This window comes from Ictidomys tridecemlineatus, chromosome 13, assembly GCF_052094955.1.
Source record: "Ictidomys tridecemlineatus isolate mIctTri1 chromosome 13, mIctTri1.hap1, whole genome shotgun sequence".
In the NCBI taxonomy this organism is placed as follows: Eukaryota; Metazoa; Chordata; class Mammalia; order Rodentia; family Sciuridae; genus Ictidomys; species Ictidomys tridecemlineatus.
Genome location: NC_135489.1, coordinates 10,015,729 through 10,159,907, shown reverse-complemented (window position 1 = coordinate 10,159,907; position 144,179 = coordinate 10,015,729). Strand labels below are relative to the sequence as shown.

General features: G+C 33.3%; 1 protein-coding gene and 1 long non-coding RNA gene across 7 annotated transcripts; one reads left to right on the top strand and one right to left on the bottom strand.

The window, feature by feature from the left end:
- Window positions 1-31,755: 31,755 nt before the first annotated feature.
- On the top strand, window positions 31,756-45,541 carry LOC144369757 (uncharacterized). Of its 4 annotated transcripts, none has more exons than XR_013429491.1 (5): window positions 31,775-31,869; window positions 36,520-36,542; window positions 39,007-39,107; window positions 40,447-40,502; window positions 40,642-45,541. It is a non-coding gene; the product is annotated as an uncharacterized LOC144369757 (long non-coding RNA). The 4 variants fall into 4 exon arrangements; XR_013429488.1 differs by having other exon boundaries at window positions 36,455-36,542; XR_013429489.1 differs by having other exon boundaries at window positions 31,775-31,871; window positions 36,459-36,542.
- On the bottom strand, window positions 39,880-116,872 carry Cdh19 (cadherin 19). 3 transcript variants are annotated; one of them, XM_078029906.1, is made up of 13 exons: window positions 116,507-116,872; window positions 109,416-109,572; window positions 86,392-86,693; window positions 82,828-83,122; window positions 74,434-74,553; window positions 72,173-72,337; window positions 67,772-67,956; window positions 66,979-67,232; window positions 61,919-62,040; window positions 57,293-57,414; window positions 45,456-45,573; window positions 43,127-43,378; window positions 39,880-41,261 (listed from the first exon to the last, which is right to left on the bottom strand). In XM_078029906.1, the coding sequence occupies exons 3-13, from the start codon at window positions 86,581-86,583 to the stop codon at window positions 40,771-40,773; spliced, it is 2,316 nt and encodes a 771-aa protein (XP_077886032.1). In that variant the 5' UTR covers window positions 86,584-86,693; window positions 109,416-109,572; window positions 116,507-116,872; the 3' UTR covers window positions 39,880-40,770. The 3 variants fall into 3 exon arrangements, with proteins under 3 accessions (XP_077886032.1, XP_077886031.1, XP_077886033.1); XM_078029905.1 differs by lacking the exon at window positions 109,416-109,572 and adding an exon at window positions 95,453-95,535; XM_078029907.1 differs by lacking the exon at window positions 109,416-109,572.
- Window positions 116,873-144,179: the final 27,307 nt, after the last annotated feature.

Sequence of the window (144,179 nt, the reverse complement as noted above, 5' to 3'; positions counted from 1 at the left end):
GGGTAGAAGGACTTTGGGTGCTTGGGCCACCATCACTGCTGATAAAGCCCAAGAAGAGACAGAAGAAAACGCATACAAGCTCCCATTGGCAATCAGCACATCAGAGAACTACAGAACCTCAACCTAAAGTAAAGAGCAAAGGGGTCAGACATCATCTGAAGACAGAGATGCTGTGCCTTTCATCTTATTTCAGTCCCCCATCACACGTCCACAGAAATAACTGAAAAAAAATCAGCATTTGTAGCAAAAATGTACTTCAAATCCTTGAAAAGTAACCTAGGCACCTGTTTCCACAATTCGCAGATCTGAGGTGCTATCTAGAATGATAAGAGAATATGAATAATGCCTCATCTAGCTGTGTGACCTCCAAATTCGTGATTTTTAAGCTAAGAACAAGTGACTTTAGGGGGCTTATTGAGGATTTCACCAGTAAAAATTTCATCTTTTGCAAGCATTCTGCTTCTGCGAATTTTATCAGTGACTGATGATGGGTCTTGGTAAAAATAGCACAAGGGTAGAGAAGCAACGTGCTGTGCTGGGAGGGTAAGAATTTACTGTTCTAGGAGTGTATTTCATTGTCCCAGCATGTGTCCCTTTATGGTGATCCTTGATTGTCTTAGAAACATGATTACTAAGAATCTGTAAGGGTACAGTGGAGGGGAGACATGGGCCAAGAACAAGGAGAGACTAAGCATGGATGGATGGGATAAATATCATCATGACTTCCATTGATTTGTACAGTTAACATGTATAAATACAATTAATTAAGTTAAATTGGGTTTAACTATGGAAAAAAGATCTAAGAAATTCTAGTGTTTGTTTTTAAATGATAACAGAAAACAAATAAACCTAAAACAAAATAGCATAGATATATACATTGGAAAGGAAAAAAAGATATTGAAGTTTGAAGATAGACTGATACAGTAAAAAAGGATTATTCTTAAATTGTAATGAGACAACAAAGTGACACAGCCTTTACCATGCTAAATATTATAAGATCTAGAAAAAATAAGTACTACCCTTTGACTTATAAATCTACCTCATGGTAAACTAAGTATTAATTATACAGTTATAAAACAGTAGGACATTTGTACAAAATAATTTACTCTGTTATATTTAATAACAAATCACTGAAAAAAACCTAAGTGTCTATCTGTAAGGGACTGATGTTAAACCTTCTAGAGAATGGTTATTTTTGAATGCTTCACAGCTCTAGAAAGCAATCAGGATATGTGGTTCAACGTGACAAGTGCTGACTTAGTCACTTTGCTCTCCAGGATAGGTAAATTGTAAACATTAAGATGATCAAGAATTTATGACATCTGCCTTTTGTGTAAGAAGATACATACACCACAAAGGAACAAGGAATATAACCAAGTGGTAATGGAAAACAAACAAATCCAATAAAAAATTTCATATAGTAAAAGTTTGTAAGAAAGGAAAATGTAAAGACAGCACTTTATACTATATACAGTAGGGTTTTATAATCTTTTATATCTTTTATATAAATCTGAAAGAGAACGTTAAGCTAAATAATCTTTGTATCAGGTATGTAAAACAAGCATACTGAGGAAACAATTATTACAAATTACCTTAGAGTACATTATGTTGGTATTATAGTTAATGGAATATTCTTTAAAAAGGAAAACATTAAAAATAACTAATTGATTGACATTTATTATAGCTAAAATATTTTAATTCTTGTTTTAAATATATGTTTTTGCTAGCATCAAGCAATTAAGTTATCTTTTCTCTAGGTGTGGGGATTGAATTTAGAGTCTTGAATATACTAGGCAAATAATTTACCACTGAGCTACATCCCCAGCCTGAGTGATTATTTCGATTCTGATACAATGTTTTAACAAGAGTAAAAACTATGTAAGCTTTTATAAAGTTAAATAATTGTTTTAAAATTGTAAAATTGAGAATTTTAATTAGAACTTTGTAGGCATTGAAATTCATAAATTCTTTCACATTTGAAAATTGATTATATTCTACCTTGGTCACTGAAGAATATCTAGAAGTAATTGTAAAAGAAAAATGATACCTGGCCATATCACCACTATGACTAAGTGTATCACTTTCTATAGCAAAGGAGGAAAAATCCTGCCATACAGTAAAATAAAGCCAAGAAGTGTCCACCTAATGCAGAAATAAACACAAAATAAATGAGCACATACACATACATCTCTTTTAAGTCGTAGACTCCCTACGAGAAAATAACCTCATTCTGGACATTGAAATATTGGTGACTGCCTATATGTAACATCATATACAGATAAAATAAATGCATGAGAACACTATTTTCCATCAGTAGAACTCAGTTACTCTGTGCCTTTTTTTTTTTCATTGAATATCATTTGGTTTATTTGGGATTCCAAATATTCTACAATACATTAAAAAATACTTCAGGTGAACATTCTTTAATCTTCAGGCATTATCTCCTCTCACAGAGGAAACACCATGCATCAGGATGCTCAGAACTGAAGTCACCAGCCTCTAGCCATGGGGCAGTGTCTCCACCCCAGCACCCACCTGCCATGTTGATAAGGAGCTTTTCCTCTGAGTTGCTCTGTTCCATTCCTTACTGTTTCTGTGTCTTGGTGAGTTGTGGTCTGTCAATGCATTTTCTGTTAGTGGAAATAACAGTGGGGTACCGTGACACTGTCAAGTGCCAGGCAAACAGCAGTCTCATTGGTGTATTTTGTTTGTCCGTCTTGAAGACTGATATTTTCTGGCATTTAGGCACAATTCTCTCTGACACAGGGCCAGTATAAACCTTTTTGTCTGATAAATGGCCAAGCTCAAAAGCACAGTTGTTACTCTGTCTGTCTAATGTTTCTGTCTTTATGAACCCTCAAAGAATCTTCTGGATTGTTTTTTATTGTTTGTTTTTGACTCTTAGAAGAGATCAATGGGGAAAAAATGTGAGTCTTCTGAGAAACAGCCAAATTGAGAGAAAAAAAAGCATGCATTGGTACAATGCACTTCAAAGATCTTCATTCAACGTATGGAATACAGTATCCCCCTCATCTGTGGGACATATGTTTCAATACCTACAGCAGGTGCCTGAAGACTTGATAGTACTGAGGGCTATATACACTAGGTTTATTCCTGTACAGACACATTTGATTCAGTTAATTATAAATGAGGTACAGAAAGAGACTACCAATGACTAATAGTAAAACTGACCAATTTTAACAACATAGTGTAATAAAAAATTATGTGAATACAGAAGCTCTCTCTTGGAATAGTAAAGACAAATTTTCAGACCACAGTTAACAAAAAAAACAAAACAAAACAAAACACCTGAAACTATGTAAAACATAGATTTTTTTTATCCAATTCTCTAAACACACCCACATCAAAATATTATCTATCTCAGTTCATCCAATCTGCTGTAACAGAATACCATAAACAAATACCATGAAATATAACACTAACTAGAGGGTCAACACATAAGCCGTGTAGATGATACACACAACTAGAACTTGCTTCTTATGGTTCTGGATGTAGCGAAGTTCAGGACCTAAGCACCAGCAGATCCAGTGTTCTGCAACTGCTCCTGTACTGCTTCATTAGGTGGCGCCTTTTGACTGTGTCCTTGCTTGGGGGAAGGCAGCCCTCTTAGGCGTCTCTCATGACTCCACTCCTAACACCTCCACCTAATGCTGTCACCTCCGGGGTCAGGATTTCAACACACAGGTTTGGGGGACATATAAACATTCAGATCATAGCATTCCCCACATCCTATTTTACCGGAGAATTTCTGAAGGCTCACATTTATTGAGTCATTCTTAAGCATAGAGATAGTTCTTAGAAATATAAGCTTTCTATTTTTTTTTTACTTAATTAATTCAACTTTATAATGACCAAACACAGCTGGCATAATACTTTTGAAAAAAAAAATACAAGGGTACAATGGACTCTTGCTGAAGGCACACACTGGAGAAGAGAACACTGTTCTCCAGTTTTCAGTGGACCCTAAGTATCGCTTCTCAGCACAGTTCATGGAAAAAATAGTGCCTCGATTTAACTGTTAAATTGGAGAAACCATTTCCATTAAATACAGATTTCCTTTCTTCTCTCCATATAGGAAAAGTGTAATGTTTGGGGAAGAGTTTTGGGGAGCTTTAAGTCACATGAAGACAGAACTCTTTAAAAAGTATTTAAAAACATATATCTTATGAAAATTTCTTTTTCACCAATGATCTTTTCATTCTCACTTTGCTATTTCCACAGAGTATAGTTAGTTTTCTCTTAAATTTGTTTCTGATTCTCATATACCTAGCCATTCTATCATTAATGAATAACTCAGTCTTCATCATGACTGGAAAATTTATTGGCTGTATTTAAGGAAATCAACAACTATGCATAACTTCAGACAATATGAATTTACACAATCCTAAGTATTTTACACATTACAAATTGTAAACCATCTTCATAATCAGACAATACCATAATTTTTATTCATGTGTGTTTTCCATAAGACTTTTCTTCTTAGTTTGGGGGTAATAAGATACAAATAATTGTTAAAAGAGTAGGATAATTCTACAGAATACATGAAATGGAATTAAAACACAGTATAAATCAAATCTGTAATATGCTGCTGATGGTGGTCTCCGGAAAGTCCAAGAAAAAACAATATTAATGTGGTCAATTTATGCCTAAGTAATTCTTAATCATTCCTTAAGTTCTATATATCTATATCTATATAATATATATTGTTTCCTTAAAAATTATGTGTATATATATATATAATGTATGCATAATAATATATAACATGTATACATGTGTATAATTAACATAAACTTGTTATCCCCCCGTTTGGCTTTGTTTTAATGAAAAGTTTGCCACAAAAGATACCCTTCCATTTCTCTGCTTAGGTTTACAGGTCTGGAACTCAGTGTTTAACAGTTTTTTTGGGGAAATATGGGGAATGAAATCTGGTTGCCACCATTGGCAGGTAGTTTCTAGAACGACGGCAGCATTACGCACCACGGGCTGCGGCCTGGAAACGCGGTGCGCAAGGTGCACAACAGCCCTGGGTGACGCGGTGCGGAATCCCCTGGCGCAGAACCTACCTATGCCCTTTCCTTCCGCAGACTGAGTCCTTTGGTCAACCCACCGCACAGCTCTCACCAACGAGTGTGTGCGGTGTGGACTCATTTCTTTCACATCCCCCACGCAGCTTCCAATCCAGACACTGTTTTTCTCCTTCTCTAGAGAAAACCTCAGCTCTCAGCTGGGAGGGAACTGATTTCTGGGAACGGAAGGGCACAGGGAACAGGAGGCGCTGAATACTTTTTGATAGACCCCTGCTTCACTTTCTGATCTTGTCACACTTTGGTAAGGGTATACCCAACGTGCCTGTTCCTGAGCTTTGGAACCTTTCAATGCAAGAGTAAGGTTGCACCTTGACCTTCTCCACTATTAGTTCAGGATTCCATTTTCTGTGTTTTCTGTCAATTTATTTTTTTGTGTGTACATGTGTTTAAAAAATCCCACTATTGTCTTTCTAGGGGCATTTTACAAAGCAAAGGAGATAAATTTATAAATTCAGTACAGTGATTCTAGGTGAAATAATTGCAGGATTTTGAACATATGTTGTTTCCTATCATCTGTCCTTTGTATCTGTGAGATTTTAAAGCTAGGAGAAGAAGGCTTGAAACAGTATGTGTGTGTGTATGGGTGGAAATCCTAAAAAGATCATTAGTAAGGACCCAGGGGTATCTTGAAGACAGCCACAATGGTACAGCACAGCCTGATTAGGTTTCCTGTGGAAATATTTTCTTCTCCCATTATATGTTATTGCCACACTTAACAGGAAGATAATGTGAATTATCATCAATTATCAGTTAAATTCAAAATGCTATTGAAATTAACAACAACAAAAAAAGACAGAGTAAAACAAAACACCAAAATATGTATGCTACAACAGATCACCTAGAATGCCCAGTATGGCAATTTCTTACTCACTCACTGTATGAGATTCAGAGGATTTGGCACAGATGCCCTGGCCTTAGGCTCACTCAGCAAACCACAGAGCAGTTACCTGACAGGTTTCAAACACACTAAAACTGACTTATACATTTGAAGGTAACATTTTAAAACTGTTTTCCCCTCGTTTTCCTAGACAATATTTATATGGAGAAATTGGATCTTTAAGAGGTAGAATATACTTTTTACTGGAATCAGACTTACAATATGAGGAAATGTATATCAATATAAATTTCATTGTTCAGAAGTATTTATCTTGATTTGCAACATTAAACTTGTCTTATCAATAATAAACTCAATAAATAAAAATTACACAAAATTTTACTAGTATGTAAACATTTCTTCAACTTCCCATTTGTTTACTATGTGAGATGCAATAATTATGTGTTTTGAGGAGTATTACTAATTACCTAGTAATTTTCTTACAATTAGCAAAAGAATTTTGTTGATTTGGAGGAGGAAAAAATAATATGGCAGACAAAGAAGAAAATAAGTAATGAAGTCAAGATAAAACTTCTATCCAAGGATTTGGATTATATTCTTTTACCATGAATTAATAAATTGAAATATTGGTGGCATGGCCAGCAGAGCATCAGATGCCTTAGCCTTACTGTCAGAGACAAATGCAGTCAGTCTCCTTTTGTCATGGAATGCAGTTATCCAAGCTAGAAAAGAAATGGAATGTCATGAATATGTCTCCTTATTTAAGTTAGCAATAAAGGTTCTCTCTCTCCCTCTTACACACACACACACACACACACACACACACACACACATTGAATTTAGCTCAAAAAGACACAATGGGAATGCATGAAAAGTTAATTCATAAACTTAGTATAGGAGGAAGCTTGGCACAGAAGGAGAGAAAAAGAACTCTATGAATTTATGAATTTTATACTGTTTGTTCAGACATGGTGGTGCACACCTGTAATCCCAGCTACTTGGGAAATTGAGGCAGGAATATTGCAAGTTAGAGGTCAGCCTGGGCAATATAGTGAGACCCTGTCTCAATATAAATCAGAAATGAAAGAGGACTGGGGATTTAACTCAGTGGTAAGGTGCCCTTGGGTTGAATACCTAGCACATCTCCCCAACACACTTAAATACATACATACATAGCTTTATTTCATATTCTTAGGATCAAATAGATATCAAAACATCGAAAGAAAAGTTTGGTGCCTTGCATTTCTCAGCCTAAGCCTAATTCATGTATGCTATAGATTCATACAGTTTAATTTTTTTCTTTTTAACCAAGTACATAGTGTTAAAAAAAAGCACAAGGACTGGCATATTGAACTAAAATACAAAGTATCTTTATTATGTAGAAGATTACTTTGGAATGGGATATTTTCTTAATTTAATGCATTATATTATGTCCCAGAAGAAGAGCTCAATGAAGTATAAATTATAAACCAGAATATAGTTTAATAGAAGAAAAGTAACAAAATTAGATCACCAAGATATAGTCTTGTATATCAAAGATACATATATGTGTTGTCTTTCTATACTCAACTCAATTTTGTGCCTAAAACTTGTAAAGATATTTGCTTTGTCATTTTCTAATGCATGTTCACCATAAAGCACTTCTGAATTTTTTTAAAATTTTCTACATTTTTTTATTAGTGTCTTAAATTGTACATAATGGTGGGATCTGTTGTTCCATGTGTGTGCATGCATACAATATCACAATATAAATTGTTCAGTATAACTCCCCTGCACGTCCCACTCTCTCCCTAGCCCTTGGCCCTTTCTTCTATTCTACTGATATCTCTGATTTTCATGAGATTCATTACCCCCTCCTTTCTTTTCCTGTAGCTTCCATAAGTGAGTGAAAATATGCAATGCTTGATCTTCTGAGTTTGGTTTATTTTGCTCCTGTGACTAAAAGAACTAACAAGAATAATTTTAAAGGAGAAAAAGTTCACTTGGGGCTCAATGTTTTGGATCTTAGTCCACTGACAGCTGGCTTCATTCTTTGGGCCTCAAGGAGAGGCGGAACATCATTGGGGGAGAGTGGCTTAGGAAAGCAGCTCAAGACATCACATCAGAAAGCAGAGAGAGAGCTCCACTCAACAAGAACAAAATATATACTCTCCATGCACGCTTCCAGTGACCCACTTCCTCCACCCAAAACCTACCGGTCTACAGTTACCATCCAGTTAGTCCCTATTAGGATTAGCTCACTGATTAGTTTAAGGTTCTCTTAACCCAACCATTTCAGTTCTAAACCTTCTTGCATTGTCTCACACAAGGGCTATTGTGGGACGCCTCACATCTAGACCATAACAGAAGCCTACAGTATTTTTTTCTACCCACTCAATGCACTTATGTTATATGTTGAGTTTTGCACCACAGATCTTAGAAAGGTGTTTGTGGTTCATTCAGAGAGCCAGAGTGAGGGAATATGAGGAGGAATGACTGGAGAAATGAAGCTGCTTAACTTGGCAGAAAAAAAAAATTGAAGCAGATAGAAAAATGTGGGGGATAACAGGGACTTCAAAATCTACAAAGGGTATTACATGCAAAAATAAATGCACCCCATTCCGCTTCCCTGGTTTCTCATGTCTTTTACCAAAGCATGTGATTCTGTATTATTTTATTTCACTCACCTCCACAATTTCAATATCAAGGTATCTTGACCCTTATTATCCTTCAACTCAAAAATTCCTAAATTCTAACTTAATTTGTTGGTCCTGTTTGTCTTTATATTTCTCATGATTGAAAAGAAATAATTATTATTGTTGTTTCTTGAATTTGTAACACTTTGGCACAGTTGAAGCTTTTCAACCCTTTCAGTATCTTGGCAAATAAGTCTGAGACAAAGGACAATAATTGCAAGTTGGCAGTGTTTGTATCTTGAATTATTCACTAGTTTTTATTAGAAATTCTTGAATAACACTACCAGAATTTATCATGTGCAGTGGAAAGGGATTTGTCCCTGTTTAGACAATATTTTCAAAGCTGAATTAAATTAAAGTTTCATATGAAGCAGCAAACACATTTTTAAAAGTTACGTTGTTGTCCTTTTTGTTGACGTTTTAAATACAAACTGAACTTCTTAAAAAGGCTTTCTAATAGGTATTCAATGTAACTGAACAAAATAGGTCTAGGATGTGAAAAACAAGGAATAATGTTACACCCCCAGTCCACTAATCCCTTCAACCTATTTAATTGCATAATATAATTATTGATATTATTTTCACTGCCTTACACATTTTTGGAAATGTTAGACGTGATTAAAACTGAATATGTCCTCCGCTCTGCTTAATTTACATAAGTTACTATTTTAAATAAATTATAACTGAACATATTTATAGACGAATTCCCCTTACTGGATGAATTTGGAATGTGTAGTCTTTACATGCAATCACATAACACACATGAATAGAGCAATAACATAGGTACATTTCAGCATAATTTATTTTTAAGGTTAAATCAACTGATGCTTTGAAAACACTGTAATGCACCAGGATCTATCTAAATTACTTTATATACTTTAACTCATTAACTGATGGTAGGTGTTATTACTGGCTCTATCCTACCTATCAGACAACATAGGCATGGGGAAGCTCAGACTTGCTTAAGGTCACACAGATGGGAATTATTGAGCTGGTTTCAAGTTCAGGTGATGAGATTCCACAGTGTGCCCCAGCTTCCATCATATTAAAGTGCTTTGTTGAAGATAAGAAATGTGTTTGTGAACTTTGAATTTTATGATACATATTTTATATAATTAAAGTTGTTATTCCTATGTGGTTAGTCAACTTTGGTCACTGTGACAAAACACCTGAGAAAAATACCTTAAAGAAGGAATGATTTATTTTGGTTTATGGTCTCAGAGGTTCCAATCCATGGTCATCATTGGGGTCCGTTTCACTGGTCTTGTGGTGAAGCAGAACATCATGGTGTAAGGGGTTTGGTAGAGGAAAGCTACCTCATGGTAACCAGGAATCAGAAAAAGGGAAGGGGAAGAAGAGTAAAATAGCAACCTTTCAAGGGATGCCCCCAGTGATTTGCTTCCTCCAATTATACTCCATCATTCAATATGAATCTATCAATAGATTGATCTATTGATGAGACAGATCTCTCATGAACCAACCATGTCCCCAAAGCTCCACCTTCAAGACTGTTGCATGAAGAGTAAAGCCCTTGAGCCTTTGGGGGAACATTCCAGAGCCAAAGTAGAACACATTACATAAAGGATTTTAATTTAATAAATTTATAAGTATTGATTCCATTCTTTAACTGAGACATTTTTGCATTTCACTGCAGATATGAAAAACTATTAAAGTAAAGCATTTCAATATTCATACTTTATCAAAGTATGAGGAATCCTCTAACCATACTAAATAATTCAGGAAATTTTCATTGATTTCCTGTTATGCCTGTAATACACTTAGAATTTTAAATAGAAGTCTCAGTTTAAATATGAATATCCAACATCCGCTACTCTGCACACTGGATACCCCTTTCAGAGGATTTCCAAAGTCGGGCCACATTCAAATCCCTTCAGCACTGTGTACAATGGCTCTACTTACTGAAATGTATAGAGAACCTTAAAGCATCAGTGAGCTGCACAGGATTTTTAGTTAACAGAACAAAACTCATAGCAGCTTCATTGATTTATTCATTCACCCAATATTTGTTCAACACCTACTTTGGACTCACCCCCATGTGATTCATGATGAGGACCTATCCTTTGGAGTAGTTATGTTTATATCGAGTCCACAGTCTCCTTTTGACATTGAAGAATCAACTCTATTATCAAGCTGTTCACAAATGCTTCTTCCTTCACATTGTTGGTACCTAACTCCTGCCAGAATATCAGTGTGCCCAGCTCCTGCCTAACAGTGCTCTTCCCTGGAGTCTCCCACAGAGCATCTGCTAGCTATCACTCAAGCCCTTGTACTAGGTTTGTAGCAGGAATTTGACCTATCTACTTCCTAGTCCTCCTATCTCTGTTGCCTCTCAATTTCCTGTTAATCCCCCTCCATCTCTCATTACATCTTCTTCTCCAAACAAATCTTATTTTCATTGTGGATCTCAATAGTGCTATAGATAGCCCATCAGCTCTCACCACCCATCTTGTGATCACAGTTTGAAATGTGCCACCACAAATAACTGTTTTCCATATTAAGCAGGAGATAGAGAGATCTCATTGCCACAGAGCTTTCCTGATTTAAAACTATCAAATTTTTTCCCCTAAAAACTGTTAGATTCCTTCATATAAATGCAGCACATTTTTTGTATGTTACAGTTGGAATGAGAGTTCTACAATTTAAATATGATTTTGAAATTCTGTCATTATACCTTATTGTAATTCTTGAAGAAATTGTCTAAAATTTGTTTTCCTCGTCAAGGAACTAAGAAATATACCTGAAATTATAAAGATTACAAAGAATAGTAGGTTAGAGTAGAAAAATAGTGGGTTAGAACAGAAAAAAAAACAGGACTAATATTGTAGCATTCATATTTGAGAAAGAAAGCGGAGAGAGAAAGATTTATTTTAAGAAATTGACTCAAATAGTTGACTGGACACTGACAAGCCCAAAATCTGTAGTACAAGTCATCTGCTTGGAGGTAAGAGATATGGTCTTGAGTCGTTTTTTAATATATTTTTTTAGTTGTTGATGGGCCTTTATTTTATTTGCTTATTTATATGTTGTTCTAGGAATCAAACCCAGTGCCTCACACGAATGAGTCAAGCTCTCTAGCACTGAGCTATAGCTCCAGCCCCTAGTTTGAGTCCTTTTTAAAGAAACTATAGTCTTTCTTTTTACATCCATTGACTGATTAAACAACTTCTCTCATTTAATAGAAGGTAACCTGCTTTATTCTAAGTCTTCTAATTTAAATATTAATAACATCTTATAAAAGTACCCTCACATCATCATCGAAACTAGTGTTTACCAGAGCTGGGTATCATAGCCTAGCCAAGTTGCCACATAAAATTAATCATCACAAACAGAAAGAAAAAAAAATGGAAAACTGAAGTATACATCTATGTAAACAATTGTACAGTTATACTGATCAGATTTTAGGCAGTATCTGTTGATTGTGATGAATATGTGCAGTACTTTAACAAGTGTAAAGATAAAATCAAGGGGCTGGAGATGTGGCTCAAGTGGTAGTGCACTCGCCTGGTATGCGTGCGACCCGGGTTCGATACTCAGCACCATATATCAACAAAGATGTTGTGTCTGCCGAGAACTGAAAAATAAATATTAAAAATTCTCTCTCTCTCTCTCTCTCTCTCTCTCTCTCTCTCTTTAAAAAAAAAAAGATAAAATCAAGGCAGAGTACCATCTACATAGATAAAACTAAGAATATTGCCCTGCATGAAACTTGGAAATAATTTCACTAAACATCCTTTATATATCCTTTATATATGCTCATATATTTTCCATATGGGTCTGTTTATTTATTTATTTATTAATTTTTTATTGAAAACTCAGATTCTTCTTTGGTTAAAATGTGAAGATATCAATTTCTTCAGTTTGAATTTGAAATGTGCTTTATCTAAAAATTACCAAAAAATTGGCTGTATACTAATCATAGTATCCTGGTTTCAAACAAAACAACAATGAAACCTATGGGCAGAGCAGTGACTACAAGAAAACCAGTTACATACCTCTACATTGAGATAACGTACTATTAAGATGGAATATGGGATACATCAGTCAAGATATTGTCCTATTATCCATGATGCTATGGTTTGGATGTGAGGTGTTCCCCAAAAGATTGTATGTGAGACAGTACAAGAAGGTTCAATGCAGAAATGATTGAAATATGAGAACCTCGACTCAATGAGTGAATTAATCACAATAGGAATGAGTGGGAACTGAAGGCAGATAGGGAGATACGGCATGGCTAGAAGAAGTGGTTCATTGGGGCCATAGCTACGGGTATATATTTTGTATCTGTTGAGTAGAGTCTTCCTCTCTCTCTCTCTCTCTCTGTCTCTCTCTTTTCTAATCATCATGTGAGCTGCTTCCCTCTGCCACAGTCTTCTGCCATGATGCTCTGCCTCACTTCAAGTCCTGAGCAAGGGAGCTGGCTGTCTATGGATTGAAACTTCTGAAACCTTAAGCCCTGTAAATAAGCTTCTCCTCCTCTAAACCTATTCTTGTTGGTTCTTTAAGTCACAGTCAAGGCTGACTAAAACACTGGTTGCATCTTTCTTAGCTCCAAAATATAATATGATACACAGGACACCATTATTATTTCCAACCAGGAGAATTCATTTAACAAGAGAGTAAATGCTGACTCTTGGTGTTTAAAAGAAATAAACAATAACAATGGCAAAACTGTATGGGTTTAAGTTGTGGCATGCCTGAAGTAATTCTTAAGGTCACATATGGTTTGTTCAAAGTCACAGGTCAGATTGAGCTGTGCTTAGCTGGGGATCACTTGCTTCAGGTTCCTGACTTCAGCAAATGTCTGAGCTCAGGAGACATAAATCAAAGCAGAAACAAACAGAACTGATAAGCTTTGGGGTATGCCAGTCCACCACTGATTAACAGTATTACATGACAATACTGAAATATAAGGTTCTCAGGCAAATTTAAATCTTAGCCATATTTTAATAGGTAAAATTAATTTCAAAACGGTTAATTTACCCAATATATCTTGTGTATTAACATGTAAACATGTAATCATAAAATTATCACAACGTTAATATATTGTTCTATTTTCATATTACAACTTTGAAATCCTGAATTTTATACTTATATAACATCTCAGTCCATACTACCCTTAACTCAAGTGCTCAGTACTCATACGATTCTTATAACTGTTATATTGGACAACCCAAGCCTGGTCCTTCCCACCATGTTTGAGCCAGTGAATTAAACAAATTAAGCCTATTTCCACAATCTGGGAATTGAACATGGGTGAAGAGTATCATGTGTGGGTTAAATCTGAGGTAACTTAGAAAATAGGCAAACCTACTCACTCTAGAGAAGGACTTTTTCTGTTTTTGTTTGTTTGTTTGCTTGCTTGTTTGATTATTTTTACAAGTATTTATGTATTTTATCTATTTTTAATTTTTATTAGAACATTAAATTATACATAAATGTGGGCTTCATTCTTGCATATTTGCACATACAGACAATATAATAAAATAATGTAGAAGGACTTTTTTTGGAGGAATTGAGGTGTAAAATTCAGGATATCAATATAAAGCTAAGAAAGACATCATAGTTGCTTTGGTAAATTTTGGATGACCTCTGTACTTGAACAGCTAATAATTTAATTTGATTGTTAACCAATAAGTATTGAGTAACTTTGTTCCACAGGTTGGGGTACAAAGTTGCTAAATGCTAAAGCCTAAAAACCAGGCCCTCTGTGACTTAAAGCATTTATCCAAGGAATCAGAAATAAGTATTTAACAAAAGAAAAGTATGATTAAAGATATGACATGTGCTATAGAATATTCTTTTTCCTATCAAACATTTTTTCCAGGAAAGGATATATTAAAATAACAGTAAAATTCACTCTTTAAATAGAATGGTTTAAAAGTCTTCTTTCAGGAGATTTTTTTTTCATGACTTGAAAAATAAATCATATGACAATGATTTTGCAGTGGTGAAATAATATATGAAAGGGAACATATAGATGTATGTCAGTGCATGCAGGTAAATTAGAAGAGAATATTGTGTCTGGACATTGTGAGGAGGAGAATGATGCTGGAAAAATGAACAATAGCTGGTTTAGAAATGCAGCACAGGACATTACTAGTTTTCATACAGCGTGTCAAGCAACTGTCAATAAGTAGTTCACCTTCATTTCATTTTCTCCTGGATAAAAGGGAGATGATAAATAAATTCACCTCCCATTGGTACTTCTAATGCTTCAATCAGAGACCAAATAGGAAGTTCTTTGTATATTCCTTACACATAGCAAATATTTAGTACATGTTATTTTTTTCTTAATGTCTGACACTATTTTTAAGTTTAATTTTACTTGAATGAGTATGAAAGCATAAGGTAGTTTAGGTTGGGCAATGACATACTGCAATAACCACTTTAGAATAATTACATTGGCAGTTGAATGCCTCAGTCCGGCTGCAGCAAAATAACCGGGGATGACGTTGACACAGCAGGAGTAGGAGCCTTTTATTGTAGGACAACAGAGGTATTTATACATTTTGCACAGCTTATCTTAATTAGCATAAACTAGATACATCAGTCAACCAATAAGGGATCTTCACACTTAATGGCTCCCTTTTGTTACTCCTCAAACCACTCCCTCTGGCATTTTGCCAGGCACCATCCAGACTTGTTTGCAAACTCTAACATTCTCCTGGCAAAATACCAGGTGTTATTTTGACTTGTTTACAGACCCTAACAGTTGAATAAATTTGAGGAAGATGAATCCACTATCAGAAGTATTTAAGAACCAGTTAAAAATCCTTGCAAGCAGGGTGTAGTAGCATACTTTTATAATTCCAGAGATTCAGGAGGCTGAGGCAGGACGATAATAAATTCAAGGCAAAACTCTTCAACTTAGGAAGCAATTTAGCAAGATACTGTTTCAAAATAAAAAAAATAAAGATTAGAGTTTGATGCCCATAGTTTCAGGTGCAAGTAATTTATATATATATATATGTATATATATATATATATATATGTATATATATATATATATATATATATATATATTCAATAGTCCATGTGTGAGTGTTGGCTTATATTTGGATAGTATTTGTAGATGTGTGGAGATGAGTGAATAAATTTGAGACCTATTTAAGGAGTAGACTTGAGGAATGGGATGTGAGTGGTACACAAAAGAATAAAATCATATGTAAACTGAGTAGAATCACCTTTGGCAACCTGGCATGCCCTACTGTCTTAAGGACAGAAAACATTGCCAGCAAGTTTCTGGATGAGTTTTTGCCAGTGAAAAACTCTGAAAGGCACAGAAGAAAAGCCAATTTGAGAGAAAGAGGAAAAACCATTATTTCCCACTCAGCAGCCTCGGGCGTAAGCATGGGTTTTGGCAGATAGGAATGTGTATACCTCTTCTGCTGTTTCCCTACAGATTTCTGTCTGGAGCTACAAGGAATGGAGAAAACTGTCAGAAGTTTCCTTGTAGTTCTGCAAATTAAGAATTTCCCCAAATCATTAATTTTTCCCTGACCTTCCCTTCTCCTCTGTTTCAGACTATCACTTCCCTGTATTAAATTTCTATCTAGGACATGAGTAGAAAAGAGTGGTTTCTATTTTCCTCTTAATAGACTTAATTTCTCTTCTCTCCTCATTGTTTCAATTTTAACTCTCCCAATAAGAAACAGTTGAATGAGATCTGGAAGGCAAAAGAGATAAACAGAAGTGATGATTCCCATAACAGAGGGCAGATGCATGAGGATTAGAGGAAGCAATAATCTGTAGATCCCAGGCTTTATTTTTTCCCACCAATTTCTTATTGAGTGTCATAAATATCTCTGATTGTTGACATTTTCCTACAATAACTTTTTGATTCCCTGAAAAATTAAAAAAAATTTCTTATTTTTCAAATGAAATTTTCCAATATTCTTATGCCTTTATTTCCTTAAATTAAATATTATTTCATTTGATTTACCTGCAGTCACAGCAATGAAACTTCAATAAACAAAGCCCTCACTCTGAAACTTATGTTTAGCTACCTGAAGATTCAGATACAGAGTAAGGAAATTATGCATCTGGGTTTTAATTACCAACAATAAAATTTTTGATGTGTGTTTTAAAATATTTTTGAAAATATCTATGAGAAATATGGACTTCATGGTAGTGTTTTAATAAAGTATATATGTTCTGGATGTTCATAATTGGAATTCACCAGTTGATTCCTTAAGTTAAAATTATAAATATACTTCATAGAAAGCTATTGTTGAATTTTATACTTTGAAACTGTCCATGACTTTGATTAAAAAGTAAAAGAGATGTTATAGTATCATCAGATGTAATAAAGCTGAGAAATAGAATGACTAGATGGTATGCTATTGAAGAGTCTCTTCATCTTGCGATTTTAGCCAGTTTACTACTTGTGTTTTGACACTTGTCAAATCAAAATTTTCAGCTTATTTTTAAGAAGTTGTAAAGGATTTTTCACTGGTTTGGTACATTTTTCCAAGTTTGACATAGAATGTATAAAAATAATGTTGATATAAATCTGTGCAGTATAAAGGCATGATAACATTCCAGCTGCCACAGTTCATTTAATTCTCATTAACTTGAAATAGGAGGTGTCTATGACCCAAAAAAGAGCAATCCTGTGTCTCCGTCCAAATTTAAGCCTTCTTCTTTTTTGGATAAGTGAATTTCATAAGGATAATTTATACTATCCTAAGCATCTAATTTATGCTTTCATTGATCACCTATTGAGCACAAAGCTCAGTACTATGCTCTGTGATTATTAAAGAGATAACTTTTTGGCATGATGAATTAGGACCAATTCAGAAAGGAGTAACATATATGAATACAATAATCAAAGCCAACCAGTGATAAAAATAAAAGTTAAGTAACCACTCTGTCTTCATACGTACTACAAAGTGTCACTAGGGGACTCTGTAAATGAAATGACTTGCATTTAATCCCTTTTCTAAATGTACTTTTTGATACATTTAGAAGTTTCTGAAAAAGTGCATGTGGATGAAGATAGTGCTTTAACATTATTCCAGGATATAACTTCTTGGCATCAATTCTGATATCTAGTAGACTAATCCAGCTATGATTCAAAATAAAATTGCCCATAAGGATCTTGTAGTTACATTCTGAAAAATTCATGCTTTAGAAAATTTTTCTATAATTCTTTAGTAAAACATTAAACCCACTTTACTGTTAAATTATATAAGAAAAAAATATGATCTACAGGCTTTTGCTTTAAATAAATGTCAGGGGTGGCCACTACTAAAAGAAGATCTGTATCTTATGAGAAGTACTGTGTATGATAATCACTCCACAGAATGTGTCCATTCAAAGAAATGGCTGCACTGGGAGAGATTATGGATGAAATGTGGAGTTATATGCTAAAAATCTAGGTTACTTCAAAGTCATATACTCCTCTTTAACCAAGCCAAGTTAGAGCACAGCAGAAGAGCAAACTAGTTGTGTAGAAACCTCCTCTTTAAGACATGAAAGTACTGTGGAACAAAGAATAAAAATGTCATTGCTGTAGGAGTATACCTCCTCAAAGGTTTCAACAATACTCTTCTGGGTAAGAAAAGCTGTGAAAATAGTAAAATTATTCCTATATTTCTGTAATAAAATATCTGATATTTATCTTAAGGCATATTTTCTAATTTTATCTCAAAAACAATTATTTCAATGAATTCCTATAAAGAAACTAATATAGACATAGGGAGGTTTGATAATCTGATTTTCCACCTTCAAGTCTGTCCTCCTCTCTCAGATGTTATGGTAATCAATTTTGCACATGAATAAACTGATAGGGGTTTAAAATCATTACCACATAACTGATAGAGTCAGTACTAGAACCTGACCTCCACAGCATTATCCAGACAGACTCTAAGCCGTATTGTTTAACACTCGGGACATTGAAAATAAATCATTATTTAAAGCACTGGAGTACCAAAATATCCTGTAAGTATATCGGGTTTTCAAAGAGTGATTCAAATACAGATTGTAAAGGTGGCCAGTGAGATAGCTGCCTGATTTTATAATTAAAGTTTTATTGGAAAAAAAACTATGTTAATTTATGTGTTGTCTATGGCTCTGTTGTGTATATTTAATCAGAGCTGAATAGTTTCAATTGGGACCAAATGTACAGTAAACTTAATATATATTATCTTGTCCTTTAAGATAAAGTTTTCTGGCCACTGTCCTAGAATTCCCCAAGTCACAAAACACTTCAAATCACAGCACAACGATGATGAAAAGTCTATAGGACTCAAGTCATAGAGTGTGTTCATTATCTAAAAATTGTCCATATTTTCTACTGGTGTCCATCATTGATTATGCCTATTTCAGAGAAACTTATATATAACTTTACACAGAATTTCCATTTTATTTTATTTTATTTTATTCAGTAATGGAGAACTAACTCTGGGACCTTATACATGCAAAGTAACCTCTCTGCAAATGCACTATACCACATCCCCATCCCCATAATGATCAAGTCAGACTTAAATGTATTTGGAAAACAAATCAATTAGAATGATGAACATAGTGATTTTAGAATGTAGAATATGATTTAAACATTGGTGCATATTACTTAAGTCCTAGCTAATTTTGAGATAATAAAAAATAAAATAATTTAGCTAAAGAAAAAAAATCAGAAAAATAGTAAGAAATTGATTGCATCATAATTAATTTGATAAAACCTAGGTTGTATTTGTCCAGGTATATTGATGTATAAAATTGAATATTTTATGTAATATAAAAAATCTAGAAAGTTGATTTCATGAAGTTTTTCCTACAGTATTGTTATGCTATGATTGTTTTCTCTTGCAAACCAATAAGTTAACTCTGTCACAATTTTATGGACATTGGCAAAAAACATGAAAGTTGAAGGTCAGAAGCAACAGAGTTTATTACATAGAGCAAGAGAAGCAGCCACAGTGTTTGTCTTGGTGCCAATTTCCATCCACAATTTCACAGAGTGATACAAGGAGCTGTGGGTGGTATCTGCTCATGCATTGATTTGTATTTTAGAAGAGGAACCCTGAGTTTAAGCAATATAAATCTTTTATATTAGGTGGTAAGCATGACTGTCCTTTGTTTCTATGAGAGATGCATATAAGAAAACTGGACTTAAGCTCTTGATTTTAACACTGTCCCTGTTTCCCCTCTCCCAACATTTTCACATCACATCATTGAAAAATGACCCAAATAAAGAACAGTTTCCCTGTGCACAAATTATATATGGACATGAGCATGCCAAGCAGAACTGCTGTGTATGCCTTGTTGAAGATATGTTATTTTTATATTTTTGTTTTTATATGTACACTATGTATTGATTATCCACTCATATAACTAGGTGTGATGCTTGCAAAATGAATTGTTGTTGCTTTTTCTCATCAGTAAATTTCTAGTTCCAAAGTTTTTCAATGACTTTCATTTTTGAAATTAAAATTTGAGGAGATAATTCTGACACCAGCACCAAAAGGAAAATACTTGGGAGATGTAATATCCACATTTACAAAAATAATAAGTAATGAGCAAGCTGCAAAATGATGAGCCTTCTTAAACCCACCAGAGAACTGAGGATTCACGGAGAAATGATAGAGCTGCGACCTGCTTCTCTGGAGGGAGGGTCCTTTTTGCCTAGATTAGGACAAGTGGCCTTAGGCTAGTGTGGACAGCAGTGAGAAGGAAATTCCTGGGTCTTGCAATCATTGAAGTTTTCACTTAAGGAACTGGAGAAAGTTTTCACCCTGAAAGAGATAACAACATCAACAAAAAACAAACAAAACCTTGAGTTCCCAGCAGTGGAACATGAAAAATAACCATTGGAAAAATATATCCAGAATCTTCTCCTGGGCGTATCCAGAGCAGCTTGTCTTCCTAGGCCCGTAGCACTCTGCCAAGGCTTACTTTCCAGATAGAAGACTTAACCATGTACCCCACTTATGGGTCAAGGCATTTGCCTCCCACTACCCCACTAGCTTGATGCTCACATAAGGGCTTAGTGGAGCTAAGAAATAGTTGTGAATGCTACATCATGGGACACAGGACTTATAAAGAGGTCAGTCATAAATTGAGACTTAATTATAAAGTTAGATAATGTTTCACCTCTCTTTCAACCCATCATTACATTACCACAGGTCCAGTAAAAAACAGTGGATCATAGATGAAATTATTGTAAGCTTGATCTCTATGTAATGAGACAAATGTCACCTTGGGAATCTCAAGTAATGAATAGACACCACAACAAACATGACTGATAATAATCCAAATATATATGCCATTACTGTATTTATTGATTTTTAAATTTGTCCTAATTAGCTGCACATGATTGTAGAATGCATCAAAGTGCATCTCATTCATTGATAGAGTATTTATAGATTCATTTGCAGAGCCCAGAGCTTTACACATGAAAGGCAAGCACTCTACCACAGTTACACCCTTAGCCCCTTGGTCAACACTTAAAATGTACACGTCACAAATGCAACAACAGATCTTAGAACAGTGGTATAAAATATATATACAATATCTTATATTATTCATCTTAAGTGTAATAAGTTAGAAATTAGGAGTTGGGAAAAGATAAACCATGGTAATATTTAATCACCAAAAGTTGAAGTTGGTATATTAACTGCAATCAAATTGGACTTTGGAACAAGGACTTATGTAAAAGTGATATGGATATATTATATATGGTTTTATGATTAAATATTGTTGAATACTTATATAATGAAGGAGTCAATTATTCAAGATGTTAAAACCCTTAATATATATTCAGCTAATAAGACAATATAAAAAATGTGGGGCAAAACCTGATAATCTGGAAAGGAAACAGACATATCCACCTCAGAGCTGCTTCCCTGATAGTGAGCAAGTTCTGAAAAACTCATTCTAAGTTGAAAATATTGTTAACCAAATATGTGTGTAAAGACCTCACCTGCTGAACAGTACTATTTTAGTCTAGGCTACCTGAAATGTGGCAGGTATGTTTGCATTAGCCTTCATGTGGGCACGACTGTCTCACAAAATGCTTATTTTATAATGAAGGGATTAATCAATATTATATGTAATTTATTGAACAATATATTAAAAGTGAAATAAAGAATGATATTTATCCATATGCATTTCACACACCCATAAAGTAGAAATATTGTTGAGAACCATTGTAAATCAGGAACCACATGTTTAATGCAAGATATCAGTGCCCTCTTTCATCAGGTAAAGTTCAAACAGGCAAAATATAAGTTATGATATAGTTGGTATGGACAGTAGAATCATTTAATTTGCTCTGATTGACAACTATAGAATGTTACTTCCAACAGTAGCAAAATATATATTCATCCTGAGCTTCCATGACACATTCACTAAGATAACTTGCATGCATTCTTGATTATTAAAAACACTGCAACAAATTTTAAGACAATGGAATTCTATAAGAATTTGTTCACATACCAAATTATATTAATAGATAAGCCAGGATAGAAAAAAATAGTTGCAATATTGTTAAATATTTGTAGAACCAAAATTTTTTTTCTAAATCTCACATGGCTCCAAGGAGAAGACTTGAAAATTAAATAGATATTTGGATTAACTGTAAAATAAAATTAGAACTTATAGAGACTCAGGGGAGACAGCAACGGATGCTCAGAGTGAAATATGTAGCACAAAATTCATATGTTAGAACAGATGAATGATCTAAAAATCAATATTGTAAGCTTCCGCTTTAAGAAACTGGAGAAGGAGCAGTTTAAGCCTAAAGCAAGTAAAAAGAAAAAAAAGAAAGAAGTCATAAAAGTCAGAGGAGACAGCAATGGAATTGAGACACAGAGACAGCTGCAGCAGCCAGTGAAATCAGCAGCTGCTTTCATGAAGAGATCAAGATGATGATTCCATCTCTGGTTTGGCCAACTAGGTAGGAAGAGAGAGGTGGTGGGGGGAGAGAGAGAGATGGGCAGGAGATACAGAGAGAGAAACAGACATAAAATATTAATTTCAGAAACAAAAGATTGGTGGTAAGCATTAATAGATGATCTCGTAAGCAAAAAAAAAGGGGGGGGCGGGGTAATAGAAAGAACAACTGTATGTGATAAATAAGATAAAATAGTGCAGGTAATTGAAATTCATACAAAGAAAAACAGACACTCTGTATAGGTTTGTATCCACTGAAAAGGTGAATGAACAATTAACCTTACAAAAGTGACTACACCAAATCCAGATGGTTCCATGTGTGAATTTTATCAAACTTTACAGAAGGGATCTCAACTCTTTGTGATCTTTTCCAAAAACATCAAAGCTGAAGGAAAACTTCCCTTCTGTGAGGCCAGCAGTACTGTAATGTCAAAGCCAGAGGAAAACAGTGTAAGAAAGATTAACTACCCTTGAGCGTATCTGCTGAAAAAGAAAGTTAAAGTCCTAAATATTATGTTAGCAAATCAATGTAGTAAAGTAAATATTAGCCAAACAGTTTATAAAAGAACTAGACACTCTAGTCAAGGAGGATTTATTCCAGTTATGTAAGTCTGATTCAGCATTTGAAAATCAATTCATACAACTTACCACATAAACAAGTTTAATACACACACACACACACACACACACACACACACACACACACACACATGACCGACATCATTCATAATGCAGACACTGGATTCTTGCACTTTGTTGGCAAAAGGCAGGGGTTTCTCCCCACTACTACTCAATATCTCATTGCAATCTCTATTTACTATGGTTTACAATAAAATAAACTATCATACAGCCTTATTAAAATAATTTTTAAAAACTTCATTCATTGATGATATAAAAAATTTTCAGGTAATTAAAAACAGCAAACAATAAATCCTCAAATGAATGAGAAGGATAGTAAAGGCTCAGCATAGTGTACAAAAGTCAATTACCTTTTTATGGAAGAATGCCAAACAATTGGAAGTTGAAATATACATACATTAATGTGTATACTAGCAACCAATACAATCAAAATCCTTAAGTATAAACTTTAGAAAACTTGGAAATCTAAGAAATCAAAGATACAAATGAGTGGAGAGAAGTGGTTTGCTCACAGAATAGAGGACAGTATAATTAAGATGTCAATTCTTCTTAATTAGGTATGAACATTCAATACAATTTCAAGACAAACTTCAGTAAGCTATTTTGTAGATAAAGACAAATTATTCTAAAATTCGTGTGGAAAGCAAAAGATCTATAAAAGTCTATACGTACTGAAGAGGTTAAATAAGTTGAAGGACTCACTTTCCCCAATTTCAAGGCTTGCTTTAAAACTATAGTATTTGAGATAGCAGGGCATTACAATAGATTGATGGAACAGAATGAAGAACTCAGACATGACTCAGATAAGCACAGTCAAGTGATCTTTGAGGAAGGGTTAAGAGGAAATCAATGGAAAATAGGCTTTTCAACAAATGACATTGGAACAATACCATTTCTAAAAGCAAAATAAAAATAATAATGATGAATCTAGAAATACACTAAACTATATGCAAAATTACACCTTAAATGAAAACCCCAAACCTGCAAATTTTCTAGAAGAAAATGTTGGATGGAAGTATTTTTGAATTTAGGTTTTCTGGTGCATTTTTAAATGTGATGCTAAAAGTATGGTCTGTGAAAGAATAAAAATATAATAAGTTGTATGTTATTACAATAAAATATTCTACTTCAAAAAAGTACCATTTAAGACAATTAAAAGAATAACTACAAAATGTGTTAAAATATTTGAAAAACACACATGATAAAAAATAATTATCTAAAATACACTAAAAACACTGAAAACTTAATCAAAGAAGCAAATAAGCAAATCAAAATGTGAGAAAAAGATCTGAAGAGACATACTGAAAGAGATATACAGTTGGTATAATTACCATTTGAAAGAATGTTCAATACCACTCATTGGGAAATGCAAATTAAGACAATTATGAGATATAATTATGAGATATAACTACATTTATTAGGATGGCTAAATCTTAAAAGTCTCCCAACAGCAAATGCTGATGGAGTTGCAGAGCAAGGGGAACATTCTTTCACTGTACAGTGAGGAACTCTAACTGGCACAGCCATTTGGAAAACCATTGGCATCTTAGTAAACTAAACTGTCCTATCACATGATCACGTCATCATACTCCTCAGTATTTACCAACTGATTTGAAAGTGGATGTCCACAGAGAAATCTACAGTGAAATGTTTATAACAGCTTTATTCAAAATCATCAAAAAGGCATTTTTGGAGGCCCTAAATGCACACTGCTAAGTGAACGAGCAAGTCTAAATAGGCTATGTTGTATGATTCTAATGATATGACATTCTAGAAAAGGCCAAACTACAGAAAAGGCAGAGAGAAACTGTACAAAAGCCCTGACATCCAGTTGACTACATTTTGTCCCACATGATTATCAATACTGACATAAACATAAATGCTAATTGGAATCAAATACCCAAGAAAAGGGATGACAGAGGTTAGACACCAGATATTTCACTAAAATATATGAAACACATCAATATCACTTTTAACTACCATTAAAATGAAACTTTAGAAGCAAAAGATTAGTAACAAAATAAATATTTCTAAGTATATATTTTCACCTTATTATGCTTCTATTGATAGTTGGGGGACACTTTGGGACACATTGTCTTACAAAGTAGTTTTGAAAATGTTAAGGTTAACTATATACTACTATATACTACTTTGCTCCACCATTGCTTCCTATTCCTAACTAGTATCTCTTGACTCTTTTATGAGTAATGCAAAGCAGTATAGGTTTGTTATTTAGAAGTTCATTAATATTCTGATCTTCTCCAATCTACAGCAATGTCTTAAGGCAAAGGCTAATTGTAAAAGCCACATCTCAGATCGTTTGTACTTGAATTAAGAAACCACCTGGAAGAAGAAAAGCATATTGAATTGCTTTGCAGAGGTGATGCTGTTGTTGAGATTCTTATGTCTTAGTGGGACCATGGCCATGTTTAACATATTTAATACTTTGCAACATTCTAACTTTCAGAAAAGCAATTAGAGATCATAATGGAATACTCTGATTAACTCAATGTTGTATACAGTATAAAAATAAGTGGAAATTATTAGGGAAAAGGAAAATTGAGTCTGAAATCTGCCTCAGGGAGTAGTATATGTGCGACAGAAAGGAGCATTTAGCTTTTAGAATTGTGCAGCATGTGGCAGAACAAGACTCAGAGTGGAATGAATAGCTCTGCCCTGGTAATGTTCTTTGAGTTCAAATCCCAAGGTTCCACAGGCTTTGCGCAACCAATTTGGTTAGAATAGAGAACACATTATGTAGAAGCAAATAATTTACAAGGGTAGAGACCCTTCCACAATCTGGAAATATTAATGCAATAGTGATTCACTTGTAAAGCCTAAGCAAGCTCTTAGTGTAGTTATATCTACATATTCAATAAATTTATTATTCAATGCATATTAGTATTGAAAACAAATAACAGACAATACTGGAAGCATTAATAAATTTAGGACCTTAATGTAATAAGACATGCTCTGTGTGTTAGTGCTAGTTCCCTGTGCGTATTCAATTGTGTTCTCTTCCTCTGAAAAGTTGACAGTAATGTTTGCTTTGGCACAAAATAGAGAAAGGTCCATATTCTTTAGTCTCAGCAGAAATGGGCAGCAGGCCCCCCTTCTGGGACAGATGAGGCGGATGAATTGTCTACTGTGTCTTGCCAGACTGAGGCCAAGTTGCAGTTCAGTTCCAAAGGGACAAGATATTTTAATTACCTGCTTTAGATCACAGTCATGATTTGATTCTGATAACTTCTATGGTGCTCTGATATTTTTTCAAAAATATTACCAAGGAAGGATTTTAGATTAATTGCTTTCTACCATGCAGAGAAGAAAAAATATGGGGAGCCGTCACTTAAACATATTTGCCCTTTGGAAACATGTCTAGCGCCTAATTCATTCTAATTTTTGTCCATTGCACGTTTCTTATTTGAATAATCTGTATGTGTTTTGCCCCTCAATTAGATCAGAAGACATTTTGAAATAAGAAATTTCAAGAAAAGACCCCAATTAAATTTACTTATATTGTTTGAAGATATCCACATTAAAAATCCAGGCTATATTTGAATATGTGTTAGAGGATAAAAAGCAAAATCACTCACACTACAGATATGCAAAAACATAGAGCCTCATTATTTTTTTAGTTCGTCCAAATTTCTTCTATCCCTCTTCAGCCATTTTCCAGTAACTCAGTGTCTATTGTATAAATATAGAGTCACACTATTTATCCTTCCCCTTTGCTACACTGTTCACAGATGCCCTGGCTATAGGGATTGTAACTGCCAGTACCCACAGGCAAATCATCCTTACTTCAACTCCCACTGATACTAAGAGTGTTTTCAGTTTGGAGCATGAGTTCCATTCATTATTTGTCCTGGGCACCTGCCAGGACACTTCTACTTGGTAAGGTCATTTGTATTAGGATTCTACAGAGAAGCAGAACCAGTAAAATATATATATATATCTCATGTGCACACTGGGAAACGTGGTTCTGCCACAATCTAAAAGCCAGGGGAAAGTGTGGGTGCAGCAGAAAGATGCACAGGAGTAAGTCCTGGAATCTGAAGTCCTGAATGTCAGGCTCCAGTATCTGGAGGGTAGGAGCAGCAGTGATATGTGAGGTGAAGGAGAGAGAGAGAGGGAGGTGTGGGGGGGAGAGAGAGAGAGAGAGAGAGGGAAGTGGGGGGGTGGAGAGAGAGAGAGAGAGAGAGAGAGAGAGAGAGAGAGAGAGAGAGAGAGAGAGAGGTAGAAAGCGAGCAAGGGGGATTTGCTCTTCACCCACTTTGTTCTCTCCAGGCCCTCAGTGTACTGGATTGATGCGGATGGATGGTCTTTACGCATTCTACTCATTAAAGTGTCATTCTCTTCCAGAAGCAGCACCCCTCTCCCACTGCTCCCCGCTACAAAACAAATAATTTTACTAGCCCTCTGGGCATCCCTTAGCTCAGTCAAGTTGAAACAGAAAATTAACCAACAAACTTTCCAGCCATCGGGCGGGCACCACAGCTGATTCTGGACCCTCTGTGAAACATAGGAGAGTTCAAGGACACTCCCAAAGCATTTCAAAGCCAAGGGAGGAGTAAGGCATGCGTGCCACATTCTCTTTCCTGACTATGGAAGCCCATTTAAGTCTTGGCCCTTGGGTGGCAGACTCCTATAAAATTTCAAGTGGAAAACAGGACAAGGCTGATTCTGTTCCCAGTGTTTGGTGGAAGTATTTTATACTGGCTTCACTGAATTTTATCTCAGTGGGAGTAAAGAAAATTTACTCTGACGTCATGTTTTGCCTGTCTTACTTTGTAACATGCCAAGCTTTTAATCTGTGTGTCTGAATTTTTTTTGGGGGGGGGTGGCGGGAGGAGACAGAGGGAAATGAATTCAGTGCTCTACCACTAAGATACATCCCTGAGCCTTCTTTTAAATTTATTTATTATTATTGAGACAGGGTCTTTCCTAAGTTATGGAGGCTGACTTTGAACTTGTTTCCTCCTGCCTCAGCCTCCTGAGTCACTGGGATTACAGGTGGGTGCCACTGTGTCTTGATTGAAAATTCTTTAAACTATTAGCTTCTGAGAGTATTTTCTAACTATGATATAAAGATATTTAAAATGGTGTTCCACTTTTGGGTATAAAGTTTAAATCCCTTCTCTATCTTCCAAAAGGCTGAAGAATTCTATATTGGCAGGTCAATTCTTTATTTGTACCTGGTCCTTTACAGCCACAGCTCCTTTAGGTCATTTACTATCTCTAGTTAATAAAGATGATGGTCTCATATATACAAATACCAAAGGAAAAACACATCTTTATATTTCAAAGGCATACAAACACACACACGCACACACTCATATAGACATGTATACATATAAGTCACACATTTATAATAGAAATAAAAAAGAATAGAAATTTTCTTATAATATTCAGTCTTTATCAGCATAGTAATGTAAACAAAAAATACTTGCTATATAAAAGAATAAAGGTGAGTTATAAAACAAATAAAACTTTTAACATTGCAAAGTAAAGGGAAACAACCAGAAACAAATTTGCTCCATCTCCCCAAAAGGATCTCATGAATTTTTTATTTCTCTTAGAAAATAAATCAGACTTAAGTTAATTTGTTGTAATGTGTAAATGTTGAAACTCTATTAAAAATTTATGCATTGGTAAAGTAGAAAATATTGTATTACTCATAATAATATAATGATAATCATATACTCATCTATCAAACCTTTAAGAAAACCAGCCCTATATAAGTCTTCCAGCGAGTTTTTTTCAAAAAACATAAATTAAAATGCACAATTCATTAGAAATAAAAATTTAATTGAATATTAAGCTACACTAGAAAACTTCTTGTAGGATTGCATACAGGTCCCAATTACTTAAAATGAGAACCATGTTGATAGGGCCCTCAGGATGCCAACAAGGTACTATTAGGATGAGAACATTGTTTAATATGCCCTTATATTGGGAGCATAGTTTGCAAAACTGAACCATATCAGGGGAATTCTAGGAAATGGATCTGCCTTCTCACTACTGAGATACACACACACACACTAAGATACATCATATATAACCTGCTAGGTATGGCCTGTGTGCACCTCACTAATATATTAGCATGCTTAGATAGGGTCATGGAGGTGATTAGGTTAAGAGGTTGGAACCCTTATGCATGCAAGTAGTCTCTTTATATAAGAAAGCCTAGAAAACTGTCTTGCCTTTTACATCAACTGAGAGCTCAGCCAGGAGTTGCCTCATGTGAGCCAGATGCATTCAGACCTTCACCAGACAGGAATCACCAGTGCCTGATGTTGGAGTTCCTGGCCCCTAAAATATGAGAAATAAATTTCTGTTGAAAAGCTACCTGATTTATGTTTTTGTTTGTTTGTTTGTTTTTGTCACGAAGTTTGAACTAAGACATTCTCCTACTCAATTTAGAAAAAACATGGTTCTCTAATTGCTGAAGATGTTGAACATTTTTTCATCTATTTGTTGATTGATTGTGTATCTTTTTCTGAGAAGTGTCTATTCACTTTCTTGGCCCATTTATTGATTGGGTTATTTGTTTTAATGGCGGTAAGATTTTTGAGTTCTTTATATATTCTATCGATTAGTGCTATATCTGACGTGTGTGTGATAAGAATTTATTTACAATTAGTAAACTCTCTATTCACCTCACAGATTGTTTCTTTTGCTGAGAAGAAGCTTTTTAGTTTGAATCCATCCCATTTATTGATTCTTGATATTAAATCTTATGCTATAGGAATCTTGTTAAGGAAGTTGGGGCCTAATCTGACATGATGGAGATTTAAGCCTACATTTTCTTCTAATAAACTTGGTATCTGGTTTAATTCCTAGGTCCTTGATCCACTTTGAGTTGAGTTTTGTGCATGGTGAGAGATAGGGGTTGAAATCAAACTACTCTAAGATTTCATCTCACTCCAGTCAGAATGGCAGCTATTATGAATACAAACAACAATAAGTGTTGGTGAGGATGTGGGGGAAAAGGCACACTCATACATTACTGGTGGGACTGCAAATATGGAAAGCTGTATGGAAAATCCTTGGAAAACTTTGAATAGAACCACAATTTGACCCAGCTATCCCACTCCTTGGTCTATACCCAAAAGACTTAAAAACAGCATACTACAAGGGACACAGCCACTTCAATGTTTATAGCAGCATAATTCACAATAGCTAAACTATGAACCAACCTAGATGCCCTTCAGTAGATAAATAGATAAAGCAAATGTTGTATATATACACAATGAAATATTACTCAGTATTAAAAGAGAATAAAATCATGGCATTTGCAGGTAATGAATGAAATTGGAGAAGATAATGATAAGTGAAGTAAGCCAATCCCCCCAAAACAAATGTCAAATGCTTTCTCTGATTTAAGGATGCTTATTCATAATATGCTGTGGGGGGTGGGGGAATGGGAGGATTAAATGAACTCTAGATTGGGCAAAGGGGAAAAGGGGAGGGAGGGGAAAGGAGGGAGCATAGGCGTAGAAAAGACAGTGGAATGTGATGGTCATCATTACCCTATGAATGAAGACATGTATGAAGACACAAGACACGAAGGATGTGACTCTACTTTGTGTACAACCAGAGATGAAAAATTGTGCTCTGTATGTGTACTATGAATTTTAATTCGTTCTGTTTATATATATATATATATATATATATATAAAACAAATTAAAATTAAAAATAAAGATATTGCATGTCCACATAAAACTGAAAAGTAAATATTTAAAAGTTAATGACAGAAAAAAACATGGTTCTCATAAGTATGAAAAGGAAATGTACATGTGTGTGTATGTGAACACAAACATTCTTTACCTAATCTCATGCATAGTGTATAATGTTTCAAGAGTAGAAAACCAGCTTAATCCTGTGAGGACTCTGGTTACTTTAGACTTCAAATAGGATGCTTTATTAGCAAGACATACTGAGAAAATACTTTCTTCGATTGATTTTGCAAACCAGTCAAAATTTCTTATTTGCCTTTTGCAAATTTTTAGTCAAAATTACACAAAAGTATGAATTTAAAAAAATCAACAGTCTAAGTCCAATAGGTTATAATTCTACCCACCCCTTCTAATTTGGGGGATGGTTAAGTTTCTCAGCATATTAATTTCATATCACCACTATCCATTTTCCTAACACACAGTTACCCATTTTCATACAGTGTGGAATGTTTTCCATTTTTTGATTTACTTTTATCCTGAGTGGTATTGTGCTAGAGGAATTAACAGACCTGTCTGGAGGTCTGGAGTCATCTATGTTGTGAGCTACTCTGTCTTTCACTCAAGAAGGGCTTTACTTCCTGTGTTAGAAATCATGCAGTCTTGATATCAGAAGAGGGAAATGAAAGAAACATGTTGAACTTCTTATTTTGCTTTAGTTGTTTGGACAGAGATTGCTGTTCAGAAGTAACTCAGGGAATGAAGTCTGTTTGTGGAATCTTACTTTTGTTATTTAACAACAACAAAAGAATTTGCAAATTCTGAGGCTCTGTGGTCGGTTCTGAGTGTCTGAATCTCAAAGGTCAATGCTAATGCTTGTACCTAGTTGAGGTTTAAATTGTGGAAAAAAAGAAAACAATTAAACACAGCTAGTGTAAGTGCAAATAATGCAACAGAAGCCCAAACAGAACTAAGGTAACAGAAGAAGCAGGAGTCCATGGTGAAGGAGCACAAAGGGGTGTGAGTTTGTTTGAATTCTCCAACATAAATTTAATGGAGCTTTTCTCTACTTGTTCTTATCTAATAGTTTGTCTGTGGCTCAAGAAAACACAAAAATTAGATGAAAATATTTCCTTGTATGCTTTGTGGAGAGATAATTATCATAGAAAAGAAAAAGACATTTTCAGTGAATTAATATATTGGGCATGTATGCTAATGCATTCTATATAGGTTATCTAACAAAAAATATCATTGAGTAATGAGAATTTTTTTCTGTACCTACAGAGGTTCTGAGTATGTCATTTTCTGTGGGTAATTAGCAGCAATGTGAATGATACATAATACTAATGAAAAAGAAAATGTTTGGCACTCAATATTAGTGATAGAAATTGAACTGCTGCAGAGATAATGTAAAAATGAGAAGATGTGATTTGAAAAAGTTACTGGAATCATTGCTGTGTATATATGATATCTAAGCAGTGATAACATATAAAGTAATAAAAAAAATCATTGGCCACTAAGTATAAAGTCCCTTGGTTCCTAGGGAGCTCATGTGAAATGGAGAGCCAGTGCATTGGGATGGCTAAAGGCCTGGAGTCAGATCTTACTTGTCTGAGTTTGCATTTCAACTGTGCCACCTGTTAGGTGTGTAACCTGACCTGACCGCCTTGTCAGTCTGTTTGAATACAAGTTTCCTTGTTAGTACCCTGTGGGTGATAACCATATTTTCCTTGTTATATGAGATGACATATTAAAACACTTAGAACAGAACTCAGAATTGTAACTGCTTAAAAAGAGTGACAGATCAATAGGCCAGTTTTGCCTGATGTATTCAGGGGGAAATAAAAGGAGCGGGGCAGGGACGGTGGAGAATACAAATGATTTTATTTTTACATAATTTCCCTTTTGATGCAATAGCATAAGTCGGTAAGGACCAGTAAGAATCAGAGACACCTTTGTGAAGCCTGAGGGAAGCCTGTCTGCAACGACATTTCACCCTGGCTGCATCCTCTCCCTGCACCTCCAAGTGTGCCTCATCATTTATCAGCTAGGATGCAGGTTATCCATCTTGTTAAGGTTCTCTGGAGCATTTATCACCTAGCAGTCAACGTGGAGAGGCACAGTGGAGCTACTTGTATAGTAGACGCTACCTGGATAACGTGTTTTATGTTGATTATTTACTTAGTGTTCAATGAATGAACACAAGCTTGAGAATTTTTGAGAATTTTTACAGTGAATATATTTTCCAACTATGTCCCTTGATACAATTTTTTTTTTCTGGTCAGAATGTAAAACAATAAAGTAAAATGTGTATGCATTATATATTACAAAGAGGAAGAGAGTTTTGCTATTACAAAAAATTATTTGGACACATTATTTTAACAGCAAGTTATACCTGTAAGTTATTGTGGATAGATATATTGTCTACTGTGTCGACCCCTAATTTTAATTCCATAATTAATAAAGCTTAAACATATTCAAATAATTTGGTGAAATGCTCTACATATCATATGAGTATTTCAAGGGTAGAAATGGGTTTTAAAGAGAGTTAAAAATAGATAATTAGCTCTGCAGAGAAATCTTCCAGAATAACTAAGGGGTCATCTGGGATGAGAATGGAGTTCTGAAAATTGTGGAGTCCTACAAGCTGGAAAATTGCCTGGAACTTGCTTAAGACTCAGGACTGACTCAGATATGAGAGGAAGAGGTGATAAGGGTATGTTAGTTAGAGAACATATGGCAATGTGTCCTTAAGTTGTTTTTTTTCCTATTTTTTAAGAGCGAGGAAAGTAAATGGAAGTTCAGTTTCTAACTTTGAATTATATCCTGCTAAAGATGATAATAACTTCCTTAATAATCTATTTTTTTATTTCTTATTACAAAGTTAGAATTATGAAGATCACATGTTAGATATTAACATGTTTGCAATACTTTCTGTTGGATCCATTCATGTTTCTTTTTTTTCCTTTTCTTCCATGTAGAAGTAATTAGTTGCCAAGTGGGCAAGACCAACTCCATTCTTTGGCAGATTTTTCATTTAGAATATCTATTCTTAGAAAAAGTGACCACAAAAAGCCAATTGCCAGTTAACTTCACAGTTTTCCCCCTCCCCAAATAAATGCCATAAAGAAGAATTTTTCCACCAGAACACTTCATATATAATGTCTGATTAAGCCATCGATTTCTTCCTTTGATAATGATACAGAATTACTCTAGGAGGGTCAAGGTGAAGAGGCAGGAATGGTGAGCTTAATTAATGTCCCAAATTAATTCATTTTCCTTTTTGTTTTTATCCATTTTGTTTTTCTAGTACTTGAATAAGGAGTTAGGTCTATAAGCCTTTATAAAGGCAAAGTCAAGGAGGTCATGATTATCATTGTTTTAGTAATAATAACAGGCGAACTGTCAACTATTTGTTATATATTTGACATGGTGCTATATTCCTCACATATTATGATTTCAATGAATTTCGGTAGTCTTATGACTCATGTACTCTTTATATCCAGACTGTACAGATAAAGGTATCAAGAAGAAAGATTTTGGGGCTGGTGTTGTGACTCAGCTGTAGAGTGCTCACCTAGCACATGCAAGTCCCTGGGTTCAATCTTCAGCACCACATAAAAATAAATAAATAAAATAAAGGTATTAAAAGAATCAGGAGTCATATTAAAAAAAGAAAGGTTTTAAATAATTTTCTTTACACAGAAAAGTTAGCAAGTAGAAAATAATTAAAAATGGATTTTCTAGACTATTCACTCTACTAGCATAAAAACAAGGTACACTAATGGAAATAAATGCTCATATTGCTTTGATATTTCCTGTTTTTTATTCTTCTGTGATAAATTTTAGGATTTTTTTTTTAGTTCCATGTAGAATGTCATTGATATTTTGGTGGGAATCACAATTATATCACCATGAGAGATCCTGCTGACATCACAATATCTGATCTCAAATTAAGTATATATGGAGAAGAGATAGCAGATTTTCCAAATGGTGCTGGGAAAACTGGACATCCACATGTAGAAAAGTGAAACTAGACTTTTACCTCTCACCCTTCGCAAGAATCAACTCAGTGTGGATCAAAGACCTAGGAATTAGACCAAAAACATTGCAAGTTCTAGAAGAAAATACAGGGTTAAACCCTCCAACATATTGGTGCAGGCACCAACTTCCTTCATAAGACTCCTAAAACTCAAGAAATAAAGCAAAAAATCAATAATGGGATGGCATCAAATTAAATTCTTCAGCACAGCAAAGGAAACAATTAAGAAGCAGAAGGAAAACAGAGTGTACAGAATGCGGGAAAGTCTTTGCCAGCTACTCTTTTGACAGGAGATTAATATCCAGAATATATATAGAACTAAAAAAAAAAAATAACACCCAAATAACATAACCCCACCAGTATATGGGCAAAAGTATTAGACAGACATTTCTCAAAAGGAGAAATGCCATTGATCAATAAATATCTGAAAAAGTGTTCAACATCCTTAGCAATCAGGGAAATGAAAATCAAAACTACAGTGAGATTTTATCACATTCCAATTAGAATGACGTCCATTGAGAATACAAATGACAATAATTGCTGGTAAGGATGAAGGAGGAGGTACACTCATACATGGTTCATGGGACTACAAATTAATACGACCACATTGGAAAGCAGTGTAAAGATTCCTCAAAAGACTAGGAATGTAATTACAGTATCCCACTCCTTGATATTTATCCCAAAGTACTAAAATCAGCATACTATAGTGATACATGCATATGACTGTTGATAGCAGCACACTCTACAATAGCCAAGCTGTGCAACCAACAGTTGAGGTGCCCGTCAACAGATAAAAGGGTAAGGAAATGGGGAATCTCATGAAAATAGAGAGAATAACAGTGGAATATAAGGAAGGGATTGAGAAGATACATGGGGAAGAAAAGGAATAGGGGAATTAAATTGACCAAACTGTGTTATGGCTGGCATGAATATATCACAACATTCTACTTTTATGTATTGTTATAATGTGTCAGCTACAAATAAATGTTAAAAAGATCATTAAATTTTAATATAATTATAAATGGTAATATACATCATTCTATTTCCTTTAGTAGATAAAATGTTGTGTTGAATTCTGCCTCTCCATAATTATGAAAGCATTGTAGTTACCATGTCCAGCCTTATTTGTAGCTAAGAGAAAAGGTTTAAATATGTTGCCTTTAGGTTACACAGGGAGGAAAAGTTAGCAAGTTGAAAATAATTAAAAATGAACTTCATAAACTATGGAATTCAATAGTACATCTGATATTTTATACACTAAAAGAAAAATGCAAGGAAATGTGTGAAATAAATTTGTGTAAATCACTTTAATAGACTTTATAAACATTGTACATTAATTTTATTTATTTTGCTTATTATTCATGTTCGAAAATGGAGTTTCTAATTATTATTGGAAGTATTAGAAATACAAAGTGATTTGACATCTTAATGTCTCCAGTATTTATTAGGGAATCATCATGAAAATATTTGTTTTTTTAGTTCAATTTTAGACGCTTAAACATTTTCTTTCTTTCTTCTTTTTTCTTTCTTTTTTTTTATGCCCACCATGACAAAATATCAGATAGTTTCCACAGCTTCTGGGAATTTTCAAATATTAAGATAAACAATCTATTTTCCGTTTAACAGATGACCTTAACTTCACACCCAGGGTGAGTTCTATGTCTTTCTACTGTTTCTGGTTCTCTGGGTCTGGATTGGGGTGGGAAAAGAGAGATAAGGGGCATGATAAGTATGCTGGAGCAATCATAACTTCACAGCCAGTGTCCTCCGTGATGACAGGCAGCTGGGTCCTGACCCTCTATGCTAGGGTACATGCATGCATTGGGTAGTCAGAGACACATCTCAAAAACTTGAGGTTTCTGTTGTTCCTTCAGCTGTGTGGCATGCTCTTTGGATGACTGGTTTAAGCTTCCTCCAAGCATCTGCCATCTGTGCAACCTTTCTACAGAAGCAATCATTTAATCTGCGGGAAACTTACGCAGCTTTGCCTGGTTGAAGACTGGGACTTGCATTGTCCCCAGCTATCATTGTCCCCTTCCCTACCAACTCAGAATCAGTCAGCCTTCCTTAGAGCTCTCTGGGTTCAAAAGGCAGCAAAACATTCTAGTTTCAAAGTACTACCTTGTGATTGAGATGTCAGTAGCTCCTTTTCCAGAATATCACAGTTCTCATTGGTGGATTGAAAGACAGATACAGACATATCTGAATATATAAAAGGTCACAGAGTTCTTTTCTCCATTTATCTCATTAGCGTCCTTGTCTTTCAACTCTTTGATATCGAATACCATTTCACAGCAGACAGGAGAACCTGAAGCTACTTTGTGGGTTTTCATTAGCCTCGTGCACTTATTACCAAACTGTACTCCACAGTATGAAACAGAGTTTTAACCAGAGGCACACTTTTTCATGGTACTCACACTTCATTGAAACTTATTCACATGAAGCTTGCTACAGTGATTAAAAAAGAACTTGTTTTGACAGAATAGGAAAACTCCATCAACTTTACCCCCACCAGGTATTTTATTAATGAATCCAAAGGAGCTGAAATGTCAAATTCCTAAATTCTTAGGCAGATTTTGAAAAACAATTGCTGTACTTGATAACTATCTTGAAATATACTCATGTATTAAGTAATTCTATATCACTATTCCACATTAATATGCAGTGAAAATCAATAGAGTTTCTATACATGACTAAATAAAATAGATTGGGATTCATTACTATATTCAGTCAAGAAATATTTATTGCTTATTTACTATGTGCCGGAGACCTTTTTAGACAAAAGAAAGGAACAAGACTGATTCCTTTCCACATACAGTTTACTTTTTAATAAGGAGAGAGATAATAAATCATATATTATATTATACTTATTTTACTATACTATGTTATATTATATGTGATTTGATTTTTAAAAAGCTAAAGCAAGTGTCACAAGGTTGAACAGTGTTCAATAAATCTTTCTGAGGAAGTCACATCTGATCACTGAACATAGTGTGAGAATGAAAAATACAAGTGTTTGGGAGAAGATTGTTTCAAGCACAGAACAAGAGATTGAAAGAGTAAATTACGAGTTGGGAAGAGGAAAGAGAACAGACCTCATAAGCAGATAAAAGAAGATAATATGTGATACATAGGTCAGGTCAAAAGTTGATTTATATTTTGAGTGTGCAGTGAAGGCACATACTAGATCACCACATACTAGGAAATAAAGGGGTTCCCATTCTGGCAGAGCATATTAGCCACGATAATGACTCCCTATTATTTATGGAGTGTGCAAGTTTTGTCAAGCACTGATTTGGGGGTTTGTTTTACATATTTTATTGTTTATTCTGTTTATTCCCCCTCATGTTAAAGAGCCAGACAAGACTTTATTTTTTATTTTTTAGCTTGCAAACTGAGGTCCAGAAAAATCAGGCAGTTTGACAAAGTTCAAATGATTATTGAAATAAAAGGGACCAAATTCAAACTTACTTCTGGGAGGCTCAAGTAGATGCAATGCATAAACTATATTTTCTGATTCCTACAATAAACTTTAAGTGTTTTCTTATTTTAATTATCAGTACTTTAAAGCTTACCTATAAAACTGCATTTTCCTCCTGGGGGCTATTTCAGTACTGTGGGAAATATCTACAAGCATCTACATTAATTTAGACTTTATTAAAATTTACGAAAAATAGGTCATGATTTAAGCTTAAGAAACAGCAATATGTGTGCAATATCAAATGACCAGATGAAAGACAAAAGTTACTGAAATACTATGAATATAATTTCTAGGAATTTGTAACTTCTCTACTAGAATTGGATAGCCTTATTCGATATGATTAAAAGTGACAATTTTGGACCAGGTGCAGATGCTCTTTTCAGTGAATCCTGTAGTTGACAATCCTAACATCAACTAATCCAGAACCTGCTTTAAGACATCTGCTTAGTGTTACTGAACACAAATAGCATATCTATTCTTGTAGATATTGCATCCTTTTTATAAGTTGTTATTCCAAACACACCAGCCTTTCATCCAGGGCAGAACCAACTGTGATACCCACAGATCCCATTTCTGTTTTTCCAACCTGTTTTCCATGGATTGATTCATCCATTGTTTATCACACTTTCCAGTTCTGCAGCCAAGATGACATCACTCTGCTTTGTGAACATGATGAGCAAGCCCTCTTGGAGCCAATCACCATCATTGCCCTAAGTACACTTCTGATTTCTATGTCAGTATGATAGAAGTACAAGCTTTCTATCAATTGATACATTGCTATTCTACTTACAAGTTTTAGCTTTTAAAAATATTTGTGTTCAGCATTTTTTATGTTTTCCTTAGTTCATAATGATGCTAATGCATTTGAATTTACTGCATCTTCTATCTTCAAATTCAATTATACTAGCTTCTTAAATTGTTATTTTTCTTATCTGATTTTCTCATCTTTTTGTAAAGTAATGATATTGGTGTCACCAACTTAATGATTCCTAGATCCTTATGATAAAAATATTTTTTTTAATTATATAATATGGATATTCAAGTTTCAAAGTCTAGAGGGAAAATACATAAACATTCCACTACCCTACCAAAACTCAAAATGACTTGAAATATTTGATTTTGATTTAAGAATCTATTGCCAATTTGGTTCAGATCAGTCTTACATGCTATTAATAAAAAAAGGTCATATGAAGCATTTTGAAGAGCACCATATTTAATTTAATTTCAAACTATAATTTTTGAAGTCCATCTTGATTTGGATATCATAAAGGCCATTATTTACAAGTTGATGGAAATTAAAGTGTTGTGTTGTCTTATAGTATAATATTACCCTAAAGTTTTATGCCAATGGCTTAGCATTTATTTCCTTTAAAATATCACAATAAAAGTAACTATTGCACCTCATTTTCTATTTTAAAAAAATGGCACTGAACATCAGTTATATTGCAAGCTGTTAATAGAAAAGGAAATGCTGAGAATCATATCACACTTTATAATACGAGTGGTATGAGTCTGTGTAGTTTATTATAATATTTAGAATAAAAAGAAGTTCAAATTTGCATCAAAATGAATCCTTTCACTTATTTCTCATTTTTAGTAGAAATAAAAATTTATTTAATTTTTTTCATACTTTATACCAGTTTTATAAAGTTTAAATTTAATGATAAGTAAATGTTGACATGCTTTTCACCATTGTATTTTGGCATGATAAAAGTATATATTCGGTTGCAATATGAAAATAATCTATGAAAAATTTCAAAGTATATTTTCCTGCATCTCTTTAATGTCAAACTATAATATAAAAACAGCACAAACTTATAATATATAAATCTGAGTAATTCATCTATATCAAATATATGTACAAATTTTAAATGAGGTTTAAAGAGCCTTCTTGACAAGAATTTTAAAATATCAAACCCAAATGATTCATAGAATCTTTCACAGTCTCGCCTATTAATGTAACATAAATGTTTTTACATGTCTATGTAACCATCAGATTCTCCAGATGATAAGTTTTATCTCTCTATATCATCAGGAACCTCTCTCATCGATGCTTTATTCTTAATTTGCAGGAATATAATAATTGAATGAATGAGACAACATTGGAGGGCCTGATTCTCTTTCTTAGGTAAGACAATTAAACACTTTGAGAATTTGCCCTGGATAGAATGGATCTTATGAGGAACATTGCAGTCATGAGGTGGCACTGGCTTGCACTAGCATCTGAGGTCTATTTATGTGCATCTCTTCCAACATTTTTCTTTAAGGCAATGTACTCCCAGGACATCGGAAAACTACAAACGCAGGCTCACCAGGCTGCAGAAAGCCAGACCACACAACGCATTTTGCTCAAATGGGCATTAGCACTTTGGGGATTTTTTTTATGGTAAAAAGTCCTAATTGTTGGAGTGCACTGCAGAACCAAACATACATGCTAATCTTTTAAATCGAGGTCCCAGCTCATTAAGGTAATCAAAATTTTCATCCTGGTCGGTGTCGGTTGACCCTAAGGAGCTCAGGGAGCCGGCCAAGGACCCCAGGCCCTCGAAGGCGTAGGTCTGAAGGGAGTCAAAGGGTGGGGCGCACGGGTCCGAGTCCGCCTCGTCCAGCTTCTCCAGGATGAATTTCCTGAAGAGGGCGCTGTCGGGGCCCACCTGCAGGGACTGCCGGTAGAGGCTCCGGATCTCCGCGGAGGTGGTCTTGCGAGCCCTGCGTTCCCGCATCACCGCGGTGCTTCTGAGCTCGGCGATGTCGAAGGCCTCTGTGTCTTCTTCTCCGCCTCCTTCATCATCGTAGCAGAAGATGTTCTCTCCGAAGAGGTCCCCTTTCTCAGGAAAGAGGATCTGCTTTCTTTGTTGTCTTAGAGCCAACATCAAAAATATAAACCCTGATGAAGAAAATGTATCAGAATGTGAATGAGCGCACACACAGAGCATAATGAACTCCACAATCCTGAGCTTGTTACAAGCTCCAGACACAACCTTGATTTTGAAGATAACGTGACAGAAAGTAATTTAAAACTGGACTTGCAAAATGACATAAGGAAGAAGATAACAAACATTCTGGCTGATGACTTAGAGGGAAAACACTGTGAAAATACAATGAACTGTTTTCTCTGAACAATTTAGAATTCAAATTTGACTTTTCTCAAATATTAAAATGGAACCAAGTAGATTAATGGAGCATTTTTTCCAATCTGAAGACACTTGGCAAACTTAGTGACCAATGAGTCCGGTTAAAGTAAGTTCAGAACAGGACAGTTTGATATTCCACATTAAGGGGACATTCTGTGACATGATTATTTTCTAAGTTGGTATTTATTGACCACAAAATATATGTCAGTTTCTTGTAAAAATTTATATTTATTGATTGATTTAATTCTTATTAAATTCACATATATGTTATATCCCTTTAAGATGAGAAAAGTGAAGCCTAAAAGCATTTAAATCACATCCCCAGAAAGACCCAGCTGGGAGACAGAAAGGTCATCTTCAAATTAAGAAAGTTGTTTCAGAGCCTGGGCCCCATGATACCACATTAATTTCAGAAACTCCAAACTATCTTGCATTTGAATCATAACACTAGTTTGTGCAGATCAATATTTATTACACAAAATAGTTTTAGCAAAATGTAGAAACAGAACAATTTCAGAACACTTTTTAATTAGAAGAAAAACTGTGTGTGCATATGCAGGTGCATGCTTGTGTGTGAGTATGTGTGTGTGTGTGTGTGTGTGTGTGTGTGTGCACATCTAAGCTAACCAACCTTTCTACATCCTTGGATTTACATATCTTTTCAGCACATCAGAGATAGGATTTGAAACACATATCAAGGGATGTTAGAATTTTCACAAAGATAAATATATTGGTACTATTTTATACAAAAAGAAAATAGTGAGGAGTCTCAGGTTAGTAAAATTAGAAATTAAAGATGAGGCATCATAACTGATATCAGAAAATAAAGGATAATAAAACATACTGTAAACTATCACAGACCAAGTAATTGGAATTAATAGATAAATTCCTAAAAATATATAGCTACCAACACTGTGCCAAGGAGAAACTGGAAATCAGGACAGAACGATAAGTAGTAAGCATATTGAATCAATAATCAAAATCTATATTAAAGTCTAGGACCTCATGGTTTCAATGCTGAATTCTACTGAACAACTGAAGAAGTAATTCCAGTACATCTCAAAATCTTCTAAAAAATTAGGAGAGGGAATACTTCCAGATTCATTTTATGAGGCTAATAACACTTTTTGATACTGAAACCAGACAAATATACTGCAAGAAAAGAAAACTACAGACCAACATCACTGATGAACATAGATGCAAAAATCCTCTAAAAGGGTTGGGGAAGCAGGGAGGACAGGGAAGGTGGCCATAACCACTGTTACTTCATAAGGTTACTATGAAGATAAAATTTTGTAACACATGCAGAGCACGAGGACTATGTTCTGGACAACAGAAGTGCCCAATTGTTCTTAGGTATTTTTATATCTTATATTTATGCAATGTATATGTCAAAACATTTATTAACTGGCATACATACACATACTCTTAAAATTGAAGTGGTCAGTGATCTTCGGTTTGAAATGTGGATTTGCCCACTCTATTTTTCAATTACTCTATTTGGTTTTAAAATTATAATACATTTAGAATAGCAATTAAACCATACTGCTGTAACATAATTATGTATTTATCATGTTACTTTAATAAGTGAAGATATGTTCAGTTCAGCACTACTTACCACATATTACCATAATGAAGATCAGAATAGCAATTATTACTTCCACCCTGAGTCCCAAGAAAAGCACGAGTTTCTTATCACTGCAGGTCTGTGTATTCCCACTGTCATCACAGTCACAGACATGTATGGTAAGTGTGTTTGTACTTGTAAGTGATGGGATCCCGTTGTCCGCAATTAAAATGGTTATGAAGAAGTTGGGCTCTTCTTGAAGGCTAAACCCACTTCTATTAGTCAAAATTGTAGCTGTGTTATCTAAAACAAGATACCAAAATTTATCAACAACATAAAATAAGTCAATCCATCTTGTGTATTAGAGCCACTACTATAGAGATATGATTAAATAAGTTCAAATAAAAGAGAAAATTTTTGATTAAAAGACAACTTGAAGGTTCCCTGAAAATTAATTAATGCTTTGACATTACCTAATTGTGAAAATGAGATGAATTATTTAAATCAGTTCCAAAACGTTTTTGAGAAATATAGAAAATAAAAGCAGAGCAGAGCAAACATTTCTATAGCCACATATGAGCATTTATAGGGGTTACTAGCATTAATTTTATGCAGATGCTACCAGTTTTATTTGGATCAACTGCACTAACACTGCTTTTTCTAACATCTAGAGCCCATTATTTTCATACATCCTAGAAATACGTAGATTTTCTATTATATAACTATTAAAGCATGTGATCTCAAATAGTAGGTTTTCTAATTAGAAAAAGAAACTGATTTTACTTTTAGGGAAAGATAATAGTAGGATATCTCATTTTGACTTCACTCATTTTATTTTTAAAATTCAGAGAATCTTCAAACAATTTTCATATAGAGAAGCCACTCAAAATATTAATGAAAATGCCCAACACATACTCAAAATGTAAAATTGTTTTTCCCCAAGTCCCAAGATATTCTGAATGATGTTTGTCAATGTGATTCTTTGGGTCTTAGATCTATATTTCCTCTGTATTTTTTTTTTTATTCAGAATAGTTTTGCCATACCTAAGTATGTTCTGAATCCATCAGTCTGCTTTATAAGATGATGATAGTAAAGTGCAAATAAATGAAATCTTCTTGAAATGCATATGTAGTTAAAACTTTTTCCAAATCATCTTTTCAATGCTAAAAAGATAATGCTCTTGAAGTCCATAAAACCCATGAAATTTATGTACGAGGCAGATTTAAGTGGTGAGAAACGGTTCTCATCTTTTCAATTCAATGTGTTTTATTACCTTACTTGGGACTACAAACATTAAACCAAACTTGTGTTCTTTAGGTTTTGCTATATTTATTTTGCCTCAGTAATATATTTTGAATTATTATAAAGATATATAAGACATATTATATTTGATACTTGTGGGATTTTTTTCTAAATATATTTGAACTACTTTCACTAAGAATTTGATACAAATAAAATAGAGACATGTGTCTGTGCCCTCTCCCACCAAAGGCACCTCTGAATTGGAGACTGGACCCAGTGGTGGGGAGAAACGGCTCAGGTATCTGGTCATAGATATTTGAGTGGCTTATATATTTGAGGTAAAAAGAAAGGTTTAAATAGAAATCTATATTATGGCCAAATATCTCTTCCTAAAACAAATTTAAAAGGAGCAGAATGGCCTTCTATAATTAATCCACTTCTACACAAAAGGAAGAGAAATTCTTTTTCTACCCCAAATCCTTCCAGAATATTTTATCCTTTGATTTATAAAATAATTTTGTTTAGAGGGAAAAGAAAAAAAATAAACGACTTTCATATATTTATAACTCCTTATTGATGACTTTAAACATTTGTGAATCAAAAAAACCTCACCTCACAGTACACTAAGGGTATTTTCTCTTCAGACAAATACTGAAGATTAAGATAGACATGAACGGCTAGGGTTGTGGCTCAGTGGTAGAACACTTGCCTAGCACATGTGAGGCCCTGGTTTTGATCCTCAGCACCACATTAAAAATAAATAAGTGAAATAAAAGTATTGTGTCCAACTATAACTAAAAAAAGAAATGTAAAAAGAAAAAGATAACGAAGGAATCGAGAATCCAGGACTGCAATGAAGTTTGCCGGGTCAGACAGAAAAGGGCTTACAGCCACTGTGACTTTAAAAACCCACCTCTAATTTGAAAAAATTCAGTGAGAAGGAAGTGTGGCCAGTATTTTCAGAAGTTGACTCTGAGTTTGTTTTTTTTTTTACTTTTTTATTATTACTCTTTTGCTTTATTTCTTGACATTATGATATTAAAAACAGTGTGAAAAAACAATGCCTCAAGTTCCATTAAAATAAAAAAGTGATTTATGAAACATGAGTCAAAAATCATTATGACTGAATGGTGTTACCTTGATTATCTCTGATTGTGAAACTTGAGTTGTTTGTGTCTTCTGCAGAGAGAGTGAAATAAAAGTGGTGGTCTTCTATGGATTCATCTCTGTCTACTGCGCTGATGGTTTGAATCACCTATGAAAAGACAGGGATAGACTTTTATCCTTGCTGTATTGATTCAGGGCAATTATCACTGCTATTATTATTTTCAGCTTTTATTAAGTACTTTAGCCAAATAATTAGGAACACTACAGATGGGTAATTGTCAAATCATGGAGAAGATTAAACATTTTCTTAGGCAACAATAATTTGTATGTTGTGATTTATAAAGAGGGTTATGATTTTACATAATACATTCTCATAAATGGATCATGTGGATTCCAGAAGCTAAATTTGTTGGAAGTTCTTCGAACATTGTTGCTATATTTTGACATCATCTCTTACCCTCCTTTCCTACATTTTCCCTTTCCTTCTTTCTTTACTTCCTTCTTTATTCTGACTTCTTCTGAAATCCAGTCATTATGACTTGCTGAATTTATACATTTCCTTTTTATACTGAGTGCAAAACGGGTAGAGTTATTGTCTTACTAAAGTATTTGCTAAAGTAATGAGTTTTTTAATTGATTTGAGGGAATAAAGCATTTAAAGCTTAGGGGCAAAGTATATGATTTCCTTTGACCCATAAAGATTATAAGAAAAGCGTTTTCAATCAAAATATGTTCCACTATTTATCTCAGATCATAAAACGGTGAAGTAATGCAGATATGAACACATCAGTTCTGAATTAATTCTTTTATTTCAAAACATGAATGTGTCAGTCAAGTAGTTCATTATTGTCAAAAAAAGATATGCTTGTCAAGATAGCATAGTGAGATTTGTGATTAATTCTGAAAATCGAAGTAAATTGAGTATAGAAGCTAGTGTTTTAAATTTTCTATAATTAAAGTGCTTTTAACAATGTGTCAGACAAAACCATCCTCAGTTGCATGATGACAAATACAAATTTATGAAGCTATATTTCAAATAACCAATCTCTCTCTACATGCATAAAGAACATTGTGAGGCTAATGCAATTTGTCTATTTCTCTGCATTCATTTATATTTTTTATAACCTCCCTAAGTAAATAATAAATTTGTGATAACTAAATAATACAATAAAAGAAAAAATTTTCATTCAATCCATGTTTAAAATAATTAATGCAAGTGTTGAATCAGGATGGTACTTTAATTTCAAAATATCATATGCTTTTATATAAGTTGTTTTGTGTAGGTTTTTGTGTAAGGAGAGGACAAGTCCTAACAGTCTCATACTGTGAATCTCAGCTTTACTACTTGCAAATTTTCTAAGTTTAAAAACTGTAGACATGAACACTTTCAAATTCATCTTTAGGATCCTGTGCTTTAACTTATCAAAGAGTTTATTGCCCAATTGGCATATTTCTATTAAGTTTTCTTTGTGAAAACATTCTCTTGTTGATATTTGTACAGGGTGGTGTCCTAAATGATATTAGTAATCTCCTTATATGAATAGCAAGGTAAGATCGATGGCATACTCTAAAATTCATTTTTATGACATCATTTTTGATGTCACATACACTCTAGATTTTTAGACACCAGATACTTTATCTTATCACCTAATGCTCCATATTGAACACAAAATTTTGAGTATATGGTGAAAATCTCCACTTTGAATATAAGGGCTTAAGAAGACTGCAGAGGCTTTGAATATATTTTGAAATACATTTAAAATACTATCCCAACTATAGTATTAGTAGACCGAGAGGGCAAGGATTCAAAACTCTGTCTCCTTTCAACAAACATAATTACACTTCTATTTGCTTTATAAATTGAGCCTCAAATAAAAATATCCTTTATTGGATTCCAGTGCCTTAAAACATAAGAATCCAATCAGTCCATATGAGGAACCATTGATTCAATTGAATTAACCTTGAACACGTGACATGTACACTTTTCATGAAAACAAAAAAATCCCTAACAAAGGACAACACTAAAATTTCTTCACTGAGAATATTCATTTTTCCTTTCAAAATAACATTGAAAAGGACTTTGTGTTAATTTTTCAATAAAATTCTAAGAAAATCCTGTTTGTTACATTGCCCAGAGGTCTAAACGATTTACTTATGTTGACTAACTTGGGACTCATTTCTGCCCTTCTATATTTATGAGAGAAGCAAAGACAAGTTGAAAAGTTAGGAACATACAACAAGCCACCATGATTAAAAAGACTGGAAATAGAAGCAATCGAATAATTCCAAATTACAACAAATGTCAAGAGCTCATACTTTTAATTTTCTCCTTTCTCTCTGGGTAGAATTTTGCCCCATGTCTTTCTCATATACTACATTCAATTTCCTATCTATAGTACTGTGAACTCTATGATGGAAATATATTGTGCCAGCCTAGAGAGTCTTTTAATAGGGATTCATCAATGGATTCAATGCTATTCTATATATTATTTCACCTAATCTTGCCATAACCCTTTTGAATAAATCCTGTTATTGACCCCATTTAACCTTGAGTTTTATGTAAGAAAAGGGCTGGCTCAGAATGACAATGCAATCTCAGTCTCGGATGTTTTGAGATAAGAGATTTACAGGAGGATTATCAGGCACAAGGCTCTTTCCCTGGGTTTGCTACTGTCCTTACACGTAGGACATAAAGTTGCTGAAAAAAGAAATGGAACAGAGAAGGCCAACCAGGACATTTCTTATGTAAAAGACAGAGACATACAGAGAAATGTATAATATAACATTTATAATATACAGAGTAGATATAGATCAAAAATAATGGTTAAAAAGCAAGAAAATAATCTGAGGTTTCCTGTGAAAGACAGGGAAGTATTTTTAGGCCAGAAGTAAGCAAGTGAACTAATTCTTGAGTAAAACATGAATTAATGGGAAAAGTGTCACCCAGATCAAATGCTAGCCCGTGAAAACCAAGAGGGCAGAGATATAATAGGTAGAAGTAAATGAGATTAACTTTTGTGGGTCAAAGATGGTCTAATATTGGCAGTTTCATAAGTTTCCACTTAATTATTTGATGGAGTAAAAATAGTGTTTGACTCTGAAGATAATCATGGGAAGAAAGATAATCACTGCACTGTGTATTTTTCCAGAGAAGAGGCATACATAGGACCGCTTACTAAAATGTCACTCCTAGCTTCATTATCCTCGTTCGAAAAGCACAAATTTTTTGACAACTACACTAAGAAGCTGCTATTGTCTCCAACAATATATTTGACTCTGTTTCCTTTTCTTGTAGATCAGCTACCAATAAAACCTACTTCTAAAATAAGTCTAGGAGTAAATTGCTAAAGATTATAAAACATAAATTGAATCAGTACACAGAAAATGAGCAATAATTTTCATAAATTAATTTTATAAAATGTACTTAGTAAGCAATATTCCTCAGTACAAAGATGTCAAAGAAAAAGTAGGAATTGCAATAAATAAATGACATAGTTTTTTTTAAATTTCATCTGCCTTTTTGATTATGTATGTATTCTATCGATTTGTACCTTGCAGTAGGCTAAAGATGCAAATTCTTTCCCATTGTCAGAAAAGCACTGTTCATAAATTTGAATTAGACCATCACCTTCTGTACTAATTTATTGGGAAAATGATTATAAAATAGACCCACTCTGACAAAAATAATCTATAGAACTCAAAAGAATTTAAAAATATCTGTTCAAAAACTAAAAGTAAAAATTAATACAGTAGTAATAGTTGAGCCAACAAGAAAATATGGACAGTAGTGTTTTTGCTCTAGTTTTGCCTATTTAGCAGTTTACTGGGAAAACATTTTTGAGAAGTTCATGGTAGTATTATATTCTGGTCCTAGACAGAGACAGAGAAATACTCAATTTCCAAAAATGAATCTCACAAAATTAGATTACATACTTTTAATGGCAATTTTCTTGTAGAAATAAATCTATGTTCGGTTAAAAATTATATATTATATATTCTTAAAGTTTTATCTCAATGTATAATTTCAATTCCCTTTAGGATAATTTCAAAATTTATAAATGTTGTACAAAATAAACATATGAATGAAAACTACTAAAGTACAAAAATATCTGACTAATGTCTTGATATAATCATTTGATGCCTATGTCACTGGCAAGAACATGCCAAGTGCTTCCAGACCCTGGACACGCACTGTCTGTCCCTATAGTTCACATTCTAGTGGAGGAGAGAGAGAAACAGAACTACAAACCTGCAAAGTGTTGAGGAAGAACTTGAAATACATAAAACACCTAAAGTCCATAATGCTCAGAATAAATAGGGTCAGAGGACCTGGGATATATACTGAAATTAGAAAACCTGCTGCAGAGTGAGTCTTGTGTGCATCATGAAATGTTCTAAGATGGCATATTACAGAGTTTAGACTTCATACTGAAAATCACAAGTTCTAAATTGGGGAAAATCATGATCACTCATTTTTATTTGGGGGTCTTGTGACCATGGAAATTAATTAGTTTTTGAAAAACTCTTTCTGAGCACATTTTTAAAGCAGGTATGAAAAAACTGTTGTCATGATACCAGGGACCCACTGATTGTTATTGAAGACTTCCTGATAAGAGATTCAAAAGGATGCTAACAATCAAAATCATAAGATTTATTTATAATAAGAAATATACAGAAATTAATGAAGTGTTTACATGAATTTAGAATACTCAACATAACTCCAGATGGAGACAGAGCTTGTGAGTCCCACAATTTCCCCTTGGGTATGCTGTGCTTCACATGATGTCACCCAAACAATATTTTTTCCCCATTTCCAAAGGGACTATGTATTATTTTGACCATTGACCAACCACTGAAATATGATTGTCCAGGAAACTGTCTTCATATGTATAGCCTTGCTTAAAAAATATCATTAAAAATATATAATTAAAATATAACTAAGATATAATTGATTAAAAAATTAGCATGCATTGCCATGTACATGGTGTGAGATTAAAAGAAGCAAAGTTTGATATTACAGGAGCATCCCTTTTCATAACTATCTAAGAAGGATCCACTTCAGAAGAGTTGTTAGGTCCTGGGTAGTGTAGGATATGTGAGAAGAAAACAGAAATTGACATATGAAAGACAGGGAGGAGATGGAATCAGTGGAACTTGGTGATTTATTGCATCTGGAGAATGAACATAAGAGGAAGTAAGGATGATGTCCATATATCTTTCATGTGCATCTTGATGAGTGTTAATATTTTTGCTAGGAGTATTGAGAAAAGGAGGAGTTGAAAGCAAACAATATAAGCATAGTAAAGTTTTTTAGTATGTGATTTTGATCATTGATTTTAGCACTAGTTACAACAGTTCATTCTCATATTTATTATGTGTGAAATTTGACTTATTTCATGGCAATGCAGAAATTTGGTTCAATTTTATCAAAGAGCTTTCTAGAATGCAACTTTTTTGTGTTATTAATTGTTAGAGTCTGTAAACAAGTCTGGATGGCGCCTGGCAAAATGCCAGAGGGAGTGGTTTGTGAAGTAACGCCATCAAGCCATTAAGTATGGAGATTCCTTATTGGTTGACTGCTGTATCTAGTTTATGTTAATTAGATAAGCTGTGTGGAATGTATAAATATCGCTTTTATCCTACAATAAACGGCTCCTACTCCTGCTGTATCAATGTACACAAGTTGCTCGTCACCCCCTGGCTATTTTGCTGCAGCCGGACTGCGGCAATTGATAAAATGATCATTAGTGAAATTAATAATATAATTACATAATGGAAAATTTTAATAAATTCAAAATATTAAGTTTTGCTACCTTTCTAAAAACATTATGTTTTTAGATATTACCTTTTAATTCTTCAGACCTTGTTCAAAATAATAATTTACATATTGTTACAACCATATTTGTGTTGAAATTAATATGTGCAAATGTCTAACTTCATATTTTTTTTTTACTTTTTCCATAAGTAGAGCTACTTAAAATGGTTTGGAGGGCTGGAGTTGTGGTTAAACAGTAGAGCTCTCTCCTAGCACGTATGATGCACTGGGTTTGATACTTAGCACCACATAAAAATAAATAAAAAATAAACGTATTGTGTCCAACTACAACTAAAAAACGTATATTAAAAAAAAATAGGCTGGAGATCCTTTTTTTATTTTGGGAAAGTTTAAATCCTATGATGATATTTGTAACTTATAATTTTGAACATATTCATGTTTGCAAATCTCTTGACTAAGATATCCCTTAGGATTTTATATCACATGCTCTAATAATCTTAATGGTCATTGCTTTAATTCTCTCTCCTTTGGTTTTTTTACAGCATTACTTGAATATTTTATTTTGTTTCATTTCAACCTAATGATTCTCTGAATTGTGTATTTTGAAATAGGTATAGATTCATAGGAAATTGCAAAAATAATCCATAGGCTCTCTTAAACACTTCATTCAACTCTTACTAAAGGGTGGCATTAGATGTAACCTCAGCACACAATTAACCTTACATCCTTCCACTCAAACAGTGGAAGCCAATCGCAATGATGCTACAGAGGGACTCACAACTTTTCATTTGCATCGTAAATAGCGGATACCCTCACACATCTGGCCAAAGACATGAACCTGGGTCTGCTGCCCTCTGCAGTCCATGCAGACAGCGCTGCTTCTATGCAATGCCAGCGCACCTGGCAGCACATTCTGGTCTTCACAGAAGGGAACAGGCTTCCTGCTAAGAACTTGGAGACACAGTCTCATCACGATCTTGAAAGAACAAGTTTCACTATCCAAAGAATTTTCCCTTAATTATTTGTGAATACAAGTTTAAAAAAATCTGATAATCTTGATGTTAACATTAAGGTAATCAGGGAAAATTGATTTTCTAGGATGATTTATTGATTGTTGTAGAATCTAATTGCCTCAAATTGTGTTACTTCAAGACTCATTAATCTGGTTGCTCTATTAATTTAGAAGCCAATTTGAAAGACTATTCTACTTTTTATTGGATTTAAGGTGCTTTATTATGTGAATGGCATTCAAAAACACTTCTTACTTTGGATAATATTCCTAAATTAAGAAAGATCATCTTTTTATACAAATTACATTTTACACAAGTTTTATATACTTTGATGGTAGCAGGATACAAAATCAATTTATTAAAATGCTCAATCCCCATGCTATTAACAATAAAAATTCTGATGTAATAGGATATACAGCCATATATCTCTTAATAACAGAGACTTGTGAGAAATGAGTTGTCAGGGCTTTAACCCCTGGGGCATTATGATGGAGTACTCTCACACCCACGAGGTGGAACAGCAGACCACACACCTAGGTGCCATGGGTCTAGCATCACCTATGTTGTCCCACTCTAACTGAAACAATGTTAGATAGTTCATCACTGTGTAATAGAATATAATTTCTAGACCTTACAAAAGTAAATAATATGTTGATTTCTGTCAATACATTTCATGAACAATAAATTGTTCATATATTACTATCTAAATGTAGGAGGGAGAAAGAGATTAATAGCATGTTTGAAAGATTTTAGTGGCTCTTTCAACGGCTATTTTGTTATTTAGTGTTTGGTTTTGATTTTTACTTGAGGAAAACCTAGTCAGAACATTTCAAAACAGAAATCTGAACTCAAGTTAGTCTGAATCTACTATTAACCTCTAAAGAAACACATGAAAGGAACAAGGACAATCTTGTCGACATCATAGCACTAATGCCTAGACTATGAAAATAAGGCTTTTCAATGAACACGAAATACAGTCCTTGTTGTCATGCACAGTGGTAGCACTTAAATCACCTGCACATGGATTTCAGTCCATCACCTGTAGTGCAGCAGGGGGGAGACATATTTAGGTTTCCCTTTGGTTTTGGGTGGAGTAACATTCTTTCAGATACTTATAAAACTGAGATAATTTGAGAGTTACATCTGAAAGTCCCCCTCATGATTATTTGATGATGTCTGTCCTTCCTCCTTAAAGTAAATTGATTGTAAAATAAGGCTGATCCATGTGACATTTTGAGTTTGAATTATGATTATTCCAGACAGGAGGTGAGAATTAAACTGACTCTTGACCTCAACATCATGAATATAATTCTTTCTACAAATCAATAGAGAAAACCCTTATTTTCATATTTGTTTTCCACTATGAAAATAATTTAAGGATAGCTATTCAGATTACTATGGCAAAAATAGTTACAATTAACTCCCCTCTTGGAGACAAGTACATAGGACAGGCTTGACTTAATCCATTGTAAATTATGTGGAGTTGGAAAGTTAAACCTTTTTGAGGCATGGTATAATCATCTGTAAACTAGAAAAAAGCATGCTCTTTTATAGATATTCCTGCGTAACTTTACATTTAAACTTTCATCAGAATGCAGGAGAACTCTTATGTCCTTAAATTCAAAAGATATTTCTTCCTTTCTTAGTAGGGTTTAATCTTGGCTATACTTTTATAGTATGTTGTACCAAACATTAGTATTTGAATTTTCTTTTGAAAAGTTCTACCAAGATGTAGAGGTTGATATTCTAAGTTTTTTTTCCTTTTTCTTTGTTTTCATTCTTACAAGTGTTCCAATGAATAAAGAAAGAATAATTAACTTACTTTAATTAAAAAAATATTAATTCTTTTTTCAATTACTATATGGGTACATTGCAATTTTTAAGACACTATTTTTAAGTTAAGACACTATGGAAACAGTGATATGTGTTTTGAACTTTGTCAAGATATTTCATCATTAAAACAATTATTTCATCATTGCTCATAATTTTTTCAAATGTGCTTCTAAAGAGTTATAACATTTCAAAACTTGTACGATGAAAGGCCTACCAGAATGGTAAAAATGAAATAAATTTTCACCATAATATTCTTCTTTTAATTGTGTTGCTCCTAGTATTAATTTAACTCTCAAAGAGATTTAAAAGAAGACTGGCACACTATCATTTTAGTTTGATTTGAGCTTTCATTGTAAGAAGTTAAAAATTCAGAATTTTTTTATTTTATCATAAGCACAGGGAAAAGAAAACTGAGAGGAGAAGACATTTCACAAATTTTAAGTCAATCAGAATATGAATACCAAAGTAGAGACTATCACTGTAGGCTCAGGACACTGGTAAAGTTTACCATGAAATCAAAGATGAAGATTATGAGACTTCAGGTGAAGTTATACCATTTAACTTTTCTCAAATTGAAAATTGTATCTTATCCATATAATTATACTGAGTTAAACAGTATAATTATATGGATAATATACAATTTAGTGATCATCCTATAAGTCATTAAACAAGAAGGATTTCATTACAAAATATCTTGTTTTGAGTCATTCTGTTTTACTAAACATAAGTGGGATATTCACTTCAGTCTATGGCCCAAAGCCACCTATGAGCATGGTGTCACTGTCACTAAGTGGTACCCTCATTCTCAAAAAAATGTGATTACTCCTATTTTTATAAATACACTGACTTCTGAGTTGTAGCTTATGAACCAGAATCTTGGAAAAGAATGTGTCATCCACTCAGGTGGTAGAGCTACACATGAACTCCAATGCGATAAAAAAGGAAAAACCAATCTATCAAATGTATATTTCTCATTTTCACATGGTGCAAAAGTAGAAAAGGGTTACTATTAACATAGCTATTTATAATTTTTATTGTAAACAACAATAGAGGAGTTATAATAAAAAATACAGTGTGGTCATTAGAATCACCTGTCTTTAGTCAACAAATATTTATCAGCCAAATATAATACTCTGGCCTAGACCCCAAGCCTCCAATGTGTAAGTTGTGCTGTCTTCCCAAGTCTTCTGCTCAGTGATCTTGGCTCAGCTGAAAGCACTGAAAATGCAGTCTTACTTGGTAAATGACTTACCACCTGGGGCATCATAGTTATATAGAAAAATGAAGTATATTAAACCACTTTTTAAAATTTTTAGAGTTTTTCTTATAAAGGTGACAATTTAAATACATTCACAGCTATTATGAAATTATTGCCATATGAGTTATATATTTTAAAATCCTAACATACTGTATATTTCAAAAAACTAGAAAAAAATCTTGTCATTTTCACCATGAAGAAATAATAAATGTTTGAAGACATATGTGTTTAACCTAATTGAAGCATAATGTGATATTAATTAATAAGCACATTTTTTTGTACAATGAATCAAAATGCATTCTACTGTTATATATACCTAACTAAAATAAATTAATTAATTAATAATAATAATAAAAAAAGACACAGACCACCAAACTACCAGCATGTAAACTACAAAAAGTTGCCTTTAAAACATGCTCTAGTATTTCAAAATAGTTAATAGATACTCTTTTATTCTTAATATTGTTGGGAAAATATATTAAAAACACATATTAAAAACAAATAAAATATATTAGAGAATCATAAAAAATAAGCACATTTTTAATGTTTAGGTACCAATTAAGAATAATTTTTTTCAATTAAAACTTTTAACTAAAAAGTTGAAATATGTAATTTTAAAATTTAATTGTACTTACAATCATTGTAAAATATGATTTATGTTCAGTGCATAAATTTAATATGTATTGATTAGAAAATTGCAAGATATGTTGATTATTTTCAAATTATTTAAATTTTGAGGAAACAGATTTACTATATTTAAAGAATCATTAATTAGATGTAAACTAGTTAAAGTGATTTTTCGAAGTTCATTAATATATTTGTCTTTCTGTTCAAGAAATTAAATTTGTCTTTCTGTTCAAGAAATATACAATGAAAAAATAAGTATAAAATGTTTGAAAACATCAAAATTTATGTACAGCATATAAATTACAAGTGAAATAATCCACTTATAATATAATTTTTTTAAAAATTATGTAAGCCTAGTTTCCTTGGGAATTGTGAGTTCCAGTACATTTGCATTCTTTTCTTATTTTATTTTAATGATCTCTACCAGTCTACACATATTTCCCTTATGTCTAAATTTGTTAAATTTTATATTTCTGGGCAGTATAGCACAAGGGAGAAACTCAGAACTTTTGTATCTTCCACTTTCTCAAAAACTATGGGTTTTAACCCATAAAAATGAATAAATTTAAAAGGTTATTTGCATATTCATAATCATGTATTTTAAAAAAATATATGCTTAAAATTACAAGAGTTCAGATTTTCAGGATAAAATGGTTCAAGCATAAACATAATTGAACATACTTCACTTAACAGTTTAAAAACCATTAACAATTTCCAGTATCTTATGGTTGAAAAATGAATAACAATTATGATGTACCTATGTCTTAAGATATTCCTATCTGCTACTGTATTAGAAAATTAAAAGTAAAACATAAGGTTGGTTACTACTCCTGATTGGTAAAAAATGTAATTCCTGCTTTTGTAAAATACAAAGGGTCTCCATTTCGCTTCATTGAGAAATTTAATGTCATTTAGAATATATTGATTTCTGTATTTCTGTAAATAAGACTATAAAATTTTTGGAAATTAGGGGTCATTTGAAAAATAAGCTATGGTATCTATCATACAGAGTGCCCTACAGAGTGTCTTTAGAAATTTTTAAAATAAAATAATCTTTGTTTTTAGAAATTTTTTAAATAAAAAGAAACATATACTATTATGTTTAGCACAAAACAGAAACATGTAATTAAGATAATTAAAGTGTCTATGAGAGCATTTCAAAGTGGGATAAGTATATAGCAAAATCTATGCACAGCATATAAAATATTAATCATGTCTAATATGTGAAATATAGAATCACTATAGTATAATATATATATAATATCATATGAATATTAGTATTATATGTGATATAGTCATTATGTATAGTATATAAAACAGTGATGTGTTACTCAGACTTCGGTAATTTAGGAAGCTTTCTTACCTGACCAGAGTCTGCATTTTCACACACATAAGTCTCATAGTATTCAGAGAACTCAGGAGCATGATCATTGACATTTAGAACTTGTACGTACACAGGAACTGAAGAAATCTTTTGAACATTGTCTACAAGTTGAATAATATACAATGAAAAAATAAGTATAATAATGTCTTATAATCATGAAAAATTACCTTCAAGACTACATAGTATATTACTTTTTTTTCACTTGAAAAACCAAAGCACCAGATCTCTATATGAGGACAGGATCTGCAAATGATTCATGTATTTTTCAACAATATAGCCAAGGAAAATTTCTGTTTCACACATTCTCCTCAAGCAATATTTACTAAGTGTCTTTCACTGGATGTTGGTCGTAGTGGGAAAATAGTAGGTATAAGGAAAACTTGCTTCATTCCTGTAATTGCTGTTAGTATTTATATAAACACACCTAATTCTGATGAATGTAGGTATTGTTAATTTCCCTGACTTCACTGACAGAAGATTGAGAAACCATTTACCATACAGCATTGCCTGAGATTTCAGTTAATGTAGAAATATTTGTTTAAGAATATACAAGGCAAGCTGGGCACCGTGGTGTATGATGTAATCCTGGGAGGCTGAGGCAGGAGGATTGCAAGTTCAAAGCCAGCCTGAGCAATTTATCCATGCTCTAAGCAACTGAGCAAGACCTTATCTCTAAATAAAATATAAAAAGTGCTGGGGATGAAGCTCAGTGGTTAAGCGCTTCTGGGTTCAATCCCCAAAATATATACCAATCAATTCTCTTAATCACTAAAATTTAGGTGCACCTTTTAAAAACAAAAATTGTTTTGTTTAAATAGAATGTTCCACAATGTACAATAATTTTAAAATTATATTTTATTTTAAAAATAAATATAATATTTTAAAAATATTGATACTTTATTTCAGATGATCAATTTCAACATTGATGATTTTGTATATAAATAATATATCTACTTTTATTAAATCTCATGTTTTAATTTTTTCCCTTAAATTCAACCTGAAGCCTTACTGTTTTTCTCAGGAGAATTCAAACATTTCCAATTCTTTTCCTTTGTTCTTATGTTATCTGCATTTATATTCCTTATTTTCAAATATATAAGTATAACTGAAAAATAAATGTATTTTGTTTTTATTGTTTCAAGAAAATTTTTCTTTTCTTTTCTTTTTTTCCTCCTGGTATCACAATTGAATCCAAGGGAGCTTAACCACTGAGCCACATCCCCAGCCAAGAAAATTGTTTTCTAAGAGAATTTCTAGCATATTTTGGCAAGACAAGCCCAAAGTCTTTAAAACATATTTGGTATTTAATTGTTTTTTTAAAATCCCTTGAATCATTTTAGTATTACTAGATGCATGTTTCACTCACTTGAGAACTTAGAAGAAACAACATATTGGAGAGAAATGAGACACCTCAGAGAGTAGTGACGGGAATTTGGCTAAATGTTCTCATAGATTGTTCAAGTTTGGTTCTAAGGAAGCCACACAATGGGAGCTAATTGAGACCCTACTTTTGAGTCATTCATAAAAATAAAAGCATTTAAGTATAATTGTCTTGCAAGTTTAAAAATGGAAAAATATGACTGGTGAGGAGTATAGTATTTATATTTAACTTAGGAAACACTGAGTGAAACACATACTTTCTTTCATTTGCTCTATTAATATGGGAAAACGTAGCATAGGATTAAGACAACAGGCTTTGGAATCTGATATAATTGTGATTGTTCTATCCATTTATCACTGAGAGTAGGAAAGCAAATTACAGAGGCTGCAGTTTTGTGTGTGTGTGTGTATGTGTGTGTATGTGTATGTGTTTGTGTATGTGTGTGTGAAATTCAAATAATATTGACCTCAAATTTTACTATGAAATTTAAAATGATGTTACATAAAATAGTTTAACAAATCGCTGAGATGTTAATCTGTAAAATACTTAATAAAATGTTTAGAATATGCAGTTTCACAGAACTCAATCTTTTTAGCCACAAACTATAATTTTTATAAATAAATATGTGAAAATGTGATTCAGAAGTGATAAGATGAAGACATTTTCCCTGATATGCCTCAAATGATTCCCAGTTTCTGCTATCATTGCTGTTTGGTTATTTTCTTCAACATAAACAACATTGTAATATCTATAGTTTCTAGTGTGAGCCATTGGAATATGTCATCTTTTAAACTATAAATTTTATGTTCTATTAACTGAATAATGTACATTACCACACACATATGTAAACATGTGAATTATGCAGAGCATATAGAGCTATTTCTTAATGCTGTAGGGGCTGTGGGTCAGTTGGGGAACCAATGCAGCTTAGGAGCTGAAGTCTTGTCTAAGTACCTGCATTCTACTGTGCTGGTCTTTAAATATTTTAATATCACTCTTGAACAGAATATATATGGCATAATTATAGTGTTTATCAGATTATGCACTTTATTCATAGTACATATGTAAACATACAAGTGTTGAAGTAACGAATTTTGTGGATATATCTTATAACTCAAAGATAGGTATTATTGTTTTTGTTTTGTTTTACAATGCTGAACCAAAAAATGCTTAGATAATTTTCCAATAGGGATCTTCTATCATAGAAAGGCATTTGTCTGATAAAAAAGTAATTATATAGCTAATTTGATAGTATATAATTAAATTATCTGGCAATTTTTGTTGCATTCATTTATTTTTTTTGATTCTTTTTATTCATACAAGATTAGAGCATTTTATATCTAAAAGTACAAACTATAAATTTTAAAGAGTTTACCTTCTAGTAATTCACATTATGGTACATCTAAGTTAAGAAAAGAAATTATATATTCTTATAAGCATTATATTAACATACAAAATAAGCTTAAATAAAAAACATTTCTATACATTCAATAAATTTTGATCATCTAATAGCTGAGAGCAATTTTATAGAGAAACATATTTTTTTGAGGAGTCTAGTCTTCCCTCGAACTGATTTGGAGTCTTTTTTTTTACAATAGCTTTTTAGAGAGTGACGTTATGAATAATTTGTTCTCAGAAATAAATACGCATTGAATAAAAGCTTCTTGCTCTCGGAATAAACACCTTTGTGCTTCCTGACAGGAAAAGCCTTGGCATTTCTTCTGCAGCAGCAGGCATTTGTTCCATTGTAACATTTACTCCTCGTCCTTTATTGTTTAGTTAGACAGAAAATTCAAATCCTGACCCAAGTCCTGCTGCAACATTTCTGCAGAGTTATTCAACATATTGCAAAAAAAAAAAAAAAAAACATGTGAGAGCACTTTCCACTCTGCCGTATCACCTGCAGCTGTTCAATAACATGAGGAATAAGGCAGACTAAGGTTTAAAGCCTCAAAGAAATACAAAAAAGTGAATAAGATTGTTAAAATTCTATGTAAAATCGATTATAAGAAAGGATGCCTTCAAGAACATCTCTAATTCACAGCTTCACTCCTGTTCTGTACTACAGTATTACACTAAATTCATGTGCCAAATAATGGCGATGATTTTGACAGTCTTTCCTATTGTGTTGTATTTATTCCTTTATGCTTTCTGTCAGATGATTGAATAACCGATTCACTCATAATGTTATGGACACTATTCAAATGGTAAATTGGTATTATTTTACCCACTTTTATACCTTAACAATTAAATCATCTGCTTTTGGCTGAAACAAACAAGCAGACAACTGGTCATTAATGATTAGTAAGATCTGACCATCAGTTCAACTGCAAATGTAAGTTTAGTTAAAAAATGGACCACTCTTTTTGGGATATGCAGACAGCTGATGAATATGATTTGTATCCTCCATATTCTGTACTATAATAATATTGAACTATGATTCATGTTAAATGTCTAAATTGTAAAAGAATTAACACTCACATTTTATCCTAAACACAGGAAAAAACAGAGGCATTCCGTATTTGCTTTCTGGAAGAGTTACTTGTAAACTGATAGCCTAATCTAGTTATGTTTGAACTAAACAAATATAAATCATTATAAACCTAAAACTTTAGTTCAAACCTTAGAGCTTTACTATAATTTTTATAAAGCAGCATATAAAACTAATTAAGTACTTCTCTAAATTGACAATCTGGAGAACCAACACCATGAATTGAGTGCTACAGTTTGCTACCTGAAACAGTCTTTTCAGATGAATGTTTTTAGAAATTACATAAGATTTTCCTTTTTTAATTAAAATGATAATATAAAAATAAACTCACACAGAATATATGTTCAAAAACTTGTAGAAATATGTTTTTTGTTTTTAATTATTGAAATGAAAATACTTCAGTGCATATGATTGTCAGGGCATAAAATTTCAGGTTTTATATATTGTGTTTTCCTCCAAATTATCTTTGCATTAAACATTATTTATTGTTATATAATAAGTAAAAACAGTTTAGAAGATACTTAGTGGGAACATTTTAAGAAAGCTTTAATAGAAATGAATACATAATAATTTATGATCAAATAATATATATGTATGTAACCTTACATATCTAACATCATTTAACTACAAATTTCAACAACATTTAAAAATAGCTCTGTCCTCAGGTGTAGGGATAATGCAATGTCATTAAGACCACCGTGATGAAATATTTGGTTTCCAAAATAGTACTTACATCTTTCTGTGGCTGTGACACTTAGGTTGTACCATGCGTTGATCTCCCGGTCAAGTGTGCTAGTGACAATGATTGTGCCATTGTCACTGATAGTGAACTCTTTACTTCCAGTAATAGAATATCTGCACCAAGAGAAAAGACCCCCCTTGTATCATCATATTTGCTGTATCACATTGATATATAACATGGCTTTGTGCCACCAGGTAAATTATTAAAAGCATACTCTGCATAGCTTATGAGATGCCGGTTTTAAAAATGGCACATTCACATATTTAGTGAACTCAGCAGTCATAGAAAAAAGAAACTAATACAGCTTTCCATTTAAATTGGTGTATGCTAAATCTAAACACGCATAACTCATTATCAAACCCAAGAGAGGATTTTAATATGTAAATGACATGGTTAAAAAAAATACCCTGCCCTCCCCTGCAAAAAAAAAATTGTGAGATACAGAGAAGTAAAAGTAAGTAGTAGAAATGAGTGACTGTGAACCTTTTCTTTTTTTCTTTCTTTCCTACACTAGATCTACTGCATGAGAATTTATGTATGATATTATAATTACTTAATTACTATCATACAAAAGTTACTTTTGTCCATTTAAATAAAAAATTCAATAGGACTTGATAAAAATAACTTCTTTTAGGTAGCAGATTGACCTTTAATTTTGTTCCAGAATTATATGATATTTCAAGTTCCACAAATATCCTAGATCCACTGTCCTTTACTTTGGGGATGCACATATTGATTAATGTACAATGGAGCACACATGAAAGGAAGTCAAGGTGCAAAATACGTCATGCGAAAGTCTGCAGAATTATCTCAAATCTACAATGAAAGAAGCCTCGAAGTTCTCGGCATGTCTCATCAGCTTGCAAATGATGAATAATGAAAAGTAAAGTAAAATACCATGTGGTTTCAATGACGGCTTCTCACTGCATATATTCCTGAATATTTCCATGAGACTTCAGTGAGATTTGCCATAATTGTGGCAAAGATGAGAATAATTTAATCTTGAATTGACAGATTTCTAAAAATATTATACTAATTTTTATCATGGTGTTCAAGAAAGAATTAGAATAGAAATTAGAATGAAGACTTAGAGGAGTTCAGTTTTAAATATATTTAAACATTCAGAAGCATTTTATTTAAATAGCTACAAGTGATCCTATTTCCCACTGAAGATATTTGTCAGCAAAATTAAAGAGGATTTTAACAATTGACATTTTGTATTAAATATCCCATTTTGTTTCTGTAAACACCACTGCAACTAAAACCCACTAAAAGTTTGATAAGGAGTTATAAATTATTATAAATTAGTAGATAATGAATAGATCTAGATCCCATTGACAAATTAAAATGGAATAAAGTCATATTTGATCCCCTAGGAAGATTGGATAATAGTATGTGATTTAAGCAATAATATATAATATGAATTATTTTCCTTATTTTTTTCTAGAGCCACCAATTCTGATTATATAGATTTTTTTCTTTCTCACATCATCTTCACCAGATGAAATCTCCTTGGCCTTGAGATAAATTGCAGCTAATCAAATTTTATATGTGGATGCATTTTCCTTTTACAACATTTTTTAAACTAGGAGAAAACATCAGAAAACTAATCAATAGTAAATTATTTTATTTTGGTTTGTACTATCCTTCTCTCAGTTACACTGGCAATGTTCTCACTAATTCAATTAAATGCATATTTTTAAATAACTTAAGTCTCATAGGACTGTTGTCAACAGTACAAATTTTCCCTTATGCCTCTCACCCAGATTCTGCTTCTAAATTGTTGTGTATGACCATAATGTTATTATTATTTCAAGATAAATTAAATGCTCTACTTTTATTAAATAAAATACAAACTGTAGTATTGGATTTCACCAGTCACTCCACTAATGTCCTTTTCCCTTATTCATAGTCCTGTCTGGGATTATGTAGTGCATTTTTTTTCCATGTCACTTTAGTCTCCTCCACAGTGTATCAATGTCCTTGTTTGGTATGCCCTTTAGTGTATGGGAAATACTAGTTGGTGATTTTATACAGTGCCTCTCAAATGTCGGTGTCTGTCTGAGGCTTTCTCATGATCAGATAAAACGGGCCTGAAAGTTACAGAGGTATCAATCTTGTCTTAGTAATTGTAATATTAGCTGTGACTCTTGATCAAAGTATCTGCCAGGTTTCTTCACTGTAAAACTACTGTGTTTTTGTAATTATTAAAGCTCTCAGGAAGATATTCTGAAAACATTTGGTTTCTTTTTATATATTAACCTACTGATTTCAGTATCCATGTATAAATAATGACCACAATATTGCCACTTTATTTTGCTAATGTTGATATCTATTCCTTTGATTATACATTTATTAATTACAATTATTTTACAAATGATTAAAAATGTGCCCCTTTATTTATCTTCATCAGTATCTATTCATGAGAATTGTTTCCAATGATTCAAACCAAAACTCATCATACAAACCAAATATTTTAATTAATTTTTGTTCAAATACTCAGTTTTGGACATTGGGTATTAATTACAGCATGTTTTTTGGCCCTTTCAACACACTCCTGTTCTTCCATTCTTTTATGGCTTCTTCCTTACATTTTTAGAACCACAATGTTTTCCCTGTAATAACTGTGGATTCAACCAATTCTCCAGTCAGTCTCATTTCTTTTGATTGGAGAAGAGTATTTTAAGCAAGATCTGGGTGCAACAGTCTCCATTACTTCCTGTGATTCCTTTATTTTAAGCCCCCTGAGTAAATATCAAGAGCAAATATATGTATGCATATCTGTGGTAAAAAACAAACCTACGTTTATTATCATATTTATTATATATACATATATAGAGAGACAGTTATTCCTTCGCATATGTGGGTTCATGTCAGTGTAGTCAACCAACTATGTATCAAATGCATTTGGAAAATGTGTATTTGTACTGAGTATGTACAAGTTTTTCATTATTTTCTAAACAACACAGATAACAACTATTTAAGTAACATTTACATTGTATAAGGTATTATAAGTAATTAAGAGATGACTTAAATAATATCAGAGAACATGCAGAGTTTACATGTGAGTATTATGGCATTTTATATAAACTTCAGAGTTTCATATAAACTTCAGAGACTTTAGAGACCAAAGATATTGTATCCCTGAGTGTTCTGGAAAGAATCTCCCAGGATATTGATGGATTTCTGCATTTAGAAGGCTTTAGTGTATACTGAGACATGAGATTCCAATCCTACACCACGGTGTTCATGTAAGGCTTTTCCCATTTCTTTTCTGTATTCTCTTCCTTTGGCTATAGCAGACTTGTTCTCATTATCTGCAGTATTTTTACGTATTTGTTCAACCCTAGTTTATGTTACATGTATCACTGCAATTATTAAACACTCATATAAAAACAACAATTCACATGATGAGTATATTATTTGTTTTTATTTATATATTACAATTAAAATACTATTTCCCCAAATCACTTGGTTATATTTCTATATTTACCTCTTTAATTTTCTTATGTTACTTAATTATAATACAGCAAAATACACTTACAGTAGTTTGCATCATATTGGAATATGTCCAAATTCTGCTTGATTTTTCCAAAATTTATATGCATTCACTTCTTTAGACAGAGAGTCCCTTGAATTTGGAGAATTGAAAACTTGTGTCCACCATCTTGGTGATGACCTAGAACAATTTGATCACTCCCTCTTTCTCTGCATTACCTTTGTATTCAACCATTTCACAGGTTTTATCTTTTAGCTTTAGTTTCAGGTTTTGATCCATTTGTCCAAAACATGTTATGTGTCATAAAAATAATGTTTCAGTTTGGGGAGTTTATGAATAAAACTGCTATATATTTCTGCCGACAGTGCTTCATGTCAATACAAGTGCACGGTAGGTGAGTTGGACCCATCCAAACACCACAGATTGAGTGGCTAAATATGGCTGAAACTTATTCTCTGAGTCCTGAGAACTCAGAGTCCAAAAATCAAGTGCCATCAAGGAATCATTCCTTGCCAGATGCTGCCATTGTGCTCTGGCCACCCTCACCTCCTAAACTTGTAGATATCCTCCCTCAATCTCTGCTTCCCTGGTCATCTGTTTCCCCCATTTCTGCTTCCATTGTCACTTGTCTGTCACCCATCCTTGTGCCTAAGTCTTCCTATCAGGACATCAGCCCTATTGGATTCAAGGCCCACACTCCCGCCCTCTGACCTTCTCCTAACTACTCATCACTTCGACTTCCACCAGTCTCCCCAATTCAGGCTACATTCTGATGTAGTTTGTTGGACCCAACATCATCTCTTGGAGACATAATTAAACTCAGAACACTGCCCTGTCATTATTCCTGAACCAGTGCCTCCTGAGAGGAGGATTTCTGGGGCTTCTGATAAGTGTATGTAAAACTTTAAAATAATCTTGTATTCTTCTATCTTGAGAAAACTCTTCTATGTGGAAATTAGGTGAGAAGGTAAGAAGAAATACACACAATTGTTTATTTTCTTATCCAATCAGACTGTAACTCATACTTTGAATAAAAGAAAAAGAAAATCACAACATAATAACTAAAAGGAGACTATTTTAATATATAACAAGCATGTTGCATCTGATTGTGCCACGAAAATTTATTTCTAAACCATTGTATTTATATCACTTGCTCCTGTTTACTTCTTCACGTTTTGCATGGCATTTCGATTAAGTAGAATTTAAATGAACCACATATCAATGAAAAGTAATTTTTCTCTGACTTGGTACAGAAAAGGGTTTCATTTCCCACCCCCTGCACTCTGATTAAGAGTGCATCAACTGCACTGAATTTTTGTTAGTGATTACCTATTTCTTGCATACATTTGTAATCTCCTATTTTACTGCATCTTAAGCAACATTAAGGATCCCTCTGTTAACTAATTCAATTAAATTGGTACAAATTCATTTAAAAAAAAACATGCAGAGAAACATAGGTGAGCTGTTTCCTTGCTTACATTAGAGTTAAACTTTATTTTCATACTAATTGAGTGACTTATTAATGTAAAGCTGACATCCTAGACTGACTTACCTGATGGGCGATTTCCTTTGATCTGGATCTACGGCAGATACGGTGCCCACAAAAGCTCCATGTGGATTTTCTTCCAAAATTTCAAATATATAAGTTGGGAGGAGGAAAACAGGAGGCTCATCTTCATCCTCCACTCGGACCTTAATGAAAGTGGTGGAGGCATTGGCATGGTAGATCAGGAGCTCCTTGTCCACATGCCGGTTCCTAACTTTGGCTCTAATACCGTAGTGGCTCTGGCGCTCAAAGTCCACCTTCTACAAAGAAAAGCAGTGTACACAGAAGAAATGGCTTCAGGAACCCAAGGTATTATTTAGGAAAAAAAAATGTATTGCTTATTAAATAGCATTTGTTTTTCAGTTAAATTTCACTTTTTATGTAAATGAATTACTATTATATTATCATGACACAGGCTTCGGAAATCTATCTCTTCACAAACGTTATCGTAAAGTGGTTTGAAGTAACTGTCTTTTCATTTAGAATTAAAATTATATTTTTATAAGCATACATGTCTTGTGGAGTTGACAAATAATTTCCTGGTATTTAGGATCTTTGTTCAAAAAATCTCCTTTATTTGAAAACCTTCTTATTTATAACAGTTGTACATATAATTCTAAAAGCTCTATAAAATCTCTTTCATCTCTGAACTCATTTTCCCTTTAAACCATAAATCAAGGGTTCACATTTCAATTAATTAATGAAGCAAAAAACAAACCAGATACACAAAATAATTAAGGTTTTTTTTTGTTTTTGTTTTGCATATTCTGAGAAGCAAATAATCTGAAAATATACTTACCTTTTTTAATATAACAATTCCTTCTTGAGTCTCATTATCAGTAATGATGTCAAATGTTTTTGAATCATCCTCTTCAATGCTGTAATCCATTTCTGCATTCTCTCCTATGTCACTATCATATGCCATAATTTTTCCAATAGATGTTCCAATGGGTGAAGATTCAGAGACTGTTAGGCGGTAGAAACCTTTAAAAACAAAATTTCAGATTCTTAGGATAAACACTTAACTCCCAATTATAGCATTCTTTGTGTATGGTGTATAGAAAAATCCCTAGTTATTCTTCTAGTTACTTTTCTAAATTTCAATCTCTTTCTCTCTTTCTTAGAGTGCATGCATGTTTGGGTATGTGTGTGAGTGTGTGTAATATATACACACTTTTTACCTTTATTATAAAATCTGAACTTTTCCTAATAACTTACCTGAGTACCTATCATCATCTCATATATTTTAGTGATATCACCAGTATATATAACTCCAGATACCCATTCATATACACCTTAAATTCTGTGATTGACTTTTATTGCATACTTTGACCATCACAAATTAAATTTGATAACTTTTTTTTCCATTTTTACTTGAACAATTCTTGATATTTGAAGTTACTTATGAATATAAGTGTAGATTAAGTTTGGGAGAGACTGAACACATACTAATCTGGTTTTGAGTTTATGAGCTTTGATTACATTAGCCATATTAAAAAAATAAAGAAAAATGGACCTAAAAGAGTTAATAACTTAATTAACAATTTTGGAACTGAAGATGACTAGATTGATTTAGTCAGATGAAAATGATATTATATATTTAAATTATATAGATGGACTTGTAAATTACTGAATTCATTTCTTAATTTTTTTCAGAAGACATGTGCATAAAACTAATAGACTATACCATACTTAAATTAGTATTTTTTAAAATTTAGTTGTCTATGGACCTTTCTTTCATTTATTTAAATGCAATGTGAGGCAAGCACTTTATCACTGAGCTACAACTCCAGCCGCCCATTCTTAAATTATTATATGTGATTTATTCTGAAATGTAAGAAATAATCCTAGGTGTTTATATTTTAATGAATGAAACTTCTTGAAAATAAAATATTAAAATAAAGCATACATAATAGAATTATTTAAAGGAATTTTAGGTTCCTTTAGAAGTATACAGCAAGTTACTTAACAGCTTGCATTTTGAGACTATACTTTTATTTAAAGTGGGAGAATAGTTACTTATAAATTGTGAATATATTACTCTTTATTTTTTTCTTTGTTCTTTTATTTTTTAGAGTGAATGTAATGATTTAACTGTAGTTCTTTCCTTATGGAAACATTTTTAAAAATAATTGATTTGATTGTACAAATTAAAGTTCCCAACAATTAATCAAGAGAAAACAATGACATTAACATACACTTCAAAACAGATGCTTCAGAATTAAATATTATTGAGTTTATATTAAACCACCAGGTTTTAAAATTAGAAAACAAAAGAATATTTTCTACCATCAGTACTCAGTCTTTGCAGTTTATTTTACATTCAAAAATATTTTTTTCAGCATAAATTCTTAACAAGTCCATATTCTAGTAACTGGGATACAACAAGGTAAAATATATAGAATGATGCTTCCCTCTGCTCATATTAGCAGGAATGAAGCATACAATAAACTGGATACTAACAAGTACTAACAAGGCTATGTTGTGGTGGATGGTTTTAAACTTTGATGAAGTGGAAAGAACTCACTGTTGATATGGCTCTTGGTTAAGAACTTAAATAGAAGAAGAAATATCTGAGGACAGAGAAGATGAAAATCCATGTTGATTGCCTGAAGTTGGTTTTCCAGAAAGCAAAGGGTAGAGTGACATAGATGAGGTCTCAGAGGTCCTGAACAGGATTGAATGGTGTCAGATCATTTAGGAACGGCAGGACCCATTAGTTGATACTAAGGGTGCTGACTTTTCATCTGTGAGATGGGAAGGCATAGAACTGATAAGATGTGACATGCATTTAGCAAGATCATGACAGCTGTGTTGAAATAAACTGAAGGAGGAAGATAGTGAAACTTGAGGGCTAGGTGAGAACTTATTGCAATAACAGAGACTGATGAAGACAGCAGCATGATCCAATGTGGCAGGAAGGAGCAGGTGAGAAGCATTCAAATTGTTTTGAAAGTGAGAAACGAACAATACCTTCAAAAGATTGAGTTTTGGTTTGAGAAAGAGAAAAGGACTTCTAAACCGTAACAGAATCTTGTCCTCTTAAAAAGTTGAGTGTGTGTATATGTGTCTTTGCTCACAGAAAAATAAAAATCAGAAGGTATCAGCAAATGTACAGAACTGATCATCAACTCAGCTGAGTAGAAATTAAAATTGAACTGGATTTGGCCCAGTTCAATCTGAGTTGGATCATTAATTCTTCACACCCAGTGGCGTTTGAACTGAATAAATGAGATTTCAGCTTGAGCAATATGGAGCCTGGATTTGTTAATAATTGAGATAAGAAAATTCATAGGAATAAGAGGAATAGCAGGCAGATGAGATCAGAAGCTCAATAAAGAGAATGTTAGCTTTTAAATGTGTATAACATGTACAAATGAAGATGCTGAGTAGGAAGTTTGATGTCTACCTGTGGAGTTCAAGAGAAAGTTCAGAATGGACATGTAGACTTGGAAGTTGTCAGGCCCAGCAGCAGTCTTTAAAGCCACAGGGTTGATAGCATCAAGGATTAAGGATTTTGGGAAAATAAGTCCAATGACTTGATCCCAGAAATATATCAAAGTTTAAACTATGTAGAGACTGAAAGTCTGAAGACTGGGAAAAGACCAAAAACCTAACCAATAAAAAATAAAAATAAAAGGCATGGAGGATGTTACAATGAGCATTCAAATTGTGTCAAAAAGGAATTTTTCAGATCCATGATACTATTATGGAACCACTGCCATTTTTCATTGTTGACCAAAACATTTTTTGATACATAAATGTTTTGCTTGACAAGTCAGAAGATTTGAGAACCCTAATCCAGACAAGAATTTGCTATGTTGAGCAGCATCGACATGATTTAGACCTGTGCATTTAGTGTGTACGTGCACACTAACAAACCATTCTCCCATATACAACTAATGATTGCGAAACCTGATATGTAAAAATAGATTTAAATGTTGCTAACTTGCTGTGGTTTACTGATTATTCTACTGGAAGGAAATGAGTGAAAGTGACTTCTGTTAAACCATCAACATAAAGATGATTTCACTGGAGATTGGGGCATGGGGCAAGTCAGGGAGAAAGGGAGAGAAGAAGAAGATGAAGCAATCAAGAGTTCTGTTTCATTTTTCAGCAGTCAATAATTAGGACACCATGCTCTGGTTGAATATGTGTGAATAGATACAAATAATAGATACAAAAAAGACACACATACACAATTTTATTTGCTTCTTCTTGGTTCTATGTTTAATCATAATTTCTTCTTATGACAGTTGCTCATGCTTTCTGGCAATGTTTGTAAATGTATTCGTGTAGCTAAAACAGAGTCTCCTCAAAAAGATATTTCCTTAAAAAAAGAATTTTCATACAATCTACCTTACATTTATTACTTGATCGATCAAAGCAAGTATCTTATTCTTGTAACAAAATTGAACAATAAAAATAGTCATTTAAATTATTATTTGGGGTCTGCAGAAGAATAATCTCACAAAAGTATCCATGTCCTAATGTCTCTGATTCCATAAGTTTACTACCTACAGCCGAAAAAGTGAATAAAAGCTACAGATGGAATTCAAGCTGCTAGTCCGCTGGCTTTTCAATGGAGAGCTTATTGTGATTTATCCAAGCATGTCCAACATAATCATACAACTTCTGAAAAGTGGAAAAAGGGGCAAAAGGTTTGGGCAGAGAGATGTCAGTGTGAGTTGTACTTGATAGGGTTGGCTGCTTGATTCTGAGACAGGCGGACTATGTGGAGAACCAGAAGGACGCATCCAGGAGTTGAGTGTCCCCCAGCTAACAGGCATCAAAGAATCAGGGACTCCCTTGTAAAACACACAAAACTAATTTCTGCCAACACTCAAGTGAACAAGGTTGTGGACTCTCCCCTGGAGTTTACAGGAGGGGGGAGAGCCCCATCTACACCTTAATCACAGCCTGGTGACCACCCATTCCAACTGTTTTTTAAGATAATCAATTTGTTTTAAGCCATAAGTTTGTCACAGCTTGTTACAGCAGTAACAGAACACTGACATTCTACTCCTTCATTTGTATTTGACTTCTCACAGTAATGAAAATTATACCTTAGAACAATCATCATCTTCATTTTATGTAATCCTTGTGGTGAGTCAGTGCTTTTAGAATGCAAACTCCAACATCTGTTTATACTCAACACGCTTACATTTCTATAATAATGATTACAGATGTTTCTACTTACTTTCCTTAAATACTGGCTTATTGTCATTAATATCTGAAAGTTTAATTAGTACACTTGTTGTTCCAGACAGTGCTCCAGGCTGGCCAATCATATCTTTGGCTTGAATAATTACCCAGTATTCATCTTGTAGTTCTCTGTCAGTTTTGGAAGATATTCTTATGACTCCTTTAAAAATACAAAATAATTCCAGTTTTCATTTCATTATTTATCATACCATCTTCCTAGTTAAATACTTAAACAGTCCCCCATACAGTCATTCTCTTTCTATCTGCTGAATCACTAAACTGAGCTGTCTACATTATTTAGATGTTTGCATTTGATATGCACATGTGCACATTCCCAGCCTCTCTGGTAAACCATTCATTATCTGATGCTTCTGCCTGACATTACATCGAAGACCAATAATAATAATGGTTTTAACACCAACTCTGCTTCCAGTCTAGAGTGGCCAATGCTAAAAACACTGGTAGATCATTAGTAAACTACATGTTGGTCTAGGAGTTTCAACTCTGCCATGCTATGAAACCCTGTTATATATTCCCCATACCCTGCAATGTCCTTCCCATCTCTCTTCTACTAGGTCATTTCAGCCTTCTGGATTCAGATACTCTACCTTGACCATGCAGTCTAAAGTTTTACTTCCTTTCTTTGTCTAACGGAATCCTTTGTTTCACTTTAGAGTTATTCACCAGTTCAAAGTATGTATTTATGAATAACCACACTTAGTGCCTATTTATAAGTATCAAGAGAGAAAAGTCCATGTTCAAGTTTGCTTTATGTTATTGTTATGCTACGGTATCAAACCTCTAAAAATCCTGTATGCTATGTAACACTTTGTACCTAGTCAGTCTTCAAGCCAAGATTGTGTGAAGGAATTAAAACCTAATGTTTTAAGGCATCTACTGCTTATAATAAAATAATATCTCTCCTGGGTATCCTGAAAAATAAAATATATGGATCCTCTATGAGAGAAATAAGAACATAGGCATGGAAGTCAGATTCATTCAAATACAATGCTCTCAAGGACTTTGAGACTGGCTAAGATATTTAATATTTGCTAAATGAATGAATACATTATAAATACATAAAAATTAATTTTGTTTAATTTTTAATGTAATCAAACTAGAATAATATTTGCCTCTTGATAACAATCATATAATTTTACTTCTTTTTGCACATGGTACATATTTTATCAATTTGTTATAAACTTCTTTTTTATCTCTATCAATTATTGTTTCCTTAGGTGAAGACTCATACAAGTATCTTTTTTGTTGTTTTGATTTTTAGAAGTAGGGTTTTTCTTTTTTTCCCAGGCTGGTCTTGAACTTTTGGTTCTCTTGCTCAGCCTCCCACGTGGCTGGGATTTATGTGTCATTGCATCCAACTCTGTATCTTCTTAATCTTTGTTTTGAATACAAGATTTAATATTGGTCAAATCGTTCAGTGTTATATATGTATATGTATTATGTATCCAATAGAAATGTGTAAAAAAAAGACAAAATGTGTGTTCTATAGATTTTATAAGGCATTCAATTGATAAAAGAAAATTGGCGAAACAATGAGAGAAAAAGAATCAAATGTAATATTCATCTAAACGAAATACATAAAAACAATACTTTTAAGTGACTCTGTCAAACCAATTCATCCTGTCTTCTACCCTTACTTAGTCTCAGTCATTGGGATTGCTATGCAAACAAAGGTATCTCACCATGTTTTCCCGATGACTAATGAGGCTGAGTATTTTTAAGGTTTATAGTCTTTTTCCACATCACTTTTTGTGATTGTAAATCACAAAAATTGCGTGTAAAATTTTCTCCCCATATTTTTCAATTGTTTTGTCTTTTTTCCTAATTGAATTTTAAGAATCCTTACATATGTTTTATATCACATACATAAATCATTTGTGATATGAATATGGAAAATCCAATCATCTAATCTTAGAAAAACAGCTTAAAGACTAAATGTAATAAAATTTTTAGGAATTGCAACCCATTTATTTATTGAAGATTCAGATCTACTTCAAAACATGTTTTTAAGCTGATATTTGCCTGCTTTAGAATCATGTTAAAATGGAATTTTTAATATTTAATTTTTTAGTTGTAGTTGAACATAATATATTTATTCTATTCATTTATTTTTATGTGGTGCTGAGGATCGAACCCAGGGCCTTGCACGTGCTAGGCAAGCACTTTACAGCTAAGCCACAACCCCAGCCAACAAAATCAACAAAACGCATTTTTTTTTTTTTAAATCAGAAATACCTGTTGTGGGTTCAACAGAAAAATAGGCTTGCCCTTGTCGTAAGCTGTACAGGAGACGTGCATTATTGCCACTCGTAGGATCATCAGCGTCACTTGCTGTTACCTGGATGACGAATGTTCCTGAAGGAAAAGCACATATTGACAGGAAATTAAGACTTCAATATTATTAAATATGAGTTCAATTCTGCAAAGCACTTTTCATTAGCAAGGAAGATCATACTATAAAACAAGATCCTAGTTTACCTGCTTTCTCTGAATTACTAAAGTAATGTTATTTTACAGACAAGGAACATAACCCTATATAAACTAGCCCTGATTCTTCTACGCGTTACAGAACTTCAGATGCAGATTCATAACATGTCAAATATTAAGCAGTTTACTATAATGTATAATCCATAATCTTTCCAAGATGTGTTATTATTGGAAAAATTTAAAAAAATACTTGAAAATGCTTTTTATCAAAAATCTTAATGTGGCCGGTACCTCAAACAATTGCAGAATGTTGACAAATATTGATAAAGATTATTGAAATGAGCTTGAAAGAATATCCAGTGGAAGCTAAGAATAATGATTAGGCCTGTTTCAGTTCTTTCCTCTGTACCTATTTGCTTTGAGGAATAACAAAGCAAAACAAAATCTAGTTGATATTAATAAAGTAAGCCTTCTTTCTAACTTCAGTATTAATCAATACAACCATGTGAAATAATTATTTGTACATTTACTATAAGTGCCCAAATGCAAAAATATTTGCATAAAATATTGAGCTTTGAAATCATATCTATACAAATGAAATTGAGAATTACCAATTTCATCAAAATCTACATTTGTTGAAACACAGTACCCACTTTCAGAAAGAATGATCATACAATGGTACAAAATCCAATAAGCTCTGTGATTTTTCTTTAGAACTAGTATTATTAATTTCCCCATCACTAACCCTGGACCATGGCATGTGCCTGTAATCCCAGGCACTAGGGAGGCTGAGATATGAGGATCACAAATTCAAGGCCAGCCTCAGAACATTAGAGAGGCTCTAAGCAACTGAGTGAAACCTTGTCTCAAAATGAAAAATAAAACAAAAAGGGCTAAGGTATGGTTAGTGGAAAAACACCCCTGGGTTCAATTCCCCATAGCAAAAAAAAAAAAAAAAAGAAATTTCCAACACAATCCTATTGTATAAACTGGGACACCCTAATAGGAATTGCTTCTAATCTTCAAACTGGGGGTGGACCTCAGTATTCTGCATTTGTCACTATTTGTATTAGTTCATTAATGTTACTTACAACATTTATTTTAGTATCAAATAGCATATTTTACCAAAGAATCCCTTCTTGTTACATAACTTTAATTAGGCAACACTTTCACAGGGTTGAAATAAAACTAGAATAATAAAATACATGAAAAGAAAAATTTACCTACCCTTCCCATACTTAATTATTCCGACCACTTAACGTGCAGACACTTGTTAATTTCATATATTTTTAAGACATGTCTATGCAATAATTTTGATGATTTGTTCTAATAAAATGATTCAGAAGAGGCATTACTTCAACCAAACTGAGTTAGATTGATTGTTTCATTTACCCTTCTAAGTACACATCCGTTGAGTTAAGGAGTTAGATTCTGTTTCCAGCCCTGCTCTTTAATATCTCATTTTAAGTTGAAGCTTTCTTTACTTCTAACTGAAACTTACCTCTTGAGCATCTCAATATGTCATTCCCTTGCTCTCTACAAAATGGAAAACCTAGTGTACTGTTGAGAGAGAGAGAGAGAGAGAGAGAGAGAGAGAGAGAGAGAAGAAATAAAACAGAGGGACCTCATGAAATTAGAAGAAAGACCAAAAAGATGAGGAAGGAGATTGAGAGGGAGGGAGGAGGGGAAAGTATAGGGAAGTACTGAAGAATTAAATCTACCAAATTGTCTTATATGAATTATGAATATACTACAATAAATCTCACTTAAATATATAGTTATAAGGCACTAATTTAAAAATAATAATAACAACGATAATAATGGTATAAGGGAGATCAACAGAGTAGAAACAAGCATATCTTGGTGATGGAAGAGGAGAAGAAAAGGGAAGATACGGGGGAATGAGAGATGCATGTATGAAGAGGGCATAATTAAATTTACTATTATCTATAATTATAAAGCACCAACAAAAATAAAAAAGGTCATCAATAATACATAAACATCAAAAGATTTCAGAAATATAAAATCACTTGATAACATTTTATACATTCCTATTTTGCATATAGTTAAGAATCAATTGTTCAGTCCACACGAGAATGAGAACAATCAGTAGGAGACTAACAACATGTCTTTCCATATCCTGATCATCTGTTCCCTAACAGTACCCCAATCATCACTATGAATTGTAATTGTTCTGTAAAATATCTCAGGAACTATTCTACACAAGAACCATTGCTTTTAAATGCTCATGTATACCTACTTATGAAATTGTTTTAAAAAATTATTTCTGTACAAAATTGCATTGTGATTTTTTTTAATTCAAATTACAACTAAATATCTCGTGCCATAAGATATTTACATTACCTTCACAAAGTAGTATATTTTTTCAATGGCAATATGTATTAGCACATTTCATGTGTAGGTACATTTATATTCTAACATTACTATGCTGTACTGAAGAGTACTTATATTACATACATTTGTATTTCATATACATTATAGAATCTGTGTGAATCCTTAAAAAATTAATCTAGATAACTGTTGAAAGGGATCCTAATTAGGATTCTAAAAAAATTTACAACTATTATTCCACACAAATGAAGTGATAATTCAATAGAGAATATAAAATTTTAATGAAATTGGATCATTAAACACATGGTTGTTTTACCAGTAGAAAAGCAATCAATATACATTTTAGCATTAATAAAATAAAGAAGAAACATGTAAAATATTACAATAGAAACATAAAGTCATCTGAAAAATTGTGACTTTTATTTGTAATAAAACTTTAGAAAATTGGAAATAAAAGGTACTGTATAAATCTGAACGTGAACATTTTTTAAACTTGGACTGAGTCATATTTAATTGGAAAGTGCTAGCACATTGCTTCTGAAATAATTTTAAAAAGTGATGCCTCCTATCACAGTTATTTTTAAACATTGTACTGCACTAAAATGTTACTACTAAGTATTTACAAGGAAATGAGGAATGATAGATATAGCAAAAGAATAAGTAAAACTACAACAATTGTAATGATGTTTAAAGGCAAAAGTATTGTACCAGAAAATTAAGCATAAGCTATATGTATAATAGTTTACAGGAAAATATTAAATTAATGAATTTAGATGATCATGGGCATATAAAACCCAGGATAGATATGTGTACATTAAATAGCTTTGTCCTTAATTCATCTTTAATTCCTGTTGTTCTACTTTAGGACATCATCCTCTGATCGTATTTGTATAGTTGATGAAAACTTAAAAATTGAAATTGGCCAGATCCTTGAATCTCATCAGGAGGAATAAACAGAGAGTAGAAAAACCTTTACTTGGTTATCAAGTAGTCTAAAGGTCAGTTTGCATCCCTCAGTGGAGTCAGTATTGTTTGGTCAGAGATCCCTGAGCTTTTAGGAAATAGGGAGAGCTAAATTACTGGACTCTACCAGCCCAAAGATTATCTTAAATCAATGTGTATCTAACCTGTTTCATTAGAAAAGTATAATTAGATGACTGTGGCCTCAGAATCACATTGCGATAAGACTAACTTATCAATTGTCTTACTTGTTCCAATAATAAACATAAAATATAATTGTATAAATAATTTTGGTTTCTATTTTTACAATGATTACTAGTATCAGTTGGCTTTATTACTCTTCAGAGACACTTTTTTTACAATTGAAATTAAAAATATTGGTTATGTCTTTGTAGCTAGCTTCTGAATCATTATAACTATCTGTCATAAAAAGTCCTTGTGAATTTAAGTTTAGCTTGATATTTGGCTATACCTATTCAAACAGGCACCTATTTGTAGAAACTTATTGTTAAGTAGGTGACACAGGATATCAACCTGCACTGAGTGCTTCAATTAAAAGGCATGGTTTTTAGAAGTCTTTGGAAATTGTCTTTACTAATTAGTTCTGACACAGAAAATTATAATAATAGTATACACACATACTAATAATTGTTATGTATGTGGAGCTGCACTTAAATTACATTTTTGTGGCAATATTAATAAATACTAACCTATATAAAGTTATGTAAATGTTTTTGAAGATTGAATTCATGATAGCATCAATAACAGAATTTCTCAGCACATAAGACTTATTCTGCCATCACTGAGAACAATCTTGTGTAAGGAAAGTGTAGCTCTGTCACTGTTGATTATGTGCATTTTATTATCAACCAAGAGTTTCACAGAAGATTGAACAAGTCTCCTACAAATACTAACTTTAACATTACAAGAAAGCTTTATTGAATGGTATTGTCACATATCACATAGAATGCTTTAATCTCTGGTGATTATGGGAGGAATCTAAACACAAAAGCATAAAGGAGAGGTAATTTTTTTTTATATGAGAGTAATTTGCTATCATGTACGTAATAAGGAAGTCAGCAACCTGTGGCAAGAGCATTTCATAATTAAAGCTTGCATTTATTACAAAATCGTAAATTAAACACATGTGCTATAGTTTTTTATTTTACTATTTGCTGAATTCAAACTGCATATTTCAAAATAACTCATTTGTTTTAGTATGTAATATCTTGGTGTGAAATTCTATGTTATAAAGGTTAACAGACTTCTTTTAGAATGAAAATATAAATTTTCCAATAGGAAAGCTATTTTAACTTGCAGTTTTAACATGAGTACACTTGAATTAATCTCAGATAAATTTTTTGAGGTGTTTATTTGTGTAAAGAAGCATAGATTAAAGAAAGATTTTTACCTGTACTCTAAGTCTATGATTTTAGTAACAATCAAATAGATATAAGGTGAATTAGAGAATTTATTGGTCAAATTCAGGATGAAAATATCAGTTTCGTTGGTTCTCCTGTTTCCACCTTTCAATGGAGACCTGATTTTATCAGTGTGAAGACTATTATTTATTCACAAGCCCTGACTGGCCTATCCTCAGTGGATTTATATTTGAGAAGCAATTACTTTACAACCTAGAACCTCCAAATGAAATTCTGAAAAGAGACAGTATTTTCCTACTTGTCACCTTAACCGTGCAAAGTATTCCTCAATTATTTCTGTTTTTCTGTCCATAACTATCTGGAAACTAGGTCATTGTTATTATTTTGTGTTTTATTTTTGACACCTCAACTTTTTTATAATCTGAGATAGTATAATCCAAGTCAAACAAATTAGACTGTGTAAGAAAGCAAAACATTTAAAAGAATAGGAAAAACAATTTATCCTAGTCTAATTTATTTTCAGCTCATGTGTCTGAAGGCATAGATTCTTAAAATATAATTTTCACATGTGGTAAATTTCAAGAAATAACATTTTTTTTCTTGCGAAGGAATTGAAATTAAATTTACATGTATTTTACATTAATTGAATTTAAATGTTTTTCTTATCACCACTTATTATGATATACTTGTGCCATATTGATGATAAAATAATAAAAGTGAGTTTTATGTGTGCTATTCCAAAAATATAAATTATGTGAATTTAAATATTTCCTTAATAATCATAGAATTCAGAATAACCCACTTTATTCACATTTCAAATCTGAAAGATTATAATAATCCTTATTATCTTTAGAAAAACTAAAGTTTTTTTTTATAAGACATTTCACTTTCAAAAACATCCTGACTTTGATAATAAGTAAAATGCTCATCATAAAGACCAGAAATGTTGGACTCTTGCTAATGTTGAAATTGATGTTTCATGAAAAATTGGGTGGACAAAATTTATTTGATAGTGCTCCAAAACATGGGAATAAAGGACATTAACTAGTAATTTATTCTAGCTATCAATAGGGAAAAAAATATAAAACCAAACTTTAAAGTATTCAGGCTTTAAATTTTGTTTTGTGTATATATACATATACATATATGACAAAATTTTTATGTATACATACATATACATATATGATAAATAATTTCGACACTAATTAGCATTTGAGGCGTGTGAAGTCTAAATATTTATTGATTATCATTGTTTTACACATAATGTGGCCTAACTTATTAAAGCATGATTCACTTTTAGCAGGATGTTGTAGTGATCTGCAGAAAACAAATCACTTGAGTCTGCATTTTAAAATCCTTCAAGGCAAGAGTTCAGTGTTTAAAACAAACACTTCTAGGTAGGTTTGGGTGATATTGGCAGAACCTGTCAAAGGAGGTTTAATTGCTCATTAAGCAGCATACAAAATCTATTTTTAAATGCCCTTTCCTTTGATGACATGCTAATGTTTTATGTAAAAGCTAATGGCCATCATGGAAAGGACGGATTATCTGTTTGATAGACAATTACTATGGTACCATTAAAAGGACATAAAAAAGAATATGTAGCTTTTGCACTAAAAACTTTCCAAATGATGACTCAGCATTTACAATTTACCTCCAGCTCTTGGGGTATTATATGCCTCCATCCAGACCAATAAAAAAAAAAAATCCACTTTCATAAGACGTCATGATCTATGCAAATTGACTAGAAGATTTGTGCATGGACCTCAAACAGGAGTGCACAAGATAAGTATGGCAGTTAGATAGTGCCTGCACTAAACCATGATTTGGGAGTCTCTTGGAAGCCACAGTTAGACTGCAGTGATACCATGTTATCAAAACTGTAATGTATTCAAAATAATCCCCTTGTAAGTGCACCATTTGACTCTGAACAACACCTGCTTTTTAAAATACTTCATGTCTTTCTCTTCTTCCTACGTCACCAGCCAAATCTGCTCTTTCTAATTTGCCAGCCCACCCCATTTTGCTTAGCAGTGGAGTAAGCCTGGGTGTTTTTGAGCTCCCTAGCTGCTGCATTCTCTGCTAAAAGGATCTCAGTTATGACCTACATCATTGCCATATGCCAATGACTCACACACTGCTACAAACAGTCTTCATCACTCTAATATGGAAATCATCCTGGGATAAGGTGTGGCTGGCCTTTTTGCATCACACACTTTAAAAAACCCACCTTTTAAAGTGCCCCCTATTTTCCATGCAATTCATCATTATCAATCATTTACACTTTACATTTTCATAACACATCTTGTCAATTATAATCTTGCTTAAAATTAATTATTTCTTGTTTGTGTACGGAATTAAAATATAATCCATGTTAGAAATTAATTTCTGTGTGTTCTTTCCAATTCTATTCTCAGTTTTACAGAAAAGCTCCTAGTACATGAGTATGTAAGATATGCTTGATGAGAAAGAAGGATAAGTTAGAAGATTAAGGAACAAAAAGGAGAAGGATGAGAGGAATGAGGAGGCAGAGAGGAGCCAAGCAGGCCAGAAAGGAAGAGAAGGCAAGGAACTATTCCTTTGCTTAGCAAACAAAATTGAAGTCTTTAAAATAATTTTAATATCTAATAATAATTTGGATACATATTTCACAGCTTGATTTGTTTACACACTAGTTAAAATACTTATATTCAAAAGGATGTAGAAAGATACTTTTGAATTTCTACCCAGTATATTAAAATATAAGAAATCAGAAAACTATATGAAAGAATATATATTTTTGGAATCATTGGATAATGAATCACATATTTAGGTAAAGCAGTTTTAAAACATGTTAGCATCATTTTAAATGATCATTATGGAATCATATTTGTCAAAGTTAAGTAAATTTTTGAATTAAATTATACTATTTATTGTGCTTTTAAAGTATTTTCACTGGTTGAATTAAGGGAAAAATCTTTGCATAAACATAGCTTTTCCCCTACTAGAAAAACATTTCCAGTTTTCAAGGCAATAAATTCCTATGTCTTATGGAAATCACCCTGTTCTTTATATATCATATTTAAATCATTAGTAACAATAGCATTGGACTTTAAAAGAAACTTGAAATAGTTGCACAGGGGTTTTCCACCACTTTGCTTCATTTTTAGTCTTTACATTCCTTGGTTTTGATATCAATAGTAGCTCTTGTTTTATAAATTGTCTTTCTATATTCTACATAGATATCCTGCAGAATTTTATTAATTGCTCAAATAAACATGTTTGAACTTTTTTACTGCTTTCCAGAATGAGACAAATTTAATAACACAGGTAATTTATTAATGCACAGTACCATTTTTTAATTTTTTTTTACCATAGACTAGTTTTTTTAAAATATTTCACTTAAACATGTTCATAGAAGGAAGTATTAATGTAATACTTAGATAATCCACTTCCAAAACATATGCTCAAAAATTTAAAATTTGTTGTCATTGTTAAAATATCTTTGATGTAAATTAATATGCAATACCTTCTGGAGACATCTCTGGGACAATGGCCTCATAAGGTTCATCTAGGAATTTTGGTTCATTGTCATTGATATCCGAAACTCTGATGACAAACTCAGACTCAGGCTCCACAGCCCTTCCAGTGGTGGTGTCTATTACCTGGGCTCTCAGAGTGTAGAGGGACCGTTCCTCTCTATCGAGCTTCTGTATGGCATATAGGTCACCTGTTCTGTTGTCAATGGTGAAAAGACTTCCAGCTCCGTCTCCCCAAAGCTTGTATTGAAAAGAGTTGTTTCCATTGTCTAAGTCAGATCTTAGCTGTAAGTACAAACAGGTACAACTGAGTTTCCAGATATGCTCAAAATGAAAAATCCATTTTAAGAGTTCATTTTCTTTTGTGCTAATCGTTCCTTGAGTTAATAATTCTATTTAATTCCTATATTATTTTAATTCACACATCAATTTCAAATTTAAGATCGATCATCAGAAAGAGAGTTAATTTTTTTAAATATAAAGAACTACAGAAATTTGATTCTTCTACATAGACAATTCTAGTAATATATTACTACTGAAAAACAAAGCCTCTCTCATAAAATATTCACAACATAGTTGGTCCATGTTTGTTCTATGGTTACATCCTTGATCACTAAAACCAAAGCCTCGGATATTTATATTTGGTTGGATCCTAGAGAAAATTTTACTTATATCTATGATCACAAATAATTATAACATTACAAGTTACATAATGCTGATGAGCTCAATCTTTTCTATGCAGAAGCAAAGACAGAAAATTTTTAAAAATTACCCAGAGTCTCAGGTTTCTGGGAAGTTTTATGATTTGGCACAGGACTGTGGATTCCAAGATTCACCCGTGATGATAATTATATAACATGCTTTTAAATCTTTAATTTTAAGCTAGAAAATGCCCACTCTTTCTAACACATTTTACTTGATTTTTAAACATACACTTTTCTTCTTTTTATTTTGTGAAAAACTGCTCATTCATAGTTTTGATGAGTTATTTAGATTTTAAAATTTATATGTCAAAAGATGTCATTTTGATATTGATGTGGTTAAATTGGCTGTCTGGTTTATCATAATTAAATCTACATAAATAATTCTCCTTTTGTACGTAAATGATGCCTTTGTTATTACAAATGTGTGTTTTCTTGATCCACCATTCATGAATATACTCTTCTTCAAAGGAAGACTTCCTATGAAAATACAAAGATAACCATGAAATGCCATCCTAAACCAATTACAACTTGTCTGATGGCTGCAGTTAAAAGTTATTATTCCTCACTAACTCATATAACTTTTCTATGCTATTGTGGAGAAATTCTAAACATACCCCAAATAACAATAATATAGTATTATTGTTGTTGTTGCTCTTATTGTTGTTGTTTTAATCTGTATTATCATTGCTACATACTGGAAGAAACAGATTTGGGAAAACTAACATCCAACTTGATGTTATAGTTATAGCTTTTTTAGTTTGATAGTCCTTAATTATTTATAAAGCAAAGAGATTTTCTATGTCATGAGGTTATGAAATTAAGAATAATTAATATATTTTCTAATGAATATGTCAAATGAGCAATGAATAGACCATGTTTTTAAAATGATATCACTTCAGTGTAGTTTTAAAATTTGTTCAATATTGAATGAAGGTAAATTAAATTCAGTAAAGAATAGGAGTATACCAAGCTTATTTAAATTATAAATTTCAAAGACCAAGGAGGTTAACATTTTTAAAGACACATTTTTTTTCTTTTCTTTTTTTTTTTCAGTACTGGGGATTGAACATAGCAGCACTCAATCACTGAGCCACATCCCCAGCCTTATTTTGTATTTTATTTAGAGACAGGGTCTCACTGAGTTGCTTAGTGCCTCACTGTTACTAAGGCTTGCTTTGAACTCAAGATCCTCCTGCCTCAGCCTCTGGAGTGCTGGGATAACAGGCAAGTGCTACCATGCCTGACCATAAAGAACAATTTTAAGTGGTAAATCACCAAAACTCTTTTACTGAACACTTGCCTCTAAATGTCACAAAATGCATGTGTTAAACTTATTTCGATCTCATGCACTATAGTACATATTTTGAAATGTACTATATTTTTATTTTAAAATATTTTCTCAATTAAGCAGCTGTTAAATATTTGACCAAACAATGTCACTTTATCTTTTTTTAACATAACTGCCTTTCAAATTTTTTTTTAAATGAATGTATCAAAAGGCACTTTTGTGGGACACATCTTACCAGCATTTCTTCAGTTGCATACACCTAAACATCCCCCAAAGTTTCTTCCAAACCAGTTATCTCGGTGTAATGTGAGTCATGAGGTTGTTTAGAGGAAAAACAAGTATTTTCATGGATGTTTGTTATAGAAAGAAAAGAACAGGCAAAGCCAATCATTCTGTGAGATGAGGAAACAAGAGGCTGGTGTAGGTGGCAGAAACGGAGTAGGAAATGTGACAGCCAAGTAGATAGTCTTTGTTCCTGTCACATTGGTACAGTTAAGTACCTTATTTACGAAAAGCCACCAAACGGTATTTGCCTGTCACCCTCTTCAGTGACAGAAGAGTTTAAGTCATTCTAGAGATGACTCTAAATGGAGCTAGATAGACTCAGTTCATTAGCAGCCCCTGAGACGGACCCTATTTGTGCCACAGGGCATGTGATTTACCTGCAGACATTATGGAGAATTAAAAGGGTAAGGAGGACCCTGTGGGAGACAAACACAGACACACAGGAGTGTTCTGAAGCCTGTTTGCCTAAGATCCTAATATAAGCCTGTGGTTGAAGGTACTCCTGTGCCTGTGGTTGATAGGATAGAGGTACTTAGATGGAATCCAGATACCACACTAATGCTGAGGCTCCCCTGAATGGGCTAGAAGACAGTTAATGAATTTTGAGTGCTTCACCCTTTGGGCCCAATTAAATTTTAGTGCCAGTTAATTAGCGGTTAAACTTACTTCAGTTCATTCATCTAGAGAAAGAACCTTATGGAAAAGGACATGATATTGTAATTATCTGTGTTTAAAGAAAACCAAATAATAATCAAAACCAAAAACATAAATTGGAGGTGTTCTGTCTCATTAAGGACATTTTCTTAAAATATATTCTTCTAAGAAGGTGAAAGTAACTATTCTTTGCACTTCAACTTCACTAATCAAATGAAGTGTGTGGGCTTCTGACACTCCTTGGCTGCAAAAGGATACAGTATTAAACTGCTTCATTAAAAATGAAGGAGGGATAAATCAATAGCTATTTAGCATAACAGAAAAATCAGGCAAAAAAAAATGTTGGTAGATGATATTTGACTCATTGAGTCTGCTTTGATGTATTACCAAAAATTGCACCACTGAATTTCTAGCTATTAATCAATGAAGGCAGCCTTTTCATGTAGGAGACTAGAGTGTAATTTGAACCTAGAACTCAAGTTTTTAATGATGTTCAGGTGCTTGAAAATTCTAAATAATTAATAATGTTCATGTTTGAGGTTTTCTAGTGGTTCCACTGAGAAAAATGCAGAACTCAGCAAACACCAAAACCATGGACTGGAAGACTTTCAGAAAGTAAGTACCCGTCCAATGTAATGAATTTCATTCATTTCCTCTGGTACAAAGAATTGGTTCCACACCCAGCCTCGCTTCACTCTCCAATGAGAGTCTGCCCGTTTTTCGGCCTTCTCTCTGCTAGAGTCTCCTGCCACTGCAAAGCCAGGCCAGAGGCAGGGGATCCCCAGCACACAAGGCAGCAGCCAGCAAACGTGCATTGCGATGTCTCCTTGGGTACCAGTGTCACTCTTCCAAGGACAGAGTGTGTAGCCCACCAAAATCCTGTGCTTCTTTATCGTCTTTTTTCTCTCAAATATCTTTTGTATTCCTAAAGCATAGAAACAAAACAAAATTTGTCGTTTAAGAAATAACATTTTCTCCCATAATTACTAAAGACAGGTTACAGCTTTTGCATCTGAGAGAAATGGAATAAAATATACATTCAATTTATCCTTTGATTAAGCTAGTGAATTATATTTTGTAGCCCAACAATAATCCGATTGCAATAATTATAATTTTCTACTCAAGGAACACTTGCTGTAAACTGCAATCACAAATCCGCCTGAAGGTTGAAAAGTTACTCTTAGCTATCTCCTTGACTGACAGATGACAGAGAGAGAGAGTTTTAAAATATTATTTAATTTACTTATGTCCTTCTAGCCATCTCAGAAAAATTCGTACTATTCCCTTAAAGCAATCATCAAGTCATGAGTAAAAACCGAGGCATGTATTTATCATCTTTTCATGCAATATAAATAAGATTTATCTTCCAGTTTTGAAAATTATGATATTTTATGTAGTTAATTAAATAGACAAAGTAATAATTAAGCTTAAAACCCAAGAAATGTAATAATAAGTTAAAGTATAAAACATCCGAACTAGAAAGCCTGTGCAGGATATTTACCCTTGTATATTTTGAAAGATTTGGTAAAATTATTTCTCATCGAAAACAAAAAAAGACATTTTTTAGGATTAAGTACAAAATATGATGCCAGGGTAAAATGGCTCATGGTTTATGATATGTACTATAGCTATGAAATGAAATAGTAAAATCAAAAACTCAGCCTACTGAGTTTTTCATTCAAAACCTATTGTTGAACGGAAGCTGATGTTACAAACTGTCTCTTTCATAATTGGTAATGCTCATCCTTATATGTAATTGAATAACTTCATATTTCCCTCCTCTATTTAGGATTCCTTCAAACTATGTGGGGTTTCTTTCTTTAGCCACCATGAAGGAAAATTTGGTGAGATCCACAGTAGCATTTACTTTCATGAACTCATCAGGAAAGCCATACATCCTGGCTTAGAAGTATTTCAGCATGATCTTGTTTTGAATATTCTGTAGGTGTTTTTTTAATGATTCCTGAGAGAGTTTGGGGTCTTTGGCTCTTGTTAGGAAAGGTTATTAAAAAACACTTAATTAAGAAAGAACACAGGGATTCTGTGTTCCCTCTGTAGTCCCTTCAAGTGGATGTATTTTTGTTACTTGTTTACTTAATGAAGGTCATGAAGAAATTCAGTTGAAATGAAAATTAAGGATAAATTTTATCCTTACATTGAATATTTTAAGTACTTAAAAAGTCTATTTTTTAAATGTTAGTGAAAAATATATTTTGATAGCTAGTAAATAATCATTTGTAACAAATACAGTTTACTTAATAAAAAGATATTTTGCATAAGTTTGGTAAACTATCACTCAGGGTAGGAAAGTATTTGTCTTATTTGACAAAGTGATATTTCTGTTAACATTATATTGTAACCTTCTCATACAACTAAAAATAGAGAAAATAACATAACGAACCACTGTGCATCCCTGTATAGCTACAATAATTACCAGCACAGGGCCAACCTCATGTCATGGATACATACACCACATCCTCGGAGTAAAACAGATTTCAGATGTCACATCATTATAACCATACCAGACACACTATACTTGAGCTTACATGATGCATGTGTATGTGTATGCACCTCTAAAAATCAAAATTGGATACTTGAAGCTAATATTAAGATTTTGACACAATCAAATATGCATGGAGTGTTTAAATTAAAAAGTTTCAAACATCTTTGAATCACATTTCAAATATATTCACACAATATGATGTGCTGAGATATTTGTTGTCTTGTTGTTATCTCAGTTTCCTCTATTTTTCATTTTCCTTTCCATTTATGTGATATAGTCTTTGGTCTCTATATTGTTCCCCACCCTCTGGATATTGCTAAATGTATTCCCATGTGTGATCAGATATGGTTCTTTATCTTGTGAATTCACTATAAATTTCTAGTGACTTTCTTCGATACAATTTAAAATACTTGTTAAACATAAACATAACTCATGTTTTACACTTCTTATTGCATGACATCCAGTGGCTGAAATCGCCTGGAATTTTTTTTTTCATATCTTGTTTTTACTGTAGTGGGAGATGGGTTTTTTTTCTTTATATATGTATTAGCACATGATATACTATCAGAGGAATCATTTGTTATAAATTTCATAGTAAACTTTCTCTTAAGGTTTCTTTTAGTTTTTGACAACTATTGCCCAAATTGAATATTTCAGTAACCACAGTGTGAAACAATGAAGAAATATAAACTCTAAAAAAACTAAAAGTAATCCCCCAAATTTAATAATATGTTATTTGAAAAAAAATTCACAGGACGATTTTTATCAGAAGGTTGAATAGTGCAGAAGAAAATACCTTTGGTTATGAGGACAATTCAGTAGGAACCCATCAAACTAAATTACAGTGATAAAACTAACAGTACACAAATAATTTTTAAAAATAAAGAGGATTTCAATATCTTTTGGAACAATATCATGTGGCATAGCATATGTATAATTGGAATTGCAAGAAAAGAGTGATAGTGTCAAAAACATTTTTAAAATGGCCAATTATTTTTCAAATATGCCTTATATTATCACATTGAAAAAGAAAAAAATAATAACTTCAGTAAACACCAAGAACCCCCCCAAAAACAGGAACAAAATCAACCCAATTATGCTCTTGTAAAATACTAAAATAAGATATATATATATATATGTGTGTATATATATATATATACACATATGTGTGTGTGTGTGTGTGTATATATATATATATCTTAAAATCACTGTTGAAAACAGCAAACAATAATAATGTTTGTTAAATATTCATCAGATCTGGGTGTGATGGCAGCCTGGGAGGCTGAAGCAGGAGTATCATGAATTCAAAGCCTGCTTTAGTAAAAGTGAGGCATTAAGCAACACAGTGAGACCCTATCTCTAAATAAAATACAAAGTAGGGCTGGAGATGTGGTTTAGTGTCCTAGTGCCACTGAGTTCAATCTCTGGTACAAAAAAAAAATCATCAGAAATAATGTATGGTAAATGGAAGCAGAATATCATGCCTGAAGTTCTCAGAAAATACACTCCAGTTTATACTTATACATCCCACACTATAAGAACAATATTAAGCAGAAATGCAAGACTTCACCAGCAGCAGGACTTCATGACAAAAATAATGAGAAAGTCTTCAGATGAAAGACATATGCACAAAAGTAATGAATCATGTAGAAGTATTAAATATGAATAAAATTAAAGGGCATTTTGCTTATTGATTAATATATTTAGAAATTGATGTAATAACAACAACATATTATGGGATATATAACACATGAAGAAGGAAAATTTGTAATGATAGTGGCTCAGATGGTGAGATATGAGAAGTGGAAACACCTTCCCTTACAAATGGAGTGACGCAGCAGGACTTCAAATGATGACCCTGATAAGTAAAGAACTCCAGTTCAAATCTCTGCAACAGTGAGATCTCACAAACAACAATGTACAAAAGGAATAATATGAATACAAATAAAGTCTTAGTATGACAGTATAAAAGTACATTTCACCAAACAGAAAAAGCAAACTCAAGATTATACAAACAAACCCTACAAAATCAATCACTGTGATAGAAAGGAATCAGTGAAACCTGACAAAGAAAAGGAGAAGATTGTCACATAAAGTTTTAAAATTCAACTATGTACTATGCAGAAGGAAAGCACTTTGATTACAAATACACAAGAAATTCATCAGCAGGATGATAAGGAGAGACTGTATAAAAATCATGCCTTAAGATATTGGAAATAGCCATAAAAGTACTTTGAAGTAAAATCCCATGACCATAAATATTACCTGAATAAGAAGGGACATTTATTAAAGATAAAATAGATACATTCATCCAGTTTTAAGTATGAGTCTACTTATTACAGAGCTTAAAAATACATGAAGCAAACCTTATCAGGGTTAACAAAAACCAGACACAGTGACGTTCGAGGAGGATGGTGGATTATTTACCACTATTCTCCTTTATTGAAATGCCAAGAGGACAAAAAGATCATGAAGTACATGAAAGATTTAAGAAGTGAGTCAACTAGCTTCAAGGAATGAAGCCATTGTAGAGAGCCGCACCAACAGAATACAGATGTTTTACAAGGACACATGATACCTTTTTAATGGAAGAACATACACTGGGCCATTAAAAACTTTTTTCAATCATTTTCAAAGGTTTCCTTATTACAAAGTACACTCTGTAATGGCAAAAAATAAAGTATAAATCAATAACTAAATTATATCGGGAAATAGCTATGCATTAACAAAATTAAAAGTATAGTATCCTTATATAACAAAATTAAGAAATCAGCAAGAGAAGATTGAAGCAATCTCAATGAAACCAGAAAAAGAAACAGTGAGCTTGAGAATAGAAATAAATAAAGTAGGAATGGTAATGACACAGGAAAATTAACAATACCCGAAGTGCTTCTTTTAAAATATCAATAAAATTTATGACTAATTAGTCAGAATGATAAGGGAAAAATGAAGAGGCACAAATTAACAACTAAAATGAAAGAGAGGATGGTGATATATCTTCTACAAATTTAGAAGGGGAATGTGAATAACACTGTGAAAATGTTTAAGACAATAACTTTGACAACTTTTATCAAATATTGAAATAAAAATTATTCAACTGACATAAAGAATAGAAAATTGGGAGTATTCAATAGATATTAAATGTATATTCTATAATGTACATTTTCCTGCAAGGAAAAACATAGATCCAGGTACATTGGAATGCAACAATTAAGGAAGAAATACTACTAATCTTAGATAACTTTCTTCCAGAAAATACAAGTGGACATTTCCCTACTTATTATAATGAGGCAAATATGATATGATTATCAAAACAAACAAAAACACAATATACATTTAAACTACAATTGGCCTGGTGGATATAAATGAAAAATCCTAAACATAATAATAATTATATAAATGATAAATAATCCAAATTATTTTTTAAAAGGAAATGCATTAGAAAAAAATTTTATAATTTCTGGAAGAATAAAAGGGTTTCTGATTCAGATATTGATCAGCATAATTTTCTCTATTTACAGAATGCGAAGGGAAAACCTGGCATAATCTCAGTAGACACCAGAAGCAGCTGTTTAAGGGCAGTACCCATATATGTAATGCCAACTCATAATGGTAGAAAGCAAAAAGAGCTCTGGTACTCCAACAAAGGACAATTACATAAAATCTACACCCACCATCTTAGTTTAAATTATAAAATGAACATTCTCCCACTAACATCAAAAACATTACAAGGATGGGGGCCCACTGCACTTCTATTCTTGCACACTCTATTCTACACTTTTGTAGCAAGTGCCATAAAGAAGGAAAAGAAATAAGTGAAAAACAAAAAGGAAAATATCTTCAATTAAGAACAGTCAATTTCTGCAAAAGAAAAATGGGATGTATTGAGATGATAGCAATAAAATGGGATATGAATCTTAAGTGTTGTGAAATAGGAACAATGAAGAAAACACAAATGTCTCACACTCACTATGCAACAGTTATATTTCTACATTCTAGAATCATGCTATTAAAATGTGAAATAAAAACGCCTTAGACAAACCCTTTGAAAAACTCTTTCATGATAATAAATTATGGGCAAGATCTTTATACATAAAATAGAAAATACTGTTGAAAAAATAAGAATTAAGAGAATAGAAGTATTGCTCAATAATTAGTAGACCAAATTTTATTGTGATGTAATTTTTCTAGTAGGTTCAGGTTTGTCATTTTTTACTAAGACAGAGACATAAGGGCTATATTTATTTTTTTTTGTTCAAACAATTTAAAACACACAAATAAATAAATACATGCAACAGTGTTTCTCAAGGTATTAATTGTCACTCATTGGAGGATGGTGATCTATGAGAGACAAGAAACAGAAGCAACAAGTCCTAAAATTGCCCCAAATTACTGAATGCATAGGAGTCCAAGCAGCAATTTTGAAGGGTAGAGAAGACAGAGAGAAGCTTACATTCTGAGTGGATGAGCGCTGGAAGCATGGTACCATGGTAGCTACAGGTCATAGGGGACACCACTGAAGATGAGAGAGTTGTATGATTAGAGAACTTTGGCGATCTGTAGAATATCTCCATTGCATATTTAGTAGATTAATGTTAAATTATGTATGTGAAAAAACTACATCTTCCCATGGAAGGAGCCACCTGAAAGCATTGGGGGAGTAGTCCTTTAAGTCTGTAATCAACAGTGAAAGTGAGATGCCTCATGGTTCATGGGTACAGGTGGGGTACTCAGTATTTTTCCTAGGCAATAGGAAAGAACTGTTCTAGATAAACACTGGTCTGCTTTTCTCCAGGAAATCTTAAAAGCAAGAACATAAAGGTCAGCATTTCCAGCTAAATTAAAAAACATCTCTGAAAAGAGTTCAAAAATAAGCATAGGAAAATAAAGCCTTCAACAAAAAAACAAGGTAAAATTTCGAGTCTGATATCCAGTCAAATGGCCATGCCTATAGAGAAGAAGGAAAGCATGCCCAAGGAGATTTGTCCCAATCAATTAAATCAACCTAGAAACCAATCATGGTATATCCATAAAGTGTAATACTCAATATCAAAAACAAACAAGTGATGCACACAGAAACTGAATGTTGACACTAAGTGGAAGAAAAAATTAACTCAGATTGTATGTTTCCATTTATGCATATAAATTTTTAGAAAGTTAAAACCAATCACAGTGAAAGAAATGAGCCTAGTACTTGAGGCTGGGAGAAAGAGTGAAAGGAATGGATTTCCAGTGGACCCCATGAACTCCAGAGAGTATGGATGGCTATGTTCATTACCTTGATTGTGCTGATAAAAATAAAATATCTCAAAAAAAAACCCCAGCAACAATTGATCTTGAATACATACAATGTATTGTGCCAGTTATACCACATTATTACACTTAATTATTTTATTTGTCAATATCAGAAGAAGAAATTAGATGATTTGTGCCAAAATGATAGTAGATATTCTGATGTTACATTTTAACATAACGGACACATTCTTAAAAGTATTTTTATTAAAAATTGAAAGTTAATTTCCAGAAATTTGCCAAGAATAATAACTAAACCAAATGAAATGTATCTGAATTGTTAGTTTCTCTGGAGATCATTTACCCACAGTGTGATTTGTGCAATACCAGCTGGTTGTGAAGCTTGTGTGAGCTCCAGCATCTCCAGATACAGGGACATCAAGTCAGCATTTTGTCACACTACCCTTGAGGTCTGTGCATGACAGGAGTTCTGAACAGCACTGGCACCAGAAAAAGGATCCAGGTCCTTCAATACATCACTGGTTTCAGAAGAACAAAACAAAAGTAGAGAGATAAGGAATATACTGTTCTAGATTAAAAGAAATTCAAGAAACACAAAACCTGGTAGGATAAAATGATGAAACATGGGTCATGAGTTGTGCTAATATAATTTTATACTCAGGTTTTTAGGATAAATGAAAATTTAATATGTGTACAGTAAGTACTATATTAGGTGATAATCAGGATATGCTGTTAATGTGAATGATTAGAAGTTTCTTTGTAGTTGTATAGAATCATGCCATAGTTTGGGTTATGTATACTTCATATCTTGGTGAATATTGGTTTTGGAAAAAACAGGATGCCTAACTTCTAAATTTTTTAAATTAAATATTTTAAATTTAAATATTTTAAAATATTTAAAAATATTCAAGAATAAAATAGGAAGATAGGTAAATAACCATGGCAAAAACGTGATAACAATTATTCTAATGGGGTCATGAGAATTTGGATAGTTTATTAATTTATTTTTTCAATTGCTTTTAAAACACACACACACACACACACATATATATATAATGTATATATTAAACCAATATTAAAAATAGAAAGTTTCATTTTATCATTAATATAGTAGTCTGAAATCAATAGTTATTTTAAGAGCAGCTACTAATGAAAATATACAGAAAAAGGAATATTCCATAATACTCATAAAAATGAAAATTTGTAAAGCATTTTGGAGAATAATTTGGCCAAGCAATATTTTAAAGTGTTTAATATATAAGCTAGAAGTTATATTTTATAGTTCCATACCTAAAGAAATGTTCAAAATTATCTGCTGCTAGAAAAATACAAATCGGGTAAATTTAGGAAAAAAAATGAAAAATAATGTTCAAATTAGGATTCTGAATGATATTCATTATGTAAGTATTTTTTCTAAATTTCAAGGCAATACTCTTTCATACTGTTAATGTGAAGAAATTCTGTATAATTCTAAGTCTGATAATATTCACATGAACCACAATATTTAATATGGTAACTTCCATAATAGTAGGAAGGTATGTTGTTTTAATGGTTGAAATTTAGAACCATTTTACATTTTCTTTTCTCTCCAACAATCAAAAGTAAATATTTCAGATATAATGATGCTCACTAGATGTGAATTATCTCTCTCCTATATGATAAACATTTTTAAAATTAAGTTCATATTTGAAATATTCAATAGCTAAATTTAAAATTAACAGCTAACATATCACTTTATAATTCTACATAATAAAAAGCAGATCTGAAAACTGTTCACAGTACTTTCAAATATATATTCATAATGAAAAAATAATGAAATGGAAGCAATAGTTATATCTGAATTATGAAATACTGTGGTTTTGTTTATATTCTTATATATTTGAAATTTTCTATAATGGTCATGTATTTCAGGGTAAGGAAAAAAATACCTTTTCAAATAATGATGCACTTTTGATTGAAGACTGATGACAGCTGTCAGCTGTGCAAGACTGAGCAACTTTCTGAGCTGAGTCTAGGCATACAAGGAAAAATGCTAACAATTAGTTATATTTGAAATGGGCTCAGGAGAAACCAGTGGTGGCATTTCTGCCTTGCATTTGCAATCCTGGTTATATTTTCCAATCAGGTGAATACATTAATAAAATCTTCATAATACTTCAATATGGAAGAAGCATGCTAATACTGTGTCTCATATTAGTCTGGTTTGATTTATTCTCTTATTGCTACTATGTAGGTGCATTAATGAATATTTATCATTTTGTACAGTAGAGTACATTTCAACATATATAATGCATATAAATAGCATGAAACTTACAAGGCACAATAATAGATAACTACTATTACCATCTTAATACTATTGGAATAACACTTAACCTAAGCATCATCAAAATACTATCTCCAAAGAGAATCATATGAATTTAGTTTTGAAAAGTTTATTTAATCTAATATATTACATCACACAGGAAAGGATTTATATTCACAAGTGACCTGCCAAATATCAAATATTTCTTTGAATGTAGAAAAAGGACTGAAAACCTCACTGCACTTTACTGAACAGGAGATAGGAAATGCTCAGACACATAGCATTGTGACATCTGACACTGACCTGTCCCCTTGTTTACATTGAATCAAGATCTATACACTGAATTTTAACCTTTGGGCCATTCTTGAAACCAGACATAGTAAAATGTTTCCTATTATCCTCTTCCAGACACCTTCTATTCCCCCACCTTGTTCTGAGGTTTTCAGGTTAAAAAAAAAAAAAGTGGTAAGAATAAGTCAAAATGATGGATTTGGTGGCTGGTGGGAGAAGATAAAAGTTGAAGCTGCAAAAAGTGGATGGGATAAATATAGAAACGTAATCCTATTTGTGATCTCTTAAAAATCAAGGGAAACTTGGCAGCCTCTTAGAATGACGCTAGGCATAAAGACTTCGAAATGGCTTTCTCAGAAGGAAATATAGAAAGAAATGTGTGTGGAAATAGCTTGCATACATAAGCGCAAAAGAGGCAATATTTCTGGGCCAAAGATTGTTAATAAATGGCATGCCAACTCCTTCTCCAAAAGCATTCACTCCAGAGAGCTAGAATATGAATGATCTTTCTCTGTCCCATTTCTGAACTCTTGTGAAGCATGTGTTTTGCATATTTACTGTCACAAAGAAGCCCTTGGCTGCAGATAAAGTAATATAGAATCATATGTCCTCATAAGACTCTGCATATATTCTCATCAGACGCCCTCTTTGACTTTGCAGAGCCTTCCCATTGACCATTTGTGTGATGCCCTAAGACAGCTAAACCACTTCCCCCACATAATAGTTGCATGACCTTGAGCGAATGGTTTGACCTCTACTGTCTCAGTTGCCTCATGTAAAGACTGATGATAATAACTGTGCTCATCCCCCAGAATCATCTTTTTTATAAAAAGAGTTGCTACACATAGAATTTTGCCTGAGGTGCTATGTTAAGTGTTGTTAACAAACTACATAAAGATAGCTAAGGATAGGCTAATGGTAAAGATCAGATGTTTTCTTTATTTCTCAACTTTGGAATATTCAGCTATTTTTAATCTCTCCAAACAATACACATATACAATATCTTTATAAATGTCTATTGCAACTATAGTATAGGCCTCTTGAATGTCATTTTTTCTAAGCATGGCTAAGTGACTATGACAAATAAACATTGTCATGCTTGAAGCAATACATGATATTGCATGGACGTATATAAGCTGAAAATGATCCCAGTGTGATTCAGAACAATTATGTTTTCAAAGAAGACTAATTATGACTTTAGGGATGGAAAATATTATAATCTATGCACTTATACAGTTTGAAACTGAATCTAATTAGAAATTGTCTTTTCTATGACCTCTTCTTGGTTACATAAAGATAATTATTCCATCTGTGAAAACTTATAAAAAATATAATGTATTCTGGAAGGCATGTGGAAAGCTGAAATACTGAATGTCACTAAGCTCAGCTTCTCATAGAGAAAAGCAGATGGCAATTAATGTAATGGCCCCATCTTTGGAAAACTATTGACTATGCTTGGCCAAAATGATACATCATAAGACATAATATGTGACGATCTGGAAGTCCCAAAGCTTAAAAAAGAACTAAGGAAGTCTCTTAAAGTTTTCTAAAATATTGCTAAAATAGGATAAAAAGTTTTGCTACATCAGTTTAAAGAACATATAAGTTTTTTATATCACGATCTAAATGTACGAAGCAAGGAAATACTACTATAAGACCTGTGTGAAGCAAACAGCATAAGGGGATCTTTTGGAAATAGCAACAGACTTCACTTTAATTTCTTCTGATTTCAAGGATTCCTTATAAAAAGCAAGAATGAAGGCTTTGAAGTATCTAATTACAGTTCCCCTTTATTTCATAAGCACATATAATATAAATACATTGCAGAGCAACAATGTGGAAAGTTGGTGGCAGTTTTCTGACTGTGTCTCAAAGTCTGTTTTGTCTTGATATACATGCATACCTCTTGGCTTATCATGTCTATCTACCTTCCTTCTACCCTTGCCCGTCTCCCTCGGCACCCTTCATAATCCCTCTACTACTTAGAGGTTGTCTTTGTTGTACTTATTGTTAGTTTCCACATATGAGAGAACACGCAATACTTGTTTTTGTGTTTTGCTCCTTTCACTGAGCACGCTGTCCTCTAGTTCCATTTATTTTTCTGAAAATGACAGGACTTCATTCTGGATGAATGCTACTACATTGGATGTATGCACCATTTGGAGCAGCTAGGCTGACTCCGTATCTTAGCTGTGTGAATATTATCACAGTAAACATGGGTATGCATTTATCTTTTATATATTGTGACTTCATTTCCTTTGAACATATTTCCAGGAGTGGGAAGCTGGATTACATGGTAGTTCTACTTTTAGTTTTGTGAGGAATCTCCACACTATTTCTACAGCAACCGTACTGATTGACCCCCAACAATCCGAAAATGTTCCTTTTTCTCCACATCCTGACCAACCAACATTTGTGATTTATTTATTTTTTTAAACAGACATTCTTATTTGGGTGAGATGGCGTCTCATCTTACTGTTAATTTTCATTTTCCTGATGACGAATGATACTGAACATTTTTTCATATATTTATTAGTCATTGGTATTTTTTTTTTTGAAAATTGTCTAGTCAGATCATTTGCCCATTTAAAAAATTGGATTACTGGAGGCCCTTGGAATCTGTTACTGATTTTTTTGTTTTTGTGTGTGTGTGTCTGAGAGAGAGAGAGAGAGAGAGAGAGAGAGAGAGAGAGAGAGAGAGAGAGAGAGAGAGAGAGGCGGGTATGTAAGCTCTTACATATTCTAGAAATTAACTTTTTGTTAGATGAATAGCTGGTGAAGATGTTCTCTCATTCTTTCTCATTCTGTAGGTTGTTTCTCCACTCTGTCGACTGTTTCCTTTGCTGTGCAGAGCTTTTTAGGTTGATATACTTCCTTTTGTCAATTCTTGCTTTTAATTTTTTTTTTTTTTTTTGTACTTTGGAGTCGTATCCAGAAACTCATTGCCTGTACCAATACTTTGAAATATTTCTGAGTGTTTTCCTCTAGTAGTTTCAATATTTGAAGCCTTACATTAAGTTCTTTGTTCCATATTGAGGTGATCTTTATACAGTTTGAGAGATAGAAGTCAGTCTTTAATTTTATGCATGTGTGTATCTTATTTATCCAGCACCATTTTTTAAAAAGGCTTTTAATTATTCAATGTATGTTTTTGGCAACTTTGTCCAGAATCACTTGGCTGCAGAGTGGATATGGTTTTCAGTTCTCCATTCTCTTTTATTTGTCCGTATTTATGTTTTAATGTCAATGCCATGTTGTTGTTGTTTTTTTACAATGGCTCTACAGTATGTCTGAAATCAAGTATTGTAGTGCCTCAAGTGTTCTTTTTGCACAAAATTGCTTGGGATATTAGGAATCTTTTGCAGTTGCATATAAATTTAGAATTGCATTTTTAGGTCTGTAAAGAATATTGATATTTTGATGGTGATTTGTTAAATATGTAGATTTATTTGAGTAGTAGGGGTATTTTAATAATGTTATTTTTTTACAGTCTATGATTATGGTCTTCTTTGAATCTTTCTTAAGGGTTTTATAATTTCCATTGTAGAGATCACAATAAATTCACTAGTAATTTGTAGAAAAGCTATTGATTTTTTGCATGCTCATTTTGTATTCTGCTACTTTACTAAACTTTTTTTTATCAGTTTTAATAGTGTTTTGGTGAAGTCTTTATTGTGTTGATTTCTGATATTTCTATATAAAATTTATTCCATTATATTTTATTTCATGAAGAAATGTTAGATTTTACCAAGTTTTTTTTTCTGCATCTATTGATATGATCATGTGATACTAAGAAAATATGTTAAAACATGAATAAAACAATAATAAGTAACCAGATTGACTTGGTAATGAGAAGATTCTCAGCAAAGAAAAGTCCAGGACTAGACAGCTTCACTCCTTAATTTTATCAAGTCTTTCAAGAAGAACTAATGCCAATGCTTCTAAATTGTTTCATAGAATTGAAACCCTTTGACCCATCCTATGAGGCCAGCATCACCCTGCTACAAAAACCTGATAGGAACACAACAACAAGAAAATGAAAAGAAACTGAAGTTCCATGTCCTTCTCTGATGAATATCAATGTAAGCATCCTCAGAAAAATAAAATTGAAATCAACAGCACAACAAAAAGATCACACACAATTATCAATATGGTTCCAGGGATGTAAAGATGATTCAACACACACAAGTCGATAAACACGTGGACATATTTAAAACCTTGTCTGTGTACCTAAACATAGATAGAATGATGTTAATAATAGAAAAACATGTTAGGTAAATAAAAATAAATCCCTTTGTGGAAGTTTTCTGGCTGAAATATCTTTTGGAATCTGTATTACCTACTGTATTATTTCTTATTTCAATACCTATCTTATTTAATTCACATAGCTTTTTTATTTTACATTATCATTGTATTATGAACTATTTAATATTTTAATATTTATTTTATTTGCATTGCAATCTTAGATTTCAAAGAAATAGTTTGAATTTCTAATTAGTTCTTAGAAGCATTGTAATTTCACAACTTTTGAAATGATTGTTTTACCCATCAAACACCTTGAGTCCAAGATTAAGTATCAACCACATGAAGGTATTTACCTAAGTGCTCAGGCTAATTCTGGTCCCCAGAAAGGAATAATATGAACAAAATTATCAGTTATAGTATGGAGACAACTAAAAAAATCTACTGACCAAGTGAATGTCAAAAGTAATAGTTTATGTAAAAAGCATCAATGGGAGTTTAGAAATACTAGCATATTAAGATATATTCACAATTATAAGTTAATGTCTACGTGGATCCTGTATATTCTATATGAAGATGGAATTTTATAATCATGATATCCTTCCTTCAACCCTATCGCTCCAACAAAGGCTTATCTACATTACCTTAGGATTTTGTGCACATCCTCTAATCTTTGAGTGATTGAGCAGCTAAAACTACTGTGACTGGAAAGTAAAAGAGAGGAGTCAAAAAGAACTGAAATCCTTTGTGGCAGAAAATTATTTTAATAATATCCATCTTGCAATTGGACAAGTTCACGCAATTAGTTTTATTAATGAAAGATGAGGATGTGTACCCTTTTAGAACAAAGGCATTGAAAGGTTTATGGGTGATGCTCTTTACTTCCATTTCTTTAACTACTATATGCCTTAGTTAGGAGATGGTGGATTCTATGCCAAACTCGCATCACTGAATGACTGAGTGAAACTTAGCACCCCATCTTACTAACTCCCACTATACATTTGTGGTAGGATGTTTTTGAGACCTGGGAAGTCCATTGGTTACTGAAATACAGCTTATCACCCAGAGTAGTAAAGCCATCTCTATCCATAGCACCATAATGCTAGTTCCTGTATTTTCTTTGTAATTCAATAAGAACAATTATTATCTCCATTTCAGAAACAAAGTAGGAAGACCAAAGTGAGCTCATCCAGGTCAACTATACCTAATAACTGGAATAAAACTTTTCCAGTTACGGAAGAGAGAAAAATGCCTAACTTGGAAGGATGCAAAGGGTGAGCATGGTCAAAGTTGCCTTTGCCTATTAATTTCTAAACCATTGTTTTAGACAGCAGTCGAAGTAAAGTCATTTCCAAGGTCACATAATGAGGGTAATAGACTGGAAATCCTCACAAACTCTGTAATTGAGGTAATTTCCTCTTGTGCACATGTCAGGGCTTTGTCACTCTTATTCAACTCAACCCTCATTCATCTAGGATATTTCTCTATCACATTACATACTGTGTTAATTATTCTGCCATTTTTTCACTATGTGAAAAGCAAGTGCTTAGAGGAGCTTTCAACTTAAGTTCAATTTTTCCGTGTCATGTCCCCATTTGTCAGGTGCATCCACATTTGAGTACAGTCCCTTGACGTCTCACACTAGTCTGTTTTACATGTGTGCCCACAATGTATGAAGTGTTAAGAGCAGTTTGGGGTACACCGTTCAAAAGTTAAAACTTTTTGAGTCATACTTGCTTACTTTTCACACATATGTAGGGGTACGTATATAGTCACCATCATACGTAGTGTCCCCATGAGGTGGCGAGCAGAAAATAACTTTGTTACCTGGTTTTACTTTCTGATGTTAATTAATACTTAAAATCATAGCACTTAAGTGTTGAAAATGAGACCAGTGGAAGATGTAAATTATGATAAAGATAAAAGATAGTTGAGAGTAGTAAGTATGAAGAGAGATAAAAATAAAATCTAAAGTATACATCCATAATGTGTACATGGCAATTCTTATATTGTAAAAACATTACTAGTTTTATGAATATAGAAAAACCATTCTCATTTACATACTGTACAGGAAGAACTAAGACTCAATCAATTTTAGTAATTTGGTGTAAATAAAGTTTTTTATCATATATACATATATATACACACAGCATACATATTTAAAACTGAATTATATTTGAATTTTAGTGCTTAACTATAATTTTGATCAGAATATTATCTTGAGCAGAATAAATATTATAAAACTTTCAGAGCTCAATATGTTATTGCATTTTCATTCTAATATTTTATATGTTTTACTATCATATCTTAATCCTAATTATACCTACTAACATGGGTACAAAGAGAATTATTTCCAAAAAATGTTTAAAAATTGTTTATGTATGTTAATATACAATATGTATTTGGAATTATTAACCTGCATGCACAGTGTATTGTATATGGTCTTGTTCAATTTGAATATTTAGTCAAGATTTAAGCTTCTGATATTGATACACATAGATCTACATTAATTTCAACTGATATACAAAAATCTCAGTTTATACATCCATGAAGCACTGATGTATGCTATTTTCTCTTTATTTCTTGTAATCAATATATAAAAAAAATTTGTTTCTGTCTCCTTGAATCAATATTTAACAGTTTCTCTGTCAAAATATTAATAAAAGAAGTTGATACATTATAGGGTAATTTTTAATCACCTTCCTGGATGTTTTTTTAACATACATAAATTATATATAAGTTTGTTGTTGTTGTTGTTGTTTTTGTTTTTTTTATCCCTGTCAGCATCATCCATGCATTTTAGTTCAACCAAATTGTTACTGCCATGCTATTACAAATGGCATAATGTTTTGCCAATGTGGCAAAGAAATAGCTTACTTATAGGAAGTATGTATTTAACATATGACTTTTGAATTTGATTTCTGTATCCCTAAATTGTGAGATTAAACCTCTTTTCCTAATTATTGTCATTAAAGTATTTTATAGACTATGTAGGATATAATTCCAAACTATTTTTATATCCAAAGGTCTTCTGTCACTGCCTCCTTACACTGACATTTGTTAACCACATCTATATAATTTAGATTAGGAACTGTGCTATTATTTAAATTTTCATTGGTTCATTTTGATTACACATAATAATGGGATTCATTGTAACACCACACACACACACACACACACACACACACACACACACACACACACGTGCATATGATATAACTTGATCAATTTCATTCCCAAGTACTTTCCCTTTCCCTTTTTCTTTCCCTGATCCACCTCCTCCACCCTGTTGGCCTCTCTCCTATTTTTACAAGGTCCTTCTGCATGCCAGAGAAAATATATGATCCTTGACTTTCTGAGTCTGACATATTTTGCTTAACACAGTGCTCTCCATTTCTATTCATTTTACTGAAAATGACATAATTTCATTCTTATGTATAGTTGAATAAAACTCCATGATGTATGAATACTGTATTTTCCTTAGAGGTTGATGTATGGATAGGCACTCATGCTGGTTTCATAACACAGCTACGGTGAATTATGTAGCTATAAGTGTTGGTATGCAAGTATCACTATAGTATATTGTCTTTGATCTGTTGCTAGCTAAATACTGAGGAGTGGTACACCTGGGATATATGATGGTTCCATTGGTACTATTTTGATAAACCTTGATACTGATTTCCATAGTGGTTCTACTAATTTACAATCCTACAAAAGGATATGTGTTCTTTTTTATCCCTTTATATTTTCATCAACACTTATCATTACTACTATTCTCAATGACTGCCATTCTAACAAGATTGAGAAAAATCTCATCATAGTTTTGTTTTGCATTTACCTGGTTCCTAAAGATACTGAAACTTTTCATATATTGACTATTTGAAATTCTTCTTTTAAGAAGTGCATATTTAGCTCATTTTTCAATTTATTAATCAGTTTATTTGTCATATATATGTGTGCATACACACACACACACAAAACCTTCATTTTGTTTATTTATTTTTTTGTGGGGCTGATGACAGATCCCAGTACCTCACATGTGCTAGGCAAGCACTCTACTGTTGATCCCCAGCCCCAGACCTGGTTTATTTGTTCTGTTGGTGTTAACTTTTTGAGTTCTTTATGTATTCTAGACCTTAATTCTTTTACTGAAGAGTAGCTAGCAAAGATTTTTCTCCCATGCTGTAGGTTTTCTCTTCATGATTCTATTCCCTTTGCTGTTCAGAATTTTTTTTAATTTGCTGCCATCTCATTTATTCATTGTTGGTATTATCTCTCGAGCATTCTTTGAGGAAACTTTTCCATGCTGTATGTTGGAACTTTACCCCTGTACATTCTTCTAGCATTTTATAAGATTTTGGTCCAACTTCTTGGTCTTGAATCCATTTGAGTTGGCTTTTGAGCAGGATGAGAGATGGGGACCTAGTGTAATTCTGTACATGGGTAGCCAGTTTTACCAGTACTACATTTTTTTAAAGGCTGGCTTTTCTCTAATGTCTGTTTTTGGTGCCTTTGACAATAATTCAATAACAATCTAAGTGGGTCTATCCCTGTGTCTTCTATTCTATTCCATTGGTTTACATGTCTGTTTCTATGCTAGTACCTTATTATTTTTATTAATTTACCCCTGTAGTATAATTTGAATTTTGGTATTAGATTTCCTACAGCATTGCTTTTCTTGCTTAGAATTCTTTTGACTATTCTAAGCCTTATATTCTTCTATATGAATTTAGGGAATCTTTTTTTTTCCAATTCCATGAAGAATGTCATCAATATTTGGAGGGGGGGATGAATTTAATCTGTTGATCAGGTTTAGTAATAAACTTTTTTAACAAAATTAATTACATAAACATGGGAGGTATTTCCATTATCTAGTGGTGTTCTACTTCTATTTACTTTTTCAGTACTTTGTAATTTTTGTTGTAGATTTCTGCAACCTCTAGACTTATACTCAATGTTTTCTTTTTCTTTTGAGACAATTGTGAATGCAATTATTTTCCAGATTTTGTTTTCAGCATATTGGTTATTGATGTATAGAAAAACTATTTTGTCTCTGTGTGTGGGGTGTGTATGTGTGTGTGTGTTTGTGGTACTGGGGGATTGAACCCAGGGGCATTTCACCACTGAGTTACATCCCCAAACATTTTTATTTTGAATTAGGGTATTGCTAAACTACTGAGGCTGAGTTAGCTGAGTTGGCTGGCCTCAAGTTTGTGACCTCCTGACTCAGACTCCCAAGTCATTGGAATTATAGGCAAGCACCGCTGAGCTAAGCAAACTATTGATTTCATATCCTTTTATTTTACTAAATTTGCTTAGCAGCTCTAGAAGATATTTTGGTGGAGGGTTTTGTATCTTCTAAGCATAGGATTGTTTCATCAGCAAGCAATGAAAATTTGACTTCTTTTTTATTTGTATGTCTTTTATTTCCCTATTCTTGTCTATTTTCTCTGGCTAAGATTTCAAGTACTTTATTGTTACTGATTTTATAAGAAACAAGTTCAGTTTTTCCCCATTCAGTATAATTTTGGCTTTGAGTATGTCATATATAAAATTTATGCTGTAGATGGAGAGGAAGTGTCCAATTTGAATCACTATATTTTGTTTTATGAGAATGGAGTTACCTGTTAATTGGACTGAAGTAGATTTTATCTTTATGCTTAACTGGAACAAATCTGATTTTATTTTGTTAAATAGAAACAATGTATCTTGTGTTTCACACACAAATACATGCACACAATTTGTGTCTCAACAAATAAGAACACTGTATTTGTTTCCAACTTTCTATAATATCTTTAAACTCACAGTTTGAAGTTCAAGAGTGTAATATATATATAGAAATGCCACTGCACCACTGATTTGGAAAATATGACACTCACTGTATGCTTCCTCTTAGTATAACTCTAGTCTTAATGAATGAAATCTTGTCAGATAGCATAGGACCAAAAAATAATAATTTGTACTTCCAACAATAACTAAATAAAAAGTTTAGGAAAGTTAAAACTATAGAGTTTGAAAGTTCATGAAACATCCCTACTTCATTACAATTTGGCAAGTCCATCAATTAACATATATGTAAATACTAGGGAATTACATAATCACATAATTGTGCAAACATTGTTTTGGATAATTAACTACTTTCCTCACATGAATATTACCTGACAAGGTTGGACTCACATACTTAGCTACAGAGAACATATGAAGGAAAAATTATCTTATTGTTACCAACAACATATTCTATTGTTTCAAGAATTTCTTACAGCATTTATTTCTTTTGTCTTAAATTTCTGTTATAAAGGTGTGTTTTCACTTCTTATTTGTTGAAAATCTTTTTAGCCAACATTTACTAGAGTTAACAATAGACAGATTTGTGTTCCATTTGACAGTTTTGCTGATGTTGTGATACTAGTACATAATACCTAAAAAAAATATATTTCAACAAAATGTTCTTTTCTCCAATTATTGATTTCTTTCTCACTACATATTCCCCATAACTACAACATCTACAAACTTATTCTGATGTCAAAAGAAATACTTAGTAAGCACCACTGCTAAATGGTGTGTAAAATATCATTTTTGTATTGAAAAAGGCATAATATAAATGATTTTTCTAAGACCCCATCCCTAGCAAATTGAAAAAATATAATTGAAACAAGTTGCCATTTTGCTTTTTTTGTGCATAGGTATGTGTGTATGCTGTGTGGAATGAGTATACTACCTAAAATTAATATAATTGTATCTCAAAACCACATAGTATCTAATTCAGATGAATTGGGTTGAATATTAAAAGCATTTCTTCTGCCCCTATAAAAATCACCATATCTGACAATTGTAAAAGTAATTATTTTGAAATATGAATAAACATGATAAAAACTATTATTAATATACATTGGAATTTTTCATATTTTTTTAGTTTAAAATCTTATTATTCATGTGGAGAATGAATACTTCCATCTTTAAAGTGTAAAAAATCCAGGAACTTGATGAACTCAATCCATCTACTTTGGGGAAATGATTTACACACATAATTCTAAGTATCAACTGAAAAGATAGATTAAAAAGTAGTTATCCCACTCCATAGCTTTCCCTTCATAAGTTAGATACACAAACTCCAAAGGTAATTCTAAGGCGAACGATATGGACATCATCATGTTGTCATTATCATCATCTTGTCTAATGTGTGTCATGTGTTTACTCTAGGACAATGACTACACAAAAACTGTGACAATCTGACAAACTGATTTGTCTTATTATGATTCTATGGCAGAGGCTCTAATATTGTTAATTTATAAATGCAGAGTTTGAACACATAAAATTAAAGTAACTTGGTTTAGCCATATAATACCTCATTGGACTGGAACTAAAGGAATCTGCTTTTTCCAGAGAAGGTAACTTGAGCAATGTCTTTGCAGGAAACATTTTATGGAATATGTGTGTTTTTTGAGAAAGAAAAAAATAGAGATATATATGATTGTTGGCTTGGGTTTATTTCTAGGGCATTATACCCAATTTCTTACCCTTATACTCTTACAATAAAATATTCTTAGGATGAATCCCAATATTTGTATCCATATGCATATGTTATATATACACATATTTACCTACTAATGATTTGCATGCACAATGTTTACTACTAAGTACAATATTTCATAAACTGTGAATTCTCTTTATCTTATCATACACAAAAATCAAGTCAAAATGAATCAAAGACCTAACTTTTAAACCTGAAGACTACAACACTACACAACAACTGAAGACTACATAACAACAACAAGAAAACAAAGAAGAAACACCTCAAGATATTGACACATGCAAGAATTATTTTAGACAGAAACCCAAAAGCACAGGCAACAGAAGTAAAGATGAGCAAAGATGACTCCATCAAATTGAGAAGCTTCTGCACAGCAAAGGAAATAATCAACAGGATTCAGACAATCTTTAGAATGGAAGAAAGTATGGGCAAATGGTACATCTGTCAAGAATTTGACATCCAGAACACAGAAGGAATGAAGGAGATGAATACCAAAGAAACCTATTTTTAAAATGAACTAAATAGACCCTTTTTGAAGAAGACTTATAATTGCCAAGAGATACATAAAATTGCTCAATTTCACAAATCATTAGAGAAATGCAAAATAAATTCACACTGGTACCATCATCTTACTCCAGCTGTAATGGCCAACACCAAAAAGGTTAAAAAAATGCTAGTGAAGATAATGGGAAAATAAAACTCTTATAAACTGTTATTTGGAATACAAACCAGTATAGTCATTACATAATACGGTATGGAGATTTTTAGGGAAAAAATTATCTAAAAATCAACTACCATAAGACCCAGCAATTCCACTATTGAGTACATTCCAATGGATTTGACATATTTATATCAAAATGATACTTGGATCTCCATGTTTACCGCAACCCTATTTATGAAAGATAAAACATGAAAGTAACCCAGATGCCCTACAGCAAATCAATGCATAAAAATATTGTGGTGTATTTATGCAATATATTAGCCATAAAAAGCAGGTCTTATCATTTGCACCAACACAGATGCAACTGGAGAATAGTATGTTAAATTAAACAAATCAGGCTCTGAAAGACAAACACCACATACTCTTATTCATTTAAGGAAACCAATAGGTCAATCTTGTTTCAATCTTGTACAGAATGAAACAGTGGTTACTAAAGATGGGGAAGTTAAAGAAGGGGCACAGAAAGAAAAGGGTCTTTTTAAAGAAAAGGGTCTTTTAAAAGAGGGTCTTTTAAGGAATGGGAAGGATATTGGAGAGAAGGGGAAAAGTGAGAGGACCCAAGACTAAAAGAAAGTTTGTTGGACACAGGGCACTAGCCATGCATATACGGAAATGTCACAGTCCATCCCATCGATTTGTAAAATTAATGTGTTTATAAATATTCTAATAAAAATAAATTTAAAACAACTCAGAATTTCAATTCAAAAGAATGAGGTAAAGCCATAAACATAAATAAAATTTCTCCTATTTTTCCATGGCTGAAATAATGGTCAGGATGACCTCCTGCAGACTTTGGAGACTAACCTGCCAGGTGAAGGAGCCAGGCATGACCATTTTCTTCAGGTCCACGTCCCCATTTTATTTTGATTTTGGTTTCTCATTTCATCCCTTCAAGAGAACAAGTTTCACCAATCCTCTGATGACTGGTTTTCATTTTCTATGATCAATCCTACAAGAGTAACTTTAAGTTGCCAGATTAGATTCAGAATAGATGGTTACTGTAAAGAGTACAAACTGAGAGGATATGATTTTGGACAAATATACATCATGAAGTCAAGAATGTGGTCAATAGACTGTATTATTCCCAACTGCTTCCATTTTAATTTAGTTTACTTATATGCTATTAATTAAAATGACCAGTACCATTTAGTGAATAGCTGAGATGTTTTAGGAGTGACTCTCAGAAATCAAAAATAATGGATTAAAGATTGAGTGAAGGTCAAGAACGGAATTTCAGTAGCAGATGGATCATTTAAAGTAGTTTCTCAGAGAAGAAAAACAGGTTAGCAATGATAGCAGGGCTAGGGGTTGAGGAGTGGATTAGAGTTAATGGTGGTTATTAAATAGAGAGAATACAGTGTCTGAGAAGTAGTTTTTGCAGCAGTTAAAAGGTAACATAGATGCTGTTGCATAGAAAATGATAAAGTACCAAAGAAAATACTTGGAAAATTGTACTTATCATAAAGAATAACAAAAATTATAATTATAAGTAGCAATTAATCGCCAATATTTTTATTTCCCTATGACTTGAATGTGAAGAACAAATTCAGAAGATTCAAAGTTAACTATTATATTAGTATGTAAAACATTAAAATCATGCTTGCTCAAATTAATTTCAAAATAGAGGAAAATGAATTCAAAATTTGCTATTATGATCTTTTATCATAAACATTTGGGAATCATATTGTATTAAAATCTTGGGTCCTAAAATGGAATGTCCATCTCAAAGAATATGTTTTAAAAATAGAAGAGAATATATTATTTGGGTTCAAAATATTTTGAAAAAAATCCTCCTTGAAATAAAACTTATTTTAGCTTTACATTACATAACGTAAAATTCAGTGCTTTCTAAGTCTCTTTTGAATAATCCTTACAATGCAAATATATGCACCACTTTTTTTCTGTACACTAAAGTAATTACATGAGTTCACATTTTCAAAAGCTTACTTTTGTTATAAAAATTATTATGAAGATAAAATTTAAAATTATATTGGCTAATTAAGCAGAATGTTAAAATAACTTTACATTTTGAGAACATTATTTTATGATTATCTTGTATTAATTTTGCATAAAGTATGATAAATAAGGCAATTTAGTAAATATGATATTGGAACTATTCCATGAGGGAGGTTGTTAAAACCATTTAACATGAATGGCATGGATAGAAAATAAATAGTTTCCTACTCTGCGCTTCCTAAACTTTGAAATTTAGGTACATCACTTAAATTTCAAATAAAAAAATATTGTAGCAAGAAATAAAACAGAAGTTCTTTTTTTATACACTGTGGCAAGTATATTTTTAAGGACTGGGATTGGTTAAAAACACAAATCAGTTTAAGACAACAAAGCAGTCCTGAATGTGGTTATTTTGAGATACAGAAAGGATACCAAAAAAAAAAAAAAAAAAAAGGAAGGATGTCTCCTTTAAGATTTGAATTCTTAGGAGTAGATACCAGACAGAAAAACAAACAAACAAAATCAACAAACAAACAAAAACAAGTTTCTTTTAGTCAGTGCGGAAGCATTCAGTACAATCTGGAGGAATGGCTGAATGGATCAGAATATATGGATGCATCTTTTCTCCTTGAATTCAAATTATGTGGCTTATAAGCCCATTTTAATTTGTCAATGGGTAGGGAGAAAATTTTTATATTCTGTGGGAAAGAATGCTATAAAAATAAGCCCTCATCTTATTCTTTTAATTCTAGCAACCCTAATACCATTTATTTTACAATATGTAAGAAGCAGCTAATGAATATCTTGCTGAGCTTTGCAATATTTAACATCCACACTTACAATCTTTTTTTAAAAATTTTTATTGTTGGTTGTTCAAAAAATTACATAGTTCTTGATATATCATACTTCACACTTTGATTCAGGTGGGTTATGAACTCCCATTTTTACCCCGTATACAGATTGCAGAATCACATCAGTTACACTTCCATTGATTTACATATTGCCATACTAGTGTCTGTTGTATTCTGCTGCCTTTCCTATCCTCTACTATCCCCCCTTCCCTCCCCTCCCCTCCCCTCTTCTCTCTCTACCCCCTCTACTGTAATTCATTTCTCCCCCTTGTATTTTTTCCCTTTCCCCTCACTTCCTCTTGTATGTAATTTTGTATAACCCTGAAGGTCTCCTTCCATTTCCATGCAATTTCCCTTCTCTCTCCCTTTTCCTCCCACCTCTCAACCCTGTTTAATGTTAATCTTCTTCTCATGCTCTTCATCCCTACTCTGTTCTTAGTTACTCTCCTTATATCAAAGAAGACATTTGGAATTTGTTTTTCCGGGAATGGCTAGCTTCACTTAGCATAATCTGCTTCTAATGCCATCCATTTCCCTGCAAATTCTATGATTTTGTCATTTTTTAATGCAGAGTAATTCTCAATTGTGTATAAATGCCACATTTTTTTTTATCCATTCATCTATTGAAGGGCATCTGGGTTGGTTCCACAGTCTTGCTATTGTGAATTGTGCTGCTATCAACATCGATGTAGCAGTGTCCCTGTAGTATGCTCTTTTTAGGTCTTTAGGGAATAGACCCAGAAGGGGAATAGCTGGGTCAAATGGTGGTTCCATTCCCAGCTTTCCAAGAAATCTCCATACTGCTTTCCAAATTGGCCACACCAATTTGCAGTCCCACCAGCAATGTACAAGTGTACCCTTTTCCCCACATCCTCACCAGCATTTGTTGTTGTTTGACTTCCTAATGGCTGCCAATCTTACTGGAGTGAGATGGTATCTTAGGGTAGTTTTGATTTGCATTTCTCTGACTGCTAGAGATGGTGAGCATTTTTTCATGTACTTGTTGATTGATTGTATGTCCTCCTCTGAGAAGTGTCTGTTCAGGTACTTGGCCCATTTGTTGATTGAGTTATTCGTTATCTTATTGTCTATTTTTTGAGTTCTTTGTATACTCTGGATATTAGGGCTCTATCTGACACACTTACAATCTTAAAAGTGTATTGTTTTTCTTCACAAATCAAAATATTAGTATTATTAGACTAAGATTCCACATAATCCCATAAAATTTATACTTTGGATTAAAAATCATGTTTTAGGCTTTGACCTAAAATGCATAGTTAGTTAGATATACGTGTACACACCCATACATACATGCATACAATTATAACATTTCTTCATGTATTTAAATATAGCCTAATGTAAATTTTATAAAGTAACTATAAAATCATATCCTATAAAAAGCAGTAAAAAAATTATATGGTTATAAAATTATCAAAGGACTATACATATTAGTTTGAAATCATCTATCTCTATACAAATATATAGATAGGATTATGGATATATATGTGTATAGATATAAGCTTATTTATTATTAACCATAAATTTGAAGTCAAATTCTGATATGCCAATAGAATTAACTTCTTTTAAAGACATTACTTAGAAGAGGGAAAATATAGAAAAGGAAATCTATGTCCTAAAAAACGTCATTGATAAAAGTACTATTTAAAAGAAAGAGATACATGTATATCTAACTCAGAAATAAGAATGTAGCCCACTTCGTTTTGATCAAACACTATAGAGAAAGGGTTACATTTTGCTTTACCAGTTGAAGAGAAATTTCAAGCACTGGCAATAAGTATTTTCTTAGTGACAAATAACAATACTCTTTTCAAGATTCAAACAGAGATGTGTATATGTACTTTCCTCTTTATCTTTTTTTAGTGAAGTTACATTTGATGTTTGTATATTTGGTAGTATTAATTATCTATTTATCAAAGAAGGTTACTGGCTTTCTACTAGAGATTTCTAATAATAAAATACAAAACTCTTTGGAAGTTTAGCTATAATATAATTTATGGGTAGAAAATGGTAGAATTTTCTATTTCTATGAGTTTTATGTACTTTACTCATTTCCACAGGAATGCCATTTCTAAATTTTACACATAGAGAAAATTACCTACATTAATTTAGGGTATGACTTGTGTGTAAAATTATTCTCATTTTAATATGCTGTCATGAGAGTTTACAAATTCCATTTATCATGCAACTGCTTAGGATTGAAGACCAGATAAAATGAGATGTATTGATCCGCAATATTTATCTGCTCTAAAATAACTTCAAATTTGACTTGGTACACTATAGTAGGGGTTCTGAAAAACAGGGGTTCTCATTTAATCTTAAGACATACTTTGGGGGGGATAGTAGAGAATAGGACAGACAGCAGAATACATCAGGCACTAGAAAGGCAATATGTCAATCAGTGGAAGGGTAACTGATGTGAAACAGCAATCTGTATACGGGGTAAAGTTGGGAGTTCATAACCCACTTGAATCAAACTGTGAAAGATGATGTATTAAGAACTGTGTAATGTTTTGAACGACCAACAATAAAAAAAAAAAAGACATACTTTGATGATTCTGAATGTTATTGTTAGGTAATTGACATAACAATTCTGAAAAAAAAAATGTGTCTTACTAATTCTCAGATATTGATTGAAACCAGACAAACACATGCTAATGGATCATACCAAAATCTTCCAGAGATAAATTGTTTGAAAAAGAAATTGATATATTATAAACATTGGAAAACAAGTTCTAGAACATTTATCTGAGTTCCCTCAACTGAGGGTTGGTGATAGTGGGTAACAAACTAAGAGGGTACATTTTGTTTTGTTTTGTTTCTCAGGTGTCAAATATCATTCTGGCCAATTTGGAAAAGGCAATTCATTGAACCTGTGAGCTGTCTTCAGCATTAATAGAAAAGATTCTTGTGTGATTATTAGTAGATTCCACACTCATTTATATTTCAATCTCAATCTGTTATATCAAAGTAAATACATGTATGTCCGAAGACATGGATATTAAAGGAAATCATCATGGAAAAAAATAGATTTAAATGTTCCATTTTCCCTTATTCATTAGCACCATACCAGTAACAACCAATGCTCATAAAAAGAAAGCTATGAAAAGAACAATAATCCTCTCACAGAGAGGAGTACATTATTCCTACTGCACTCACACTCAATTGCATGTCAAGTAATACTCTTCAACATGAGAACAAACAAATTTAAAGTGCACACATTAAATCATGAGTTGCAAAACAGTCTGAATATGTTGATTTATATATTATTATTTAACAATTTTTAGGTAGCTGTATTATGAGAAACTCCTCAAGGAAGGGTCTGGTTACCAAAGAATACATGAAAGACATTGATGCACATTAATTTTTTTACTTTATAATTTAAATTAATTTTAACAATTGTATTTCACAAAACATCACTCTTTTATGCTAAAAACTTTCAAAATGAAAACAATCTTAAAATGTGTTTTGTTTGAGATAATTTAATCAAATTAATTTTAAAAAATCCTATGGATAAGTAACTTGGAAATATTCCAAAATGGAAAATAATTCAAAACAAAAATTAAAAATGGATCACATATGCTTAAACACTGTATAAACTGTGAATTTAAATGGGTATATATGTATAAGTAGAAAAATAGAAATGTTTCATGAGGGCAAAAATTTAAAAATTACTAAAATATGAGGCTATAAAATGCATACTTAATTTATATAATGTGATGTATTTCATTAGTTGTTATAAAACCTTGGCAACCTAGAACACACTTATAAAGAGCAGCAGGAAGTGAGGTGATTTCTAAATTACATAAATTTGTTAGTCTTTTAAATAATCATAGACATTTAATTTTGAGGTGTTTACTATTTTATAAACCTTTTTAGCTATTAAATTTGATAAATCAAAAGGTTTGCATTATTTTGAAAACCCATTTTGCATTCAGCTTTCATAAGTATTCATATTTATAACTCAAAATATTTGAAATATTTAAATTTTGTAATATAAATACTATATAAAAGCATATAATTTCACTTTATATTACAGAAATATCCAAAATATGAAAAAATCTAGAAATTTTTAGCTAAATATTGTCTTCCTTGCAGAAGAATTTATGGAGCTAAAGTAAAAGTTACTGTAAAGAAAACATTTGTCATTCTATAAGGATTTTTCTTATTTTGATGAACATTTTATTTTATTTTATTAATATTTTGGTTAGATTGACTATAACCCTTTTGCAAATTTACTTTGAAATATTTTATTAAAATTAGTAATACAATTAAAAATATCAGAATTAAAACATGTTTTATAACTCACCTTTTTGCCTTTTCTTAATTTTCATTTTGCATTTCACATGTATGATGAATTATTCTTTCATTACATGTAATTGACATGTTGCACATGCATGTACAACAACATGCAAACATGAACATATAGCTATGAATTATTTTGTATTCATGAGACTCAATATTTCATTTTAATTAGAAATATTTACAGAATTTTGAATTACAGATTTTGGCTTTAGAAATTATTGAATTAAATCGAATGATTGGACCAAAACAAATCAAAAAATGGACAAAGATGAATAAAAACAATACATGCTAACTTTGATAATACCTCATTTTTAAATAAGTGGAAAATATTATGCTGAAAACCTATGCTTAAAAAATAAATTTTAAATTAATATTTTTTCAAAATTAATATTTTCTCTAATTTAAGTGATGACAACAACTTCATTATTCATAATACCTGATGGTACAAAAAAATTCATAGTAAATTAAAAATTAAAATCCCAGAGAAGGAAAAATGTGCAGTAGCTATACATTCATCAAGAAACTTAAGTTTTTTATGTTGTGAGATATGAGCTACATTTTTCCCTCAGTTTGCACTGTTATGATAAAGACTTGTTTTTATAGAAATTTGTCCTAAAGAAAGTTCAATACACACGTGATTTCAAAATTTAGAATTTTCCCTAATGAAGTACAAACTAACAACAGTTTTTCAAGTACTTTTGACCTTGATTATCAGTAATAAATTATCAAAATAATTCAAAATATGCACAATTATCACAGTCTTACCTCTACAGCTTCAAACGCAGGGCCTCCCTGGAAACTGAAATCCAAACTTCCAATAAGACACAGGGAAGGAAGGAAGATGTCCTTAATTTCTTTCACAGGCGTCTCTGCAAACTTTCCATGTGCCACATTGCTCTGAGTTACAAACGCTGTGCTTTTAGTACCACAGCACTGTCACTATGTCACTGCTTACTGAATGCTATTTTGGGTTCTCTGCGTGGAGCCACGAACACTGAGCCTTTTGTGCAAAATATCATAAGGGCATTCTAATGTCCCTCCATAGTCCAGGGTTAATATGCAGACAACTAAGCAAGTAGATGAGCTAGGTTTCTCTTTCCCTCTCTCTCTCTCTCTCTCTCCCCCTCCCTCCCTTCCTTCATTCTTTTTTCTTTTGTCTTTTGTACCTTTCTTTTCTTCTTTTCATCATCTTCCTAACAACAAAGAGAAAGAAAGAAAGAAAGAAAGAAAGAAAGAAAGAGAGAAAGAAAGAGAGAAAGAAAGAAAGAGAGAAAGAAAGAAAGAAAGGAAGGAAGGAACTTTCTAGCTTGAGTTGACAATTCAACTTATGATAGAGAATTCTGCAAGTGGAAGGACTTGCCCTCTTTTGAGGATTAATTTATGAAAAAAGTGATCTGTTTAAAGCAGACACAGAATTTTACTAAAAGGAGAAAGGAATTTCCACATAAGTCTAGGCAGGTGCAGTCTCCCTCACCCAGGAATTAAGTAAAAACAATAGGAGGGCAGTGTCTAAATTATAACCAATCCTCTCGTACTCCTTCATTTATTTATTCAGTTAAGGTATGTATTACTTTATGCAAAAATAAATCTTGCCATCAAATAATGATTGATTATGAAAATGTAAGTTTTTTCTTCATGCTGTTTATTCAATTTTTTTAAAGTTCAAAAATATTTTGATCAAACCAGAGATAGCTGAAAAAGCAATGTAAACAGTGTCTTAAGTCATAATTAATGCCTATAAAACAATATTTTTTAAGGTTCAAATATGTAATTATTGTGAAGAAACAGACTTCAGTTTCAGAAATATACTTGAGTCTGTAGAACTGGGACTTCGTGCAGTTCCATTGTTTTATTCATCTATTTATTTAGCATTACAAGGGAAAGACAGTAGAAAAAGGATTGTATTACATGTAGTGGCTTGTGATGATTCATCTATGTTTATTTCACTTTGGAAACCACAGCAACCAAATTTGATTAGTTACTATTTGAAAAAAAAAAAATTAGATGCCTTTGCAGCATGAAGCAAAACCAAACTCTGTCCATTAGCATTATGTACAAAGTGTGTCTTCCTAAATCTCTTTATGTATTTATTTATTTACTTACTGATCATCTTAACATTTATGGACAGGAACAGTTTGCCTAAATTGTGGATATCATCAAAACAGCCACAATTAATTCATTAGTAATTCATTATTTCACATAATTTAACTGCGTATAAATTTTCAGTCACCACATTACAAAAATATTTTCTTTTCAATCACTGCAACTAAATCTATACTAAATCACAGGCTCTCAATTCCACTAATGACATAATGTTTATTTTTGACTTTTATAGGCAACCCTTTTAAACTAAGGATTCTCTTCCTACTCTCGCACTGAAAGTCTTTCTGAGTTTCTGTGCCCGTGTGCATGTTTCCCTGGTCTGCATTTCAGCTCCTGAGGATGGTGCTGGGTTTCTCCAGGACATACAGGTAGCTTCTCACTTAGAAGTTGGTCTCCACCTTGTGCTCCATATGGTAGGACCACGGTGGTTCTAACATCTCAGTGAAGACTTCTCTTCTTCTTTGCAGGCTAAATGGGCTTCTTTGAATTGATTTTAGCCATGTTTAGTCACTGGGGAGTGGGGCAGGAGGGAGTATTTTAAGCTGATATCTTAAGTCATAGTTATACTCAGGAATCTCCTTATCACAGTCCCCACATCAGCCTGGCTCCTCACACTTCACAGCAATGGAGGGAAAGAAACTCCACAAAGAGTTTCAGAGTGTCATCAGTACCTGAGGGGCAAGCCATGCTAATGGGGTCTACCTACCCTAAACAAGGGGAAATGTTTGCAGTTATAAGCATCCCTGAAACTTGGTTAGTAGAAGCAATTCGGGAGATAAAGCACATGAATTCCTTTCTCTCTTCTTTCTTTCCCAAGTTCTACTCCATCTACTGGGAAGATGTAAAATCTAGTCTCAGCATCATTATGAACCATTTCTACACTGTGCTCCAAGCTCTGCTTCCCTGCTTCATGTCCAGTTCTCACAAAATTATAAATACTACCCTGAACCTCCATCCAAGTCAAAATTTAAATGAAACTAATGAACACAGTAGGAGTAAAACTAATAAAACTTATTGCACAGCGCTAAGTTTTTGTAAATAAAATTCTTTTTTTCTTTCAAAAATATTGACCTTTTTGACATTTTGGCATTCCTTCAGATTTCCATTCAGTAAATCAACAGCTTCTTTGTTTGGACTGTATTCACCTCTGGAGTAATAAACATAACGTCTTCAGTAGATCATAGCCTGAAAGAAAAATGTAATTAAGGTCAAAATGTACTGCCTCAAAATATCCCCTTAATTTGCCAGTATTAGGTACAGAACTGTAAGTGTTCCCAGATTCTTCTATAAGGAACTGGTGAAGACTGCATCCAAAGTTCTGAAGAAAGATGTATCTTTAGTGCACATTCCCCCAAATCTTTGCTTCCTTCAGTTCTAAAACTCCAGGCATGTGCCTTGGATAGGAATACTCCTACCCGATCATCTTTGTGCCCGCTTTTTGTTTATGCTTTGTTTCTTGGTTTTGCTACTATTATCACAGTTTTACCGCAAACATTTTCTCAAAATCACCCTTTAATTTAGTGTCATGATTTACTATTATGAAGGTGTGCAGCGCCCATCAAACCCCCTACGGTGCTGGTTACCTTCTTGTTGCATGGGTAGTAGTTCCTGTGTTCATTCGGTGCTGAAGCTTGTTGTTGAAAGCCAGTGCTCTGTCGGTTTTATTCTGGGTTTTTTAATTATTCATGTATTTTACCTGGTTATTCAACTTGGTGGAAACAGTGAGCAAAACAATTGTTGAACAACTTTAATTCCTCCACTGCCCCAGTTCCTGTAGCAGAGCCAGTGTGGTTGTTTTACCTGTGCAATAAAATAAAGTTTAATGTAGGAGCAGGATACTCTACCTTTTTTACAAATTCAGATATTTTGGTCCTCTTAGCTTCTCTAAGCTCTCATTTTTAGGCAGTAGTTAGAGGACCTGCACACACACACACACACACACACACACACACACACACACTCGCACTTCCCATCAGGCCATGCATAGTAGGTGGTTGGATTTTTGAACAAATCTTGGAGAGATAGATTTGGGATAACAGATCTTCAGACAGCAACAGCAGGAATAATGTGATTATTATTTACAAGATAATGATTTTTCATAGTGATTTTTTATTTACAAGAGCTTTTCTTCTTATATTTTAAAATGTAAGAAGCAAAGCTCTCTCGGGTTTTCAAGATACCAGTGAACAGGAAGGAACAAGAAATTTTACTAACTGGGGCTACCATCATGGCTCAGTGGTAAAGCTCTTGCAAAGCACATGTGAGGCAATGGGTCCGATCCTCAGCACCACATAAAAATAAATTAAAAAAATAAAGGCGTTGTGTCCATTTTCAACTAAAACATATTTAATAAAAAATAAATTTTGCTAACAATGTCAGAGGAATGGTTAAACATTTTCCCCTTTATATTTTTTAAAGTATGAATACATGTTAAAATACCTATTTAGAAAATACCTCTTTAAATTACTCAGGAATGATATATTCTAGGGTTCTGTCAGAATCTAATGGCTTATGGAATGCCATTGCTATCGTGATGTGGACCCAATGCCCAGCTGTGCTTCCATTGCAGCTATACTTTTTTTTTTTAATTGCCCTCCTTAGAAAAAGCTTATGATATATGAAGGTATGTATGATATGACTGTATCAGTTAGGAATCTCGTGCCACCAAGCAGATAACAAAATCAAACAGTAAAATGCGGAAGCTGACTTAACAAGTGCAAGTTCATCACAGTGTCTCCAGGGATCATTTTAAGTCATCAGGGAGCAAGTGAGGTCAGCATTCGCCTTGGTGATTTTTGCAATACCACTAAAATGGCAATCAGCAGCATAGAAGCCACACCGACACTGGATTACATTTTATTCAGAATTTACAACTTGGAACTATATATTTAGTATAAAATACTATTAGCAGCAATTTGTGATTTCATTAAATAAAAGCTTGGTGTAAAAGCATCTATGTAAAGTGACAAAATAGATTTGCTTTCAATCAAAGCACTAGGTTAGGAAATAATCACCCTCCTTAGAAGAGAAGATCACTAGCAGACAGGTGGAAAGGCAGGGAGGCTCCACTTAGCTCATCCTATATGGGCTTAGCTGTGCTGATGGGAACAGTCATCCAACACGTCCAGGAGATATTTCTATTGCTTTTTGCTCATATTCATAAAAGCATCTGGGATGGTTTTCCACATATGGAAGGAGAAACATGTCTAAATAGTGAACCAAGTATGATTGTGTAAAAATGGAGAGACATGCTACCATGCATGCCACTGTCCATGTGAGAGTCACAGCAGACACGAAGAGGTATTTGAGGTCTTCATACCAGGGAGTAAACGTGAGGCAGGCCACACAATTCCTGAGACACAACTGCTCCTTTATGCTGAAATACCTGTTTTAAAAATGCCTGTTTAAATAACTGGCTGGCATATGATATATTCTAGGGTTATGTAAGAATCTAACCTCTTATGGAATGCCATTTTCTATCATGAAAAGATAGAACCTTCTGGTAAGCATTCATCAGCTTTCTCATGCAGTCTTGGAGAATTCTGCAGTGCTCAAAGATTCTAAATCCAGGATAATATTGAGTTAATCCAAATTTTAAAAATTAAAACGTTATTCATCAGTGCCCTGAAGAGCCACTACACATTTTCCAAATCAGATAATTCAGAAATGTAAATCTCATGATGAACTAACAGACAAGACTGGCTAATGAAATTCAGAGCTATCCTAGGGGACAAAAGAGGAAAGTCAAGCATCATCAGAGTTTTCTATTCCACCCCTTGAAAGCAGGCTTTTAATCAGAAAGTGTACGCCTGCCTACTTTCCACCACAAACCTTAAGGTGCCCCTGTTAGATGCTCAGACTTTTTTCAACCACCTGTGGTCAGGAAGACAGGACTCAAGTGGTTTAGAAAAAGCTTATGATATATGAAGGTATGTATGATATGACTGTATCAGTTAGGAATCTCGTGCCACCAAGCAGATAACAAAATCAAACAGTAAAATGCGGAAGCTGACTTAACAATGAAGAAATGTGATGCACATGTGTACAGTTAAGGAAGGGGAGAGGGCTGGCTGATCCAGGCTCCTCATGCTGCTGACACCCAAGTGCATCTGCCATTTCTGTGTTTCTCTTAAAGTTGAGCAATTTTCCTTCAAAGCCCGCAAACATTTCCATTTTTGTTTCATTGACTAAAATTATAATTTTCTATATATTAACAAATATGTTTAATTAAAATCAATGAGCTATTGCTGATCCCGGGTGGAACTTGGTGGAAAAATCAGGCACATGTAGGGGAACCTACTTGTACACAACACTATTCACTATAGACACTCATGTAAAAGAGCTTTGAAAAGTCCGAAAATAAATGTAACTTTCCTTTATGGGCAATGTTTACATATTATTCTTTTCCCATACTCCAATTTGCCAGATTTTCTTTTCTGCTTTTAGCAATGAGCATATATCACAATAATAAATCAGAGGAAAAGAAAACAAAATGCATAATAATAGAAAAGACAATAAACAACCATCAGTTAATCCATATTGTTCAAACACTGCAATATACTCTATTATCACACTCAAAAATGAGGCTTAGAGTAAAAGAACAGACTCCTGAATCTGACAACATTTACATGGTCTTAGGAGATTTATTGTTTCAATTCTAGTTACAGCAGCCATTTGTTTAATATAATTAAATCATTGTTGGTCATATACCTATACATAAATATATATGTATAGGTATATGTATTATATCTACTTTAGATTTTTTCTTTATTTTCTTTCTGTGTTGTATTATTTTTGCTTTCTTCTTGTTAGGAGACATTGCTGTGGGCCCTGCATCTAAGGAAAATATATATATATATATTTTTTAATAACCTTCAACAAAATTTATCTAATGGAAGAAATCCACTGCAGTAACTGGCAATAAATACATTTATAATAACAAATGTGTCCATTCTCTAAAATTCACTTGTAACAGGCAATTCCCTTTCTTCCTCCCCCACTCCCCTTTCTCTCTCAAATACTTAAATTCAGTTGTAAACAAAGAGAAGCATTTCACCCTTGACCCATGGCTGTAATCCCAGAATTTACCAGAAAGACTCTCACCTAGACAAAAGCCCCTCAGAAACTGAAGATTAGTATTTATTTTCTGAGTCACAAGGAAAATATGAAACTTTAATTTCTGGAAGAGATTTTATGTTCTGTAAAATTTTGGCTTCTTATGAAATTTAGAGTTTATAGATCACAGCATTTAAAAACATTCTTTCTGGAATTATTTAGAATTATGTGAAGTGCTAATCTATCTAACATGCATCATAATACTTTAATTCATACAAGATAATTTATTAGATAATATGACAAGTTGACAAACGAGTTTTATTAATCATTTGTAGTTAATAATTCTTCTATAATTAAAAATTAAATTTTATTAAGAATTGAAAAAATATGCCTATTATAATAATTTTTGGGAATTACAAAGCACAGTTCTTGATATATAACTCCAGAACATTTCTTGATATACTAGTACCATTACTAAGTATTAATTGGCCTTGCTACTGTTTTTAATAGTTGGTATAAGTACAAATAATATATTTCAAGCAAAGGAATGTTTTTAAATGAAATTTAAATATTTATTTTTTCTTAATAAATAAAACCTTATCATCTAACAATAAGAAAATTTAAGTATTTTGGAGCTCTTTTTCTCAGTATTGTTAGACTCATTATTCTGAAACTGGGTCCACTGTTAGTTAATTTTTGTGTATAGTGCAAAGTGAGCATCTAATTTTATTTTTTATGCATATATCCAGTTACCTCAATACCATATTTTGAAGTGATTTCCCTTTCCCCATTGTGTGATGTAGCATCTTTGTTGAAAATCAATGGACCATAAATTTGTGGATTTATTTCTGGGTTCTCTGCTCTGTTCTGTTGGCCCATGAGCCTGTTTTATACTTTCCTATCTGGATTTTTACAGCTTTGTAGAAGATTTTGAAATCAGATAGTGGGATGCCTCTACCATTGTTCTTTTTGTCTTAAAATGCTTTTGGCTCTCTGGGGTGTTTTCAACTTTCATAAAAATTTAGAATTTTTTTTGGTCAAAAATATAATTGCAGTTTTGATAGCAATTTTATTAAATCTGCTGATAATTTGTACAAACATTTTTACAATATCAATTCTTCCAATCCAAGAACATATTGTTGATAAACAGCTATATAAAAAATTCTACATATCACCAATCATCAGAGAATTGTAAACCAAGGTCACAAGAAGATATCACCTCTTCCCTTTTATAGTGGCTATTATTAAGGAAATATGAAAGAAAAGTGTTAGTGAGGATGTAGAAAAAAAGGGGTGCCAGTATATAAAACATTATAGAGATTCCTCAAATAGCAACTATGTGATCTAGCAAACTCACTACTGGGTATATATAGAGAGGAAATGAAGTCAGCATTTCAAAGACATTTCTTCACCCCATGATCATTGCAGCATTACTAACAGTAGCAAAGATATGGAAGCAACCTAAGACTCCATCAGCAGGGGAAAGAATGGAATAAATTTGGTATAAATACTCAAAAACATACTATTCAACCTTAAAATACAGAAAGTCCTGCCAACATGGACAGCATATTTATGAAATGATAGGTGAAAAATGAGAAGGGTGTTTTAAGAGAAATAATCCAGGACCAGAAAGGCATATATCATATGATCTCCTTATATGTGGGATATAAAAAGGTGAAATCAGAGAAGCAGGGTAAGACAGTTGGTACCAGAATCTTTGGGGAGGGAGTGTTAGGCATATGTTGTCTACCTACTTTCGGTATTGTCTTTGGCTGCTATTATGCTACAATGGTAGGGGCATATATTTGTAACAAACTCTTTTACAGAACCTAACATAGTTACTATCTAATAATTTGCAGAAAAAAGTTTACACTAATTTTCGATTCATGTAATATAGTAACTTTCAGTTTCTATACAAAACAAAGTATACTTAAAAGTTGAGCTATGTATGTGTGATCAACATAGTGTATGTGTGTGTGTGCATGTACATGCACATAAATGGAAAAAAATTAAAAACCACTAATCTATGCAGCACAAATTTTCTTATTTTACAAAATTTTACCTGTCAGTGGGTCAATGAATTAATAGAACTGAATAAAACACTTAAAAAAATATGCTGTAGTATATTCTAAAATACACTGAACATCAAATAGAGTAAGTAGCTATAAACTAATAACTTAGTTTATTCAGTTTTTAAAAATTTATTTACTTAGCTTTTGGTGTAGATTGTCAAGCTATGTTCTCTGAGATAGTATCCTCATATTTTTGCACAACCTGAACCATCATAAATCTGTTTTTCTATTCATTTTAGAAATAACAAAAAACTTAAAGAAATATAAAGCGACCCAGATATGAAATATTGGATTTTTAGTAGACTGTTCATTTTTAAAAAGTTTTAGGTTCAGAGAAAAGTAAAATATTCAGTACAGAAAATTCTTCCAGACCTGCTTGCACACACTCAAACCTTCCCTTACTATCAACCCTGAACACTGAAGCACTACATTTGAAACAAGGGTGACCCTACATTGTCTTAATATTGTCATCCAAAAGCTGTAGTTTACATTAGGACCCATTCTTTGTGTTGTACCTTCTATGGATTGTTGGCAAATGTACAATGGCATTCATGTTATTACAGTGTCACACAGAGAAGTTTTATTCTATAAATATAAATACAGTACATTCTTCATTTATTCATCCCTATTTCTCCCTTAAACCTTGCAACCACTGATCATTTCACTGCCTCCAGTTTCATCTTTCCTAGAATGCCACACAGTTGGACTCATCTGATATGTAACCTTTTAAATTGGCTTCTTTCACATACAAATGTGCATTTAAATTTCTTTCATGTGCTTTCCTGGCTTGATAGATTATTTTTAACGCTGACACTGTCTGTCTGGATATCTGCCTGTTTATCCAGTTACTGGTGAAGGACATCTTGGTTGCTTCCATGTTTTTACAATTATGAATTAAGCTGCTGTAAACACCCATGTGCAGGTTTGTTTGGGCGTACGCTTTCAACTCTTTGGGGTAAATGCCAGGAAACACAGTTGCTGTACTTCCTGCTAAGGGTATGTTTGCTTTATCAAAAACCACCATGCTGCTTTCCAACGGGGCTTCACCACTCCGCAGGCCCATCCTATGGGGAAATTCCTATCGATCCACATTCTCAGCATCACTGCGCTTCTGTGTTTTGGATTTGAGCCATTTTTTAATAAGTCCACAGTGATCTCCTTGTTTTCATTTGCAGTTTCCTAATGATATATGACATTGCACATCTTTATATAAACTTTCTTCTGTCTTCTTTGGTGAGGTGTCTGTTCAGTTCTTTGCTCCATGTTTTACTGATGAATTTTTAAAATAAGTTCCTCTATGCTCTCTAATGGTACTTATGTCGAATTTGTCAAGATTTTTCAGAACTCTCAACTTGCTATCTACAGAAAAACAATGACATACTTTTCAGGCATAGTTCATTTGCTATATTTTGTAAAGTCTGTATTTTCAACAAGAAAATCTGTAGGCATAGTTTCTTTAAAAGACCACTTATATCATTTTCTATTTTTATTGCTTTTCAATATGAATATTTAAACCCACACAAAATTTTCTCTAATACTTGCTTTAGCTACAACCCAGAAATCTGGGTATGTTTTTCATTATCATTCATTTCAAAATATTTTCTAATAAGTTTCACATTTAAATCTTTAAACATTGCACATACCTACATGTGCACATGTACATGCTTTGAATAGCTTATATATGATTATTAACAAAACTAGACACACACATATACACATTATATTTGTATATTCCATTCTATTGAGATACTAATTTGATATTGAGAATTGACATCTGTTAGAGATTTTGCCAAACCATTTATACTTGTCATTACTAGAAAATCTTGGCACTTGAAATTTGTCTATATTTTCACTCTAGGTGATAGAAACCAAATTATATAAACTACTATTTATTTTACCCCAGATACTTTTATAAAGTTTTTCCCATGTAGTATTTTACTTACTGCCCACAGCAGGGCTGTTAGGCAGATGTATTTTCCCACATCGGGGCTAAAGAGACTGCCAGATAGTGAGATTAAGTAACTTCTTCAATGTTGCATATTTAGCAGGTGACAGAATCAGGATTCAATGGAGGAAGAAAGAAATCAGGATTTATAATTGCAACCTATGACATCTGGGGACTTTAGAAGTGCGATTAAGAAGTTAGAAATGCTAAACATAATCACAGGTGGTTTGCTTTTAAATAATTGTACTTGCTAATTATCAGATAAAAGATAAATCTGCAAAAATATCAATGATATATGTAGTTTGTGGAATAATCATAAAAATAGTGATGTGTCATTTATGTCTGTACTTGGATCTGAACATAATTTTGCTTCTCTAAACACAATACTCCTCCATGGAATTGTGGTTGGAGCCAAGCTACTCTGTACATTCTCAGTCTGTGCCCTAAGGGACAGTGTCATGAATATTCTTCAATTAGAGCCCCCTGGGATGTGCATCATGGTGACTCTGAACAGTTCCATGCTGTCAAATTCCAATTTTAGCCCTCATTATATGCATCCATCCAATAGTAAAGTTTTTTCTTTTTTTTTTTTAAGTACTAACCTCAACAGAACATTTCATGTACAATTATTTTAAAGATTATGATGTGGAGTATAACAAATCAAAATCAGAAAGAAAAATAAAGAGGAGGTAAGGACACTACAATTAACAACTTGTAAAATGCTTTCAAACAGATTTTTTAATAAGCCTGGAGGCTAAGGGTGGGTTCTGTATGCTGCTTCAAAGCAGTGATAATTCTTCAACTCATACCAATTTATTTTACCTTAATCAAAATCAATGACTTTGTTAAAATAATGGAACAGGCCCTGAGACTGCTGCCAATCTCCTGCCCTTACTTTGTCTGGCAACTCCCTCTCCTCCCTGCAGGCCCTGACCTCTGATTGTCCCCAAGTCTGAGCAAGCACTGAAGTGGCTGGCATCCCCTGCTGAGTTTCTCCTGGGCAGCTCCCTGGGGGACAGGCTGTTCCTGTCACACCCTGCTGCTCTTCCTCCTGGACTGTCCAGCTTCCCTTCAAAGCCGAGTTCATCTTTGCCTGTCCTGCCTTACCCTCTCTAAAGAACTCTTCTTTATGATCTTAGACACTGGCTAATTTCTGAGGAGGGAACATCCTCTCTATGGTGATAGTCTTTCTTCTTGGTAAAGTCTTTTATCAAAATACACATTTGTTTTTATTTGACATATAAATCCTAAGCCTTTCCTGTTTGACCTGAGAGTATGAGTATCAACTGGCCCAAGGAATGTGTAGTCAATAGCTGTCATTGATCTGCTTTCTAAGTCTCTTTGTATTTCTTGCCTTAGATATTTATTTATTTCTACTGGTAATTGAACTCGGGGTCACTTTACCACTGGGCTATACCCCAGTCCATTTCTCAGTTCATTTTGAGTCAGGATTTATCTAGTTGTCCAAACCGGCCTCAAATTTATGATCCTCTTGCCTCAGACTCACGAATACCTGAGATTATAGGTGTGTGCCATAGCTACTGGCTAGCCTTCCATGGATTTTCATGTAAAAGGTAAAAAAAGAAGCGACTTTTCATTATGACAACAACAAGTGTTAGTATTTCTTATGTTTTCTCAGTTGAAAGTATGCCTCCTCTGAACACATTTTTCCCCTTAACAATTTGTATACTCAACCTTGTATTTATTTTTGTGATTGTTGGAGGACATATGGAGGAAATATATGTTTATTTTACCTCAAGTTATATCTTTCAATTTTTGCATGATTCATGCTTAATGCACTTTGGCAAGACTACCACAAAAAGAAGCAAACACAAAGAATTAAATATTCTCTTATAAATTACAAAGGAAATGCAAACACATTCATCTCTCAACACTTTCTTTTCCTAGAAGAGGTAGATTCTGTCAGGATAACTAACCACACAGATTCTTCTGTATTAGGATAATACTGAAAACGTTATCCAAGGAACCACATAAGGATATCCAGGACACTCTATAGTATCAAACTAAGTCCTTATAGAGATCTGAATGGCTTATGAATATTATAGGATTTTTGGTTTACTAGAATGCAGCTGAGACACTCAGAACACAGTACTGAGAATGGATTTCAGCAGTCAGCCAATCAACCAAATTAGTTTTTTAAAATAATGGTTAAAATCATAGGTTCTGCTTTATTCCTGCAGCATATTTCTTTGTTTTCCTCATATGGAAGTCAGGGACTTTGTTCCCACTGTAAGAAGAGAAGACATCTATGGACAATGCATATTTTTTCTCTTCTTGAACATGTGTGTTACACAATAGTTTCCGTCTTGGTGACTACATACCCCGTTCCTACTGGTTTATCAAAGATTTTTTTATTAATAGTATTGTTTATTTTCTCTGAGAATTGTGAACACTTTCTATCTATACACATTACATGCTATTGTAGCTCCACTTAAAGATGTGGTCCTTTTTTGACATGGTTCATGAGCACCTGACCTGTGCAGTCCCACAGGGATAATAACTGAGAGTAGCTCATTCTCAGTTTAATGCTTTGCTATAGGAGGCATCTTTATCCTCTTGACAGTTTTTGAATTTTCATTTTCTACAAGGTCCCACAAAGTGTGTATAGTCCATGTGGAGAGGGTATAGATTATTTTCAGTAACCATACATCTGCTACCATCACACTCTTGTTGAAAAATTCTATCTCCACATTTATGTTAAAAAAAACCCTAAACAAAAAATATACTCTGGAAATGTATAATATATTTGCAACTTCCAACCATGTCTTCTTCGAGTTGACCAACTGGGCTTATGGAAGCCTCAATAAAAATTTCACTCCTTATATCATACAGCCTGTATTCAAGTTGTTAACTTGCTCCAACACCTTTTAACCCAATTCTATATCTCCAAATCTGTCAAATCCACACCTGAAAGACATTTCTATGGGTTATTAGATGGTCTCTAACTTTTTAAATTCTCCAGCACTTTTTTTATAGTGAATTACTGCACAGCAATTTCAATGTTGCATTGGAATATCTATTGGTAATTGTTGCTAACATTAGAAGTTTTATTTATGTCTCAAACCACAGGTCTCCTAAGTAGCTCTTTCCCAAGTATTGACTTGAGAATCCAGGATGCTTCAGTTTTGTGTCTCTGCACTCAAAAGGCTGTAAAGTGACTTGCAGAAAAGTAAGAGACAATAGATTGTTATGCAGAATATTTTTTAAGATTCACGCCTGGAAGTATCTCGTGTCTAATCTTATGCTGACAATTCATTGGTTAGTACTCAGTCATTTGACCCTAACATAAATGATGTAGACACTGAGAAATATATCCTTCTCTGATTTCTGAGGAAGAGGAAATTTTGTGATGAATTTGTCACAGTGTCTCTTCCAAACTTGAAACAAGCGATTATATCTAATTCATTTATTTCTCTTTAATAGTACCTTTTACAAACCTTTGGATTGTTGGTGTTAAACTGCTAAATGTTGAATGTATGACTCCGTGCATCTACATAGCTAACTTTTCTGAAGAACTTCGAACATTTCTTTATTTCTGTTCTCTTAGCTAAAATCACAGCCTCCAATAGAGCAATAGGACTTCCGAACAATTACTTTGATAATTTCTCATTTTAAAATTATCATGAAAAAATAATCAAAAGAAAAAGAAAACAGTGTTGAAATTTTATTCTGTATCTATCTTAGAAATCGCATACTCTATATTTACTCTGTGATTACTGTCCTATGTTAGAATAGTGAAGTCTTTTAGAAGACAGGAAAGAAGATAAGACCAGTAGATGAAACTAAGTAAATGGGAAATAAGGTTGATCAAATTATGTTATATACATATTCAAATATGGCATAATGAACCCCACTGTTAGGTATGATTATAATGCACCAATAAATGTTAAGAAAATTGTGAGTCAGAAGCATGATTTATATAGAGTATAAAGATATTATGAAGTAATAATTGATAGGCTAAATTAAGCAAATTGTGAATTGCTCTTAACATAGATATGAAGGGGAAGACCAAGACACATGCACTGAAAATGTACCAGTGCCTCAGAGAGGGCCCTGAGGCCCCCATATTCATGATGTGCTCTTTGCATATAAAATATTTGAGACCACTTCAGAGATCTTATGTTTTAAATCAACCATCTCTAAGTGGAAATAATTTTTGCCTGAAGTAACTTTTACTCAAGAAACACCAATAAAAGCCAGCTAATTGATGGGACCAGATGTCCAAGTCCCGGCTTCCCTGTGATAAAGTGAGTGTGCCTGCTGGTCCCAGGCAGCCTCCGTTACTTAGACCCCCTTGATCAATCCTCTTCCCCAGTCCTTACTGGCACAACGATGCAAGGTAAGTTGATGTGGCAAAAAAAAAAAAAAAAGGGAAAACAGGGCACGTGGATAACACTCAACGTGGATAACACTCAACGTGGATAACACTCAACGTAGCTGCAGTGGTCCTTCTACCACACATGCACCCTATCCCCACCTACCCCATTCCTTTCCCCTTGTTTCAACCTGTCTAATGTAAATAGGTTTTTAAAATCATGTAAACAAAAACCATGATTTTGTTTCAGTTTATTTTCATTGTTTTTAGTGAACCACAGACTGGTTGGCTTCAACAACAGAAAACATTTTCCAAAGTTCCAGAGGCTGGAAGTCCAAGATCAAGGGGTTTATAGCTTTGTGTTTCTTTTTTCTTTTCCTTGAGATCTCTCCCTGGGTAGTAGACGGTCACCATCTTGTGTCCACACATGGGCTTCCCTTGTGTGTGCACATTTTCGCTGTGTTTTATGTGTTCTCATTGTTTTTCCTCTGAGGATAGCAGTCATTCCGAATGAAAGCTGACCCTAATGGACACATCTTTAACTTAATTACATACTTAATGATCCTATTCCAGAATGTATCACATCCCATGGTACTAGGGTCAGGAATTCAACATATGAATTTTGGATGAACACAGTTCAGCCCATAACTGTTATTGTTGGTGTCCTGGGACAGCTTGACTGGTAATGTACTTGTGGGTTATTATTGTGTCATAGTATTGTTCCACACACCACTATATTTTTAGAAAATGGAACCTGTAGTTAGGAAATAGGAAGTAGACATGTTTCTCAGCTTTTCATAGGTCACAGGTTTCATTTTATTTTATCTTACAAATTTCTAAGATGCTAATTCTATTTGTCACAGTTTTAAATAATTATTTTAAAACGTTAATCTCAAAATTATGTAACTGGAAAAAAACTCATATAAAATAATTTTCTGTAGATAAAATTCAGAGACCAAAATCTTTTAAAGGATAAATCTATAGCTAAAAAGATTATTCATAGAGGAAAAAACAGGAAAATATATCTCTTAAGGAGAAATATGAAACTAATTGTATTTGTTAATTAAAAATATTTGGAGTAATCAGGAATAATTGAAATAGGGATGTTGAGTGTATGTGTTCTCCCTGATGTGAAATTAATTTTCCAATAGAGAAATCATGTAATAGTATTTTATGATTTTCAAAGTAGCATTATAGAATTGACAATAAAAACTCCCTACATACCTGAAAGTTGACAAGAAACTCGTGATTTTAAAAGCATGGTATTGATAGAAAAACTTTAATCATCAAAAAAAGTCATAAAGTAAAAACAAAGGAATATTTATTGTCTAATTGAGCAGAAAAATCAAAAAATTTAGTATTAATTTAGAATAATTTTCCAAAGTTAAATTTAGAAAAAGGCAAGAATAAACTAGCAAGAGCAATTCAATCCATTAAAAATAGCCAAGCTAAAGGATGTCATTTTGACTTACAGCAAGCAGAGAGGCTTCACATTGCACTGGCCAAGATTTCAGTGAATGAAAGATCAACTACTCAAACCTTCAGTTCACTTAGCCAGGGGCAAACTGCCAACTGTGAGAGCCGCACTGGTCAGCCCCAAACCCAGGTGTTCGGTTTTTTTGTTTGTTTTCCTAGAGTTGTCCCAAATTGAAAATCCTGCTAAGAAAAATCTATTAAAATGTGATTTTTTTAAAAAAAATGGAGATCTAATTTGACAATCAATTATGAAATTGACTATAAGTAACTAAACAATGGACATAAAAGCCAGTCTATAGTTTTGTTATGTTACCTTGCAAAAATGATAAGTTTCCCAGACTAGTTTACTTTTTGTTTTTTTCAGAGAACTATTTCAGAAAAGGTGGCCTTCATTTATTTTTAAAATGAAAGGAATTTTTTTTTTGCCTGGTAAGCACAGTGATATGAAAGTATACTTAATTGTTCAGCGCAAGGGCAGTTCAAATTTGAGGTAATCAATGTAGTAATTGTCTACGAACCAAATCAGATTTTTCTTTACAGCATATAGAGAAAATATGACTTATATACGTGGAAAATGATCTAGAATTATGAAGGGTATCATTATCAAGACCTAAGCCTCCAACTTTCTTAGTCATCACCTTTCCCATTAACTGTTCTCAGAGTTAAGAGCCTTCACTCACCATTTACTGTTTTCATACATAAATTTAGTGAATCAATTCCTTTTATATAAAACACTTTCTATATATGTTATCAGATTGATTCTCATATGGTTGGCAAAATTTTTATTTATTTGAATCATCTATTTTATTTAGAGACATCATTATCCAAATTATCTGAATCTGACAGTTTCCGACTTAGTATTTCTCAGAAGAGAAACTCACCTGTAAATCCTAGGTGAGTTGCTTTTTCTCCATTTCCAAACAGCAGCCCCTGAGCCTCTCCTGCCAACTGTGCTGGAGGTCTCAGCCTGTGCTTTGGCAAAAGCATGTTTGGAGATCAGTTCCATCTGAATCCTCACATCCTGATAGACTTGACTGACATTGAAATGGGAATTTCCCCTTTATCTTTCCCTCTTCACTCTATATTCTTAAGCTTCAGATTCCCTGTCCATTCCTTTTGCCTTCACTTAACTCCCCGAAGCCCTGGGGAAGTGTCAGCCCTTGTTATAAATTCCATGGCCTCTAGGTCTACACTCAAAAGGCTTTTCCCCATCTCCAGTCTCACCTCATGAATTCAAACCAATCCTGTCTTTACCTTAAGATGAATTCTTTTCCTGGAAGGTCTGCAGTGCATTCCTTTGACTCCTCACTTCCAAAGTCTCCCGAAGCTCCTAACTTTGGTGCTTACTTTCAGGTTCAATGAGGGAACAGATTCCTGCTTCCTGCAGGACCCCAGATTCCTGTTCTTTGTAAACTCTCAGCAGTTCCCTATAATCCTGGAAGTGATGGTCCATGGCTAGTGGACTTCTTGAGCTTGAGCTGAGTCCTGCCATATTCAGCCTCATTTACTTCCTTTTATGTGGATGATCCATTCAGTGCCTTAATTGCCTGTTTCCTTGATTGGTTAAATTGGTTAAAGAGGGGTCCAAAGACCCCTCTTCAACACTTCCACCCTACTCCACATTGTATTGAACTTTTGTTCTAATTACCAGCTCTCATTTCATCAATAGTTTCAATCTATCCATTCATTTTCTGTGTCTGCCCAGCCTACATGTATGCTCATGTCTCAACCACAGAACAAGAAACAAACCTGTATAATTCTACCATCCATGTTCCTTAAACAGAAGTTTACCCTTCCCATTCCAATGTCTATACTTGCTATATATTGATTAACCTGTGTTTTATAATCTGGTTCTTCCAGAGGCTTCAGTGAATTATTGCCAAACCCAGTGGTTTGGTTTGAATTGTTTCTAGTGTAACATTTTTTTTTTTGAAATTTGGCTTTATCAATATTTAAATTAAATTTCAACAAATTATGTAATTAGCACCAATCTGGCTTTAATAAAGTACACTCTGATGTATTTGTGTTGTCCTTTACAGTGGTCTTCTTTCCTTGCTTAGTTGGCAGCATTTTTTTTTTTTCATTTAATCGATGATTGTCTGTTTAGAGAGGCCACTCTCTGGTTTAGATGTGAGGTGTCCTCAAAAGCTTGTGTGAGACAACACAAGAATGTTCACAGGTAAATGATTATATTATGAGAACCTTAGTCTAATCAGTGGATCCATCAACTGATACAGATAACCTGGGCAGTAATTATAGGCAGACAAGGTGTGGCAGCTCAAGTAGTTCACCAGGGGGTGCCTCTGGGGTTTATATTTTGACCCTGGTTAGGGGATCTCTCGCTCTCTCTTTCTCTCTCTGCTCCCAGGTTACTCTGTCCCAAACTGCTTTCCTCCACTACACCCTCCTCCATGACGTTCTGCCTCACCTTAGGCTCAGAGCTACAGAGACTGCAGACCACGGATGGAGCCTCTAAAACCCTGAGCCCAAATAAATGTTCCCTTTTTGCTTTTATCAGATCTTTTGGTCACTGTGACCAAAAAACCAACAAAAGCAGGCCACTTGTATGCTTTCATATTTCTCATGTTTGGAAAGGCAGTGTTTGGGGTGATTGGTTCTCGTTAACACTTTCTCTTCATTATGACTTCATGGTTGTTAATACCCATCATCTCCAGTTGAAATGCTTTAAGATCTGGCTGCTGTTTTACCTTTCTCAGTAACAGCATCCCTAGACAACCTGGAGTTAATTGTTCCATATAGTATTTATCCTTTTTTTTTTCCTGTGTTCACATTTCCATTTGTCTTTCCAATGGGAAGAATCAGTTATTTCTTAAAATTTAGCATCTATACATACATATTCATTTCTATAAATGTGATCTTTGATCTTTGAAAAGTTTTTCCAATTGATGTTTTGGCATTTGTTAAGGATGTTGTTTGGTAGAATTTACTTTAATTTTATAAACTGCATTTGTTTTGATTGACTGAAACTGTTTTACCTTAAATCTTTCAATCATGGTGGCCCTGTGAATTTTTTCTTTTGATCAGTCATTTGGTTTCCATCATGTGCCTCTAACTTTTTCTCAAACTTTCTATTCTGTCAGGGTGCTGCTGTACCACTTCTCAAGTCGTTACTTTAGCTGGAGTCACTTTCAATTTCACCTTAATTACATTTTAATTTTGAAGACTTGTTTTATTTAACTTGTGCCATTTTCTATTTTTTTTGTATTAAGCAGCACCATAAAGAATATTATTCATGGACTACATCTTTCTCTAAAATCTATAACATAAGATTATGTAACATTCTTTAAACTACATATTTCTGTTTCATCTTTCTCCTTGGTTACGATTCCATTCCCACAGTCACATTACTGTGTGCTCTGTACAGAGTTCCTATGGAAGAAGAGGATTTTTTAAAAAATATTTTTTAGTTGTCAATGGACCTTTATTTATTTATTTATATGCAGTGCTGAGACCCAAACTCAGTCCCTCAAACATGGTAGGCAAGTGCTCTACCACTGAACCACCACCCCAGCCCAGAAGGTGAGTTCTCTTTCCTTTTATCTGTGACCTGCTGCCCTAGTGGCTCAGACTGGAAGGACTGAGATGAGAGAGCCTTTCTGATTGTGGGAAATGCTCCCAGGTTATCCCTGGGGATTCCTCCATTTCTCTGCTCATGTAGTAAATGCTCTTTCACCAACTTCACTCCATTTCCTCAGAATAAATTGCTATACTCTCAAGTTCTCAGTGATGTCAGCCTTCACATTGCATAAAACATGTATTTTGTCTATTTTTTTTTATCTAGTCATTTATTTTGAATTCAGCCTGCAAATGTGGATTCATCAATTTTATCAGAGAGGCTCTTACCAGGTTGCTGTACCTGCTTTGAATTCACTTTCCTCATCTCTCTCACTGGCAGACATTTCTCAGTTTCCAACCACCTTATTTAAAGAGAAAAACATACGTGTGGACTCTTTTGTAGTTGGGTGCCTGTCTCTGTGTGAGCTTACGGTGAATTACCCGTGAGTGGGGGCTCAGACGACACAGAGGGTGTCCTTGCCTTTCTTTCCTAAATCAGATACAAAAGAATCTCTGACTGCAGCTCTTATCATAGCTGGTAACACAGTCACCTTGCAGTGACAGGAAAATATCTGCTCCCTTGGATGCATGCTAGTTACTCTTCACACAGGGGTTGTTTTGGAGACTATGGGGATATTATGAGGCAGCACAGACCGCTGTCTCTAACCAAACCTGCAGGTGTTTTAAGAATATCTCCACCTGCATTGGGAACTGCCACAGAGGGGCTGAGCACCCTTAGCCTTGAGCAACTGAAGTGTGGAATTGGCCTCTGCTGTGTGCGAAAGCAGGTGGGCCTCACCTCCACTCTGCAGGGGATGAAGCTCTGGGAGTGAGCCTCACCCATTGGGACTGGCTACACCCCCCTGACACCCAATCCCCTGCCTCATTTGGGTGGAACTTTTGAGTGTTTTCTCCTCAATAAATAGCACTTCAGGTGGTGGTCTCCTTTTCTCTCTCCCTCTCCCTCTACCAGTTTCCATTGCCTCCCTTGAGGGAGCTGGGGCAGAGGAGCCATTGCTGAATCCCAAGAAAAAGGTCTTTCCTCTCTCTGTGTGTGATTATTTCATGCCAGCCCAATTCACCTAGAGTGAACCTGACTGGTTTAGTCACGTGTGAGGGTACACCTGCCTCCTTCATTGCCCTTTGTTTGATTGCTGCTGGTACACTAATTGATTACTTTTGTTTATATTGTTAAATTTCAAGGAAACACTTTTGGATTATGCCATTAGGTTGCATGAAAACCAAAGATTCTGCAACACTAAATAACCCTTACATTGTTAAAGCCCATGGAAGGAACAAATTCAGTAAATTTATGTTGACTAATAAATGAACAAACAAGGCCAGATACTACATGTTTTTTTTTTGTTTGTTTGTTTTTTTTTTTTTTTTTTTAGTTTGGCCTGGATTTGAATAGCATCATTCTCTTCCACACTTGCCTCAATTATCTTGTTTCCTTTCCCTCTAAATAGGATGCAAAATAAATTTTACATTTAGTTCCAAGCATGTTCTTCAGTTTTCATACTAAAATAAAAAAGTTCTGGGAACAAAATAACAAACAATCAGACAGTTGTGGAGAATCATCTGGGACAGTGAGTGACAATCCTTTGTTAACATTGAATGATCCAATGTAACTTTCTAAATCAAGCTGGCTTATTGAATTTGGCTTCCTGAATTACTCCACCTGATAACTAAAATAAATAAAGTAATAATTACTCATTATTTTCCCAGATAAAATTAGCTTTCTTTCTCACTTTCCTATTCTCCAGAGATCATTTGATTACATTTCCTTGATGTCCCAAACCAATATTTTATATATTTTCCTGAATTTATTTGCCTCAGGTAAGAGGGCAAATATTTCCTCCATCGTAAAACTTCCATCTTGTATAGCCACATGGAAGCCCCTTATCTATATGTGTTGCATTGTTGAAGTGAAGCTTCTGATACTAGGAAGATGGCCATGGTGTGTACCAAGATCACACAACTGGTACATTCAGCAGCAGATTTTAAATTTCATTGGTCAGATTCTAAAAGATTCCAAAATTTATTATGGTCCTATGATTGCTGACATGCACATTCTCCTCTAAAAGTGCACCAACTTGTCTAACCTGAAAGACTGTTCCCATATCCTGTAGTACCTACTGATTCTAGACTCCTCCCAAGAGTTCAGCAGTGAAATGGTTTGGGATTATTTTGATTACTAAATAAATCTAAAACCAGTCATAAAAGATCTAAGAGAAGCAGAAAGCTGTGGTCACTAAGCCTCTACCCAAGAGATCTAGCTGTCCTTGGTCACTAATTTGACTTTGCTAAGAAAATTGCACACTAGTTCTATTCTTATCTGACCTGAGCTGCAGAATAAGCTTGAGATGGCAATGGATTCTACCCTGGATCACGTAACTGAAAACTACTCCTATTGAAAGCTGCAGAAATCTGTACTGAATCATTTTTCTATGATATTCTTTATTGTGAAATATTTTATCTTGCTAGATTCTATAATTTCATATACTTATAATTCCAACTAAAAACTGTCTTCAAATCCAAAGAATTATTAGACTTAGTGTAAATTACAGTTGGTGCATTCCACAAGAATCTGTGCATTCCACGTTTCCAGTTGAGTTTGTTAAAGTACCCTTTGATTTTTTTTTCTGATTGTATTGAATGTTACAATGTATTTTATCATTAAATCTATTTTCATTTATGTGGGTCAAATGTTGAACATACTTAGGGCAATATAGAGATTAAACTTGTGCTCTACCACACATACAGTGTTATATTGCTAAATTGTTTCCATAGAAATAGAAAAATTAGAGTCCATCTATATTTCCTTCATTAACTGAAATATTTCAGAAGCTCTAACAAAATGAACTACCTGTTTAATTTTGTGGAGACTTAAAAAGTCATATAAAAATATATGAATTTTTAAATACAACATTCTGTTGTATAGTTAGAGTGGTATGCAGCAATTGGTCTTAAAATTCTAGAAAAGCAATCATTCTCTTTTATTTAGATAAATATGTACATGTGTATAGTTTAGAGTACCATGAGAGATTCCCCTCTCCAGGCTCCATGGCTTTGAAGATGGCATGAAATTGAGAATGTTGGCATTTTGTAAGACTTACACCTTACTTTGTTAATTTTTCTTGTTCTATCCTGCTAAAAAGAAACATCATATTTTTATTGTAATCACTATGGTCAGCTCCGAATTTATTTTTCAATAGAAGTGTTTGTGAAATAGTGGAATTTCTGTATGTATCACTTGCTTGATTTTATATTTTTGAAATATCTAATAGACTTCACATTGCTTGGGATCAGCAGACAAACTTGATAACTAACAGGGAGATGGTGCATAGTAAATGTTCTGTAAAAACTTAAATATACCTTGATGAAAATGAGGCATGCATTTTCCAAATGCACCCCAGTTTTTGGTATTTGCACCTCTATATAATTCCTTCTCATTAAGTGAAGGCTGGACCTAGTAATTTACTTCTAAGGAATTACATATGATGAAGGTGATGGAATGCCTCTTCAGTGCTTAAGTTTCAAAACACTGTGACTTCCTTCTTGATGAGATTCATTCTTGTGTTTGCAGTCTCTGTCTCCTTGTCTGGTTTTACTTGTGTGCTTTCTCTGATGCAGCACACAGAAGAAGTCCATGAGATCATAAATGAATGAGGCCTCTGTCCAACTGCCAAAAAAGAATGACATCCTCATAGTCCCCATGTAGTTGAATCCCATCAACAGTCATGGGAGTCACCTTAGAAAGGGACCTTCCCTAGTCAACCCTTCAAATGAGAGAGGTGACAGACCACAGCTGCAATGGCTTCAGTTTTGTGTCCTCTCCAAAATTCATGTTGAAACTGAATCTTCATCTTCGGCAGAACAGTATTAAGAAATGGGCTTTGGAGAATGATGTCAGGCCATGATGGGAGTCATGTCAGCAACCCTATATATTATGAGTATCTTATAAGAGAGCTTGAGGGAGCACAGTCCATCCCTCTTCCATCCCTCCTGTCATGGATGCAGTTTTAAGGTGCCATATGGGAAGCAGGGTCCCTCACCAGATGGAATCTGAAGACACCATGGGACTTGCAGACTTCAGAACCGTGAGAAATTAATTTCTCTTGTTTCAAAATTAGTCCATCTTGGGTAATTTGTTCCAGCAGCACAAATGAACTGGGACCACAGCCAAGCCCTCAGTTGGGCAGAGATCCTGAAGTAGAACACCCAGATAAATCATGTCTGCATTCCTGACCCACAGACACAGGGGAATAGTAACTGTGTGTGATTTCAGAGCATCAAGTTTGGGACAGCTTGTTATACAGCAGAAGATAAGTAAGGCAACAGCAACCTAGGAACCCTCTAACTCCTGCTTTCCAATGAAATCAGCTACTACCACTAACAGATGTGTGTTGGTGATACTGGTCTCATCATATGTACGTAAACCTTTGGTAAAGAGCCTTTCTTAACTCATTTCCCATATGCCTCCATGTTATTAATTATTCACATCTTGATTTAACCTTATGAATGTCAGCAACCCTATATATTATTTCTATATTAATCTAGTAAATATTATGAATATTTATTAAGAACTGAATTTTTAATAGGAAATGTTTTCCTTTCAGAAGATGCTCTGTCTTTTGGGTTCTTTTCTTCTGACCAAGCAACAGTACCATGGGTATTAGAAGTCAGAAGTCATACATGAAAGAGTCAGTGTCAAAGGCTACCCATAAAAAGCGGTATTCCTGAGGCAAAATTCTGCTTTACATGTAACTCTTAATTTGATATTTTCAAAGTGTTTCTCAAATTAATGTGAAGAAAAAGATCTGCATACTGAGACTTAGACTTTGGAACTAGAGGAAAATATTACTAAGTGCAACCAAGGCTATTTAAGTTTAAATGTAAGTTAAATTTTAAAAACTTAAAATTCAGAACTTATACATGACGATGTGAATCTTAAAGGTCTTTTCCAAGATAGCTTAGCAAAATAATTTTCTGTCCTCAGGACATAGATTAATAAATGACAAATCAGGACTATCTGAAACAAATTTTTCAGGGAATTTTTTTTCTCCTTTTTTTTGAAATTCTATGAAGGCTTGGTAACATATTTATGTGTTTCAAGGAAACTTACTCTTATTACCTTTACTTTTAGCAGTTCTATTCTAGGATATTTCCACAAATAAAACAAAACACTCATCACTACAATAGTTGCAAAGGTCAGTAATAGATTCCACACATACTCCTTTGCCCATCAAGTAGCTGAAGACTGAAGAATGTATTCATGCCTGCTCTGATACTGACATAATGAACCAGATTTTTGCCTATTTAAAGTCAAAGTCAGTATGTGGAGGTACAGCTGAGAAATTGACTAATGGTGGGTGAGCCAGTCTCTGAAATGGAGTGTGACAGAGTAGAAAAGCTTCGGAATAACTCATGAATAGATTTCCGCTTCGGCTCTTCCATGTGTACGATGCATGATTAAGGACAACTCATTGTTTTTTGCTATCTGTAGAGTGGAGAGCATTGCATAAATATTCGACTATAAAATATGAATCAAAGTGTTGCAGGCTCCTTATCATGCTGACAAATTGTCACTTATTCCTCAGCTAAATGCAAATGTTTTGCTGCCAGTACCATGAAAGATTGGATTGTGCTGCAAATTGACTTAAGTCAGTTTGCTTGAAACTCTGTGAGGTTGGGTTTCGTAAATGTCCTTCATGGAGAATAGAGAAAAGATACATGGATGAGAACACATGCACCACCCTGCTCCCTTGACTCTGCCTCCAATAATAGAACAAAAGAGAAACACCAGAAAGACTTCATTCTCTGGATAAATGTGCCCTACCTACACACTTTCATCCTCCACCATGGCATTGACAGGGTAGTGGAGAGAATTGCAGATGCCCACACTCCCTGGAGAGATCTTAACCCTCCACTTCTCCTTTCCAGCATGGACAGCCTCAGCTTCTGCCTGTGGGGGGCAGCAAGTCTAATCCCAACTCTGCTGTTTAAACCTGCTCTTAGCACAAGCCCTAAGTCTCTCAGGGAATCCCTGTCTCTGGATGTCCACCACCACAGAGCTCTGTCCTTCCAAAATCCTTTCTGAATTCATAGTCAATTATTAGAAAAATTCCAAATAATATCATTTATGAATGTATTCTTTAGTTTCTTGTTCTAACCAGACTCGGCTCTCCATGAGTATATAACTTCACCCATGATCTTTACAGCTTCTGTTTATGAGAAGTGAAAGTCTCAAAGTCGGGAATGGTTTCTTCTTGTTCCTGAGAAGAAGATCTTGTCTCACTCCAAGTTCCCAGCTGTACGGTTCATGATCCCCTCCTGATCAAAGAAACTCTGCCCTTTTCTCTCACATTATAAGGTCCTAATGTCTTGTCATAGCACTATTCTCTCCAACAAGATTATCCAGGTTTTTCCCGGAAGACTCTTCTAACCTAGATGGTCCTTGTGCCTTGAAATACTCTTCTCTGATAGAATTTTTCACTTTGTGTTAGCCATGTATATATCCTAGAATCTGTTGTTACCCAAGACATTTTGTACAATCTTGTTTTTAAGCATTTTTTTTTTTTTAGCTTTCCAACCTATAACCTTTCTTACATGATAATTTCTTACCACAGAGGGCCAGGATTCATGTAGACACAACGTGCCCTCATATACTCTATTTCTGCTTGCTCACTTCACTGCACTGTAACCCAGAAGGCACACTGCTGTGCATTGCAAGTACAAAAATCCAGGTTTTAATTGCTATCCCTTCTGAGTGCTTCTTCCTTCAAAGTCACACAAAGCTTGTAAGAAAGATTCCCAGATGCACAAATTCACTAATAATGCAAAATTAAGAAATCATATGGTGAAATAAGTAGAGAGTCTTCTCTTATTTTTAGGAGGTGATACATGCAAACAAATGGTATTTACAATGTGACCGAGCCCCTGGGAGGCATTGAATGTTAGCTAACATCATATGTGGTCCCTGCAACTGTCAATATACTTGTCTACTCTGGCCAAAAAAAAAAAAAACCCACATTCCTTCAACATTAATCATTTCCAAGTCACATGAAGACTGACATATTATTTTAAATTTGCCATGCCTATTTGGAGAGCAACTTCAACATGGTGTTTGTAGCCATCTCAGGAGTGTGCACTTGCCATGGTTTAAATAGTAGGTGTCTCCCTCAAGCTCATGTGGGAGACAATGCAGGAAAGTTTACAGGTGAAATAATTGGGTTATGAGAGCCTTAGTCAGTGAATTGATCCTTTTATGGGGCTTAACTGAGTGGTGATTTGGTGATAGATGAGGTATGGCTGGAGGAGGTGGGTTGTTGGGTCTGTGCCTTTGGGGTATAGATTTTGTACTTGCTAACTGGAGTGTCTCTCTCTCTCTCTCTCTCTCTCTCTCTCTCTCTCTCTCTCTCTCTGCTTATTGATGCAATGCCCTGAGCCACTTTCCTCCACTATACTCCCGGAGGATGCCATTCCTCCTCACTTGAGCCCTCAGGAAAGGCACTCACCTTCTATGGACTAGCTCGTCTGAAACCACTTAAGCCCCCAAAATAAACTGTTCCAACTCTAATTGTTTTTGTCAGTTCTTTTGGTCACAGTAGCAAAACGTCTGACTGAAACATGGCTCATTCTGATTAGTATCTGAAACACTCTGCAAATAAGCATGTTTCAGTCAGATTTTTGTTTTTGCTGCTGTGACCAAAAGACCTGACAAAAACAATGGATTCTGAAGTCATATTTCAAAAACTAAGTACTAGGACCCCTGGAGTATTGATTATAGAAACTAACATGTGCAGATAGATACCACACTATGTATAACAAAGCATTTTATGGTAAATAAATCAGGACGGCAGCTTGGTTTGA

Coding starts and splice junctions, on each gene's coding strand:
- Cdh19 (XM_078029906.1), bottom strand. CDS start 86,583: ATGCACGTTTGCTGGCTGCTGCCTTGTGTGCTGGGGATCCCCTGCCTC. Junction 57,415..61,918: donor TGTCACAGCCACAGAAAGAT/GTAAGTACTATT, acceptor TTCAACTTGTAG/ACAATGTTCAAAAGATTTCT. Junction 43,379..45,455: donor CACAATCAGAGATAATCAAG/GTAACACCATTC, acceptor ATCTTGTTTTAG/ATAACACAGCTACAATTTTG.